Source organism: Hyperoodon ampullatus, assembly GCF_949752795.1.
Source record: "Hyperoodon ampullatus genome assembly, chromosome: 10".
Lineage (NCBI taxonomy): Eukaryota > Metazoa > Chordata > Mammalia > Artiodactyla > Ziphiidae > Hyperoodon > Hyperoodon ampullatus.
The window spans coordinates 67631237-67775415 of record NC_136923.1 but is presented as its reverse complement, the minus strand read 5'-3'; the positions used below and the strand labels follow the sequence as shown (position 1 = coordinate 67775415).

Below are 144179 nucleotides of genomic sequence, written 5' to 3'. Positions count from 1 at the left end.
TGACATTTTTGCTAGTCCACAGCACGATTTTAAAAAAAGAGGAATGTGTATTCATTGGTGGTAAGTCAAGGACTGTCCTTTCTTGGGAGTAACTGCTTTTGTTTTTTGTTTTAAATTTATTTATTTATTTATTTTTGGCTGTGTGGGGTCGGGGGCTTCTCTAGTTGCGTTGAGTGGGGGCTACTCTTTGTTGTGGTGTGCGGGCTTCTCATTGCGGTGGCTTCTTATTGCTTCTTATTGCGGAGCACGGGCTCTAGGCATGCAGGCTTCAGTAGTTGTGGCTCGTGGGCTCTAGAGCGCAGGCTCAGTAGTCGTGGTCCACGGGTTTAGTTGCTCTGCGGCATATGGGATCTTCCCGGCCCAGGGCTCGAACCCGTGTCCCCTGCAATGGCAGGCGGATTCTTAACCACTGCACCACCAGGGAAGCTCCCAGGAGTATCTGCTTTTGATTCAGATGATGTCTGTTTTCTTTTGAGGAGAATTAAAATGTACTTGCTTTTGTGAAATGATGGTGACAACAGATGATAGTGAGTGTTCTTAGGGAGCATAAATGAAGGCTGCAGCTCTGTGTGAGAACTTGGATTTTGTTTTTCTTGTTTCTTCTGTCATATTCAAAAATTTGGAATATTGGCTCGAGAGAAGTCAGATTCCATATACACACAGCCAACCCCAAGTTTCTTACCCGCCCTCACCAAGGCAAAAGGACACAGGCTGCCCTAGTACACACCTCTCTGCCGTCTGCACCAGCTTTTCTACCTTTAAGGCTGATGTTCCCATCATGTTAGGTGCAGTTTATTTACTGAGTGAGAGTGTGGGCTCAACCCAGGCTGCCAGGGTTCAAAAACAGCTCAGCTACTAACCTAGCTTTGTAATCCTTTTGTGCCTCATTTTCCCCACCTGTAAAATGGGAATAATAATACCTACTCTTGGGTGTGAGAGGATTAAGTACTTGGAACAGTGCCCAGCACACAGAGCTCACCAAACGTGACAATAATAATTACTATTATAAGCAGGTTTCACCTGGACAAAAATGTTGGGCATGGCAAGGCAGTGAGCACACAGATGGTGGGCCTCTGTGAGGCCTGAAAGGCACATTATTCAGCCCCTTCCATTCACCCTCTACCCCTCCCACTCTGGTCGTCTTCAAGCTCATCAATCTCAACTCCTGTAACCCATTTACTTGCCTTGAACAACTATGGAGCCCTCTTTGAACCCCCCTCCCCCACCAAATTCCTAAACCAGGAGCACTACAGGAATCCAGCCCGTTCCCCTGAGCTACTGTTCCTAAAAACCATCCTCCCACCTGTAAAACCCTCAGACTACCTGCTTATTCTATCAGGACTCTGGTAATGGGTGTTTCAGCCTAGTTAATTAGAGGAGCCTAACATGCTATTGGGGACCTACTGTGCAAGTAGGCCGTTAAGGAGGGGGACCCCGGAGGGGCCCGGCGCTTGCATGCACAGGAGAAGCTAAGGGGAAATTAGCCTACTCTCTAATGAAAAGCCCGTTGGAGTCCGACGAGCTTGGGTTTGGGCAAGTTCCATGATCTGAGTCTCAGTTTCCTCCTCCGGAAAACCTGCCTACTACACGGAAGTGCGCTGTCAGAACTGAATGAGAGAATGTACGTTGTGACTCTCGGTGAACAGCGGAAGCGCAGCACGTGCGAGCTGCCCCAGCAGAAAGCCAGAAAGCCGAGAGATGAAAGTCTGGGGGACAGCCCGTGCCCTGACAGGGATCCCACGCCCTCCGGGACCGTGCCCTCTCCAACTCGTGCTTACCCCGGCCCAGGACCAGACTGGGGGGCCTCTCGGTAGCTCGTGACTCCGGCGAAGAAGTGGGGACTGGAAGAAACGCGGCAAACCAGGGGAGCGGAGGGGGCGGCGCCCTCACAGAAGGATTTCCGAGTGTGGGGCGGAGGCCGCGCCTTTCCCCGCCCCGAGCCTCCCCCCATCTTGCCCTCCCTCCCCGGACTACTCCCCCCCCCCCCCCCCCCCGGCGCATCCGGCGGCGGGCACAGGATGTTCTTTCGCTCCGGTCCCCCCCGCCCCCGCTCTCACTTTCCCTTCGCTCCCATCCCCCACGCCCGCCGCACCCAGCGCAGGCACCTTGTTTAACTCCTTCTCTCCCGCGCTCCGCGGGGCTCGGCGCGCCCTGGGGTCCCACCCTTCCCGCCCACCCTCAGGACACGGAGCACGCCCGAGGGCTGCCCGGGAAGGAGCGGGCCTAGGCTGAGCGCTGGGCCTCGGTTCTCCGGATCCACTGGCCTGTCGGGGGTGAAGGGGTGAAGAGTGATCCCAGGAACTGAAGCCGGCGTTCTCCGGACCCCGCCAGCTCACCGGTACCGGCTGGGCTGGGGATGGGGTGCCCGCAATCCGGCGAGTCCCGCGCCCGAGGGGGGGACCAGGTGGGCAGGGTTAGCTCCAGGTCCGGGGTGGATCAGCAGGGTCGAGGACCCCAACCTCGTCCTTTCCCCGGATTGGGATAAGAAGGGGCCCGGGTCTCCGCGAGAGGATGGCGAGAGGTCACGCCCCTCACAAATACGTCACTGTTTCCAAGGCAACCAGGGGCGGGAACGCGGGCTGGAGAAGGCTAGACCTTAGCGAAAGGAAGCTGCTAGAGACTTTGTGACAGGGGTGCGGGTTGGGAGGCGGCGTTGGCGGCCTTGTCAGTCTTTGCTTCTTCACTCGATGATGCTCCAAGAAACTAAGGGCAGGACAGGTTCCGTTCACTCGTTCATTCGACAGACGTTCATTGAGCTTAAACTATGTTTGGCGCCATGCTTAGGCACTGGGTTCTGGCGGTGCTGGATCCGAACCCTGCACTCACCGGTTATTGTGAGTTAGTGTAGGGTGGCCATGCATTCCGGGTTACGTCCGTGGAACTGGTGTAAGTGTTAATTGTGTCCTTTTACTCGCTTAGAAATGTCTTAGTGGTGGGGGCGGTAGTTAAGGAACCCTGTACCCCAATTCAAGGAAGGCTCCCACGGCGCAGGTAAGGAAGACAAGCTATTGTCTGCTCACTTTGCAACGGGCACTTTGTAGTCTCTGTAATCTTTGCCTCTCATTCCGCAAGGTAAGTATCTCTAGCACCTTTTACAGATGGAGAAACTGGCTCCGAAAAGTTGAGACTTGCCCAAGGCCAAACAGCTAAGTGTTGGAACCAGGATCCTAGACCCAAGTCTATGTGGCTTCCAAAATCCAAGTGCCCTATCTTATTCTTCCTTCGCAAAACAGATGATATTAAGTAAGTAAATAAATAACACTGTCCCTGCCATGAAGGAGCTTATCATCTTTGGGGTTGAAAATACTACAGGACATAATGAAGCAATAAAATATAGGAAGGAATGAAGGCAGCTAATGAGGCTCAGAGGGAAGTTGATGACAACACGATCCAAGTGGGGTGGAGATTATCAGAGACTTTGAGCTGGGTTATGAGGTGTGATGGGGCCAGGATCACTGGGCGTGTGTGTGTGTGTGTGTGTGTGAGATGTGGTGCCAAAAAAGAACAACCTAAGGGCATCAGGGTAGCGACCCAGAGCTAGGCAGGCTGGAATCTCCAGTGACAAGATCCCTCTGTAAACCCCAAAGCCACTGGTTGCACCCACTCTTCTCTGCCCTCCACCCTCCTGGGTGGTGTTCTGTTTCTTGCTGGTTCCCAGCAGGCAGCCACCCTCATTCCACTTGACACTAAAGGTCTTTGCAGTTAGTATTTGGCACAAACCCCGATGTTAATTTGGACGTCAGCTTCTCTCTTCCCCACCCCTCTCTGAAGATTATGGGAAATTTAAAAACCAGGGCTGGGACTTCCCTGGCGGTCCAGTGGTTAAGACTCAGTGCTTCCACTGCAGGGGGCATGAGTTCAATCCTGATCCCGGTTGGGGGCGGGGGGGACTAAGATCCCGCATGCTGCGCGGTGTGGCCAAAAACAAAAACTGGGGCTGTTCAAAACAAAAGGGCCTGCGTGAGCATCAGGAAGCCAATAGGCTTCATGAGAATGGGGACACCAAGCCAGGAAAGAGAACTGGGTGGAGAGCAAGGAGCACAACCAAATGGATTGGACACTTGAGGAACATTGGCTCCCCTCCTGCTATGCATCAGGCCCTGTGCCGGACTCTGGGGTCTGGGTACACCATGAATGAGTGTGGGCCCCTTCATATGGAACACACAGGTTAGCAGCTGGTGTACCCAGTGTGCTTGGTTGAGGAGTCTGAAGTTGATAACACACACAATAAACAGTGTTTGAGAAAGATAATTCCAGCAGGGTGTGTAGGAGGAAGGAAAAACCTGGGTCAGAAAGGACAGTGTGGCAGTGGCTGTGGGAATTTGGGCCAAAGGTGGAATCTACGGGGTTCGAAAGGAAGGGTAAGTGAAGAAAGTAACAAATAATACATGTTGTAATAAAAGCAAGAAAGGGAAGAATTTGGTAATAGATCAGATATAGGATGGTGAAGGAGGGAAAATAGTTAGGAATTAATCCTCCTTCATGGTGAGTTTGGGGGGTGGGAGGGTCACCGTGGGAAAGGGGGTGGAGCTGGTGTGAGGGACCTGAGGGTGAGATCAGTCACTCCTAGGCCATGTGAGGGCAGGTGTCCTGTAGATGACTGGACTTGGAGATAGGGAAGAGCTGAAGGGTAGTGGCCGCCTTGTAAAAGAGTGTCCCCGTCACTATGGGTATGCAAACAGCTTCAGAACACTGGCCTGGGATGTTGTGGACAGATTTCATACATCAGGTAGAAGGTTGGAGTAAACAACAGTGAAAGTGCCTCCTGCCTGAGGGATTTGGTGAGCGTTGGCTGGGTGAGCACATGTGTGGGAAGTATGCCTGTATGTGTGGGAAGATGGTTGGCAACCGTCTCCTCAATTTTGGCTAAAGAAGGTGCCAGTGATGCCTGGGAAGCGGGGGCTGAGGCCCAGGTGAGGCAATTTAGCAGCCTGGGATCCCTCCCCCAGTTCCACCTTGGAAGGCCGTGGAGCCCAGGACTGTGCTGCCTGCCAGGCCTTTCCTGGAACTTGGCAGAGGAGGGAGCCCCTCCCTGCCTGCCCTGGCACACTCCAGGCACACAGTGTCCCCAGGGGCACCTTGCAGACACCCCAGGAGACTGGGGCATGGGACAGGTCCCCACCCTCGCAGGAAGAGTCCTGCTCTGGGCTGACATCTGAGCTCCCCGCCCTGGGGCTGTCATCCTCACAATGGCCCCACCAGACGGCAGGAGACAGCAGGCGCAGAGGAGGAAGGAGAAGCTTTGTGGCTGGGTGGCAGGCTTCGTGGGTCTTTGTTGTGGCTTTGGGTGGGAGGGTGGGTAAGGCAGAAAAGCAGGGTCTCAGGCTTCAAAGCACCTCCCCACCTGCTTCTCCTTCCCTCTGAGGAAATCTTCAGGGGCCTAGCGGTTTTGAGGGGAGGGGACAGGAAGAGACTCTGAACTCTGGGTCAACTGAGCACGGAGATGGGGAAGATCTTCTTGCCCTATAATCCCATTTCTCCCAGCATCCTCTTCCTCTGCTCCCCACCACCCTAGACCAAATTTCTACCTCCATCTGCAACTAAGGGTTACATCCCCCATGCCAAGACCTAGAGAAGCCTCCCAGAGTGGTGGGGGAATGCGACAACGCGTACCCAGCAGCTGTCTGGTGGGCCACACCTGCCGGGTGGGGTGAGGAGAGTGCCCCTCCCAAGTGGGCAGAGCCTGCTCTGCTCGGGCTGGGGGCCGCGAAACGCTTTAATGGAGGGGTGAGAAGGCAGAGGGATGCGCAAACCAGCCACGTGGAGGTCCCGAGCGACAGGCAGGGCGGGAGCCGGGAAGCGGGCGGTGCGCTCGCCCCTCCCGCTCGAGGGAGCCTCTGAGAGTCGGGTCGTCGCTGACCGCAGGCTGCAAGAGCGGTTGATCTGGTGAGCGAGCACACCCACTTACCCAGCTGCTGAGTCAGGCTGTTCTCGCTCCCCGCTCTCTCGCCCGCCCGCTCGGGACATTGTGTTCCAGCCCCGGCGCGCTGGCACCGGGCCCAGGCGCTCACACCAGCCTCCTCGCCCTGTTTGTGCTCGCGGCTTGCGCTCGGCGCGCAGCTTCCCCGCCGCCGCCGCAGCCCTGCGACCGCGCGCTGGGGCCGGGCCAGGCGCGGGCACCCGGGACGGCCGGGGGCTGGTGCGCAACCCCTGGGACGCGCGGCTCTGACCGGTCACCGGCCTTGGCGCAACCAGACCACTCCATCCCCCACCTGAGCCCCGACTTGGATCCCCAGGCGTGTGGGGGGCCCGGGGCAGCACAATCGGGAAGGGGTGGGGGCAGGTGTTGGTTGGTAGCTCCATGCAAGAGAAGGAGCCGCCTAGACTGCCGCCCCAGCCCCACCAGCGCTCAGTCCAGGAGTCTGGAAGAGGATAGCAGGGAGTGCGTCAGCCCCAGACTTGGGAGACCTGGGATGCGGTCACGTGACAACGGAAGCCCGCTAGAGGGGGCCAATTCAAGCCATCTCCCCGAGGAGCCACCCTGTTCCTCCGACCCCTTCCCTGATTGATCCTTTCTTCACACAAGCCTGGAGACTCCAGGGATTCCCAGGGGCTGGCAAACGAAGCCCAGCTCTTTTGGATAGCTTGGGAACCCCCTGGCAGGATGCCAGGGGTAGGAAGAGCCTGGACACTAGCGAGTGGGAGGGGGCGGCAGGGTGGAGGAAGACGACCCCAAACCTGAGCCTGACCCCTCCCTTTGTCCAGCCCAAACCCGGATTTATTCAGGGCCACGTCTTCTTACCCATCCTTCTGCAGAAAGACGTCCCTGAGCGCTGGTCCTGAAGGTTCCACCATCTCTGAACCAAGGAGGGGACAAAGGACTTACATACTGAGCCCCTACCATAGGGAAGGCTCTGTTAGGTCCTGCTAAGGATGTCATTAAGAAGTTTATGACAGTTCCTAAACAGTTCGTAAAGTCGTTTCTTCTCCCTCCTTCCAAACTCCACAGTTTCCTGTGCCACTTCCCATGCCAGGAGGGCCCGTCCTCCATGTCTACCCATCTCTCAAGCTCCAGCTCATAAAGCCTGCTTGGAACAGCGCCAGCCAAATCTGATTCCTCTCTCCTCTGAAAGCCCAGCACACTCAGTCTGTACCTTTCTCAGGACACAGCATGTGGCCTGTCTCATATTCTAGTGATCTGTTTACTAATCCTGTTCTTTTAACCAGATTAGAAAGTCCTTGAGGTAGAAACAAAGTCTGCTTCTTTGAGGCCTCCCCCCATGGCTTGAGCTCATCCCCCACAGGCCAAGCTTGGCACTGGAGTTGATGTTCAATAAATGCTGGGTGTATTGAAATGATTTCCTGCCCTTGGGCAGTTTGCAGACCAGTTGAAGAGACAAACACATGGCATGTGAGGTTAAATAATAACCCAAGCCAGCAGGTGGTGAGTACCAAATGTGTTAAGAGCTATAGAGACTCAGTAGGAAGGAGATGGTGATATGGGAGAAAGATCCCAGGAGGTTCTAGGCCTTGAGCTCTGTGTGTGGAGGAGGAGAGAAAAGGCGTGGAGGTGACTCAGTCTGGTTGACATCACCACAAACCAGCCTCCATGTCAGGCGCTTCACGTACATTATCTCTAATATTTAAGGGAGGGGGGTAGGTTTGGGAAGAGTGGAGGGGACAGTACCCAAGTCATATCTGCCCAGAGCCAATCAGAGTGTAGAGGCAGCCTTGGATCTGGCTGCACCCCACCCTCACTCCCCGGGCACTGCCTGTTCCCTGGCCCGCCACTCCTACATACTACACCCAAGAGAGCTGCCCAGCACTGCCCAGCTCTGGATGCACTCTGGTCCCACCCTGGTGAACAACTGGCTGTGTGACCTTGGGCAAGGCACTTCCTTCCCTACACCTCCCTGTCATCTGTACCTCCGTTGCAGCACTTACAGGCTGTGATTCTGTGAGTCAGTGTCCAAGTGATGCTTGCCACCTTCCCTGATGTGACCTGGGCTGCTGTGCCTCTCCCCTCCCCCTGACACCTCCCCTCCCCCCCTCCCCGCCCCCTTGCTCCCTCCCTGTCTGGAGCTGCTGAGAGGAACACTGGGTACAGAGTGTGAGCAGGGATAGTAGGTTTCCTGTGGTTGCAAAAGGAACATCGGGACTTTCCCTGCTGTGGGAGAAGTGGGGGAGGAGGAGGCAGGGCCAACCTCGAAGGAACCTCTGCTCTCTTCCCTCCCCTCAGTGCTCCCAGCTCTGAAAAAGGCTGGTACAGTTTGTTACGCTGGGGCCGGAATGTACCGTGTGTTTCATATGGCCTCTGTCCAGTCCTACACTGGCTGCTTTATATTTATACTTCCTTCTTCAGCCGTGGCATCCTGCTGCCTGTCACCCCTGCTCTCATCTGCCTACCTCCCACCTGGGCTCCCGCACCCACCATGGCTCAGACCTTGGGATCTAAACTCTTCTGGGAGGTGAGGGTGGGGTGCAGAGTGAGCCCTGGAGGAGAGAAGTTGGACTCGGGAAGGTTGAAGCCTCCAGTCCCCTTCTCTCTCTCCCGTCAGCCAGCCCGAAACAGCCTCCAAGGCCATGGACACTCCAAGTTGGGTCTGAAGGTTCTCTAGGCCTCTGAGGCTCCTTGCCACCCTGTTTTCCCGAGCACTTCAGCAGTTATGCCTGAGCCCAGCTAGAGAAGTGAGCTGGAGGCTCTTTTGAAGTTGCCCCCCACACCCACCCCAAAAGCTCGGCAGACCTGTTAATCCTTGATCCTCCCCCATTGGTCACAGAGAACACGGGGGAGGTGGGAGGTGGGGGAGGGGTAGCCTACCACCCCCCCACCCCAGGAGTCACACGTTCCTAACGGAAGCTGCAAGATGGAATTTGACACTTGGTGACATAATGATTTTTGAGTGGTGACCACTTTAATCTCCTCAAAGTGGCTTTGATATCCAGAGATCGATACGTTTGTGATCTGGCTTTCCTCCCCCAGGAGCACGTGATATTATTATTCACAATAATAGCTCATATCAATTGCCTCCTAGGGACCAAGCGTTGGGCTCAGGGCTTGATATACACAAGCTCATTTACTCTTCACAGTGACTCTAGGAGGTGGATGCTACTGTGAGCCCCCTTTGACAGTGAAGGTAACTGAGGCTCAGAGAAGTGACAGAGCTGGGATTCACATTTAGGTCTGTCTGACAGCAAAGCCAGCACTTCAGAGTGTCCTGCTAGATGGCTTAGATCATGTACCTAAATCACAAACCTTCCATTTCTCAAGCCTCAGAGTCTTATTCCCTCCTCTCTTCAAATGATTCCAGGAACTCTGTCTCCTTAGAGCCCATGCATGCCTTGAGGTATAATATGACAGCCAGAAAACCACTTTCAGCCCATTTGACAGGCTGAAATGCAGAGGCCCCAGAGGACACTCAGTGAGGGAGGTGGGTGGTCAAGCCTGCTGTCTGTGTGTGGCCTCAGTCATCTCTCAGCCGACGGGCATGCCTGCTGCCACTCATCCCCTCACCTAGGAGTAAACTTTGCCTCACTGTACTGCTCCAGCACTGGGAACTAAAAACCAGGGGCTGAACCTGGGTTCCACGTCTCTAAACTCAGGACTGTCTGTGGCACCCAGTGACACGGTGGCATGGCCTCTCTTAGGACCCATTCACAGCAGGGTTTTGGCAGAAATCACCACTATTATGTCAATCCCTGGCCATATCAGGGCGTATACATTTCACTTATATGTCCTAACTCAGTACAATCTTAATGTTCCTCTAAAGTAAGGAGAATAGTACCCATTTTCTTCATGGGCAAACTGAGGCAAGAGAAGCTAAGTTGCTCACCCAAGGGCAAGAAACTAAATTTGTGACTGTGATATCTGGGGTGCTTTGTTTCATAACATAGGGCCTCTCCTGAGCTAAGAGAGGAAGAGTTTCCCAAGATGTCCCCAAACATGGTGACATGTGACCTTTCATCCAGCCCTATCACTCTAGGAAGGGACCACAGCACCACACTGCCCATGCCACCCTTATCTACTCCCAGGGCTGAAGCAAGGGCACCAGACATCCTGTAGTTAGTTGGCCTGGCCAAGTCTCTGGCTTCCTTTCCTTTGTGGCTCTCATGGGCACATTTTGTCCCCTCTGAGCCCAGTTCTTTCTTCCTCTTTTAACCTTCCTTCTCTCTTTTTCTCTCCTTGCTCACTGAGAGCCCTGTTTATACGCCTCCATCCATCTGTGTTTGCTTTTCACCTTTGCTTTTTGTATGTCCCTTCTCCTGGGAAGTTTCCTAAGGTCCCCTCTGCCTTCTGCCCTCTGACACCATCTTGTTTGCAAGGAAGCATCTTCCACTCCTACCCCCACCCCCACTCCTTACCTCACCTCCAACTTTAGAAGGCGGGTCAGATTGCTCTGGTTCATGCGTTCAGTGTGCTCTTCATTAGTGCCTACTGTGTGCCTCAGGAACTGTGTTAATGCCTGGGGAATCCAAAGTCCAAAAGCTGTGCTGGAGCATCTATTAAGTACCTACTGTGTGCACCAGGCATTGTGCTTCAACTTGGGGACACAAAAGCTAGTCATTGTCCTCAAGAGGTCTCTGGGCTGGGAATTCCCTGGTGGTCCAGTGCTTAGGACTCCAGGCTTACACTGCCGAGGGCCTGGGTTCGACCCCCGGTCGGGGAACTAACATCCCACAAGCCACGCAGCGTGGCCAAAACATTTTTAAAAAAAATTTTTTTAATTAAAGAAAAAAGAGAGACCTCCCGGCTACTTGGGAAGACTCACAAAAACAGATCACTATAATGCCCTGGGAAGTCAGGGACTTGGTGTGGCCAGAGGGCTCCGGGAGGGCTCCTCTGAGGAGGCCAGTCTTCAAGTCTGAGAGGAGCTAGCCAAGCAGAGCAAGGGTGCAGGGCGTGCCAGGTAAAAGGAACAGTGTGTATAAAGGCACACAGGCATGAAGCAGCCCTGGGTTCTCTGGCGGGCCCTTTGAGTTGTTTGGTCTGGCCTGGACCTGGAGTGCAGGTTGGGGAACCTGGGCAGATGTGGCCAGAGGCAGGCAGCCCCAGATGGTACAGAACCTCCTGTTCCAGCAAAAGAGTTGACCTTTGTCCTGGAGCAGCCGGAAACCCAAGCAGCCTTATGGCTCCCTACAGCCTAGGAGCCCCAGGGCTGGGCCTGGGCCAGGACTGAAACACTCTCTTGAGTCCCCATTAACCCACATTTACTGTCCTTTGGCTCAGCAACGCCTGAGGGAGAGTCAGACACTTCAATGTAATGCTGTTTCTAAAGCATAATCACTCATTTATTCATAAATGTTTAGCAAGCTCTGATGTTTGCCAGGTGCTGCTCTGAGCACTGGGAATGGGTCATTGAACCCTATGGAGGTCCCAGCTCTCAAGAAATTTTACCTCCTTGGCAGTTGGGGAGGGAGGATAGGCCATAAACAAACAAACAAAACAAAATAAATAAATAAATCAAAAAGATAATTTCAGATCGTAGTAAGTGCGAAGGAAAATAAAACACAGTGATGCAATCGCAAGTAATGGGGTGGGCTGCTCTAAGGACAGTTATGTATGAGCTGAGACCTAGATGACAAGAACAAACCAGTACGTGAACATCTGGGGACTTAGGGTTCTAGGCTAAGGAAAAATCACATGCAAAGGCCCTGAGGCAGGATGGAGCTTGGTGTTTTTCCGGTTTAAAAAAAAATGTTGGGTTCAAATTCATTACTCCCCAGCGATTCTACGTAAGGATTATTGTATCCCTTTTGTAGAGATGGAAACTGAGGCTCAGAATGGTTAAGTTCCTTGGCCAATATCCTAACTGGTAGTACAAATTTTGGCCTAAATCCACTGCTCTTTTTTCTACCAGAGTATCATGTACAGCAACCAGTGTCCTAAATTATTTAGGAAGGTCCAGTGTCCAAAATTCTGTCTCACTGTTCGCTGGAGATTCATCCTGGAGGTTCTCTGTGTCCCAAATCATGACTTCACGCCCTGTCTCTGTCATATTCTACCAGCGGCAGCCTAGGATGAGTATTTCATTACCCTAAGCCTCAGTTTCATCATCTGTAAATAGGGAGAGTAAGAATTCCAATGTCATAGGTTTGCAGAGAGGATTAAATGAGGTAATCCATGTAAGGTCATTACAGTGCCTGGAAGGTGGCACACATTCAACCCATGGTAGTTCTTAAAACTGGGGTCCACTGCAGAACGGTCCTGCCACCACGTGACGCCTCTGATGCATGAGCCGGGCAGGGGAGCCGTGGGAGGAGAGAGCAGGAGCGGGCGGCCAGGAGGGCCTCTTCCCTTTACTCAGCCACTCCTCAGCTCCTCGCGCTGGGATCCCACACTGACACATCTTGTACTTCCCGTTTCCAGGGAAATTCCTCGCGCTGGACCGCACCCGCCCTTGAGGACCTCCCGATCTCTTTGGGCAGAGCGGAAGCCAGGCAGAGCTGGGAATGTGAAATGACAATCCTCAGCCCTGTGTGTGCCACGAGCCCCCGGGGGCAGGCGGCCACGCTGCAGGAGGGCAGGGGCGGCAGAGGGAGCCTGGCGTGGGCTGCTGGGACAGAGTCCTTCTCAGAGGAGGTGGGGACCCCGTGGAGTACGTGACTCCTGCCCCTCCAGCCTGCACGCTCCAGTTAGCAGGACAGAGACCCCTCCCCACCCATCCCCAACGTTCCCGGGCTTTCTGCTCTGCTGGGAAGCCCTGTCATCCCTCCCCCCGACCAACACTCCTCCCAGGCACCCCTGAGAGGACCAGCTGCAGCTGAGGGTGGGGGTGGGGAGAGTGCTGCCAGGGCTCTCAGATCCCTAGCCTCTCTCCCACCCCTCCCTCGCCCCCAACTGCTGAGCTGCTTCGAGGTTTAAAGCAAAACACGATTCCGTCCTTCCTGCTGCTCGGTGGCAGCAGTGCTGCTTAAGGTTATTTTTAGCAGGGATGCAGGGAAGGCACATTTCTCCTGGACTTTCGCTGGGGACACCCCTCACCCCCCAGCCAAGACTCGGCCGGGGGAGTCTGGTACGGAAACCCCCGTCTCAGAAAGGGGAAACGCGTGTGTTTTCTGTTCCTTCAACTCACCAGAACAGGAGTTGCAGTCAAGCCTGGGATTACACTGATGGGAAATGTGAGGTTCCAAAGCCAGTGTGCTGCCCTCGTCCCTGGTCTCCGAGTCCTTGTAAATCTGGGGAGCAGGCCTGTGATGCACAGTGTGGGGGTGTTGGGGTCCAAGGGGAGCCAGCACTGTGGACCGCATGGGGGCACCAGGTTGTCTGGGTGGTGTTTATGCAGGTACTTGCTTTATAATTCATTAAACTGATCACGTCTGTTCTATGTAATTCTCTGTATGTGTGTCTTTCATGCTAGCAGTACTTTATTGAGGTATACTCTACATACAGTAAAATGCATAAATCTTAACGGCACAGCTCAATGAATTTTGACAAATATGTATACACACGTAACTATCACCTAGATAGAAACTTGGAACATTTTCAGCACGCCTAAGTTCCCTCGTGCCCCCTCCCAGTCAGTCCCCACCCCAGAGGTAACCAAGATCTGATTTCTCTCACCATAGATTAGTTTCCTCTGTGTGTGTGTTACAAGGTTAAAAGAAATACAGTTGCTATCATGAAGAATGAAATAGGCAATAAAAAATTTAACGTGAGAAGGGGGCCTCAAAAAAGGAGGGTAATTGGAGTTTGAAAAAGCTAAGGAATCATTGCAATGGGAAACTGGAAGGTTCCAGAGCCAACCCCTCAGGACTGGGACAGGACACTTGGGATACTTCTCTGAGCGGAGTGGCAGTGAGTGAGGAGAGGCCTGCCAGGGCTTCTCCTGGGTCCAGCTGCCTCCATGTTCTGCTAGAGATCTAGGCCCTTCCTCCAGCCCCCTCACCAAAGCAGTTTTCAGCAAGGCCAAGGCTGCCAGAAAGGGCGCTCTCAAGGGCATCTGCCCAGAGACAGGGAGAAGTCAGGGCCTCTGTGCAGTTAGGTTATTCATCTTTCCTGCCTTCCCTTTCAAGGTCTTTATGATTCTGGGCCTCCTTCACCCTATGTCCCACCTCGGGGTGGGGGGTGGGGGGCGAGAGGCTGAGGCTCTCAAAGGAGGGTGGTAGAGGAAGAGTCAAGGAGCTCATCATTCCTTCTTTCCCTCATTTAAAAACAATTAAGGGACTTCCCTGGTGGTCCAGTGGTTAAGACTCTGTGCTGCCATTGCAGGGGGCATGGGTTCTATGCCTGGTCGGGGAACCAAGGTCCCATGTGGCATGGCCAAAAGATTTTTAAAACATATGTTCTAATAAATAAAAATAAAAACACTTACTTGAGCACCTACATTGTGCTGTAGCTTCTGCTCGTGCTGGGGATAGGACGACTAAGAGAAATTTTAGCTCCCTAGGGAGTCAAAGGTAGCATTCCCAGGTGAGGCAAGGCCTTATACTCCCTTCATAATGGAGATGAGGTGCTCACAGAGGTAAAGTGACTTGGTCAGTATCACACAGCTGGCTGCTGGCAGAGAGAGGCCGAAAACGGGGACCTTGACGCAGCCTGCCTAGCTGGGGATAAGAGAGCAAAGGAGGCAAAACCAAACAGTCTGACACCCCAGCAGCAGAAAGAGCACCTACCTGGAGGGCAGGAGCCATCGCTTTTGCTGCTAGGTCTCAGAAAAACATCCTCTCTCTGGGCCTCAGTTTTCTCCCAGGTTTTCTCCCATGTACGTGAAGGAGGCCGCCTCCAGAGGAGCTTTAAATTTCCCTTCGCTCTAACTCTTTCAAGCTTACTGGGCATTTTCCTGCCTCAGGGCCTTTGCTCAGGTTTTTCTCTTACTGAAAGCCCCCTTTCCCTCCCATTTCCTTCCTCTGACAGCCTCCCAATCATCTGCTATCTAATTCTAGTGCTACCCCACGAGGCCCCCACAGTCTGGGGGATCTGTTGAGGGGTGTCCCCTACGTCTCCACCACCAGAACCGACAGAGCCTCCCTCACTTTGTACCCCTCCCATCCCGGGGCAGGTCCTCCCATGGGAAAGGTATTTGTTTTGTCAGCCACACTGGAGGAGTTGAAATGAATTTTTGCTCCCATCCCACACTTCTGTGTGCCCCTTTCAACTTGCAGAGAATGAGCTCATCCTTCCTTAGGGCCTGCAAGAGATTGCGCCTTTCTGCTGGGCAGGCCAGCTGAAACTGGGGCATCTAACTGGGGCTGTTTCGGCGAAGGTGGCTGCCCTGGGAGGTGAGCCCTGGAAGGGTAGAAGGACAGGCAGAGTCTCAGGCAGAAGGATGGCTGCCCCGCCTCACCTGTCCCTCCTTATTCACAAACACCTGGGCAGAAATCTTCCCTTACAACAAACATACGGCTCCTACTCCCATAAACACACCCACGCCTAACTACCTGCCCACAAACAGACTAGCAACTTTGTAAACAAATACCCCACTGCTCCCCCCACCCCTCCCCCAGACAGGCATTACACACACATACGCAATCCTCGCACATATACACACGGGCACACACAGACACACACATGGGCAACATACACACGGACACAAGTGCATATGCATGGGTGCCTCATGGGCAACAGTCATGCCCACGTGCACCTTGGGGGCACAAACTCTCACGCGCATGCACACGTGGGCACACAGGCATACATGTTTGCACACAAGGGTACACATATACACACACTCTCCTCTCCACCCTCAGCTCTCAGATGAGGGGACCCAGCTCATACTTGGAATGAGGAGAGTGCTCCATGGTTGGGGTCTGGCTGTCTCTGGATTTGTATCATACTAGAGTCTTTTGTCTTCATTTTCCTTACTGATGGCCCTATGGGAAGCAGGGAAAGCCCCAAGAGCTGTGGGCTCACTCCAGGGCCTCACCTTGCGTGGGGGACCAGGGCAGGGGTCGGGGGAGGATTCTGTCACTCCTGGGAGCAATGTCTCCAAGGAGCCATCATTGTCGTTTTTTGAGGCTGATCTCTTTGCCTTCACTGTCACTCTCTTCACTCCATTCCATCCATTCACTGGCCTCAGGTCCTTGTTCTCTTCCTGTGGGGGGGTGAGGGGAAGGCTTTGAAGAGGGTCCAGTCCCAAGGTTGATGTGGCAGCTCTGGGGCTGACAGCAGTGTCCCAGGCAGGCTGCCCCATCAAGTGGAAGGGGGGCTTCTCTTGGACTCCTCCAGGGCAGCACAGCAGTAATCCAGAGAATGGGAGGTGGAATGGTTGTGTTTGTAACATCGTTACCCAATCTAGAGGGTTGGGTAGGGAGCAAGCTTGGATTCCATTAAACCCAATTTAGCTGCAGTCACCGAGCACACAGTTTGTGCCTGGCGAGGTGTTGGGGTGGGTGGGGAGGATGGGAGGTGGATACAGAAATGAGTAAGACACAGTAACTGTCTTCTTAGAGAGAGAGAGAGAGAGAGTGTGTGTGTGTGTGTGTATGTGTGTTGGGTGGGGTCCCAGGAAACACCACACAGGCAGAACAACCCCTGGGAGGGGAACTTAAATACAATGTGCTCCACCCCGAAGCCATCACCTCTGCCCACCCCTCCCCAGAGCATCACAAACACACCATCTGCCTGATCCTCCTGCTATATTTCCTATTTTGATTTACTAAGGCCACATGGTGGCCCAGGGCAACACCTGGGGGCTGCTCCAGATCTTCCCTCTCTTACCGTACCCAACCTGCCCCCCATCCTGTGGGTTTTCTTGTCCCATCTCTTCCATCCACTCTCTCCTTTCAGGGCTCACTGCCCAGGCATCTCTCATCACCTCCCTCCTGGACTTCTAATGGGTGGGGGGAGTCCCACCTCCAGGCTTATACCATCCTCCACACTGTTGTCAGAACCATCTATCTCAAACACACAGCTGCTCTGTCACTTAGAGCCCTCCACTGGCTCCCTCTTACCATTAGAATAAAGTCCTAAGTGCCTGACATGGCACAGCCATCCATCTGTATACAGCTTGCAGCACCCCTACACCTCTCAGCCTGCCCCTAATTCCCAGTTTCCCCAACTGGCTTTGCTGGTGGACACTTCTGAGCCTTCATATGTGCTGTTCCTGTTGCCTGGAATGCCCATCCCTCCTTGACCTAGCAAGGACCTCCTCATCTTTCCAGACTGAGGGGGTCCTTCTTGGTCTCTATTTAAACCAATTTTATAAGAGTGCTGACAAAAGTGACTTAAAAGCCATATACCAGGCACTCTTATTTTTTTTTAATTAATTAATTTATTTTTGGCTGTGTTGGGTCTTCGTTGCTGTGCGCAGGCTTTGTCTAGTTGCGGCAAGCAGGGACTACTCTTCATTGAGGTGCGCGGGTTTCTCATTGCGGTGGCTTCTCTCGTTGCGGAGCACAGGCTCTAGGCACGTGGGCTTCAGTAGTCGAGGTTGCTCCGAGGCATGTGGGATCTTCCCGGACCAGGGCTCGAACCCGTGTTCCCTGCATTGGCAGGCAGATTCTTAACCACTGCACCACCAGGGAAGTCCCTACCAGGCACTCTTCTGACTCGTCACTTACTTTATATGTATTTATATATATATATATATTAGCTCATTTAATCCTCATAACAACCTTGATAGGTGCTACCATTATCATCTCCATTTTATAGATGGGAAATTGATACACAGAGAACGTAAATGACTTATTTACCTAAGGTGATATGCCTAATACGTGGTGGAGTGGGATTTACACACAGCCAGTTAGCTAGAGTCTATGTAGTTAATCCCTGCACTATACTGCCTCACTCACTACTGTGTTTGCTAATTTATATAGCTTTTGAGCAATCAGAGTCAGTTAATGTCTGATGAATAAATGAATGAGTGACTCATTAAAATTGAATGGAATGAAGAAGTAAGGCCCCTCCTCATTTATAAGATTCTGCCATGCTAAAGCTATTTTATTTTTATGCACATAGAGAATTTTAAAGAAAAGGGATTTTGAGAGTAAAATCCCATACATCATTTTTTCACCTTCTTGCTTTTTATATAAAATTTACATGGATCTCCAAGCCTAAGTTTGTTTCAAGTTGATGAAGAGAACTGTCCTCAGGACCCTCTAATGACCTGATTACCATGGCCTGCTGCCCCCAGGGAGACAGACCCACTGAGAAGTGACCCAATGCAAAGTGAATTGTGACTGATGCTGAAAGAGCATCCCATCTCATCGCACAGGCCTGGGACACAGTCATCCCAACCACAGATGTCAGTGAGGGCTTTCTAGAAGAGGTGAGATTTGGGCTGAGTCATGAAGGAGTTTGATAATTGGAGAGAAGGGAGAAGGGCAGGGAAGTCCAGAGAATGTTTGGACTCTAGATTGGTGGTAGGAAGAGTAGGGCAGGAAGACAGGAGAGGGAGACAGGATGTGATGGAAGGTGAGACCAGGCAGGTAACAGCTCATGGTGGAGTGGCAGGTTTGAATTCACTTCCACCCTGGGTGTCTGTACAGTTTTGAACAGGTGGCTGATTTTAAATTTTTCTGCGGGAATTCCCGGGTGGTCCAGTGGTTAGTACTCGGTGCTTTCACTGCCAGGTCCCAGGTTCAATCCCTGGTCAGGGAACTAAGATGCCACAAGGCATGTTGCAAGGCGTGTCACACAGCTAAAAAAATTTTTTTTTGTTTTTTAATTAAATATTCTGCTATCCTATGTGCAAATTGAGCATTTAAGCCTAGGGAAAAGCTCAGATGAGCATCCCCAGGGCAGGGGAGTTTGCAGATTCTCCAATCTAACATACTTGGTTCACCACCCAACCAACCAACAGCTTCAGTCCCCCTACACTCAACTTCTGAAAGGTGGTGTAGCTTAGAGGGTAAGCCATGACTCTGCCACTTGCTAGCTTGGAGGGTCATTCAACTCCTCTGTGCTACAGTTTCCTTAGGTTGTTGTTGAAGATTAAATTAGTTAAAGCACTTCAATCATCTAGATCATTGGAAGCATCCAGCTTCTAACAAGTGTCCAGTAGACACTAGCTAATATGGTCACTGTAGCCAGAGGTCTTCGTAATGATGCAAAATCTCATTGGGTTATCCCTCTTCTAGGCCACAGGATTGGGCCTTTGCTGCCACCTCTTTCCAGTCCCAGGGTTCTCCCCACAGGTATGGTTCCTGTTGACCTCCTCACCCACCAAATGCCCCGAGTCAGTTCCCCCCTCTTTTTGCCCCTGCCCACTTATGCCTACTGTGCTGATACACTGGCTTCTTGGGATGAGATTAATTTTGCTTTGTGCCCATAGAGCCTGGACGGGAGAGCAAAGCTGGGAAGAAACCTGAGTAAATACTTTCTGGGAGTGCACAGGGCACGTGGCCAATTTCAGTTCGAGAGTCAGCCAGGTTCCAGACACCAGAGCTAAGTCCCCAGAGAGTAGCCACTGGTGCCTCAGTGTCTCCCGGGGTGGGGGTGGTGGGTTTTGGCTGCCTCACAGCCCTGCAGGGAGCCAGGCTTGGGAAATACCTGTTGGTCCTTTGCACAGCAGGGTAAGAGCAGCATCCAGCTATGCGATGACAGCCCAGAGATTCTGAGAACCTGGCTGGGATGGGCTATAAATCTGGTTCCTCACAGCGTCGGGGCAGGTGGCAAGGGGATGAGCTTACAAAACAGAGCCTGGACACTTTCCCGGGGCCAGGTCAGTGGGATGCTCCTGAGCAAACCCTGAGGGCCTTGATGATTCTCTTTGAACTATCAAGTTCACCTTCCCGCCATCCTGCCCTTCTTACCCACTTCTGGGGCTTTCTCCTAACACCCTCCATCCTGCAAAAGCTTTCTCTTAAATCCCCTAAGTCAGAGTTTCTCTCTATTGCTGTTCTTTTTTTTTGTTTTTTGTTTTTTTAGCAGTTTGATAATGATGTGCCTTGGTGAGATTTCCCTTGTGTTTATCCTGCTTGGGGTTCATTCATCAACTCTGGAACAATTTCAACCAATACTTATTCTAAATGGTTTCAGTATTCCTTCTATCCCAACAACTGTGTCTCAAAGATGGTCTGCAGGGGATCACCTGGGAGTGTGTTAACCACGCCCCACCCAAATAAGAATCTCCTGGGAGCCTGGGAGTCTGTGTTTTGAACAAGTTCCTGGCTGAGTCTTGGGTCTACTGAAGGGAGACCACTTCAAAGAGACGGTGAGTGCTCCAGCTTCAGGGCCTGGGTGTCACTCCTCTCTGTGTCCCCAGTCCCTGCAGGGCCTGATTGTTGAATGGAACACTCAACTGCAAGGGTTTCTCTTCGTTCACTGAGTCAGCAAGATTGGTGGCACCTGCCTTCCCAGGTTACTGAAGCCCAAAGCTAAAAGGATGACCACTGGACTCATGAATTTCAGGTACCAGTCAGCAGAGGAAAGAGACTCTTTGGGGGCTTTAAGGGGCTCCCCCAAATCCACCAAGGAGGCCTCCAGGGAAAGCACTCCTGCTGACTTAACCACGCGGGACCTCTGTTCCCTGTAAAATGCAGGTAAACATTTCTGTGTGGAGGGCTGGGTAAGGGAGTCAGCCTCAAAAGTTAGAAATTCTGGATGACAGGTTTAATTCACTTTGGGGTTAGGAGTAGAGAGAGAAAAACAAGTGAGCAGGTTAGAAATGATTATTTGCAAGCTATTTCCTAGAAAATATACAGAGAAGCAGACAGATAATGTACCAGACTAGTAAACAAGCACACACATTGTGTGTGTTTTCCATCAACTTTACTGAGGAATAATTTATATAACAATACAACACACCCATTTAAGTGTACAGTTTGATGAGTTTTGACAGATGTGTTTGCCTGTGTAACCTCTATCATAACCTAGGTCATTTCCTTCACTCTAAAAGTTTCCTTGTTCCTCTTTGCAATCAGTCTCCACCTGGCCTGAGCAGCCCCTAATCTGCTTTCTGTTACTTTGCATTAGATTGGTATTTCCTAGAATTTCAAATACATGGAATCACACTCTTTTGCATCTGGCTTCTTTTGCTCAACATAATGATTTTGAGATTTGTCCCTGCTTTTGCATGTATCAGCAGTTTTTTCCCTTTGATTGCTGTATTGTATTCCATCACAGGGCTGTACCACTATTTGTTATCCCTTCTCCTGTGGATGGAGATTATCATTGGTCGTAGTTGGAGGCTAGTATGAAAAAGTTGCTATGAACACTCTTGTACAACTCTTTCTGTGAACACACGTTTTTCTTTCTCCTGGGAGCAGAACTGCTGAGTTATATGGCAAGTGTATGTTTAACTTCAAAAGAAGCTGCCAAACAGTATTCCAAAGTGGCTGTATGTTCCCACCAGGAAAGGATGAGATTTCCAGTTGTTCCACAGCCTTGCCAGCTCTTGGTATTGTTGGTCTTTTTTATTTTAGCAGTACTGGTTAGTTGTGCAGTGGTCTCTCACTGAAGCACACATATGCCCACCTCTCCAAATCTTCTGGGACCAGTGCCCCTGCCCCACACTTCTCCTTAGCCACTCTGACCACCTCTCTGTTTCTCCCATGTACTGAGCTTCTTTCCTGGAATTCTCATCCTCTCAAAATTTCCATAACTGGTTCCTTCTCATGATTTAGTTCTCAGAACAAGTGTCACCTCCTCAGAGGCCTTTCCTCACCTCCCTCTCTGTTGGTGTCCTCAACACTTTTGATCATATTACTCTGTTTTCTTTGTAGCAGTGAGTCCTATCTGAAAGAATCTTATATGTTTGTCTACCTGTTGACTGTCTGCCCCATAAGAACGTTAACTCCAGGACCAACGGCATTTTGTCTGTTTTGTTTACCTAGAATCTGATAGATAGTAGGTGTTCAATATATATTGTTGAATGGATTTGCAGTCCAAAGTGGATGTTCCATATATTGGTCTTTGAGGTCCTGGGAACTAAAGGGTATACATATCAACAACAACAATATTTAGGGACTTCTCTGGCAGTCCAGTGGTTAGGACTCAGCGCTTCCACAGCAGGGAGCTCTGGTTCCATCCCTGGTTGGGGAACTAAGATCCCACATGCTGGGTGGCGTGGCCAAAACAAAACAAAACACAAAGGAAAAATATTTAAAGCATAAATTATTTTTATTGCCTGGAGCAATTTGATTTTGCACGTAAATATGCTTAGAAACCTAAAAACAGAGGAAAATAGAAAGAGGAGGAAAATCAACCATAGTTCCACCAAATTACTGTGGTTTTAAAATGTAAATCATTTAAAATTTTTAACTAGGTTTAACATTTTGATTTTTTTTGTGTGTGTGTGGTACGCGAGCCTCTCACTGCTGTGGCCTCTCCCGTAGCGGAGCACAGGTTCCGGATGCACAGGCTCAGCGGCCATGGCTCACGGGCCCGGCCGCTCCACAGCATGTGGGATTTTCCCAGACCGGGGCACGAACCCATGTCCCCTGCATCGGCAGGCGGACTCTCAACCACTGCGACACCAGGGAAGCCCAAAATTTTGATTTTTTAAAGTTAATATTAACTTAATTAAATAATATTTCAACATGGAAAAAAATTCAAACAGTATATCCTTCTGGAAAAAGCTATTCATATACAAACATAGCTATATCTATCTGAATTTTTTCCAAAAATAGTACCATACTGTATACATTGCTTTGCACCTTACATTTTTTGTTTAACAATTTACCTTAGAAATCATTCCACATCAATATGTGTATTGGTTAAGATTACGTTCAGCTGCAAATGATGGAAAATTCAAAATATCAGTGCCTTGCAAAATTAGACATTGATTTCTCTCTCATTAATGAAATCCAGGGGTAAGTAGCCAGGCAATACTAGGACTACACAATTATCAGGGACCCAGATTCCTTCTGTCTTTTGCTATGCCATACTCAACATGGGGCTTCTACCTCATTGTCCAATATGGCTGAGCTCCAGCCATTACATCTGCATCTAGCCAGTAAAAAGAGGGAAAAAAAAGAGAGGGACATCCTTCCTCCCATTAAGGACACTTCCTATGACATTTTTGCTCAGCTCCCACTAGTCAGAACACAGGGATACACCTAGCTGCAAAGGAGGCTGGGAAATATATTCTTTGTTCGAGGTAGCCATGTACCCAGTTCAAAAAGCAGAGGAGAGGGCTTCCCTGGTGGCGCAGTGGTTGAGAGTCCGCCTGCTGATGCAGGGGACACAGATTCGTGCCCCGGTCCAGGAAGATCCCACATGTCGTGGAGCGGCTAGGCCTGTGAGCCATGGCAGCTGAACCTGCGCGTCCAGAGCCTGTGCTCTGCTACGGGAGAGGCCACAACAGTGAGAGGCCCGCGTACCGCAAAAAAAAAAAAAAAAAAAAAAAAAAAGAAGAGGAGAATGGATACTGGGGGATGACTAACAATCTCTGCTACAGTATACATAGATTTACCTCATTTTAAAAAATGGAATTTTTTTTTTTTTTTTTTTTTTTTTTGCCGTACGCGGGCCTCTCACTGCTGTGGCCTCTTCCATTGCGGAGCACAGGCTCCGGAAGCGCAGGCTGAGCGGCCATGGCTCACGGGCCCAGCCGCTCCGCGGCATGCGGGATCCTCCCGGACCGGGGCACGAGCCCGTGTCCCCTGCATCGGCAGGCGGACTCTCAACCACTGCGCCACCAGGGAAGCCCTGGAATTTTTTTAATAGCCACCTGTCCAGTGGAAAGCAGGGGCCACTCACCAAACCTCCTGTCCTGCATTTCCAAATTGAAGTCTCCCTTAGGTGTGTGATTGGTAGCGCTATGATCTAGCTGCAAGGGAGGCTGGGAATTTGAGTTCTGACTTTCAGGTTGAGAGGCAAAATTCATGATAGGAGGATTTCCCCAAATGTAGAAATGCCATTTAGAATTTGGATCATTCCTCTCATCAAAGACAACTATATACATTAGACAAATATTTTCAAATCTTAAAAGCATCAAAAATCTAACAAGGTAGTGAGGAATTACTGGACCAAGATACATGAAATGATAAGAATCCAGAGGGATTAGAGTTGCCAGATAAAATATAGGACTCCCAGTTAAATTTGAATTTCAGATAAACAGCAAAATATTTTTTTAGCTTAAGTACGCCCATGCAATATTTGGGACATAGTGATACTGAAAAATAATTTGTTGTTTATTTGAAATTCAAATTTAACTTGATGTCCCCGTATTTTTTTTGTTAAATCTGGCAACCCTAACGGAGAAGTGAGTCCAGCATTTGGGGCTGCTTTTACCCAAGGGCATTTGCCAATCTGAGTCATCAGAGAGGCTGAGCTGTGCTTTTGGAAGCTTCTTGGGACTAAAGGCACAAAATTGGAGTTCAGAGCCTACCAAGGTGGTAAACTCTGATAAACTATCCCTGTGGTAGGCTATTACTTTGATGACCCCCAGTGAACCGTGACTATTGGTCTTCATGCTCTGTGTATTCTCCTGACTCTGGGTTGGCCCTGTGATCTGCTTTACCCAATAGAATGTGGTGCAAGTGATGTTGTGCTGAGCCTGGTTCAAGCCTCAAGAGGGAAGCTTCCATATTTTGGCTTTGGGAAGCCAGCTGCCACGTAAGAACTCCTACTATCCTAAGAACTGGGACCTAACCAAGGAATTGGTGACACGTGCCCAACTAGATTTCAGAATTGCCATGGACCTGTGGCTGCCATGTGCCTGCCATTTCCTCCTTTCTGAATAGGAATATTTATTGGGATTTTCCTTCCTCTGCCTCACCATTACCTGTGGGGAGCAGATAACTTGTGTCTCTAATTCAAAAATCATCAGATTCAGAGAAGAATCCCTTGAGAAACCTCATTCACACGTGGGCCTGATTTAGATGATGAAATTATGGACTTCAAGCTCAATCTTGGTAATGGGGTGAGATCTGGGGGTCTTAAGAGGTGGTGAGTGTATTTTGCATGTGGGAGGAGGTATATCATTAGGGGACAGAGGGCAGATTGTAATAGATTGTTACTTCAGTGGGCCCCAGTGAACCATGCACTGTGGTATTCACATCATTATTAGTTCCCTCCCCTTGAATCTGGACTGGCCCATGACCTGCTTTAAGCGACAGAACATGGTGGAAATGATGCTGTCAGTTCCAGGCCTAAACCTTAAGAAGGCTTGGCAGCTTCCACATTTGCCCTTTGGAGGAAGCCAGCCGCCATGTTTGGAAATCCAGTTTTGCAGCTCAGTGGTTTTAATGCATTCACAGAAATGTGCAACCTTCACCACAGTCAACTTTAGAACATTTTCATCACCTCAAAAAGAAACCCTGTACCCTTTACCTATTATCTTCCTATCTTTCCTTCCCCTACACTCCCAGTTCTAAGCAATCTCTAACCTACTTCCTGTCTTCTGTCTTCCCTTTTCTGGACATTTCAAATGAATGGAATCATATAATATGCAGTCTTTTGTGACTGGCTTCTTTTACTTAGCATAATGTTTTCAAGGTTCATCCACATTGTAGCATCTATCAGTACTTCATTCTTTTTTATGGCCAAATAATGTTCCATTGTATGGATATACCACATTTTGTTTATCTATTCATCAGCTGATAGACATTTGGGTTGTTTTCACCTTTTGGCTATTATGAATTTATGCTGATATATACATTTGTGTACAAGTATCTGTTTGAGTCTTTGTTTTCGATTCTTTTGGGTATATACTTAGGAGTGGAATTGCTGGGTCATATGGTAATTCTTTGTTTAACATTTTAGGAAGTGCCAAACTATTTTACATTCCCACCAGCAATGCCCAGGGGTTTCAATTTCTCCACATACTTACCAACACTAGTACCCTTGTGGAAAATCAGTTGACCACAGATGTATGGGTTTACTTCTGGACTCTCAATTCTATTTAATTGATCTAGTATATTTCATTGTCAAGGATATGTCTACCCCGTTCTAATACCAGGTGTTGATTACTGTTGTTTTGTAGTAAATTTTGAAATCAGGAAATGTAAATCTTCCTACATTGTTATTCTTTTTAAATATTGTTTTGGCTATTCTGAGTCCCTTGCAATTCCATATGAATTTTAGAATCAGCTTGCCAATTTCTATAAAGAAGTCAACTGGGACTCTGATGGGATTGCACTGAATTTGTAGATCAATATGGGGAGTATTGCCATCATAACAACGTCAAGACTTTTGATGCATAGGATGTTTTTCCAGTTAGTTAAGTCCTTAACTTCTTACAACAATGTTTTATAGTTTTCAGAGTATAAGTTTGGCACCTCTTTTGTTAAATTTGTTCCTAAGTATTTTATTCTTTTTGATGCTATTATAAATGGGATTTTTTTCCTTAATTTTATTTTTGGATTGTTCATTGAAAGTGTATAGAAATACAATTGCTATTTATTATTGATCTTGTATCCTGCAACCATGCTGAATTAATTTATTAGTTCTAACAGGTTTTTGGTGGATTCCTTAGGATATTCTATACACAAGATCATGTCATCTGTGAATAGAGATAGTTTTACCTTTTCCTATCCAATCTGGATGCCTTTGTGTGTGTATGGATGTGTCTTTTATTGAAGTATCGTTGATTTACTGTATTATATTAGTTTTAGACATGCAACATAGTGATTCAATATTGTTATAGATTTTACTCCACTTGAAATTATTGCAAAATAATAGCTATGTTTCCCTGTTCTGTACAATATATCCTTGTTACTTATCTTTTTTTTTTTGGCCACACTGTACGGCATGCAGGATCTTAGTTCCCCAACCAGGGAATGGAACCCATGTCCCCTGCAGTGGAAGCACAGAGTCTTGACCACTGGACCACCAAGGAAGCCCTTATCTATTTTATATGTAGTGGTTTGCATCTTAATCCCATACCCCTGTCTTGCCCCTCTCCCCTTCCCTCTCCTCTAGGGTAACCACTAGTTTGTTCTCTATATCTGCAAGTCTGTTTCTGTTTTGTTATATACATTTGCTTGTTTTATTTTTTAGACTCCACATATAAATGATAACTTAGAGTATTTGTCTTTCTCCAACTGACTTATTTCACTAAGCATGGTCCTCTCTCGGTCCATCCACATTTGTTACAAATGGCAGAATTTCATTCTTTTTTTATGGCTGAGTAATATCCCATTGTGTATATCTATCTATCTATCTACCAACCACATTTTCTTTTTCCATTCATCTGTTGATGGACACAGGTTGCTTCCATATGTTGGCTCTTGTAAACAATGCTGCTATGATCATTGGGTGCATGTACCTTTTTGAATTAGTGTTTTCATTTTCTTCAGACGTATACCCAGGAGTGGAACTGCTGGATCATACGGTAGTTCTAGTTTTAGTTTTTTGAGGAACCTCCATACTGTTTCCATAGTAGCTCCACCATGGACGCCTTTTAATTTCTATTTCTTAACTAATTGCCCTGGCTAGGACCTCCAGTATAATATTAAATAGAGGTGGCAAGAGGGGACATCCTTGTCTTGTTCCTTGTTTTGTTTTCTGGGAAAAGTATCTAGTTTCTCACCGTTAGGCACGATATTAGTTGTGGTTTTTTGTAGATGTCCTTTATCAGGTTGAGGGTAGCTTCCTGTCTTTACAAATAAAATCTTATTGTTAAATAGCCAGGCCATTCATTGATGTGTTGTCTATGTCTGTTTTGTACTATAATGACAGAGTTGAGTAGTTATGATAGAGACCATATGGCCTGCAAGCCTAAAATATTTACCATCTGGCCCTTTAAGAAAAAATCTACTGACATCTGTTTTAAACTGCTAAATTTGGGGACAGTTTGCTATGAAACAGTATATAACTGGAAAAAAAAACCTCCCCATCTTCAACTGGGACCTCAAAGAACTGTAGCACTGAGTAAGGGGAAATCATAAATGAACAAACCCTCCCACAGACTCTAGTCTAGCTTCAAGTTATCAGAGAGGCTCAGAAAATCAGAAGCCCCTGAAATTGGGTTAAGGTGATCTTAGCTTGCTGGTGTCCCAGGATGCCTGCAGAAACAAATGGAAATCCTTTCTGGAGGAAGATATTATCATCAATGTCTCAAATGATTTCTCAAATACAATGTCCAAAACATAACCAGGTACATGAGGAGATAAAACAACATGAGGAAGAACCAGTAGGAAAAACTGACAATGGAAGTGGACCCCCAGGGACTCCAGATTGTGCTCCTCCCCCCGCCCAGGGACACAGACTCTAAAACAACTATACTTACTATGTTTAAGGAGAGAAAAGCCGAGCTTGAAAATTAAGTAGGGCACTAAGGGATATAAGAAGTGACATAGCAGATCTGAAAAAGAACCAGATAGAAATTCTAGAACTAAAAAAAATAGAATAACCAAATTTAAGAGCTCAGTGGATGGGTTTAAGAGGAGAATTTTTTTAAAAAAGCTGAAGAGAGAATTAGTGAACTGAAAGAGTCAGAAGAAATTTTTAGAACAAAGCATGGAAGGACAAAAGATAGAAAATACAGAAGAAAGGGATGTAGTGAGAAGGTCTAATATATATTTCAACTGGGGGCCCAGAAGGAAAGAGGAAAATGTACAGAAAGAGTATTTGAACATACAATGGCTGAGAGTTTTTCAAAACTGAGGAAAAACTATTTAAAAGGTGATAGCCATGAAATGACAGATATCCATTCCATCAGGTGTTCTGACTCTTAAAACCCTTCATGTACAAATCTACGTTTGGAAGGATTCTGAAACTGACATGGAGGTAGCTCTGAAGTGGATGGAATAGTGCTTGGGTGGGTTGAGTTCAAATACAAACTCTGCCACCTCCTAGCTGTGCCACCTGGAGAAGGTTGCCAAACTTCAGTTTTCTCAACTGATAGATGGGACTGGTAATATAGGCCCACTCCACATTGTCACTGTGAGAATCAGGTGATACAATGCATGTGAACAAACCAAGTTATTTTATTTTTTATTTTTTTGGTTGTGCCGCGCAGCTTCTGGGATCTTAGTTCCCTGACCAGGGATTGAGCCCGTGCCCTGGGCAGTGAAAGTGCGGAGTCCTAACCACTGGACCACCAGGGAATTCCCCATGCTAAGTATTTTAAATGAGATATGGTTTGAGCAGTATCACAAGCATTCCTAGGGGCATCAACAGTGACAGGTAGGATGGGCAAATAATTTGCTGGTCCCATCACAAAATAAAGATCTGGGCCCCTTGTTAAAAAATTATTAAGAATTTCAGGACAGTAACAGCAGAGCATTAATCCGAGCACAGGTTACACTCCCATGAAGCCAGCTGTGGTGACAGGCCTTGCAGAGGACTCCTGTGCGCACGAGGAAAGGGTTGCTCATCTCACACCCAGGTGTCTGCAGCCATAGCCCACGTTATCTGTGCGTTCTGAAGGGCAGCAATGCTTAGGGAAATTGCAAGCATGCGTGTTTCCAAATGCTGAGGCAGGCAAGTGCAGTGACCGGAGTGGTTTTCTGAGAGAGTGGGTGTGGCCAGCCAGGCTGCCATCGGAACTGTGGAACTGACTGTTCCCCACAGACTCTGGCCTAGAAAAAAAAAAAAAAAGTCTGCAGCTGTATCTACAGGGCCTGTTGTTGTTTGCTGCGGTGTGTTACAACACAGCCTGGCAGCCTCCCGGTCTTTCTGTCTTCCTCCTGGAAGAGCCTGGTCCCAGACCATGTGACATGGCCACACAGCCCTGCAGATTTGCCCACACTGTTCCTTGCTATTCCCTCAGTTACTAGGCTTTTCCAGGTCTGCATTCTTTTTGCTCCTGCTATTCCCTCCCCCTCCCCACCCCTCCCCAGGGGAGTTCCTTTCCTTCCTCTTCCACATCTGTCAGTCTGGCAAAAACACCATCTTTTAATACTTATCTTTTAAGACTCAGCTCTAGAGTCACCTCTTCCAGGCCTTTCCTGACTCTCCCAGGAAGAGCGAATTCCTCTCTCCTTGGAGTCCTCCACTGGCCTATGTATGGCCACTCCCTATGCAGACATCTGTCACAGTCTCGGAAACATAAGGAGCACTGACATGCAGTGTGGATGTCGCTGTCTTTTAGGCTGAAGCCCTTAAGGGCTGGGACAGTGTCCTCTCACCTCTGTATACCCTGCACACAGCACAGTGCTTAATACTTGCTGTTAAAAAGCATAGTAGGGCTTCCCTGGTGGCGCAGTGGTTGGGAGTCCGCCTGCCGATGCAGGGGACACGGGTTCGTGCCCCGGTCCGGGAGGATCCCACGTGCCGCGGAGCGGCTGGGCCCGTGAGCCATGGCCACTGAGCCTGCGTGTCCGGAGCCTGTGCTCCGCAATGGGAGAGGCCACAACAGTGAGAGGCCCGTGTACCGCAAAAAAAAAAAAAAAAAAAAAAGCATAGTAGATGCTTAATCAACTGGTGTTAGTATGCAGAGTAGTTTTAATCACCATTGTCTTACTGAATTAATGCACAAATAAATTGTTGCAGTGACTCTCCCTGGCATCTGGTAAAAAGGGAAGCTTCTAGGCACCTAGACAGGGCCTTTGCCCTTGACGAGGTTTCAGTGTCAGCTCTAGTGGTTATTTCTGCAGGCAGCACCTCTTGAAGGCAGGGATGGTGATTTGTAGAAGCTTGTCATCAATACCTAAATGACCCAGGTGATATAGCTTAGACAGCAGTTGTGGAGCTAGGAGATGTTAGGTTTCCATAGGTAATTAATAAGCTCCATAGCTATGGGACTTCAGGATTCTGTTTCCTCAAAAATGAGATTGAGCTAGCTACTCCCTAAGGCCCAGGTGGCTAGCTCAGTCCCCTCATCTGAATCTCTGGGTGGCCATTTCATTGGAGGGGCCTGAGCACCTCCTGAAGCCGAGTTGCTCAGCAGGCCTACCCTTCCGCAGGTGGCAGAGAACACGGACATCTTTTAAGGCCCTTTGCTCTCTCAGTCACCTGGGATCTCATGTTTGAAAGGTAGAAAGCCACAGGAAAGCGTAGTCTTCACAGTCCCTGAGTGTCCAGAGGGAAGTGCTATGTGCTATGTGCTATGGTTCTCCAGGTGGGATTTTCCCCAGTTCCAAATGGACAACTCTGAGTTCCTGGTATTGTTTCCTGGGGTTAACCTCACACAAACAAGCCTGGTCTGTCACTCTCCATCCTCAGGGCAGGCCTAGTGGGCAGACAGGAGGGCAGAGCTTTCAGAGAGAGAGATCCATATGTTTAGTCAACTAGCTTCTTTAGGCATTAGTTTTCCCGGAGATAAGGGATGGTGTGAGGGGGTGTCGGTCAGTTTCCTCCATCCCTTCCCTCCAGCTCCCACAAAGGGCAAGGGCCAGACACGTGGGCTGGCGTGGAGAGGCGGAGGTTACACCAAGGCGGAGGTGCAAATGGTCGGGGGCGGGGCCTTATTTGCATGGACGGCACGCGGCCGCCAATCCGGACAGGCGGAGCGACAGCCCGCGCGCCTTTTGGGGGCGGACTGACAGCCCCGGGGCCCTATGGGAGGCGGGTCCTGCGGCCGGCGGGGGTGGGACGGCGCCGGGCGCTGCCCGGGGGATTCGGGCCGGTTCACGGGCGCTGCCAGTCTCGGGCGGCGGCGTCCGGCGCGCGGGCGGCCTGCTGGGCGGGCTGAGGGGCCAGCGGCTCGCGGGCTAGGCGGAGAGAGACAGAGCAGACGAACAACCGCGGCGACAGGTACTGGCTCCATGGCCGCAGGGATGGGGAGGGTGGTCGCTAAGCCCAGGGAGCCGAATTCCCTGCTTCGCGGTCCGGCCGCCGCTGCGCCGCCTCCCCGCCCCCTCACGCGGCTCCCCAGCCCGGGAGCGGCGCGTCGGGGCCAGGGGGGCCTGGGGAGCCCCCAGGCGGGCGCGCCGGAGGCCCCTAGCTCCACTGCGGGGCTCCTCTACGTCCCGCCGGGCCGCGGGGCAGGGGCTCCCTCCCGGAGGCGCGGAGCCGGCGGCTGCTGGAGCGGCTCCCCGCCCCCCGCCGCGCTCTCTCTCTCGGAGACGAGGCCGGTCGCGCCCGCTGGTCCTCACCCGGCTTTTGTTTCCCTCCCGGGGTGACAGGTCCCGGCTCCCGTCCGCGGCCCCCGACTCGCCCGAGGCCCGGCGCCCGTGACCGCGGCAGCCCGGAGCAGACGGCGGGACCGGCGGAGAGCCGGGCGGCGCGTGAACAGCAGCTGCCGCGGGCGGGAGAGAAACTTCGCTTTCCGGGGCCCGGGCAGCGGGAGAAGTGGAGCCGGGGTGAGCCGTGCACCGGGACGCCGCGGGCGCGATGGAGCCGCGCTCACCTGGCGGGCCAGCCGAGAGTGAGGATAACGGAGCGTCCCGCCGCCGCCGTCCTGGCTTTCGGTTTGCGCTCCCCGGGCGGCGGGTGTGGATGCGCGTTCACCGCCTTCACCTGCCGCCCAGGGACCAGTGACTGGGAACAGCATCCCCGCTCTCGGCCGCTCGTAGAGGGTGCGGGTGCGGCGCCGTTCTAACAGGTGATAATCCTAGTGCCAGGTGAAAGCCAGTGAAAAGTTGTTTCAGAGCTCAGTATTCAGTTCACTCCGGGACGTTATAACGCCTTCTCCCTTAATGATTTCTAAAAAGGTGTGCTGGCCGCAGTATAGGAGTCAAAACTAGTATTGATTGGGGGGGGGGAAAAAAAGGTGGGGGGCGGGTGTTGTCAGCGTGTAGACTGCCTTCTTTCCAATGACTTGCCGGGAGGAACATCTTTGTAAAAATCGGTTTCTGCAGTGGTGGCGAAAGCATCATAGTAAGGTACAGGTTGTAAATGGAGAATGCAGAACTCTAGATATCCTTCAGTGTGGTTCAGGGTAGCGTGTACAACGTTTGGCCGCCATTCAGTAAATTCTTCATGAAGCTGTTTGAGCTCGTGGTTTTGGATTTACTTTACAGGAGTGGAATAAGGCTTACTTTACAGGAGTGGAATAAGGCTTAGCGTTGAATGGGAGCTTTCTTTGCCTCTCTGAGGGCTCACAGGAGTGTTTATTTTCATTGTCTTCCCGTTTTGTTAGATTGTAGGCAAGGGAAAATTAAGGCATATTTTGGTTCAGTATTTTGAGTAGTCTGTGGGAATTCTCCCGCACCCCACCCCCGCATAAGAGTTTTGTTTTTTTCTTCCAAGGATAGAGTTGAAAAACTTCTTATTCTTGTGGGAAATTTTTATTTGTTATACTTTTCACTTATTTTCTGTTTCTCTCTCTCCCATCTGACCTCACTTAACAATCTACAGTTATGGCCCTGACCAATTTAGGGCATCTATAGAAAAAAAAGTTTTAAAATAATGTATAATTACTTTAAAATATATTATGAAGGTTATTAATAGCATTCATTTGTGAGGAACAGTTGATTTAGATTACTCAGTTATTTTCTTCTAATGTGTCTTTTTTTATATCTATGCTGGGTAGGATTTGTACTTAAGAGATGTAAGTTTAACTTCTTAAGGACAGTTATTTTAATTATGGTACTTTATTAGTGTTTCATTGAATGGTAGTTTTAGTTACTTACATAGCTAATTAGTAACACCTTTTAAAGGTGAACTCTTTAACCAATAGTCTAGTTGTGACTGGGATTTTAAAAAAAATCAAAGATGGACTTCATAAAATGTTTTATTTCTCTAAAACAACAGGCTTATATGCTGTGAGGTCTTTGTCTTTCCAATATTTAACAAAACAAGTGTGTTTCTGAATCTTCAATTTTTTTAGTGATGGAATTTTGGGTAAATTTCTTTTTTAAAGCATGATTTTAACCAGTTCAACATGAACATTTTAAAATATTGGATTAGGCACTAGTGAAATCTTCAATTTTCTGTTTATCCTTGGATTGGAAAAGGATACATATTTTAGGTTGTTTTGTTTCCTAAAGCCTTCTTACCTTAGAACCAGTCTAGAGAAGGAGGAGCATCCTCTTTTCTCTAGCTGTAGAAGAAGTTATTACTGTTGAATGCTGAGTTGGCTTTTTGATGTTTAGTGAGGGTAGATTGTTTGAACAGTGACTCGTGCAGAGTGGGTTTTATTATGTATAAGTAGTTTTAAGGAATCTTATGAGACTGGGGTTACGGGTGATGTATATAATTGTCCTTTAAAGTGTATAGGAATATATTAGTTTACTATGTGTAATTAGAAGTTTTATAGTCATTGTCCTATAATGATGCTTAAATACACCACATGTCATAAATTAAAGCTATATTTCTTAGTTTTATTTATGTAGAGCATATTTGGGGAACTTTAACTATAGAAGTGCCCTTTAATTAAAAGACCATTTTCAAATTCAATTTTTACATATTTTAATTACTGATTGTTGTCCACTTTAACTTGCGGTAGACCATATCATAAAATTATCAACCACATTACAGTTTCAAAATTAAGCATAAGTTGAATTCTTGCATTTACACAATAAATGTTGGGAGTGTTTAAGTCACTGACCCTCAGGTGTGGCTCCTTTTTAGTTTGGGGGTGGGCAAATATTTTTGAATGAATAAAGCTACAAAAGAACAGGGACACATATTAAACCAGCTAAATTTGAGGGTAGATCACATGATACTGTTAGACATTAATACCACTTTATTTAACAGTAGTATGCATGCTGTATCTGTCATTAAGAATATTTTCTGTAGGCCTTTAATATAATTTTCCACAATTCCTAACAAAGAATCTATATCGTATATATTTTGGCACACTAAGTTCTGTAATTATTTTATGCTGAACAGTTAAATATTTTATACATTTTATAATTCTGAGACTGTGTGAACTTTCTAACCTAGCTGATTAGTAATTAGATTTTGTTTTTTCATTGTTTCACATTCTGAATTTTTTTACAGTGCATTTTTAACTTCTGACATTATGTCCCCAAAAGTATAAGGAAAATTAAGTCTACACTCACCAGAGATTAGGTGGACGTTGGTAGGTAAATCATGTAACTATTGATTTAAAAACAGTAGCCACGGGACTTAACCTTGGTGGTGCAGTGGTTAAGAATCTGCCTGCCAGTGCAGGGCACACGGGTTTGAGCCCTGGTCCGGGAATATCCCACATGCTGGGAGCAACTAAGCCTGTGCGCCACGACTGCTGAGCTGCACTCTAGAGCCTGCAGGCCACAACTACTGAAGCCCGCATGCCTAGAGCCCGTGCTTCGCAACAAGAGAAGCCACCGCAGTGAGAAGCCTGCACACCACAGCTAGAGAGAGCCCACGTCCAGCAATGAAGACCCAACGCAGCCAAAAATAAATAAATAAATTTATTTTTTAAAATATATATATATAGTACATTTGAATTGTATGGTCTTGAAATTGTTCATTGTTTGGAAGGAAGAATAAAAGATGGAGAAAGATCAAAGGCTAGAAGAGGTTTTTTTTTCCCTTTTGTAGTTGCAAACCCTTCCTAAAGCAGATGATGGTAAATTTCTGGAACCGTTTGTAGTGTTCAGCCTCAGTCGTGGCAATTTATGTATGATGTTAAATAAGGAGCCATTCCTAGTCCCCTGAAAATGATCATCTGATTATTAAAAACAGGGTTGGGAATTTCAAATTGATCTCATCAAGAATCAAATTTGTGTGTATGTTTTTCAGTGTTCTATCTCTGGAAATTAAAGATCCTCCTCTACTGTCTGCCGAAAATTACACACAGAATTTGAAGGTTAGAATGTCTCTATCACAGACTTAATGCTGTAGTAAGTTACTTTTTGGAACGGAGAAAACATCCTAGCCTTTTTCAGAATATACAGTATTCTCAATGAGGATGAAATGGTCTTTACCCATGTTAAATGTTAGCCAATGGAATTATTTCCATGTTTTTAACTTTTTAAAAAAGCAAGACAGTAAAATAAAATATTGACAGATTTTGGATTTGGCCCCTAGCATAAAAAATTATTACATGGTGTATGGTAATATTTAATGTTTTGAAACTCTAGTTTGAGAAGGGGATTTGTTATGAGAAGAAGGGTATTTCATTGAAGCAAAACAGGGTAACTTACATGGAAAGAAATTTGTTTCTCTTTTGAATTAGTCTTAGGTTAAAACATACTTATTAAGAAAAATTGAAATGTCATCTTTCCTATCTTAAATTTACCTGCACTATGAACTTTATAAGGTCTTTTTTTTAATGAATTTATTTATTTGTTTGTTTGTTTATTTATTTATTTTTGTCTGAGCTGGGTCTTTGTTGCTGTGCACGGGCTTTCTTTAGTTGCGGTGAGCCGGGGCTACTCTTCGTTGCGGTACGCCAAGGGCTTCTCATTGCTGTGGCTTTTCTTGTTGCAGAGCATAGGCTCTAGGCACCGCGGGCTTCAGTAGTTGTGGCTTGCAGGCTCTAAAGCGCAGGCTCAGTAGTTGTGGTGCACGGGCTTAGTTGCTCCACGGCATGTGGGATTTTCCCAGACCAGGGCTCGAACCCGTGTCCCTGGCATTGGCAGGCGGATTCTTAACCACTGTGCCACAAGGGAAGCCCTATAAGGTCTTTTAAAATATCTTTGTTGGTCCTAGGTGGACCTCTCAGATTCCATTTGTAGAGACACACACACATATATATACACACAGGTAGATAAAGTATCTATGCTATATATATTTGCATTATATATGTAACTGTATGTTTGCTATATGTATATATATAAATCAATCCATCTGTCTATACTATGTGACTTCACAGGCTTATTTATATGTGAAACCTTTTTTTTTAAAATGAAATCTTGCTACACCAAGAGGAATAAAGTGCATGTACACAGAAAGACTGATGAAAATGTTCACAGCAGCTTTTTCACAATAGTAATGAACTAATGATTCATACAGTGACATAAGTGAATCTCAGAAATATTATTCAGAGCAAGAGAAGCCAAGCACAAGTATGTACTATAAGATGCCGTTTATAAAAAATACAGGAACAGGCCAAACTTAGGTATGGTGATAGAAATCAGGACAGTGGTTTCTGGGTAAGGGCTGTGGATGACTGGAAAGGGGCAAAAAGGAACTTTTTAGGGTAATGGAAATATTCTGTAACTTGATTTGGGAATCAAGCTATGGAATTCAAGTGTAGACTTTTGGGGTAAGTTTTAATTTTCATGTAACTTTTAACTTACAGAACAGTTGCAAGACCAGTACGAGGGACTTCCAGATTCACCAACTGTTGGTGTATACATTTGTTCACATTTACCCAGCTGAATACTTAAGATCCGTGCATTTTATGGTATGTAACTTTTATTTTCATAAGGGAAAACTATAAAAATTTGTTGAAGATGAGGAGAATGACCCTGTTTCTGAAAAAAGTGAAATACCTCAATTTGAAATTAAGCAGTGCTTTAATAATGATGTAGGAGAAGAGAATTACTGACAGTCTTTTGTCTCTACATATATGTATCTATGCTGCTTCTCTTTGAAGTTTCACGGCAGCATATTTCTTTTTTTTTTTTTTTTTTTTTTTTGCGGTACGCGGGCCTCTCACTGTTGTGGCCTCTCCCGCTGCGGGGCACAGGCTCCAGACGCGCAGGCTCAGCAGCCATGGCTCACGGACTCAGCCGCTCCGCGGCATGTGGGATCCTCCCGGACCGGGGCACGAACCCGTGTCCCCTGCATCGGCAGGCGGACTCTCAACCACTGCGCCACCAGGGAAGCCCGGCAGCATATTTCTGTTAGAAGAAACAAGATCCTGAAAGTAATTAAAGGCAAACTGCCAGCCAGGAAACTGTGCTTTATTTTGTTATCCTGTGTAAGTCACCTAGGGAATGAGACTGATACCTAGCGATAGCTTCCTGGGAATTGAAGGTAGTGATAATTCCTTTTAAGAGAGTTGCATACCTTCAGTGTGCTAGGTTTTGCACAAACGTGCAATCTTTACTGTCCTAGAACTCACCAGACAAAGAAGAGGCAAACAAAGCTGGTTGTCATTTTTGGGTGGTATTTATAGGAGGGGGAAGGATTGGTGCTCGTAAACCATATAAACTAATCTTGATCGTAGGTAAGTGGTAAACCTAAGGTGGTGAATTCGATGCTCACTCTTAGTGTAAACTGTGATTTAAATAGGTTTAATTTAAAGCAAATCACTCTACAGCAGCCCTAAAACCATGTCAGTTGTTTAAAACGTTCAGCTTTTTTTCTTGACTTACTATTTTATATAATCTTAAATATGTGTTCTTCACAATTTAGGATTGGGCATTATTTATGGATATTCATTTTTTAATCAGTTTTTTTGCATCCACATAAGAAATTTGTTTATTTGGTTATCTACTAGAGTGGAATATGATTTGAAGTAACAGAATGACTAGCCAGCAGTTTCAACAAATTAATCATTGATAACTGGGGATGAACATTTATATTGCCTTTACTAACAAAAACCGTACATTTATATGGTCTATATATTTTTCTTTAACAAATATAAGTTCTTTGAAGAGAAAAATGACAAATGTCCAACTCAACCAACATGGATAAAAGGAGGACTTTCTCCATTTAATGAACATATTCATGTTCCTCTGAAATGACAGGGCCTTATCTCCCTTTCATATACACTAAATTTCATTGGTCTATTGAGCATGAGTAAAACATTATTTGAAAAGTTTTTAGAATTTTGTTTTGAGTTGTCAAATCCTAACTGCAGATAGAACTTTAAAACTATCTGTAGGTAGCCTTTTTTTTTTTAGACTTTTTTATTATGAAAGTTTCAAACATACACAGAACTGGAAAGAATAATAATGAACCTCCATATACCCATTCTTCAGATTTATTAATTATCAACATTTTGGATAGTGTACTTTTAAAAACTGATACATTCTCACAAATATTGTAAAATAGTAGTGGTATTAGTGTACCAGATTTTTCTCTCAATTTTTTCAAAAGTTTCGTTGTAAATAGAGAAACCTGAAAAGCAGTGTGTTTTAACTTAGAGACTTAACTTTGGACAATCAGTAATTATGAAACTATTTTTATTCTAAGTTCCTTTCTGTCAATTCATAGCCTGGAAAAGAAAGATTAATTTTTTAGCTTTTTATTTATAATAAATTAGTCCAAATATTCTAATCTATAGAATAAGGTAGTACTGTTCATCTGGTAAGTTAGATTATCTTCAAGGTGTAGTGTCTGAGGAATGCTCTTGTCTAAATGTTTTGCTGTTACTTTCTCTTTCTCTAAAAACTCAGTCATTGCTGTGCTTTTTTAGGCTCCAAATCTATATCTTATGTCTAAACTCCAGGCCTTGCAAAACTGAGGCCCAAATTTTCACTTATGTCTTGAAACTAAATATGTTTAAATACCATCTCTGTAGCAACTGCACACCAACACCCCCTCTCTCCACCCCCAGTCAAAACGCTTCTCTTCCTGACTTTCCTCTTTAGCTGTTTGTGACACCATTATTCTTACTGGTCATTTTTTACTTTTCCTTTGCTTCTTAAGCTCAGTGAGTCACTAAATCACTTTGTTTTTAAATGTCTTTTTATCTTTTCGTCCTTTTTCATTTCCACTCCAGTTGTCCTAATTTGGGTAACATGTTAGCAGGAAGTTATCCCTAATCTATAATGAACTTCATACATATCAAAATTAAGATATGTTCCTAAAGTAAAATAGGGCATTTCTTCCCTTTCAGAGAAGGCTTCAGTGAGTCTTATAAGCAAACACATAATTTTTAAGGGCTAGGAAATCATTATATTTAAACCAAGGTGATAGAGACGATTTCCAAATCACTCAGCTCAAATAACCTCGTGAACAGTGGCCAGCAGGGCCCACAGTTTATCAAGGGATATAGGCAGCAGACTTTCTTGGACCACAGAAATAGCCCAGAATGAGTTCCTTCCAGCCCAGAATATCTGCAGGTGCTTTGCAGTGGGGGAAATACTGAGTGTATATAACACATTTTCAGGACTTCTTGTGTTTTTATGGTAAAAATAAAGATCTGTGGGTTTACCCAAAAACCCTTCTATTCCTTGTGGCATATTTCCTGACGAAGATAGTTCTTATCAAAAAGCCATTGTGCCGAAAGTGACATGATACTCTTACCTCATTACTTTCCCTTCTTTTTACAGGCTCCTAGAATTGACGTTTGTCAGAAAGATAGGAACCTGAGGTTAGTTGGGAAAATATAAAATAGAAATGGGAAAATAAGTGATATCCATTCTACTTCCCACTAGCAGTCGTCCACCCTCCAGTGGTCTTGGGCCTGAGTCCTTTACAGATGGATTGTAGCTTATCAACTTGGCTGCTTTTGGTCAGCTTATGGAGCTCTTTCTTCTTTCCGCTCTTTTGGGAAATGTTTGAATTTCTTCCTGGTAGAAATCAAGACCCAATTTAAGATTACTGACTTTGGGGATAAGAGAATAAAATTTGATATTGTTTTAGATAATCCAGAATATCTGATTATTTTCTTCTATGGGAAGTAGGAATAATATGGGGATTCTGAGATGCTTATGCAGAAATTAATTTAATAGTTATTAAGAGTGGAAAATGGAAGAGAAAATTACATCATTTCTAGGAAGCCTAGTGTAGTAGGCATAGACAGGGATGAGGTTCAGGAGTGTTGCTACATGATCTTGGGCAAGTTAGTTACTTAACCTTACTGAGCCTTATATTAATTGTAAAATGAATGGGTTGGATTAGATAGTGTTCTAAGGTCTTTTTGCAGCTCTGAATTTCTAAAATGAGTGGTTTTTCAGGGGAAAAACTCCTGATTTATATACTGTTCCTGGTTAATGATTTTTTCAGTGATTGTTTCACCTACGTATTTTTCTGTTTCCATTAGAAGTTAGGAAAGAAATAAAGGAGTCAGCATTCGCAAAATGAATTAGATTTTAGTGTTTTCATTTATCTACATCTCTCTACTGGATTTATTCTGGACTCACTTTCACCTTCTATTTGTGTCCACTCTCCTGCTTTTCTTGCTTTTTCTTAACTTTGCTATACAGTGTGACTTTCATCTCCCTCTTTTTGCTGCTTCTCCTTGCTACTGTTTTTTTCTAGCTGTCCATTGCCCATATTTCATTATGGACATGGAATTTGCCAAATAGACCCTTGAGTCTGAGCTACTGATAAATTAAATTTAGACATTCTAATAGTTGTCAGGATTAGTGGGATCCTTCTACTCGATAATACAGAAAGTAGAGAGATGAGTCCTAGGCTGGAGGGAGTGGGGGAAGCCTGAAGAGAGAAGGAATGGGATGGAAGAGTTTCCAAGGACTATTTAGATATTTTGATTTAAAATATAAGTTAAAATCTTCCTTAAGTTTTGATGATGGTGGCTCTGCCTGTGATATCAAAGTTTGGTCCTGAAGTCTTAGTGCACTGTGAGTTTCATGAGGGCAGCAGCGGTGCCTCTAATTCTGAATCCTTGGTGTTCAGCATAGTGCTGCAGAGTAAGTGAGAGTTGAACTGAGTTGTTGTTAGGACTGATTCTTTCTTCAGGGTGTTTTGTGGTTGGCTGGAGATTAAGATTCTGGTTAGACCCTTAAGTAAGACTGTCACCACCACTTTGTGATATGGGACAAGATATGTAGCTTCTCTCTAAGCCTCAGTTTCTTCATCTATAATAATGGGAGGTGCAGGCAGTATTAATACCTACCTAAGGGTTGTGAGGAATAAATGAGACAATACATATAAAGTATTTAGCCCAGAACCTGGCATATGTCTTCAATAAATATTAAATGCTATTATAGTTTCATTAATAAGCACTTTTGTGTTCCAGATAATAAGTTCTGTTAGGTTCTAAGTAGTGTTGTTACAGAATAAGTAAGACAAGATCCTGTCCTTAGAAAAGATAGAACATGTGCACAAAAGATAAATAACAACCTAGGTCTTGTGGTAAGTGACAAAAGAGTGGTTTACTTAAGGTCTCAAGAGGCAAGAATAATTGCTAAGCAGGTGAGAACTTCAGGAGGGTGACAGAACTCCATCTAAGCCTTGTAGGACTAGTTAGCAAGTTAGGAGGACAGACTCCTTGGAGCCAGTTTGCCTGTGTTGGAATCCTGACTCTGTTACTGTGTAATCTTTAGCAAGTTACTTGACCTCCTTCCTAGGATGTTGAGAGAATTAAATGAGTTTATACATGTCAAGTGCTTAGAATGGTGCCTCAAACATGGTTAGAGCATGATAAATTGTTATTATAAATTGAAAGAAGGGAGAAAGCATTTGACAGAACACTGAGTGACAGTGAAGGGGAGATTTCATAGGTTTGTCTGAAATGATGAAGCCAAATGGACTAGAGGGAATAACCTGTTGGAAAATAGTGAGTGATTATGTTAGGGCAGAATTATGAATGATTAAGCCAGGGAGTATGGCATCTTTTCCATATGTACTGGGGGAACTTGGGAAGATTTCTTGGGTTATTTGTAAAGCATTCTTGAGTGTTACAAATAACATTTCTAAGTCTGTATCTCTAGCATTTCTCACTATCTCTCCTGATGTCATATAACTGAAACTACTATCATATTAATTTTGACAATGAAGCTCATGATCCTCTATTCTGAACCATTATGCCTCTTTAATTTGTCCGTTTGTTTTTGTAAACATGTATTTTGGGCTTTCTCTTTTTCTGTCCATATTCTAGTTGTTTACATAATTCTTATTCCTTTCCTCCGGAGTTTAGTGGGTTTCTGCTGTTTTCCTCTCTGTCCTCAAAAATCCCAGTCTAGATCCTAAATCAATGAAGTCATAAAGTAGAAAGGGCCAGGGAGAGGGAAAAAGGGGGAGGAAGTTAGGGAAGTATGCTCTAGTCCAGCAGTCTTATTGTACAGATGAGACGTTGAGGTCCAGAGGAAGTAAAGTCAGGATCCACAGCTAATTAATTAGTGGCCTGTACCTTTCAGAGCTAAATCAGGACTGCTTTTTTACTGTCGTCCTAGTATGATTCTTAACCATCTGGGTGGGAATTACAGTAGTATTACCAATAATCTTTCTACTAACAGCTATCAAACACCAAGGTAAGAAATAATTTTACTGCCAGGAATAATGTGGTAATAATTCACTCTATTCTCAATGAGAAGCCCATGATCACACTTCTTGGACAGGCATTACTATTCTTAAAGTGATATTTAAAACCAAGGCTCCAGGGCTTCCCTGGTGGCGCAGTAGTTAAGAATCTGCCTGCCAATGCGGGGGACACGGGTTCGATCCCTGGTCTGGGAAGATCCCACATGCCACGGAGCAGCTAAGCCTGTGTGCCACAACTACTGAGCCTGCACTCTAGAGCCTGTGAGCCACAATTACTGAAGCCTGTGCACCTACAGCCCGTGTTCTGCAACAAGAGAAGCCACCGCAATGAGAAGCCTGCACACTGCAAGGAAGAGTAGCCCCTGCTCACCGCAACTAAAGGAAACCTGCGCGCAGCAACGAAGACCCAAGACAGCCAAAAATAAATAAAATAAATGTATTAAAAAATAAAATTAAAAAATAAAACCAAGGCTCCAAAATCTTCTTTAGGAACAAAAGGCTTTCTTTCTTTTATTTTTAGAGTTGTAAATTATAAATATAATAGTGTTGTAAACATAAATATCATTCTCAAAAAAAGTGGACTTCTGTTTCTGTCATGGTGGAACACAGGTTCTTTTACAGAGTGATTGATAGTCCAGTAAGATTAGCATGAAAAGTTAGGAACTATTGTACTTTCACCTCACAGCCCCCAGCTGTGTACTTCTACTAGTACAGTAGTCTCTAACTTTACATCTTCTTTCGTCTCTTACATTTTACCGTATGCCACACATAATGGTGAGAAACTTATTTAAGCATTGTTTTCTTCTATATTGTTTTCCTACCTAGATGCAATGTGATGGAATGTCTTTTATAAAGCCCTAAGCTTAGTGTCTGGATACTCTAGTTGCTCAATAAATACTCCCTTCCCTTTTTACAGAGCATGTAATTTTTTCTCATTAATGTCATTTCTTCATCTCCAAGTCACTGTCACACTACTTTTCTTCCCTTGAAATGTCTTGTTTTAACTTTGACAAGATGCTCTCCCTGCATTTTGAAAATTTGTGTGACATACAAATACTTTTTAGTCACTTTAAGCATAATTTTGTCATAAAATTATTTCACAGCTGGCAATCTTTTCAGGTTCTATATTCTTTCCCATGATTAAAGAAAGAAAAAGTGTCTTGGGTTACATAAAAATACCCTCGACCTCTCTGCTCATCCTGCCATATTCCTTAAAAAAAAAAAAAAGAAAGAAAAGACTTCTAACTGGATTCATTTTTACTGAAATACTAATTTTTCTTTATCATTTTCAAACACTGTGAAGTTGAATTGTATAATACACAAATATCTATACAAAAGAATTTTTTCCATGTCCTCAGTGCTTTGTATCAGATCACTTAGTTATATTTCCCATGGTTTGGTTTCTTTTTCCTGTCTTCATTTTTCTGAAGGGAGAAGGGATTTTTTTCTCTCTTATGGTCTGTGACTTGTTTTGTATTTAGATGATTACTCTTTATAACAAATTTTAACTTCTATTTATGCTATTAGGGGGGAAGAGAAATGCTTCAAAATTAAATTTTAGATTTCTTTTTTGAGGGCTGTGTGTGTGTGTGTGTGTGTGTGTGTGTGTTTCTCTCAGCCCCTTTCTTCAGATAATATATAGGAGTTTGTTTTTAAATTTTTTTTATGTTGAACTGTTTTATTGTTGTTTGAAAGAAGTCTGTTAAGCTATATTTTATGAGTGGTTACTAGCCTTTCCTTGTAAATTTATAGAGTAATAGTACTATAAATTCTACTCTATATAACTATATGTTATATATACTATATATAATACTGTATGATATATGTTATATATACAACATAAATATAGTATATATTAATACTATATACTATGCTGTATAGTATATAATAATACTATATAAATTATATAGTAATTTATATAGTAACACATTTTGCTGTTAACTTCATCCTAGAATATTAAGTTTTTTGTAATTTAACTTCTTTGGGTATGTCTTGCAATTCTCATATGTTGAGAGAGAAAGGAACAGTTGGTTTTTGTAACTTTTATATAAATTATTTGGCTGTCTTCTTCCATTTATTATCATTTTCTATTTTTTTATTTATGGCTTCTAAAAGTGAAGAGCTTTAATATTATGCATTCTTGTAGACTGTAGTCTTCGTTACAAAATGTGTTCATTTCTCTTTTCCATGTTTAATATGACTATGCTTAGGTTTTTTGTTTAATTCATGGTATATTTTTGTTTAGTTTTCAGCTGGATTTGTCAGTTTGGGTTGTAGTTTCTTTTCCTCTTCGTGTTGTTTTTGTTCATTTTCTTAATATCTCATTTTATCTCCACTTAACAAACTTTTTGGTATTACCATATACTGAATATTTTCATATGTGTGCGTGTCTATAGTTTCTAAACAAGTGTGACCGAGTTTCCCTCTTTTCTTAAGATTCCTAGGCTATTTAAATATTTTTATACCTGTTGTCATTTTGCATCTAAAATGCTGATAACAATAAATAAGATTTTAGTACACTTTATGTGAGTTAATTTTTTATGACAATCTTAACTTTGCCAGACCAATTTTGTTAGTGAATTAAAAACATTTAAAAATTACTAATCCTCCTAATCTGGTGTCCCTAATTTAGTAATTCGTTTTGATCCTTGTGTCGTTTTACCAGTCTTTTATTTTGAAGACTTGCCAATGACTTTTCTAAAAGTGAATCATGAATTATGTGAAACAATTAACTTTGAAAGGGGAAAATAAATATACATTTTAGGACCTACATTTTATATAAATTGGATTAACAGATTATTCAGTGATGTAAAGATATAATCTTTTAAATTAAGTTTCTTTATACTCTATATTCTATTCATTGAGAAGATTTGATAGCTTGTAATTAAAACTAAAAAGGCAAGAAACATTAAAAACAAAGTCAGAAATTAAGCATAAATCACTTGAGAAATAAGGAGCAGGATGAGGGAGTGGAAAGAAATCTTTACAGCAATAATCTGAGGCAAAATATTTTCTGTATTTGAACATTAAATTTAGCTCTGAGCTTCCTGGCAAGCAGGAGAAAAAAGGAAACAGGATGGGTTTCATAGTTATTGTCTGATAAAGAAAGCTTATCAGTTTTTCATGGGAGAGAAACTTTTTCTGAGTTCTAAGTTATAAAAGGAGGTTATGTGAATTCTTAATAAGGAATATAATTTATATTTCTATTTTATAGCTTAATTCCTGCTATTGCTGTGTTAGCTGTGATATACCATTTATATGCACTGTAGTTATATTTGGTCATATTAAGTTCACATCCACTGTTGTCAGGAGTGGAAATACCATGGCTAGGGTGTGTTTATGTATTGCCTCTAGAATTGTAGCCATTGACGAACAGGAAACTGAAAGCTAAAAGTTCAGGAAATGTATTGTATTTAGACTGTGGAAAAAATATATATGATACTTAACTACTGAAATCCATGGCTGTTTGAAGACTGAAAAATTTATGTGTGCATTTAGTTAGAGAATAATATTATGGATTCTTATAACAATGCTGTCAGATGCTTAAATATGATAATAAATACAGTATGCACATTGTGTGCCAGGAAAATTGTGCAATGCTAGAAAAAATGCAATGGATTATAATATGTGTTCAGCTATACTCTCAAGAAATAAAACAGCTGGCACAGCAGTTGAATTCTTCAAGGATATCTTATTTTCAGAGAATTACAGAGTTTTGGTTTTAGTTTTAGTTCCAGGGAAGGAGAGGTCCCTGTTTTACAAGACAGTCCATTTCACTCTTAGGAAATTCTAATGGTTAAGTTTTATTTTCTCATATTGCATTGAAATTTGTTCCCCTGTAATTTATTAATATACTCTATAGTTTTCTTAGTGTTGAAAGGAAAATGGTTAACTGATAAAGATTATTATTTTTTTTAATAAAGATGATTTTAAAAAAAATTTTACTTATTTATTTATTTTGGCTGCTCCGGGTCTTAGTTGTGGTATGCGGGATCTAGTTCCCCGACCAGGGACCGAACCTGGGCCCCCCTGCATTGGGAGCGCGGAGTCCTACCCACTGGACCACCAGGGAAGTCCCGATAAAAATTATTTTAAAAGTTAAATATATTTCAAATGCTTGGGTTTGGGATTTTTTTGGTTTGTTTTAGGATTGTGGCATTTTAGGTGCCTCATGAAATACTACCTGTAGGAGCTTTATTTTTGAAGTTGTTTAAAAGATTTCTGTCAGAGGATAAGTGATTAACATATATGCTGCATAACCTGTATTTTCTTACTGTTTCTATACTTAGCTATTTTAACAGGATGTGATTTATATGGTTTCAACATTCTTTGAGACAGCATCAAGTTTTAATAGCTTTTTAGAAATGGGAATTTTCTAATATTGTATTTTTGTTGCTGTTCTGTTTCAACAAAAGCGATCAGTTATGACTGTTTTCACTGCCAGTTTTGTGATTTGAAGTTATAGTCACACAAAATATTCAGGGACCACATTAAATGAGAATTCTATTTATTACAAAGTTCTTTTAGGAAATTTAGCTGTATTATATGTTAGCACTTATAATCATTTTAATAGCCTCATTAAAATTAGCCTCTTTTCAGGATTGATTTGGATTTGGATCTGTTAGGGTCATGTGTTCACCTCTGAACTGTTGGGGTGGCCAAGGGGATAAAAAGCTCTGACTGGCAAAGACTGGGGATTGGGCCCACCCCAGGAGGTGAGGAGCAGTGATTCCCCAGTGGAAAGTCCCAGAATGCTGTTGGCAGCAGAGGTTGGAATGGGCTCTGGGCTGACAAAACATGGAGTCTCGACAAGGCCATACCATAAAGGGCCTTGTATAATGGGTTAGGGGGTTGGACTTTAGGCAGTAGCTGATCTGTTGTTGCAACAGAGGGTTTTCAAGAACAACTTTTACTTCCTTCTTATTGTATAGTAGTACATGGTTATTGTAGAAGAATTTAGTAAGAAAATACAAATGAAGAAAATAAAAATTTCCTATAATGTTTTTTTCTTTTGAATTTTCTTAGCTAATTTCCCTTAAATTTCATTTAACATCTAAATTACTTTTTAAATTTTGTTCATTTGAAGTGGTGCTTGTTCAGTTGTTCTTTCACAAATTGTGTTTCTGTTAACTTTTTAAATTAATTATGAAGGAAATAGGAGTTAATAACATTTAAAGCCTTTGTTTTTGTTTGATGTAATTATTCTATTAATTTGTGTCTATTTTATGGGAAACAGTAGGTATAATAGGCATAATGAGAACACAGACCTGGAAGTCAGAGTGGTTCTTACAGGAGAAACAGGAAAAATGGAGCAGGGACTAGGTCTGTCTTGTTCACAGTTATGGCAGTATCATCAGGCACAATGCCTGACATATAGTAAGTGTTCCATAAATAGTTGCAGAATGAATGGATGAGTTTCTCATTAAGCACTTTGAGTAGCTCATATTTCCTGCAATGTGGATAATCAAGATCAATTATATTCATCCAAAGTTAAGAGTCTTTGCTGTGCTCTGCCCTTTTTTAAAAATGAATAAATTGATTATTTATTTTAAAGATACATATGTGTGTATGTACATGCACACACACACAGTACAAAAAGTAAAAATCCCTTGTTTCTTCCCCTGAATCCCATTCTCCAGAATTTGCTATTATTAATGGTTGGTATATTTTTTCTAGATATTTTCTTGCATTTACAAATGTATATGCATTTTTTCATACAAATAGAATAGTAATTTACACTGTTGTATAACTTGCTTTTTCCCCCTTCATGCCATTCTTAAACATCTTTCCCTATCAATTCATATATAACTGCTTCTTTATTTTTTTATTTTTAAAATTTTTATTTATTTATTTTTGGCTGCGTTGGGTCTTTGTTGCTGCGTGCGGGCTTTCTCTAGTTGCGGTGAGTGGGGGTTACTCTTTGTTGCGGTGCGTGGGCTTCTCATTGCAGTGGCTTCTCTTGTTACGGAGCATGAGCTCTAGGTGCGCAGGCTTCAGTAGTTGTGGCTCGCAGGCTCTGGAGCGCAGGCTCAGTAGTTGTGGCACATGGGCTTAGTTGCTCCGTGGCATGTGGGATCTTCCCGGACCAGGGCTGAAACCCATGTCCCCTGCATTGGCAGGTGTATTCTTAACCACTGTGCCACCAGGGAAGTCCTGCTTCTTTATTTTTAATTGCTGCATAATATTCCATTGTGGAGATGTATAATAATAGTCAATTAAGGAAATTTCAATTGTTCCCCCCTCCCTTTTTTTTAACCATTACAACAGTGTTTAATATTCCTTCCACATATAATTGTGTTTTCTTCTGTGAGAATATCTATAGGTAATTTCCCGGAAGTGCTATTGCTGGGCTAAAGGATATTTGCACTTACACTTTTTATAGATGTTGGAAAATTCACCCTTAAAGATAGTATACTACTTTGCACTCTCACTTAAGGATATGAGGTGTTATTTTTTGATAACTACATGCTTTCATTTTGTGGATTAGAAGGGTTCAGCTTTTGAAGATGAATCCTTAGGGTAATTTGAGTTGTCAGAAGATGATGGATTAAGTCATATATTCCCACTGCCTGACATAAGTAGTTGAAGTCAAGTGAAAGATGGTGGACTGTACTCTCTACAGACCTATAGTGTGCATTGCACTGATCCAGATGTGGAAGATCAAGTTGCTGGTTTTCTAGGGTTTTGTCTCCTTAATATGTTTAAGCTAAACGTTCATGAGTGACAGTCTGAAGGGGTGGAAGGCCCTGAGTGCTGATTTGAGAAGTTTAGTTTTATTATGCTGGGGAACTCTTCTAAGTCCTTGAACTGGGGTGTGTACCATGTGAGAGAGGTTTACTGGCAGTATGTACAGAATGGATGGAAGGGAGTAGGCTGGAGGTAGGCAGGTCAGCTGGAGGGCTGTGGTGACTCAGGAAGGAAAGGAAGAAAACCCAGAATGTGGTGATAGCTATGGAATTGGAAAGTAAGATAGTAGGAAACACAATGAACAGTTGGCAGGTCCTGTTGATTAAATAGAGAAAAATTAAAGTTGTAGGAAAATAACCAGACAATAAAGATGATAAAGTAAATGGAGAAGGAGCCAATTTTGAAAAAGTGAATTTTCTTTAAAAAATAGGGATAAAAAAGGGTCCTGAAGTACTGAGTATCTATAGCCAGGCAATTTGGGAGAGATTAAAAACAGGAGAAGGGAAGAGGGAGAAATTATAACTAGATCTGGAAGTTATCTTAATAGAGGCCATATTTGAAATTAAGAGTGGATGAGTTCTGGTATGAAGTGGTTGACGGGAAAAGCTGTTGATTGAAAACTGCTTTTTGAAAAGAGATACTTGCAATAATAGGAGATGGGATGAAAGAATAATCAAGGAAAGAAGTAGGTAATCTGAGGAGTAGGAAAAGAATCAGGAGCAATGTTACTGGGATCTCACTTTCATTCTTTTTCTCTACATATGATACTGTATTTACTGGATGTTTTCCAGGTAGCCACCATGTTCTTTCTTTGGTGTAATACCTCAGAAAATTTTGGTGTGAATATTTTAAAGATGGAGTTAGTTTTATTCCTGAAGTTGACTATTATACTTGAAAAAAGCTTTTGGAAAAGTAGTTTTGGTGTCATGTGCTATGTTCCTTCTGGTTTCATAAAATCTTCTCATCTTGTTTTAATATCTGTGGGTCTAAAACAAGAAAAAGTACAGCTTATAGTTGAATAGATAAAAGTCCAGATACCTTGTGCATTTTAACTGATCATTTTAAAAATGTTTCCTGGCGATTGAAACTTGGCTAATAACAAATGATAAGATGCATGTCTTTTTAGAAGAACATAGCATGAATTTAGAGTACACTATCTTGGTGCTTGTCTGGATGGAGCCTATTCACTGGAAGTAATCTAGAATCAAAGCCAGGAACCTGCAACTTCACTTGACTCAGTGTGTGAGATGGTTCGAGTGCAGGCTCAGAAGTCATTCTGCCTTGTTCCACTGTGCACTAGCAATATTATGCACCTGAATTTCGCCATCTGGAAACGCTAATAACGGTTCCTGTTATCAGGGTAATTGAGAGGATCCATCCTGGAACTTATATTCTAGTAAAGAGAGACGGGAAACTTACAGATAAATACATGTGCCCGGTGGTAAGTGGAGGGAAAAAAATGGTAGGATTGATTGCCATTGTTTCTTGCTCTTTTATATTGGGTAATAGGGAGGGCCTTTCTGATAAGAAAGTGTTTGAACAGAGACCTGACGGAAGTGAGGGAGCAAACTGTGCAGCTGTTTGGGGCAAGAGTTCCAGGCAGAGGGGGCAGCAAGTGCAGAAGCCCTGAGTAGGGGTGTATTGAAGGGTACAGCAAGAAAGCCAGTGTCACAAAAGCAGAGTGAGCGAGAGGAGGAGCAATAGGAAATAATTTCAGAGATAGCCACTGACCGGCGTGTGGGGTTTTAAGCATAAGAACGACTGGATTTTATTCTGTGTGAGATGGGAAGCTCTTGGAGGATTGCCAGAGAAAAAAATTTTTGAAGTCAGTCTGATTGTCACTTCTTTTCTTTAAAATGCTTCAGTTCTCTATTTCCTTTGGAATAAAGTTCAAATGCCTTATTCTGGCACACAGGGTCCTTCACAGTCAGGCCTCTGCCTATTTATTTAGCATCATCGGCCTCCTTCCCACATGTACACTTCACTTTAGCTAAATTGGATTACATGCAGTTCCCTGCATGGGTCACGATGATTTGTGTCTTTGTGTTTTTCTGCATGCTGTTTGCCCTGGGAGAAACTCTCCTCCTCAGCTCCCATGGTCATTGGCTCTGTTTTAGAGGGTCCTCTTTGTGTTCCCAGAGCACCCTGTACCTTGTTCTGTCACCATTCCCTCCCCTAGCCACTTTGTACTCAAGCCGCATAGTCTTGGAATGTGCTGTGTTCTTTTACCAGCCTTGATTTTACTCTTGCCACACCCTTGCCGGTTGAAATTATGCCCACCCTTCGAGAACCAGCTCAAACACTGCTGTCTTTTCTCTACTTTATAAACCTTTATAAACTCTGCTGTCTTTTCCCTACCCTCATAAATACTTCATAGCTCGGTTATAATCAATCATAGTTACCTTACCATTAAAATGTTTCTTTGCCTTACCTCACACAAAATCCTTGGCCTTACTCATTTTCAGTTTCTATTGTAGCCCCCAGTATAGGGTCTTGTACAGATTTCACGTTCAGTAGATGCTCCAGATATGCAGGATTCATATGATAATTAGAAAACTATTAGGTTTCAAGCTGCTAAGGACCAAAAGCAGCAAAAATGAACAGTTAAAGTGAGACGCCTGTTAAATTAACAGAACAAATTTATTATAACATAATGTTGATGATGGCATGATTACTCTGGTTCTCTCATATATTTACTACTAGTGCCAAAAACTAGTGCACCCCTTTTGAAATGTAGTTTGGCACAATGTATTCAGGCATATAAATGTCCATGTTTTTTGAGGTGGTGATACCACTTCTGGAAGTCATCTTCAGAAAATAGCACAAACTAGAATAACAATTATAATAGCTACCTCTACCACTAATGTTGATAGTTTACTGTGTGACAGGCACCATGCAGAGCCCTTTACATGCGTTACTTAATTTAATTCTCAGAATTCCAAGAGGTGTGAATACTGTTAACCTCATGTCATATATGGGGAAATTGAGGCACAAAGAAGTTAACTGACTTTCCCGAGATCATACAGCTGCTATGTTGTCAAGCCAAGATTCCTACTAACAGAATTCATACCCTTAATTATATGATATGGTAAAAGCCTAGGCACAAAACTGTTCATAGCAGTGTTACATAGAATAGATAAGTTGGAAGCGATGTATATCATTAATTATGGTCCATCCATTCAATAGAATAATAGAAAGCTGGATAATAGAATAGATTTATTGAAATAAAATTCACATAGCATAATATTCACCCCTTTTATTTATTTATTTTTATTTATTTATTTTTTTTGTGGTACGCGGGCCTCTCACTGTTGTGGCCTCTCCCGTTGCGGAGCACAGGCTCCGGATGCGCAGGCTCAGCGGCCATGGCTCACGGGTCCAGCCGCTCCGTGGCATGTGGGATCTTCCTGGACCGGGGCACGAACCCGTGTCCCCTGCATCGGCAGGCGGACTCTCAACCACTGCGCCACCAGGGAAGCCCTATTCACCCCTTTTAAAGTGTACAAGTCATTGGTTTCCAGTATATTCACAGAGTTATACAACTATCACCATTATCCCACTTCAGAACACTATCACCCCCAAAGGAATCTCATACCCGTTAGCAGTCACTCCCTATTTCCCTGTTACTCTAGAAGATCACCAGTCTATTTTCTGTCACTATAGATTTGCCTATTCTGGACATTTCATATAAATGGAATTGTACAGAATATGGCATTTTGTGTCTGGCTTTCATTTAGCATAATATTTCATGGTTCACCCATGTTGTAGCATGTTATCAGTACTTCATTGCTTTTCATTGCTGAATAATATTCCACTGTATGGATATACCACATTTTGTTTATCCATCATTAACTAATGAACATTTGGGTTGTTTCTACTCTTTAGCTATTATGAATAATGCTGTTATGAACATTCATGTACAAGTTTTTGTGTGGACATGTTTTCATTTTTCTTGGAATTGTTGATCAAATGATAACTTTAACTTTTAGAGGAACTGCCAGACTGTTTTCCAAAGCAGCTGCATCATTTTACCTTTCCACTAGCAATGCATGAGGGTTTCACCTTCTCCACATCTTTGTCAATACTTGTTATTATCTGTGTCTTTGCCAATAGCCATCCTAGTGTGTATGGAGTAGTATTGCATTGTGGTTTTGATTTATATTTCCCTGATGACTAATGATGTTGAACATCTTTTCATGTGCTTATTGGCCATTTGTAAATCTTATCTGGAGAAATGTCTGTTTGAATCCTTTGCCCCTTTTTTAACTGAGTTATTTTCTGTTACTGAGTTAAAGGAGTTCTTAGTATATTCTAGATACAGTCTCATTATCAGGTACATGATTTGCAAAATTTTTCTCCCATCCTATTGTGTTGTGTTTTCACTTTCTTTATGGTGTCCTTTGTAGCACAAGTTTTTAATTTTCATGAAGTCTGATTTATCAAAAAAATTTTTTTATTGCTTTCAGTTTCACATAAGAAGACATTGCCTAATCCAAGGTCAGTGAATATTTACCCCTGTGTTTTCTTCTAAGAGTTTGATAGTTTTCGCTCTTACACTGAGGTCTTTGGTCCATTTTGAGTTCCTTTTTGTATATTGTGTGAGGTAGGGTGTCCAACTTTGTAATCTTTTGCATATGGAGATCCAGCACCATTTGTTGAAAAGGCTGTTCTTTCTCCCATTGAATTGTCTTGGCACCTTTTTCAAATATCAGTTGTCCATAAGTGTAAGAGTTTATCAGCTCTCAATTCTATTCCATTGACCTATGTGTCTGTCCTCATCCTAGTACCACACTGTCTTGATTACTGTCACTTTGTAGTAAGTTTTAGAACCATGACGTGAGTCCTCCCAACTTTGTTCTTTTCAAGGTTGTTTTGGCTGTTTTATTCTGTTTGCTGTGAACCTGTAACTGCTCTTAAAAATAAAGTCTGTTTTTAAAAAAGGCTTCCTGAATTGTAATGTTGGGATTATGGTGAATTCTTTTCTCCTTTCTTTATTTCTCAAACTTTCTGTAATATATAACTATATTTTATTTATAATTTTAAAATTTTAAGTTTAAGTTTTGGCTAATAGAATACTTTTTTTTTTTTTTTTTTTTTAACTCAAGAGGCAGCTCTTAGCTCTGTAGCTAAAAACCAGAGTTACCTAACTTTCCAGGAAGAATGTATGAAAGTGAAGAGCTGGGACATAACGTTATGGTTAGAATGAGCCAGTCTCAGATTTAACCCTCAGCTCCATGAATGCTCCTTTCTGTTGCCAGTTTCCTTCAGTTTCTTTTTCGCCTTCTCACTCTCCATTAAAAGTCCTCCCTCACACGCTAAGACTTTCCTCAGAACATTTAGGTGAAATTTTTGGAATCTGGCTAGTCTGTATAATTGCCATTGAGAAATGGAAAGAATTGTGATTGAGTAGCATGAGGGCAAGGAGCCAGATAATGCAGTCCGAGCCACAGAAGCCACTTTGATGGAAGGTGATGTTGGGTGAGGGGGGGAGTCACCCAAGCAGAGCTCTTTATGGCCTTCTCTGCTCTTGTTGTGTTCTTTCAATTTTTTTGCACCTGTATATGTTGTTTTCTTATGAAATCATATGCTGAGGGCAGAGCTCTGCAGATGGTGCTAGGGCTAGTTAAAAGTTTAAATAGACACACAGAGAAACAAGCCACGTGACTTGGTGACAGCCTGCTCTTCCTATGTTGTTTGTAAGTACCACTACAGAGTGTGCATGTGCTAAAGTTTGGGGACTTTCTTTCCAGTTGAAGCAATGTTAAAATCTCAGTTTAGGGGCTTCCCTGGTGGCGCAGTGGTTGAGAGTCCGCCTGCCGATGCAGGGGACACGGGTTCGTGCCCCGGTCCGGGAAGATCCCACATGCCGCGGAGCGGCTGGACCCGTGAGCCATGGCCACTGAGCCTGCGCGTCGGAGCCTGTGCTCTGCAACGGGAGAGGCCACAACAGTGAGAGGCCCGCGTACCGTAAAAAAAAAAAAAAAAAAAAAAAAAAAATCTCAGTTTATTATTTTGTTTGCATATAATAGGTGTCCATTTGAGGTTTGTTCCAAAACAAAAGCAAGTTTTATAGACCTGCTAAAGACTGTTAATACCAGTGACAACCACAAGCCAACTTTTTTGTAGCATTGTGACTTTGAAGTATTAAGATGATTAACAATGTATTTTTTTAGTTGAATTAATCAAAGGAAGGGGAAAACAGTTTTTAACTCAGATTTTTAAAAATTGTGGTATATTTATTAATGGCATTTAGAAATGTAAAATCATAATGTTTTTATTCTTATAAGGCTTAAACTTATCATTTTCTTACATAGATTAAAGAAAAAAATGAGATACCACAATTATCCAAATTTCCAGAAATATGCACAAAACCATAGTTTTGACTGCTGTCTTAAGATCAAGTACCTGCCATTTTAGGAGAGAGATGTTTACTGTCAGTTACAGGCTTTGACTTTTGTATTGTCGTGGAAAAACTATATCCTTCAAATTTCAGACTGTCAAAATTAGTTCTAAATAATGTTTATTTTATAAGATATTTTCTTGCCACTTGAAATTCCATTCATAGTACTTGTGTCTTTTTACTGTGTCTCCCTTTTTCTGGCTTAAAAAATATACTTGTGGGCTTGTGCTTCTGGCCAAGGTGGAATAACAGAGATTGGATTTACTCTCTTGACTGTAATCACATAACTAACAAACAAACAAACAAAAACCCCAGAAATACTATATGAAGTTTCAAACACTGACCAACTGGCAGCACAGGACAATGATTCCCAAGAAAGCAGAAACAAACAGATGAACCCTACAATTATCCTAGCTTACTGCCTGGAGAGAGTTTCTAGGCTGCAGCATAAGGAGGGGAATCCTAGGCGGAGCCCATCAGTCTCCCTAGTTGAGGAGACAGAGCTGGAGGCCAAGGAGGCTGTAGTTTGGAGAAGAGAGAGCTGCACAAGGAGGAAACTCCAAAGGTCTGCAGAGAGTCTCCCTTAAGTCTTCATATGAGTAATGATTAGTTCTTATGTTGTATGGAAGCTACCCGAAGCCAGGAACCACCCAAAAGGAGTAGAGGGTATCGATAATCCCTGATTCTTTTTCAGGGTTAAAAATAGTTTGTGTTCCCACCAGCCATAGGAAGAAACCTCATAAGTCGCAGAACATTGGGTAGAGTACTCAGAGGGTATTGCCCCAGCACTGGTGCAAATGTAGACCTAAACTATAGACTGCTGTGATCCCTTCTAACAAAGCTTAACAGTAGGCCTCAAAAGGATCAAACTGTTTCCAAGTAATTTAACTGCATCCCAGAACAAAGCTCAATATGTATAGTTATACAAAAATATCTAGCACTGTATTACCAAATAACAAGTGTTGGTGTGGATGTGGAGAAAAGGGAACCCTTGTGCACTCTTGGTGGGAATATAGATTGGTACAGCCACTATGGAAAACAGTATGGAGATTCTTCAGAAAACTAAAAATAAAACTAGTATATGATCCAGCAATTCCACTCCTGTGTATTTTTCCAAAGAAAACAAAATACTAATTAGAAAAGATACATGTACCCATATGTTCATTGCAGCATTATTTACAATAGCCAAGATATGGAAGCAACCTAGTTACCCATCAGTAGATGAAAGGTTAAAGAAGATGTGATCTTTATACCATTTGTGACAACATGGATGTAGAGGGTATTACGCTATGGGAAATAAATCAGAGAGAGATAGATACTATATGATTTCACTTACATGTGGAATCTGAAAACAAAACAAATGAACAAACATAACAAAACAGAGACAGTGTTACAGATACAGAGAACAAATGGGGAGTTGCCAGAGAGGAGGGGAATAGGGGGAAGAAAGAAATAGGTGAGAGAAATTAAGAGGTATAAACTTCTGGTTGCAGAAAAAAAAAATGAGTCAAGGGTATGAAATGTACAGTGTGGGGAATATAGTCAATAACTAATATCTTTGTATGGTGACCTATTGTAACTAGACTTATTGTGGTGATCATTAGACTTATTGTGATGATCATTTTGAAACATAGAAATACCGAATCACTGTGTTGTGTAACAGGAACTAACATAGTGTTTTAGGTCAATTGTACTTCAAAAACAAACTCATAGAAAAAGAGACCAGCTTTGTGGTTACCAGAGGCAGGGGCAGGAGGAGGGGAATTGGATGCAGACAGTCAAAAGGTATAAACTCCCAGTTATAGGATAAATGAGTACTAGGGATGTAATGTACAACATGACGAATGTAATTAACACTACTGTATGTTATATAGGAAACTTGTTAAGAGAGTAAATCCTGAGAGTTCTCATCACAAGGAATTTTCTGTTTCTTTAATTTTGTATCTATATGAGATGATGAGTGTTCACTAAACTTATTGTGATAATTATTTCATGATATATGTAAGTCAAACCATTATGCTGTACACCTTCAACTTATACAGTGCTATATGTCAATTATATCAATAAAACTGGAGGAAAAAAATACCTAGCTCTCACCAAGGTAAAATTTACATTTGGCCTCCAGTCAAAAGTATGAGACTTGTAATGAAGCAATCCATGAGGAGGAAAATTTAAAAATAGAAACCGACCCAGAAATGACACAAGTGCTAGAATTAGTGGACAAAAACATTAAAACAGTTTTGACTATATGCCATATATTCAAGAAAGCAGAGGAAAGATTGAGAATGTTAAATTCAGATATAAAATATATTTAAGAGACATAAATTGAACATCTAGAGATGGAAACTACAATGTGCAAGATGAAAAATAAACTACATGGGATTTACAACAAATTAGACAGTGCAAGAGAAAAGATTAGTAAAGCCATAGCAATACAAACTATCCAAAATAAAACTCAGAAAGGAAACAAAGACTAGGAAAAAAGGAATAGAGCATCAGTGAGCTGTGAGACAACTTCAGGTGGCCTAATGTACACATAATTGTAGTCTCAAGGAGAGAAGGGGGTGCAGAAAATTTTTTTGAAGAAATAATGGTCAAAAATTTCCAAATTTGAGGGCTTCCCTGGTGGCGCAGTGGTTAAGAATCCGTCTGCCAATGCAGAGGACACGGGTTCGAGCCCTGGCCCAGGAAGATCCCACATGCCGCGGAGCAACTAAGCCCGTGTGCCACAACTACTGAGCCTGCGCTCTAGAGCCTGCGCACCTAGAGCCTGTGCTCTGCAATGAGAGAGGCCACCGCAGTGAGAAGCCCGTGCACTGCAACAAAGAGTAGCCCCTGCTCGCTGCAACTAGAGAAAGCTCATGTGTACAACGAAGACCCAACATAGCCAAAAATAATAAATAAATAAAATAAATAAATTTATAAAAAAAATTTCCAAATTTGATAAAAACTATAAATCTTGAGATCTTAAAAAGAGGAAAAATGGAACAAAGAACAGATGACAAATAGAAAACAAATAGCAAAATGTTAGGTTTTCACCAAACTATATCAATACTTACATTAGCTATAAACCATCTAAACAATCCAGTTAAACGGCAGAGCTTAATAGATTTGGTAAAAAAGCAAGACTCAACTGCATGTTGCCTACAAGAAACCTCTGATACATAGTGAGATACAAATAGATTAAAAATAAAAGGTTGGAAAAGGATATTCCATGCTAATACTAATCAGGAAAGTTGGAACAACTATATTAATTTCAGAGAAATTAGATTTTAGAACAAAGACTATTACCAGGGATAAAGAGGGTCATAAGATAAAGTGGTCAGTTCATCAAGTTGAATTAATAGTACTAAATATGTATTGTACCTAATAACAGAGTTTAGAAATACATGAACCAGAAATTAATAGAACTGAAAGGAGAAATAGATCCACAGTTATAGCTGGAGATTTCAATACCTTACTTCTCAATAACTGATTGAACAAGTAGACAAAAAATTAGTAATGATTTAGAAGAGTTAAAGATTATCAACCAGTTGATCTAATTGACATTTATATGACATTCTACCCAATACAGCAGAATACACATTTTGTTCAATTGCACAAAGAACATTTACTAATATAGGTTACATTTTGGTCCATAAAATAGTCTCAATAAATTTAAAATTACTTAAATCATAAAAAGTATGTCATCTGACTGAAAGGGAATTTAATTTAAAATCAGTAACAGAAAGATACCTGGAAAACCCCTAAATATTTAGAATCATACTTTTAAGAAACTCATGGGTCAAAGGAAAAAAAAATCAAAGATGAATTTAGAAAGTATTTTGTACTGATTGAAAACGCAACACATCAAAATTTGTGAGGTAGCTAATGTAATGTTCAGGGGAAAATTCACTAAATGCCTATATTAGAGAAAATGTAAGGTTGCATATCATTCTCCCCAGCTTCTACCTTAAGAAACTAGAAAAAAGGAGAAAATTAAACCCATAGTAAGCAGAAGAAATGAGTTAAAGATAAAAGCCGAAACTATGAAGTAGAAAAACAGTAGAGAAAGCTAATGAAATCAAAAGCTGGTTCTTTGAGAAGACCAATAAAACTGTTAAACCTTTATCCTGTTGGATCAGGAAAAAGAGAAGACAAGTTATCAATATCAGGAATGAAAGAGTCAACAATGCTGCAGATACTATAGTTTTAAAAATGATACATAAAAGAATGATATGGATTACTTTACATCAATACATTAGACTCTTAGATGAAGTGGGCAGATTTTTTGAAAGATGCAAGATACCATTGCCCACTCAAGAAGATATTAATAGCCTGAGTAGTCATATCTATTAAAGAATTGAATTTCCCCAAAGAAAACTCTGGGCCCAGATGACTTCCCTGAGGAATTCTAGCAGATATTTAGGGAAGTCATAATACCAAGTTTATGCAAATTCTTCCATAAAATTCATGGAGGGAATACTTACTTCTTAACTCATTCCATGACAGTGGTATTGTCTTGATACTAAAACCAAATACATTGCAAGAAAAGAAAGTTACAGACCAATATCCCTCATGAACATAGTTGCAAAATTCTTTACAAAATTTTGGCAAATTGACTGCAACAACATATAAAAAGATAAAATACAATGACCAAATGGGATTTGTCCTAGGAATGCAAGGTTGGTTTAACATTTGAAAATCAATATCATGTACCGTGTCAATAAAGTAAAAACAGAAAACCATATGATCAACTCAGTAAATGCAGGAAAAGCATTTAACAAAATCCAACATTAAAAACTCTCAAAAAACGAGGAATAGAAGGTAACTTCCTTAATCTGATAAAGAACATCCATGAAAAACCAATAGCTGAAATCATACTTAATACTGAAAGACTAAATCTTTCCCTTCTTTATTTATTTTTTTTTTTTTTTGCGGTACGCGGGCTTCTCACTGCTGTGGCCTCTCCCATTGCGGAGCACAGCCTCCGGACGCGCAGGCTCAGCGGCCATGGCGCACGGACCCAGCCGCTCCGCGGCATGTGGGATCTTCCCAGACCGGGGCACGAACCCGTGTCCCCTGCATCGGCAGGCGGACTCTCAACCACTGCGCCACCAGGGAAGCCCTAAATCTTTCCCTTCTGAGATCAGGAACAAGGCAAGATGTCCATTGTGAGTCACCACTTCTATTCAACATTGTATTTGAGGTTCTAGCCAGTACAATCAGACAGGAAAAAGAATTAAAAGGTATCCAGATTGGAAGAGAAGTAAAACTCTTTATTCACAGATGACATGATTGCCTATGATTTCTAAAAAAAAAAGAAAGAAAAAGCTACTAGAACAATTAAGTGCACTTAGCAAAGTTGTAGGATACAAGATCAATACAGAAAAGTCAATTATATTTCTATATACTAGGAAATGAACAGTCAGAAGTTGAAATTTTAAAAGAATACTATTTATAGTAAAATTAAAAATATTCAGTACCTAGGATAAGTTTCCTAAAAGATATATAAGGCTTCTACACTGGAAGCTATAAAATATTACTGAGAGAAATTAAGGAAAACCTAAATAAATGAAGATATGTTGTGTTCAAGGATTGGAAGATTCAATATTGTTGTCAGTTTTCTCTAAAGGTATAGATTCAGTGCAATCTCAATCAGAATCCCAGCTGGCAATTTGTAGAGAGTGACAAGCTGGTTTTAAAATTTATATGGAAATGCAAAGGTCCTAGAACAGAGAGGACTTAACACCATCTGATTTCTAAAACTTATTATAGCTACAATAATCAAGACAATGATGTTGGTGTAAAGATAAGCAAATAGACCCATAGAATAGAAAATATGATCAATTAATTTTTGAGTTATGGTGCCAAGTCAGTTAAATGGAAAAAAGTTTAGTCTTTTCAACGAATGGTGAGGAACAATTTGAGATTCATATACAAAAAACTAAATCCATACCGTATATCATATATAAAAGTTAATTCAAAATTGATCATAGACCTAAATGTAAAGCCCAAATCAGTAAAATTTTTAGAAGAAAATATGTTTGACTTTGGGTTTGGTAAAGATTTTTAAGGTACAACACCAAAAGCATGATTTATAAAAGAAAAAAGATAAATTGGACTGTATCAATTAAGAACATCTCTTTGAAAGCCACCTTTAAGAGAATAAAAGGACAAGTCACAGACTGGGAGAAAATATTCGCAAATCACAGTATCTGATTAAAGGCTTGTATTCACATTATATAAGGAGCTCTCAAAACTTAATAATAAGAAAACTCAAGTCAAAAATAGGCAAAAGATTTGAACAGTTCACCAAAGATACATGGATGGCAAATCAGCCCATGAAAAGATGATGAACACCACTAGTCATTAGGAAAATGCAGATTAAAATCACAGTTAGATACCACTACATACATGTTAGAATGTCTTCAGTTAAAAAGGCTTATAGTACCAAGTGTTAGGATGTGGAGCAACTGAAACTCTTACACACTTCTGGTGGGAACACAAAATGGTACATCCACTTTGGAAAACAGTTTGCCACTTTCTTAAAGACCTAAAATGTACACCTACTCTGTGATTTAGCCATTCCACTCCCAGGCATTTATCTAAGAGAAATGAATGCATATGACTACATGAAGATTTGTACCCAAATATCCATAGCAGCTTTATCTGTAATAGACAAAAATTGAAAACAATCCAAATGTGCATTAACAGGCAAATCACCCAAATGTGCATCAACAGGCAAACATTTAGCACTGTCTCTGTACAATGGAATACTACTCAGCAATAAAAAGGAATGAACTATTGATAAATGCAACAATGTATTTTATTCTCTATTACAGTAGGAGAAAGTAGGGGAAAAAGACATGATTCAATTTATACGAAATTCTATAAAATACAAACTCTTCAGAAAGCAAATCAGAGATTGCTCTGACGTGAGCCAGAGAGGAATGAATTTTAAAGAGACACAAGGAAACTTTTGTGGGTGACAGATATATTCATTATCTTGATTGTAGTGATGGCTTTATGGATATATATACATATGTCAAAACATACAAACTTGGGCTTCCCTGGTGGTGCAGTGGTTGAGAGTACGCCTGCCGACGCAGGGGACATGGGTTCGTGCCCCGATCCGGGAAGATCCCATATGCTGCGGAGCGGCTGGGCCCGTGAGCCATGGCCGCTGAGCCTGCGCGTCCGGAGCCTGTGCTCCGCAACAGGAGAGGCCACAACAGTGAGAGGCCCGCGTACTGCAAAAAAAAAAAAAAAAAAAACATACAAACTTACAACTTGTATACTTTAAATATATGAAGTTTATTGTATTGTCACCAAATCTGTTTAAAAAATGTACTTGTGTGTTCTTCAACATTTATAGCAAGCTGTTTAAATTTCAGAAGCACATAAGGGACTCAGAATAATTTTAAAAATAATTTGTCAGTGATTAAGTTTGATGAGGTGGGAAAACCTGCATTGTATATATCAAGTTTACTTATAATTTTAACTTATTACAAAATTGAGAAACTGAATAAATGTTTCAATTTGGGCTTTCTGAAATTCTGAAGAATTTTTTAGAATAATAATGATCAAATGTTAGATTTAATTGTATTGTCATATTAGAACACTGTAATCCAACTGGATGGTAAATAAAGGGAGAGAGGGGAAAGAATGTTGAAAGAGCCCTAAGTATAAAATGGAGGAAGTCAACAGAATTCTAGGCTTGGGAGAAATTCTTATGATATTGTTTGGATGACTAGGTATCTGTGGTAGATAGTATTGAATAATGGCCCCCTCAAAGACGCCCTCATCCTAATCCCTGAAATTTGTTAATATGTTACCTTACAGAGTAGAAGGGACTTTGCAGATATGATCAAGGTTAAAGACTTTGAGGTGGGGAAGTTATCCTGGATTATCCAGATGAGCCCAACATAACCACATGGATTCTTAAGAAATTTAAGAAAGCAGGGAAACTTTCCCAGCTGCGGCCAGAGGGAGATGTGACTATAGAAGAATGATCAGAGAGATACAATATTGCTGGCTTTGAAAATGGAGGAAGGGGGGCCATGAGCCTAGGAACATGGACAGCCTCTAGAGTCTGGAAAAAAGGAGGTTCTCTCCTAGAGCCTCCAGAAGGAATGCAGCCCTGCTAACACCTTGATTTTAGCCCAGCGAGACCCATTTCTGACTTCTGCCCTCCAGAACTGTAACATAATAAGTGCGTATTGTTTAAGCCATTACGTTGGTGACAATTGTGGCAGCTGTAGAAAATATCTAAGGGGATAAACCTCAGAATAATGTTTTGCCAGAGGGTTGCAGTAGAAAGTGAACTCTGTGATACCAGAATAACTTTTTCCATTCCTTGGGAATTGTTTTCCCTTCCACATATCAAACTTCATTGTCCTATAAGGTAAAATATGTACTTATTCATTAAAAAGTAATTCTAAACATTAAATATTAGAGTTGGAATAAACCTTACCCCCTGAAATTTACAGATGGAGAAACTGAGTGAGGGCCAAAGATTCCAGAGCTACTTACCAATGGATTTGAGTTTAAATTTAGGCATGGTTCAATCCTCTATCATATATGCCCTTTAATTAGAAATTTGTTCTGGAAATATGGAATATATGAGTCATTCCAAAAAGGGTGTTTACTTAGGGAGGTAGACAAATCTTTATCTAGTTGACAGGATTAATTTATGAGATTAACTTGTCACTTTGGAAGGTCCTAACCCTAACCCTGACCCTGAGGAGAAGGAATAAGTCATATTAACAAATTTCACTGTTCAATAACTAGATCTGCATGCAGAGGAGGTACCAACTCAGAATGGAGGGGTTTGGGAGATGGCAGGGTCACACCAAAAATAAATTTTCCTTATTTCTTCCTGCCTAGGATGTGTTACGCCTTATAGATTCTGTTTCCCCCCAGACTTCTCCCCAAACAGGAGTCTCTCCTGTTACGGAACATCCCCTTGTTCTCAAAACCCAGTGCCCAGGCAGAGGCTCTGGTCGTCAAACTTGAGAGCAGCTCTCTTTCCCTTCTCTGTCCTCAGTCCCTGTCCTCCTTCCATACTTTTGTGGAGGGATTTAAGGTGACCAAGGGTTTTTTCCTTCTGTATTTAAGGATTTGATCACAGACACAAAATGCAGTTTATTCTTGTGCATTTTTACTCTTGGACATATAATGGACCTTGGGAAACAGAGTGAAGCCATGTTTTAAACCTGCTTAATTTATGTTATAGTGCTTTAATGAAACTATAAGAGGAATGCAGTACTATACAAAAATGTTATCCTAGGTTTTTTCCTTCTGCAGTCCAGCTCTCTGAGCCATCTCTTCCTCCAGTTGCTATTTAGTGTATACTCAGAGATTGACAGCTAGGTGTGGTCCTCTGTTTTTGACTGCCCGTGTTTTAGTCAAACTGATATAATTAATAAGATAAACCTGTTATGTGTATGTATGCATAGACATATACTTACAGATGTATTAATTATGCTGGGGTTTTCTTGATTACCACTCCTGATTAGAGCAGAATATTATTTTTACTTTCATAGTTGAACACTTAGGTACGGTGTAATTCTCCAGATTAGATTTTTCAGAGTAGATTTAGAGAAGGAATACAGTCAACTGGTAATGATATTTCAGTGCTGATTCCTTGTAGTGTCTGCTATTTTACCATCTTTGTATCAGTTGCTTTTGAAAATCACAATTCATTTGCGTTTATCGACTGCCTCTTATATGCCACCCATTTACACTAGGTGTTGGGGGTTCAAGAATGAATAGGACACATTCTCTGCCTATATACCATGTTTACAGACCTTTGCCATATGTTACCTTGCTGGCCTGTTCTTAGAAATCACCAGCAGACTTGGAATCAAACTGTTTGACCCTAATGAATCAGCTCAAGTTAATAATCTACCACTGTGGCACAGGTAGAAATTTAATTTTTCTATTAAAACATGAATGGAGACTCACTCCTACTGTGTTTACCCTTCCCAGAATGTAAGTTCCAGGGAGATGGAAATTATTTCATCTGTTCTGCCACAAGACCTAGTAATCAGAAGTAGGGCTGGGACGTTAAAAGTTTGAGAACCACTGTTGTACTTTCTTAGCAGTAACTGCAAGTGTACTTTTATCTTAATTCCATGTAGAATCTGATCACGCCCCAACGTGTACTGTCCCCCAGAGTTCTCTCCTGAGCACAGGCCTTGTCTCTGACTGCCTTCTGGATGTCTCACGAGCATGAACTCTGCTCAACCAGATTTTGCTTCCTCTGCATAGGAGGCACTCCAAAATGTTTGAGTTAAGTTGAACAGAAAGAATAAGTCCTGATGAGTGCAGCCGTGAAGTGTTTTCGTCTCTTTGTCCTAAGTTTTTTTAAAAAATCATGGAAGTAATATATACTTAGTGTTAAACTATTTAAATGATAAAAAATTTTATAAGTGAAAATCCCTTCTTAAACTCCTAAATCTCATTCTCCAGAGGTAACATTGTTTTAATGGTGGTTAAATATATTTTTCTTGTATATATAAGTAAATATACACCATTTTCTTCCTAAAAATAGGATTATACTACAAATTGTTCTGCAGCTTGCCATTCGCTTAACAGTCCATGTTGGATGTTGTTCCAACTTTCATGTCATTATTAGAAGCTTGCTTATCTGGAATAGCTAAGATCTCGCCTGTTCCATATTAATATTTCCAAAGTTTAGTTGTCTTAACTCTAAGGAAGAACAATGATGAAAAAGACATTTTGGCATGTAATATGTAATATTTGCATAATTGTAAGCCAGTGCTCTAAAATGATTCTACACACCAAAATCTATAAATAACTGGGAAACATGGTTGGTTCCTGCAAGCAATTATGATATACCACATTGTCTGTACCACATGTATTATCCCTTTGTAACATCCTCAAGTGATGTTGGTTTTGTTTACAGCCGGGAGAACCAAATCATCACTGGGCACTATGCATTGTAACAATACGTTTCATTTATTACAATGGTATTCTTTTTTAGTGGATGGGCATCTACAAAATCCTTTCTCAGTTCAGTTGTTTTGATGTTTTCGGTGTTTAGACTCTTAGCTCAGTGATTCTCTTTAGATTTATCTCATCCTTTTCAAAGACAGCATAATATTTTTATAGTATGAATTTGCTAATTTTTATTTAAACATTCCTCTTGAGGAAAAGCTTTAGAATACTTTTATTTAGCCATATTAATGTAGCTGTAACTTAAGTGGCTGGGGGGCGGTGGTGGTGGGATGAATTGGGAGATTGGGATTGACATGTATACACTAGTATGTATAAAACGGATAACTAATAAGAACCTGCTGTATAAAAAAGTAAAATAAAATTCGAAAAAATAAGCAATCTATAAATGTTTAATTGATGAACAAATCTATGCCTTTGTTCTTCCTACTCTTGAATCATTACATTTTTGTTTCCCTGTGACTCTTTCCCTGTGTATTTAAGCTTGTCAAGTTCTTTCTTGTTCTTAAGCCTTTGCTCTCCACTCCCCTTTCCACCAAAGCATTTTACTGTTTCCCTTTGTAAGCCTAGTAAAAGTCTCAAAATTCTCACATTTTGCATCTTATACATTCCCCTTATTCTTAACTTTACACTCAGAGTATGCTACCTTTCTCTCCTTTCCATTTCTTAACTTCTCAACCTTTACCACTGCCCAGTGCCTTTGGGAGATGCTAGGGGATACATAAAATCAGCATTTTTTTTTTCCTTAAAAACTTTTTAGCCAAATACTTATTCATAGGAGATGTCCCATTTTATTGTAAGTAGAATCTTCAGAAATATTTGAAAGATAATTGCATCCATAAAGTAAAGACATGCTAAGAAAAAATGAGCAATCAGATAATAAGAGTATATAGAAATAAATATTTTTTAAAATCCTTTGAACAAATTAAATGACACAGTGGGCATAGCTGACAACCAAATGGTGATCTAGAAATTCCATCAAAGGAGATCTCTTAGAATATAGAGCAAAAAGGCAAAGATGGAATTGAGGTGGTTTCTGGACTCTGTGTGCATATTAGAATCATCTGAGATGCTTTTTAAAAACACTGATGTCCTGGCCACAGACCAGTTAAATCCAGACTCTCTGGGAGTGGGTCCAGGCATCAGTGGCTTTTTAAAGCTTCTCAGGTAATTCTTCTTTTTTTTTTCCCTTGGTTCTTTGCTGTACTTTATTGTTTTGTTTTTTTAACATCTTTATTAGAGTATAATTGCTTTACAATGTTGTGTTAGTTTCTACTGTATAACAAAGTGAATCAGCTATATGCATACGTATATCCCCATATCCCCTCTCTCTTGTGTCTCCCTCAGGTAATTCTAATATTTATCCCAGAAACATGTTTAGGAGACCTGGAGGATAGAACCAAGATGCCCAAAGTCTGTCTAATAAGACTTCTAGAAGCAGAGGACAGACAGTGAAGGAAAAGAAATATTAGTAGGAACTTTCCTGAGATCCTCAAAGACTTGTCTTCAGCATTTAAGGACCAGGATGTTAAGGCCCCTGCAGGAATGAAGGAAAGAAGATTAATAACACGTATATTCTGGTGATACATCCGAACCCCAGGAGTAAAGAAGATTCTTACATGTTCATAGAAAAAAATGGGAGCCACCTTGTGCATTCGGGAGGGAGGGAAACCTACCTGGCCTAACTGATCTGAACACAGCGTCTGCTCTGTCCCCCAGGTGGGGCTCTACTTAATTTCTCTGCTCTTTGTGATGCTGACCAGGCTCCCTTTGGAAGAGCTGTTCTTACAGTCGGTGTTAAGAAGGCAGTTTGCTCTTCTTTGTTCTCTCCTTCTGGCTGATCTCATCTGTGTTCTAGTTCAGTGATACACCTTTTCTTGTTTTCAAGCTCAGAGCTTTGCAGATTTTTCTGTCGCTCCATTGCCATCGTGGGGGAAGTTGATCCCTTAGTCTTTCAGCCCTTGGCATTTGGATGGTCTAATATTTTCTAGACCTTTTTTTGTTTTGTTTTAATGCTAATATAACTCTTTGCCTCCTACTTATTTAAGAACAGTAGTAATTCATCCAAGTAAACAGGGTTAGTGATGGTAATGGTAAATTTGGTGTATTAACTTTGCTTTTCTTCACTAATTACTGAGAAGGAAAGTGAGTTTACCAAAGCATTGTATGTATCTGAGAGAGACAATAAAGGAGGAAATAATTTGCAGCAACCAAGGGGTAGCTCCATTTAGGATTCTCTTTCCTCTCCAGTCTTCATGATTGGACTTCCCAGAGTCTTTGGTCCCCGAAGAACTGATACAATAATCACTTCTGGAGGCTTGACTCAGAACTTTGGGATTGCACTGGAAATACAGAAGGTATCCTCAATTAAGGGGAAGGTAGGAGAGCTAAAGAGAGAACCATGGTTAAATATACAGTGCAGTGGCATTAAGTACATTCACATTGTTGTGCAGTTATCACCACTCTTCTCCAGAACTTTTTCATCTTCCCAAAAAGACACTCTATATCCATTAAACAACTACTCTATTCTCTGCTACCCTCAGCCCCTGGTAATCTCTGTTCTACTTTCTGTGTCTATAAATTTTTAAAAAATATTTATTTATTTATTTGGTTGGTTGGTTGGTTGACTGGTTGTGCAGGGTGTTAGTTGCGGCAGGCGGGCTCCTTAGTTGTGGCATGCAAACTCTTAGTGGCGGCATGCATGTGAGATCTAGTTCCCTGACCAGGGATCGAACCTGGGCCCCCTGCATTGGGAGTGTGGAGTCTTATCCACTGTACCACCAGGGAAGTCCCTGTCTCTATAAATTTGCCTATTCTAAGTACCTCATATAAGTAGAATCATACAATATTTGTCCTTTTGTGTCTTGCTTATTTCACTTAACATAATGTTTTCAAGTTCATCCATGTTTAGCATGTATCAGAATTTCATTCCTTTTTATGGAATAATATTCATTTTAATAATAACATATAATACATATTGCGCACACACCATATTTTATTTATGGACACTTGGATTTTTTCCACCTTTTGGCTTTTGTGAATACTACTACTGTATCTGTTTGAGTCTCTGGTTTTGCTTCTTTGGGGTACATACCTAGGAGTGGAATAGCCGGATCATATGGTGATTCTGTGTTTAATATTTTGAGGAACCACCAAACCTTTTCACAGAGGCTGCACCATTTTACATTACTACCAGCAGTGCATGAGGGTTCTGATTTCTCTACATCTTCACCAACACTTGTCATTTTTCCTTTTTTGATAACAACCATCCTCGTGAGTGTGAAGTGGTATCTCATTGTGATTTTGACTTGCATTTCCCTTATGAATAAGGATGTTGAACATCTTTTCACGTGCTTACTGGCTCTTTGTATATCTTCTTGCAGGTTTCTTTTTTAAAGGAGAAAAAGTAAATGTATGAGCATATATAAGAGCGTTGTTCATCATCTCCCCATTCCACACCCCAGTGTGGAGGAAGCAAATTAACTGGGGGAAAGTAGGTGAATAAATACAGTGTGCAGTTTCATATAGACATATAGTCTGTCTTTATATTTGATCTCGTTTCCTCTGCATGCATGTATATCTCTCTTTTGTGTGTGTCTTGCCTACAAATAGATAACTACTCCTGACACTCCTGTGTTACTGGACTTGAATGTTTGATAGAGGCCTGGGGTTGAAAGTAAATGAGAGCTTTCCAGTTCGTCCTTACATGAATATTTTCAAAATTAGGATGCACTTATACTGCATTCAGTTACAGTCCTTTCCTTGTGTTTTCTCTCTTTCTTTTGTGTTTTAATTTTAGGAGACTGAAAGCCTTTATGGCCCAGACATCTATGGTACTTAGAAAGAGTGCTGCTGTAATTTTGTAATTTTCTGTGTTTCTAACAAATTAGCCAGTTCCTATATTCTTTTTTGTCTTCTTTCTGAGAACTCTTCTGTTAGACAGTAGGATAATCTGTGATACAAGATATCTATATTTTAACAAAGAGAACAACTACAACAGTAGGTAATATACATGGTTAATTAGTGGATAAACCTTTAAAATGATTTCTCATTTGGGGGAATATGACAATTTAGTTATGTTAACTGAAGTTTTCAGTACACTGTTGATGAAATTTTAAGCTTAGTCTCATTTTTCTGTGATGTCTCAGGTGTTTGCTGACCAGCACTTTGGAGAGTGCATGCTTATCTGGCATGTCCGTAACAGAACGAACTGTGTGTTCCCTCTCTGAGGCTCTGGGCAGCAATTTCCCCCTTTGGACAGTTCAGGACAGTGAGCTTTATCATAGATTAATATCCATAGCTACAGAGTGCTTTTAAATCCAGAATAAACCTAGGGTAGGGGAACGAAGAAAAGACTCTCTTATGAAAAAAGTGAAATTTTCTTAGTGTGTCTTACAGGTTTTTAGGAATTATCTGTTCTTACGGCCTTTTTTTCATGTAACATTAGATCAAGGAAGAAGTTTTTCTTTATTTGTTTTGTTTGCTTACAAAAATCTATACCCCAAATGGTATAACTGGAATTAAGGGGAAGTACTTGGAATGTTCAGTTTATTTCTTTATTCTTCCAGATTTATCTGCCTTTGAAAGTTCAACAGAGTTTTAGTGTTGTTTTTATCTTTGTGTTTTAATTAATTTAATTCGTGCTACCTCTTTTCACATGGACCCCATACTAGTCAGATTCATTCTGAGATTACAAAGATTATTTGTATCTGTTCAAGTGTTAGAACCAAAAATAAAGAGCAAATTCCTTTATCAAATGAGATTTATAAAGTTTGCAAATCAACTTATACAAGTTCCCTATTTATTTAAATTTTAGCAAGCCATTGTTTCCAAAGGGGAGGTTTAGAACAAAAGAAAATGTTTTTTGATTGACAGTATTTTCATTTAAAAGTTTAGCTGATCTACAAATGACAAACATTCAAAAGAAAGGCATTGCCTTTGGATGTGTTGTAGTCATGCTTTCTGAATGCTCTGTTTTTAGCTTTTGGTGATATTTGTGCTCACACATGCTCTCTCTCAAATGATTTGAAAGTAAGTGGCAGACATCATGGCACCTCACCCCTAAATACTTCAGCATGTGTCTCCTAAGAATGAGGATATTATTCTGTATAAAACCACAATGCTATATCACACTCCAGAAGGCTAACATTATACAGTAATAATAAGGTAATGTATGGTCTGTTTTTCCAAATTTTCCTAATTCTCACAAAAATGTGCTTTTATAAATTTTTATTCCCCCTAATCCAGGATCCAGCCAAGGATCACACACTGCATTTGGTGGCTGTGTCTCTTTAGACTTTTTTAAACCAGAACAGGCCCATTTTCTTTTTTTTTTAACTTTTTTTTTGTCTTTCATAACATTAACATTTTGAGGAGTCTAGGCCAGTTGTAGAATGTTCCACAACCTAATTTTGTCTTTTCTTCTTGATTAGTTTCAGGTTAAATGTTTTTGGTAGGAATACCACATGTATACTTCCCATTACATCACATCAGGAGGCATACTGATATTGGTTTGTGTTAATATAGAAGATGCAGAGTTTGGTCATGATGCAGATCACTTGTGTGAAGGGGGAGGTTTGTCAGGTCACTCCACTGGAAAGCCCTTTTTCCTTTTTTAATAATAAGTAATCTGTAGGTTCCTGTTTTGAGACCGTGTAGCTGTCCTGTTCCCTAATAACCTTTCATTTGGTGGTTTTAATTTGTTTATTGATTTACTCCAGGGTTTCCCCAGGGGGTTACTGATGGATGTCTATGTACCTGTAAAGCACCAGGAAATTTTTTTGTGTGTATGTATTTTTCCAGGGATATGGTCCAACACCTCCAGAGTGTTTAAAAGATCTTTTCCCTCTGTTTTTGAGGTGGCTCCTGCAAATTTCTATGCATCAGAGAGTGTTTTATAAGTGGTAGGTTACTAGAATTTGGGAACAAACCCTGTTCATCTAATTTCCCTAATTATCTTGCCCAGCATCACACAACAAGTAGGTACTTAATTTTTGTTGTTGTTTGTTTGAGAACGCTTTGTTCTGGTCTTTCCCTTATCCTGAGCCAAGCATTTGGATCTTCTGTGTTTGGCATAAAGTGTACTAGAAAATAAAGCAAAGGGCTAAGCCCCTGGTTTTTGGTGTTCTCTTTGAAGATTTGGGGGCACAGCAAAATTTGATTTGTGTCTTTGTTGACACTGAAGTAAATTTAGGTCAATTGGAAATGATTTAAAACACTATATCAACTATATTTAGTTGTCTAATTATCAGTTGTATCAGTAAGACATTTTTCACGAGTGTACAATAGCACTTTTTAACTGTGTAGGCAAGAGGGTCCCACAGGTGACTTAGGGAGCCTTATGTCCATTACTAGCCTAATACTGAATAGCTGTAGAAGTGATTAATTCTTGTCTTCCCCTGCTCAACCAGGAGAGCAGTATGGAATTCATCATGGCAGCAGCCAGCAAGGTGTGTTTTGTTTTGTCTTGTTGATTAGCCTGTTGGTATTTGCCTTGCATGAAAAGTGTCTGTCATTTAGGTGACTGATGATAATAATAAGAGTTAACATTGGAATAGTATACTTTTAACATACACATTATACCATTTAATCCAGAAGATCACTCTGTGAAAGTAGATATTATTTTTATTCTAATTACACAGGTAGGGAAAAAGCTTAAAGAAGTTAGAGTAAGCACATTAAACAGCTTGTAAGGAGCTCCAGGTTCCTTGACCTTTCTGTCATTCCAGTCTAAAAGGTAGAGGCAGTCTAAGGAATCTAAATATGGACAAAGCATGGCCCTGCTCTCAAGGATCTTTTAAATACAACAAGTGTGTTGTCTTACGAATGTATTATAGACAACAAATCAAGGGGAGAGCTAAGGAAGTACAGAAAGGGCAGACAACTGCAAAATAGAAGGTCAAGTTTGGTAAGATGGAGGTAGCATTTGAGTGGGAAAAATGGGGATTTTATTTTTCTTTAATTTTTTTAATTTTTATTTATTTTTGGCTGTGTTGGGTCTTTGTTGCTGCATGCAGGCTTTCTCTAGTTGCAGCGAGCGGGGCTACTCTTCGTTGTGGTGCGCGGGCTTCTCATTGCAGTGGCTTCTCTTGTTGCAGAGCACCAGCTCTAGGTGCGCGGGCTTCAGTAGTTGTGGCACACAGGCCCTAGAGCACAGGCTCAGTAGTTGTGGCGCACGGGCTTAGTTGCTCTGCGGCACGTGGGATCTTCCCGGACCAGGGCTTGAACCCATGTCCCCTGCATTGGCAGGCGGATTCTTATCCACTGTGCCACCAGGGAAGCCCAAGAGTGGGGATTTTAAAAAAGAGTGACCAAGAGCATGGAGATGGGAAAGCACGGGACTTGTTATGGGAGAAGAATTGGTCTGGTTTGGCTAGAGCATGAGCTGCATGAAAGAAAGTAGTGGGAGCTAGACCTGAAAGATAGGTAAAGATCATGTTGTGGAGGGCCTGGAATGCCATGATAGGGAAGAACCTCATTCCAAAGGAACTTTTGAGCAGGAAATGAAAAATGTGGCTCTAAAAAAGACCCAGTAATAATCATGATAAATGTTTACATTTTTAAGTTATGACTTTGTGCTAATCTCTTAACATTTGTTATCTCATTAATGCCTCACAGTAACTCTATGAACAAAAACTCCATCCATTTTACAGATGTGAAACTGAGGCTCAGTGACTAAGTTTGCAAATGTCAAACAGATATTGCTGGAGCTAGGACTCACACTGGGGTCTGTCATTTTGAAAGCCTGTCCTGTTTTCCACTGTGATGTATTGTCATTTCTTTATCAGATCACCTGATAAGTTCTTAATTCTCTGTCAAGAATATGGCTGTAGGAAGAGGATGTTTTCAAAGTTCTGAAAGGACTACTTCTCAATGTGTAATCATGCTAAGGAATGTAATCACTATCAAACCTGACTTGTTCTGCTCTCTAATTTGGGATCAGAGCTGGATGGGAAATTGAAGAGTTGGATGATGTTTCATTTACATGCCTCATGACATCAGTACATGCTCATAGCAAATGTTTTTATTTTCCTTTTCAGTGTTTAACCTTATTGGCCCTTAGTAAATCTTGGGTCAGGTAAAGCTCAGTTCCTAGGGGCATTTAAGATGCATAAAGAAGTGATACTTTTCTTAGCTAAAATATGTTTCTTCTCAGCAGGTTGTCTACTTATAAAAGACAATGACTACTGATGAAGCTGCCAAGAACAATGGAGAAAGCCCCGCAGCAGCTGTTGCTGAACAGGGAGAGGATATTACCTCCAAAAAAGATAGAGGAGTATTAAAGGTGAGGCCACAAGGATGAATGACATTTAGGGAAATTTGCTATCTGGAAAGATTGTTAATAAAAGTCTTTTTTTGTTTTTTTGGTTGGAGGTGGAGATGGATAATGTTTATAGAGGCTTACTAAGTACCAAACACTGCAGTTAAATTCTCATTTTGTCTTCATAACTGGAGGTTTATTTATTTATTTATTTATTTTATTTTATTTTATTAGTTTCTGCTTTATAACAAAGTGAATCAGTCATACATATACATCTGTTTCTATATCCCTTCCCTCTTGCATCTCCCTCCCTCCCACCCTCCCTATTCCCCCCCTCCAGGTGGTCACAGAGCACCGAGCTGATCTGATCTCCCTGTGCTGTGCGGCTGCTTCCCACTATCTATCTACCTTACGTTTGGTAGTGTATATATGTCTTTGCCTCTCTCTCGCTTTGTCACAGCTTACCCTTCCCCCTCCCCATATCCTCAAGTCCATTCTCAAGTAGGTCTGTGTCTTTATTCCTGTTTTATGGAGGTTTATTTTTAATCCCAGATTATAGATGGTAAAACTGAGGGCCAGCTAGGTAAATTAACTTGCCTCAAATCATATATCTTAGTAAATGCAGATCTGGGGTTTAGGTCCAAGTTACGTCTGACTCCAAAAGGCTGTGTCTCTCTATTCTCAGAGTGTATAAATGGGTTATTATTTTAATATAATATTTAAGTATATTAAAGCTAGCTAATGACAATTCAAAAGACTTTTTTAAAAGAAAAAGAAAAGCTAACTTGCAGAGTTCAAAAGGATTGGTTTTTTACATACAAATAGAATTCCTGTGTGCAGTGAAGGTATTTTTTTGAGGTTTCATCAGAGAATATATCTCACTTTTGAATTAGCTTTCCTCCTTAAAAACACTTTTTTCATTCTGTAATTAATCATTTTTACATTTTTTTTATCTCACAGTGGTTTTGTGAGACAGTTCTTTTTGATTCTTCCATTTATGTATGGAAGATATGTATGTGTTATTATTCTGTATAATAAAGAGAGGTTAAATGGTTTTAGTCATACTGAGTTCTTTTTTCTCTACACTGTTGTTATGCGTTCAAGTTTTGTATAATTAATTTTTTTTTGCTGAAAAGATTATCTTAAACATTCTAAATATTATCACTAAGCTGAGTTTTAATATCTCCTTGTGTTATCAGTAGCAAATGAGAATTCTTTTAGTTTGTTTTGGCTAATGTTGCTTATGTGAAAGCTTTTTTCTGCACCTGAATTTCTTCCGAATATACATGTTTTACTATTAGCTTGCTATATGCCAAGCCAAAGTTTGAAGACTTCAACCTGTAGAATAAGGGCTTTATGCTATCTATAGCATAAGATGTATATTATGATATATTCATTCAGAGGGCTTTTCAACCTTGTAGCTCTGTGAATTACTCATCCCATACTCCAGAATGCCTCTCAAGACATGAAATGTCTAGAAATGCAGATTCCCTCCACGGGAGGCTCAGGCTTCTAAATACTGCATGCAGTTCATGAACACGAGCACTTCTAGAATTTCTTTTAGATTAACTTTTTTGAAACGTTTTTTACCCTTGAGTACTAGAAGGGCAGTAATGATTCTACTTTTTTTTTTTTTTTTTTACTAGCACTTAATATAATTTTTTAAACTGTAATTATTTTTTCCCAGCTGTATTGAGATATATTTGAAATATAACACTATGTAAGTTTAAGGTATACAATGTGATGATATGATACACGTGATATGTGTATCATGATATGATTCCCTCCCTCCCCTGGAGGGAATCTGCATTTCTAGGACTATAATCAAGTAACTGGGCATATGGGATGAATGGCTACCATGGAGTCAGAGCTGTTCACATCAGCAAGTGATACTGTGGTATCACTTCCGGTTTCCCCAACAAGACAAGTTTAGTGCCTAAATCTGGAGCTGTCTTGAGGATATAATCTAGTCTCAATTCATTTTAAAATTGTAAGCGCCAAAAAGAAATTTTATATATGATATGATACACTTAAATGTTTTGAAATGATTACTGCAGTAGGGTTAGTTAACCCCTTCATCACCTCAGATAATTATTTCTTTTTTGTGGTAACATTTAAGATCTATTCTCTTAGCAGCTCTCAAGTATATAATACAGTGTTGTTAATTATAGTCACCATGCTGTACATTAGATCCCAAGAATTTATTCATCTTATAACTTGGAAGTATGTACTCTTTGACCAACATCTCCCCATTTTCCCCTAGCCCCTGGCAACCATCATTCGACTCTCTGTTACACTGTGAGTTCAGCTTTTTTAGATTCCACATATAAGTGATATCACACAGTATTTATCTGTCTTTATTTATCTGAATAATATTCTATTATATATATATATATATAATATTATATAATATATATATACCACATCTTTATCCATTATTTCTTTGAGATAGTGATTTCATTTCCTTTGGATTTATACCCAGAAGTGGAATTGCTGAATCATATGGTAGTTCTAGTTTTAATTTTTTGAGGAAACTTCATACTCTTTTCCATAGTGGCTGTCCCAATTTATATCCCTACCAACAGTGTACAGGGTTTACTTTTCTCCACATCCTCATCAACACTTGTTATTTCTTGATTTTTTGATTATAGCCATGAGTTCCTTGTATATTTTCAGTATCAAATATATGGTTTGCAGATATTTTCTCCCATTCCATAGATTGCCTTTTCATTTTGGTGATTGTTTCTTTTGCTGCGCAGAAGCTTTTTTTTAAATATATATATAAATTTATTTTATTTAATTTATTTTTTATTTATTTTTTTTTTTTGCGGTATGCGGGCCTCTCCCTGTTGTGGCCTCTCCCGTTGCGGAGCACAGGCTCCGGACGCGCAGGCTCAGCGGCCATGGCTCACGGGCCCAGCCGCTCCACGGCATGTGGGATCTTCCTGGACTGGGGCACGAACCCGTGTCCCCTGCATTGGCAGGCGGACTCTCAACCACTGTGCCACCAGGGAAGCCCAATTTATTTTATTTTTATTTATTTTTGGCTGCGTTGGGTCTTTGTTGCTGCATGCAGGCTTTCTCTAGTTGCAGCGAGCAGGGGCTACTCTTCGTTGCAGTGCGCAGGCTTCTCATTGCAGTGGCCTCTCTTGTTGCGGAGCGTGGGCCCTAGAGCATTTGGGCTTCAGTAGTTGTGGCTCATGGGCTCTAGAGCACAGGCTCAGTAGTTGTGGCGCACGGGCTTAGTTGCTCCGCAGCATGTGGGATCTTCCCGGACCAGGGCTCGAACCTGTGTCCCCTGTGTTGGCAGGCAGATTCTTATCCACTGTGCCACCAGAGAAGCCCACAGAATATTTTTAGTTTGATGTTCCACTTATTTATTTTTGTTGCTTGTACTTTTTGTGTCATATCCAAAAAATTATTGCCAAGATTAATGTCAAGGAGATTTTTCCCTTGTTTTCCTTAGATGTTTTATAGTTTCATATCTTATATTTAAGTCTTTCATTGATTTTGAGTTAATTTTTGTGAGTGGTGTAAGATAGGGGTCCAATTTTATTCTTCATAGGGTTATCCACTTTTCCCTACATCTTTTACTGAAGAGATTATCTGTTCCTCATTGAGCATTCTTGGCTCCCTTGTCAAATATTAGTTGACTGTATATGCTACAGTTTATTTCTGGGTTCTCGATTCTGTTCCATTGGTCTGTGTGCCTCTTTTTATGACAGTACCATTCTGTTTTTATCACTATAGTTTTTAATATAGTTTGAAATCAGGAAATGTTATGCCTCCAGCTTTGTTCTTTCTCAGAATTGCTTTGACTATTTGGGATCTTTTATGGGTCTGTACGAATTTTAGCTTTTTTTTTTTTCTATTTCTGTGAAAAATGCAGAAATTTTGATATGTCTTGATATGTCTTGGATTGAATCTATAGATGTTTTTCAGTAGTATGGACATTTTAACATTTTTAATTCTTCTGATCCATGATCATAGGATACCTTTCCATTTATATGTGTCTTCTTCAGTTTCTTTCATCAGAATCTTATAGTTTTCAGTGTATAGATCTTCCACCTCCTTGGTTAAATTTATTTCTAACTATTTTATAGTTTTTGATGATATTGTGAATGGGATTTTTTATTGAGGTATAATTGACATATAACGTTTTATTAGTTTCGGGTGTACAGCATAATGATTTGACATTTGTATTGTGAAATGATCACCACAATAAGTCTATTTAACGTCTGTCACCATACATAGTTTAAAAAATTTTTTTTGTGTTGAGAACTTTTTAGATCTATTCTCTTAGCAGCTTCCAAATATGCAATATGTTATTAACTATTGCATCATGCTGTACATTACATCCATGACTTATTCTGTAACTGAAGGTTTGTACCTTTTGACTCCCTTTACCCATTTCTCCCACCCTCCCCGCAAACTCTGACCTCTGGCAACCACCAATCTGTTTCTGTTCTTTGTATCTATAAATTTAGTTGTTTTTTTCTTTACTTTTCTTTCTTTTCTTTTCTTTTTTTTTGTGGTACACGGGCCTCTCACTGTTGTGGCCTCTCCCGTTGCGGAGCACAGGCTCCGGACGCGCAGGCTCAGCGGCCATGGCTCACGGGCCCAGCCGCTCCACGGCATGTGGAATCTTCCTGGACCAGGGCACGAACCCGTGTCCCCTGCATCGGCAGGCGGACTCTCAACCACTGCGCCACTAGGGAAGCCCTTTTTTTTTTTTTTAAGATTCCATATATAAGTGAGATCATACGGTATTTGTCTTTCTCTGTCTGATCTATTTTCACTTAGCATAATTCCCTCAAGGTCCATCCATGTTGTTACAAATGGCAAGATTTCATTCCTTTTTAAAAAAATAAGTTTATTTATTTACTTATTTGGCTGCACTGAGTCTTTGCTGCTGCTTTCTCTGGGGCTCTTATTGTGGTGCACGGGCTTCTCATTGTTGTGGCTTCTTTTGTTGCAGAGCATGGGCTCTAGGTGCACGGGCTCAGTAGTTGTGGCTCTCGGCCTCTAGAGCGCAGGCTCAGTAGTTGTGGTGCATGGGCTTTGTTGCTCCGCGGCATTTGGGATCTTCCTGGACCAGGGCTCGAACTCGTGTACCCTGCATTGGCAGGCAGATTCTTAACCACTGTGCCACCAGGGAAGTCCCAATTTCATTCTTTTTTATGGCTAAATAATCATCCTGTGTGTGTGTGTGTGTGTGTGTGTGTGTGTGTACATATATATATATATAAAACATACAAATATATATTTTTTCTTTATCCATTCATTTATTGATGAACACAGGTTGTTTCCATATCTTTGCTAATGTAAGTAATGCTGCAGTGAACATGGCGAGGGTGCATGTATCTTTTTCAGTTAGTGTTTTCATTTCTTTTGTATAAATACCCACAAGTGGAATTGTTGGATCATATGGTAGTTCTACTTTTAATCTTTTGAGGAACCTCCATACTGTCCTCCGTAGTGGCTGCACCAATTTACATTCCCACCAACAGTGCAAGAGAGTTCCCTTTTCTCCACATCCTCACCAACACTTTTTATTTCTTGTCTTTTTGATGACAGCCATTCTGACAGGTGTGAGGTGATATCTCATTGTGGTTTTGGTTTACATTTCTGGGATTGTTTTCTCTATATCTTTTTCAGATATTTTGTTAGTGTGTAGAAACACAACTGATTTCTGTATATTGATTTTGTAATTCTGCAACTTTACTGAATTCATTGATTAGTTCAAACACTTTTTTTTGATGAAGTTGCAGTAATCATTTTTTTTCCTTTAGAATTTCTAGGCTTTTGAGCTAAGAAGGTTGTAGAATCTAAGTTCACAGTGTTTATGTGGTGATATGAGGGTGGGGCAAGGAGGACACGTCTCAAAAAAGAATTTAGGAGCAAATAATTGAATTCTTCAGGGGCTTCCCTGGTGGCGCAGTGGTTGAGAGTCCGCCTGCCGATGCAAGGGACACGGGTTCGTGCCCCGGTCTGGGAGGATCCCACATGCTGCGGAGCGGTTGGGCCCGTGAGCCATGGCCACTGGGCCTGCACGTCCGGAGCCTGTGCTCCGCAACGGGAGAGGCCACAGCAGTGAGAGGCCGGCGTACCGCAAAAAAAAAAAAAAAAAAAAAATTCTTCAGATAAAAATTCAGACCCTTCCCCCCAAAAAATGTTTATTGGACATTAGCTACCATCCTCTGTTATCTAATAAAAATGATTAATTTGGCATAAGTGATTGACAGAATAAATTATACACCACATGCCTGGATTTGATTTTCTTTTCCCAGAACTGACCAACTACATTAGTGGCTTGCTCTGCCAAGAACAAAATAAATATACTGGATTTTATGATAGTTAAATGTTTTTCAACTTGGAGTTTTTTGGCATTTCCTTTACTAGAACACAAGTTATTCAGTATCATATCAAACTGTGCAGTGGTACTGTTTTTTTTACACTTTGAATATTCTTCAAATAGTAGGACGTATAACTTTATATCAGGAAATTGGGCTTTTTGAAATTAAACCAAACTAGTGGAATCTAGTCAAAAGATAATGTTTTTAGCAAAGGAGAGAAATAAAAATCTCACCTTTGAAACTTTGCTTCAGACTTCTTCTTGAATGTTTTTGAAAGTCCACTAATCTTTTTGGTCTAATTCAGTTTGTACATGGACTAACTGTGTTTTGAAAGATTTCAGTGTCAAAAGATGAGGCATTAAACCAATGAAACAAGATCCATTGATTAATTATTTTGAGAGAATAGTGTGATTAACAATACAATTAAGTATAGCATTAAAGATTTAGAGTAGTACAGGATAATTTTGTAACAGTGAGGATCATTGAGAGAACTGGGAGGGAAGCCTTTAGAAAGGACAGACAGTTGTTTGCAAATGTGCCTGAGTGATGTGGAAGGGACTGTGTGACCTCTTTATTCTCTGATGAGAAATAAAATGTTTAACCTCATTTTTCTTGACATTTGTCTTTTCTAGATTGTCAAAAGAGTAGGGAATAGTGAGGAAACCCCGATGATTGGAGACAAAGTTTATGTCCATTACAAAGGAAAATTGTCAAATGGAAAGAAGTTTGATTCCAGTCATGATCGAAACGAACCATTTGTCTTTAGTCTTGGCAAAGGTAAGAGGGTTTTTTTTTTTTTTTGAGTTGTGTTTTGCTTAGATTTATTGCTATTTATATTATACGGGAGCTAGTGGATCCTGTCCTTGCCAAAAGTGAAGATGTTTTGGAGCAGTAGTTCTCATGGATCCTATCCTTGCCAAAAATAAAGATATTTTGGAGCAGTAGTTCTCAAAGTATGGTCCATGGATCCCTGTGGGGTCCCGGAGATACTTTTAGGGGGTCCATAGTGTCAAAATTATTTTCATAATAATACTAAGATTTTATTTATTTATTTATTTATTTATTCATTCATTCATTCATTCATTTATTTTACTGTGTTGACATTTGCACCGATGGTACCAAGCTGCAGTGGTGAATATTTGCTGGAGCCTTAGCACAAATCTAGGCAATGGCACCAAACTATACCATTAGTATGCCCTCACTCACTGTTTAAATAAGAAAAAAAAAGAAGGCCAGTTTCACTTAAGAATGTCCTTGATAAGGTGTAAAACATATTAATTTTATTAAATCCTAATGAGTTTCACATTGTTTTGATATTTTGTGACAGATGGGAAAGCACACATAAAGCACTTCTGCATCCCCAACTACAGTAGCTATCTCAAGGGAAAGCACTTGTGTACTTGCTTTAGTCAAGAGCTGAACTAGCTGCATTTTTTCCATGAAGCACCATTTTTTTTTTTTTTTTTTTTTTTTGCGGTACACGGGCCTCTCACTGTTGTGGCCTCTCCCGTTGCGGAGCACAGGCTCTAGACGCGCAGGCTCAGCGGCCATGGCTCATGGGCCTAGCCGCTCCACGGCATGTGGGATCTTCCCGGACCGGGGCATGAACCTGTGTCCCCTGCATTGGCAGGCAGACCCTCAACCACTGCGCCACCAGGGAAGCCCGAAGCACCATTTTTATTTGAAAGAGCAAGCTATGATTATTCAGAGTTGATTTTTCCGTATTTGGCAGATATTTTCTCGCAAATGAATGAAGTGAGCCTGTCACTTCAAGGACAACAACTGACAGTATTTGTTGCCATTGAGTTTTCAAGTGAAAATTACAGTTTTGGAAAATTTGTATCTGCTACTCAGAGCTTGACAGCTTCCCAAAACTTAAAAGACTTCTGTTGAGATCAATGAGTATTAATGAATGTGATTTTTAAAATATCATGAAATGAAATGTGTTAACATTTGGAAGATTGTGTGACTCAGTGAACAATATTTTCCCAATGACCAATGCAAGACGTTATAAAATTACGCATGAGTAAAAGGTCCATTTGATGTGTAAGCTAGACCAATGGATTTTAACGTAACATAATATGAAAAGTTCATTGATAACGGTTTCAGATTCCACATTGCAACTAACCTTTATGAAACTACCACTTGTCCAGTTTTGATGTAGTGTCAGATTATAGTCATAATTATCTGAAAAGGCTATTAAAAAACTCCTATCTTTTCTGATTATCTATATGTGCGGGTTTGGATTTTTTCCATATACTTCAGCCAAAAATTGCAACAGATGAATCCAAAAGTAGGTATGAGAATCTGGTTGTCTTTTATTAAGTCAGACACATTTTACATTTGTAAAGTGATAAAACAATGTCACTCTTCTCACTAATTTTTTTCTTTTGGGAAATATAGTTATTTTCCATAAAAATAATTTATGTTAACATATGAGGTTATTGTTATTTTAAATGAACTGGTAAATAACTATTAAAAAATTTTTTTAATATGATAAATATCAATAGATACAGCATACAAACAAAAGGACCTTAGGGTCTTCAATTTTTAAGATGTAAAGGGGTCCTGAGGATAAAAAGTTGAGAACCACTGTTTTAAAATCTTAAATGTGATTTTTTACTAATTTCTTTACAAATGCTTTTAAATGTCTTCAGTTAATTTAGTATTCTTATTTTTTTTAATCTTGGAAGAAGAGTAATACCCCATAGATCAAATTGAACTTTGTGGACCATGTGGCTTGTTGGAAGTTAGTGGCTGAATTACAAAGTCTTTTTACTCTTATCTGCCACAGATATAGCAGACTTCTAGTTTGTTCCCAGATCAAGTGTAGGAGCAAAGGGGCGATCCCCCCCATTCACCACCATGGCTCAATGTTGAAAAATTCCTTTCTTTTTCTGACTCTACACCTTAGTTGAGTTGCTAGCTAAGCAAGGATGCGGGAAAGGAAACAGCAAGTAGCTAAGGAGTTAAACTCTTTCTGCCTCTCTGCCTTCCCTGGTACCCACAGGCATTTCTATGTCCTGGTGACTTCTGCTTCCTGTACAGCTGTACTCTCTCCAAGTTCTAGTGCTCGCTATGCCACTGCTCCCTTCTCCTTTGGATCCTCAGTGAGTTAATGGCTCATGTGAGATTAATCTTGTGTTCAATAAGATAGCAATCAAAATCAAATACAGATTTTTTTTTCTTAACATAGCAGATAAGGATGACGGTTAACTTAAACTTTTTTTCATTTTTGTTGATGTAAGGATGTGAATTTCCAGGGCCACCAGCATGGCTGTGGCATCATTATTTAATTTAGATGACCTCAGAGTAAATGGCCTCATCAGACCTTTTTGTTCCCACTGCCCTCCGCCTTTGAATTTCTGTCTTGAAGAAGTTGGTAGGTTTAAGATAATAGGTCTCCTCTCAGCAGTTATCTTTGCAAGTAGACTTAAGAATTGCTTCTCTATCCAGATTTTCTCAACAAAACATGCAATGGTGAATGAGTCTTTCATCTCTCCTAGAATTTTGAGCAGAGAGAAAAGTGGCAACTTCCAGTTGACTTGGTACCTATGGCACACCTATCTAGAGATAGTGTTGTCTCATGGGGAGAGCATCCAGCTGGGTGTTGGGAAGCCGGGGTTCCTGTCTTTGCTCTTTCCTGTGGTATGTTAACATGAGTAAGCCACCTAACCTTCCCTGCTCTTACAAAAAGGAAGCGTCTGTAGAAGAGCTTTGAGATTAATCCTGAGTCTAAGATTCCATTCTTGTATATTCTGCAAAGAGTACAGGAACAAAAACTGTAAAGGACTAAATCCAACACAATTACAGAACCTTTAGAGGCCCCCTTAAGATGATAATTAGAAATATGAGACTAGAGCAGTATCCCTCTGGTAAAACTTCTATAACTTAATGTGTTCAGTTGCCTATAAAACAAACATTGGTTAGGCAGTTCATAGTTTTATACCTATATGTTACGGCAGTAGCTACTTCATAACATAATGAAGAAAAATAATATAAATAACTGTAGCACAAATATTGTACATTGAACTCTCTTGATCCCTTATATTTTACCTCTCCCAAGGGAATAAATAGAAATATTTCAGTGGAAAGTCACACTGATTTTGGGGTTCTTTTGTGACTTCAGTATTTAAAATAGAATCATAAGAACTTATCTATAAAAAGTGCATTAAAAATACACATACCATATGTATAAATTTGAGGTATACCTACACATTGTTTGTATGTGTGTCTGTTGTTCTTTTTGTACCATCTTTGAAACTCTGTGCTTCACTTCCCTCATATATAAAGTGATGATAATAATAGTATATACAATTATATGTTGAGGATTAAATAAGATATTACACACTGTTGCTTAGCACTCAGCCTAATACATAGTAAGCACTCAAATCTTTTGTTACTGTTGTTGTTACAGTACTGGGATTATTGGCTGGCTTTACAATGGAGTGGCAAGAGCTGTGTTACAGCAGTTTGGGTCCTCACTCCTATTTACTATGCCTGCATACAGACCTTTTGAATGCTTAACCATCTTTTTTAGCCCCAGGAAGTCTGGAAAAACAACAACTGGATCAATCTAAGACAGTTGGTTATCACCACTACAGAATATGTTACAGAAATTAGAATGATGATGGTTTCCCTCACTGGATTTTCTTAACTAAATCTTTGTTACATGTTCTGAATTCCTAGAACTGTGTCCATAACCCATCTTAAAAGAAGTTGAAATAAGAATGACTCAGGATTTTCAAGTATACTTCCACAACAGGGGTTCTGTTCTTTCCCCTTCCCTGCCTGCAGCAAATATGTTATCACTAAAATTGGGAAGGGATGGGTTTGGGGGCTGAAAGAATTGTATCTACCTCTGTTCTTATAAGTAAATCCAAGGACACTAAAGCTTCACGCCTTCCCCATCTACCCCTATAAAGGTCTGGTGATTTCTGATAAAAGGCTACTTCAGTGAAGTGGTTTTTTGTGTTCTTCGTATATGACTAACATGGTTGGGAATTATGAAGATAAAAATTCTCTCTCATATTCTTCCCCCAGATTTGAGAAGAGAAACAAACCAGTCATTTTGGATTTTTCACATACCTATACTTCTCTCTTACTATTGAGATTAAACCATAATGAAGTAAATATCAGTGATCTGCTTTTAATGTTAATCTAACCTTATTAGATGCATGATGACCCATGTTTATTGGTAAAAACATCTTTTAATTTAGCAGTCATTAGCATATTGGAGTAAAAGGGAGAAAGTATATGTTGAAAGACTAATGGCTAATACTTTTTAACTACTTACAGTGCCAGGCAAAGGGCTTAATGCGTTATCTCATTTAATCCTCACACCAATCCTATTATTACTTTCTAGATTTTTTTGTACAATTTATTTAGTATAGTTTAGGTGACAATTAGTCATTAACATCTGTGTATAAGACTGAGTTTTTTATTGAGATACTATTTACATATAATAAAACTTAACCCTTTTAAAGGGTATATAGCTTGATGAATTTGGGTAATAGTTGTGTAACCACCACCACAGTCAAAATATAGAACAGTTTCCTCACCCTAAAAAGTTTTCTTATGGACCCAGGGCCATGGAATCACTAACCTGGCTTCTGTTACTATAGTTTTGCCTTTTCCAAAAATTCATATAAATGGAATCATATGTCATCTTTGGCATTTGACTTCTTTCACTTAGCATAACGATTTTGAGATTCATGCATGTTGAATTGCCAAGTAGCATTTTACAAGTATGGAAACACCACAATTTGTTCATCCATTCAAAAAATCGGACATTGGGGTTTCCAATTTGGGGCTATTATGAATAATGTAATGAACATTCATATACCTGTCTTTGTGTGGTTATGTTGGGTAAATTTATTTTGGGGTAAAAACCTGGGAGTGGACTTGTTGATCATATGGTAAAACATACGTTTAACTTTATAAGTTACTACCATACTGTTTTTTCAAAGTGGCTGTACCATTTTGCATTCTCACCAGCAGTGTTTGAGAGTTTGTTTTTCACATGCTTGTCAACCATTAGTACTATCAGTCTTTTTAACTTTGGCCATTTTAATGGGTGTGAAATGGTATCTCATTTTGGTTTTCAGTTGCATTTCCCTGGTAACTGGTCACATTGAGGGTATCTTTTCTTGTGCTTAGTGGACATTTGTATATTTTCTTTTGTGAAGTATCTGTTCAAATCTTTTGCCCATTAAAAAAAAAAAATCCTAAAAAAAAAAAAAAAAAAATCCTTTTGAGCTGTACTCAACAAGACAAGCACTTAATCAGATGTGTATTTTGCAAGTGTGTTCTCCCAGTCTGTAGCTTGCCTTTTCATTTTCTTAATTGATATTTCAAAGAACAAAAGTTTTTAATTTTGATGAAGTCCACTTTACCAGTTTTTAAAAAATGTTTTAGGTACCTACTATAACCATTTTAGTTTTGGTTTGCTTTGGTTTTTTTGTTTACATATGAGGAAACTAAGGTACAGAGAGAGATTAAGTAATTAGCCCAAAGTTAATATGGTAAAGTGGCAGAGCCAGGATTCAAAGCCAGGCAGTGTCTTTCAAGTTATGTTAGATCTTAAGGTTTAAAACTAGCCTAAACACTAGGTATAGAAACAAAGTAGGTCCTGGTCCAGCAGAATTTACTTAGTGCCTGCTGTACACCAGACATTTTTCTTATAGGAATGATGTAGTTAATGAGGTTTATCAAAAGCAAAATTATTGCTATTACATGCTTGGTATTGTGGGCCTAATTCCTATTTTTAAAGTTTTATTTTTATTTGAAGTGTATTTTCTTTTCACATATTTTAGGCCTTGACAACGTTTTACAAGTAGTAAAATACACTTACCAGTAATGGGTAACCATGCAGCCAGCTTCTTGTGGGTTGTGGTTTAACCATGTGTTCCCTTTAATTTCTGTTGATACTCTTGCTCCCCCATAAATATATTCTTAACATCTGTTAACTTTTTTTTTTTTAACCTGCAGTTTAGGAGCACTCAGGATTTGGAAAGAAGGCTTTTAGGCCAAAATATTTAATTTTCCTAACCCTCCCCAAAAATGTGAGCCAGAAAGACAGCAAACTTTCAGAAAGTACTTTCTTTGGCTTTACCTGGTACTTTCTAATAGAGTAAGAATGCTTCCAGTTTCATCGCTGAGTGGATATTAAGGAGAAGCTAATTTAGGTAGGGGTGAGAGCAGACTGGGGGAAGCTAACACATTTCTAACTCCATTTAAATTAGATACTGCAGCATGGACCGTGTTCCTTTATTGAGTATAATATTGTGGCTTTAAGTTCTTTGGGAAATAAAAAATAAACAAGACATGACTCCTGCCTTCAGGTATCTAGCAGTTTAGCCTGGCAGAGTTGATCATTAAGGTTGTCCCAGCACAGATTATTTTCTCCCCCTGTTTTTGAAATGATAAGCCATGAGGGTGGGGAGAGATCATCTGGTGATCAGTTTCTTAGTAATTAAATAGAGAAATGGCAAAAAATAGAATGTAACATAAGACATATAAACACTTTAAAAGAATCTTAACATATAAACGAGTTTGTTGAATTCATAATCAGATACTTTTGGTAGGGAATAGGGATGATTATCAGAGCCCTTTTATAAGACATTTAAAAATAAGACTAAATAAAATTTATAAGAGGAAAAAAATACACAGGAAAAACTTTGCTTTATCTAACATAAAAAGAAAGACAATGTCAATATTATCAATGGTTTCAAATGCAAACATGCATTTAAAGGTTAGATAGTCAATAATTTTATCAAGGATGTCAAGACTGTTTATTGAGGAAAGGACAGTCTTTTCAACAAACGATGCTGGGAAAACTAGATATTCACATGCAAAAGAATGAAGTTAGACCCTTACTTTACATCACATACAAAAATTAACTCGAAATAGATCAAAGATATATAAGACTTAAAACTGTATTAGAAGAAAACTTGGAGGCAAAGCTTCCTGACATTAGATTTGGCAATGATTTCTCGGATATGACACCAACAGCAAGGCAGCAAAAGTAAAAACTACATAAATTGGACTACATCAAAATAAAAACTGTGCATCAAAGGATACAATAATGGAGTGAAAAGGCAGCCTAAAGAATGGGAGGAAATATTTGCAAATCATGTATGTGACAAGGGGTTAATATCCAGAATATATAAAGAACTCCGATAATCCAACAACCAAAAAACCTCAAATAACCTGATTATAAAATGGACAATGGACTTAAATAGACATTTCCCTAAAGAAAATATACAAAAGGACTACAAGCATATGAAACGATGCTCTACATCACTAAATCATTAGGGAAATACAAATCAAAACCACAATGAGAGGGACTTCCCTGGTGGTCCAGTAGTTAAGACTCTGCACTCCCAATGCAGGGGCCATGGGTTTGATCCCTGGTCAGGGAACTAAGATCCTGCATGCCATGTGGCACAGCCAAAAAAAAAAAAAAAATTTAACAATATCATCTCACACCATCAGGTACTATTAAAAAAAAAAAAGAAAAAGAAATTTGCAAGTGTTAGCGAGTTGTGGAGAAATTGAAACCCCCGTGCACTGTTGGTGGGAATGTAAAATAGTGTAGCCACTATGGAAAACAGTATGGTAGTTCCTCAAACAATTAAAAATAGAGTTAACCTATGATCCAGCAATTCCACTTCTCCGTATATACCAGGGTCCTAATGAGATATGTGTACACCCATATTTGTAGCATTATTCATTATAGCTGAAAGGTGGAAGCCACCCAAATGTTTGTCTATAGACAAATGGATAAACAAAATGTCTTATGTACATACAATGGTATATTTCTATAAAGGAGTATTATTCACATGGGACAAAACTGATGAACCTCGAGGACATTACACTAAGTGAAATAAACCAGTCACAAATAGACAAATAATACATGATTCTACTTACATCTAAAGAAATCTAAAGTAATCAAATTCATAAAAACAAAGTAGAATAAAATTCTTGCCGGGGCCTGGGACAGGAGGAAAAGAGGAGTAGTTTAATGAGTAGACTTTTAGTGTTGCAAGATGAAAAGTTCTGGACATTGGTTGCACAACAGTGTGAATATACTTAACTGTGCACTTAACAGTTGAAATGGTCATTTTTATGTATTTTACCACAATTTTAAAAATTTTTAATCAATAAAAAAGAATGTTCTAAAATGGTCACTATAGTCTATTATAAGTGAAAGTATTCAGTGATTAAATTAAAATGTTATATTTTAAAACGTGTTGTATGATTTTTTAATAGACTTTATTTTTTTAGAGCAGTTTTAGGTTCACAGCAAAATTGAGCGGAAGGTACAGAGATTTCCCGTGTACCCCCTGCCCCGCCATGTGCATAACCTCCCCCTCTTATCAGCACCCCCTCCAGGATGGTGCACTTGTTACTTACAATTGATGAACCTACAGTGAGCCTATAAAATTTGATTTTCTTAATCAGAAAAAATTATATAATATTCTTCAGAGAGAAGAAAAAAGTACAGTGCATTGCTTTTATACTGGGCTTTGTACACTTTTAACGTTTCAATTCCCTATAGTTAGGTATATATAAAAAGCATTTACACTTATAGATAGATACATTATATATTTGTGTAAATATATACTCTTATTTCAGATTTTGTTGCTAATGGAATAGGACTACTGAAATTGATAAATTGTGTTTGAGCTGGTAAAATTGAAGTCCAGAACAAGCGGAAGAATAAATTGCGTTTATATATTCTTGGTGTATTATACCTACAGTTAAGACCCTGAAGATCAAAAGATCCCAAAGATCAAGAATCTTAAAAATGTTTATGCTTTGACCCAGTAATTCTACTTCTAGTAATTGAATCTAAGGAAATATAGTAGAAGCTTGCTTAACCAACTCCAGACTAACTGCTGCTCTCCATTCTACTTGTAGATACACTGAGTGATACTGCTAGTTTCCTATTCTTCACTGTGGCCCTGCACTCTGCTTCAGCCAGTTGAGTGAGCCTTGTCAATGCCCTCCACCCACAGACCACAAGGAACAACTATAGTGAACAAGTTGGGTTTATTACTCGTAGGGAGGTAGACTGCACACCGTGGGAAACTGGAGGTGCCTCAGAGTGTTCAAAAGGTCTTTTACAGGATTTGGACTTGTATTAGGTGATTTGGGGAAGAGTTTAAGGAAGAAGGGATTTGCTCTGGATTGGATATTGTTGGGATGCAGGTGATTCTTTGGGTATCTTAGTAAATCTTACCTAGGAGGAGGGCTGACTGGAGTGAGACTAAAGCTGCACCTGTAGAGAAGCAGAAGTCACTCATGTCACCAGGAGAGGGGGATGTTTGGTATTTTGTAGGTGGCACAGGGACCTTGTTTTTTGTCCATGCTCAGACAAAATTTTGAAGTGTTCTTGTTTTGTCTCACTTTTTCATGGTCTCAGAGTGACCTTGTCTGATGTTGATGTTTTGTGAGATTGTTATGTCCAACGGGAGAATAACATGGCCTAGCTGTGTGCCCCAGTCCCGCTTCAGAATCACCAAGGCCTAGCTGTAAGTGTCAGGCAGTTTCCAGACATTAGGGTGTGCTTTTTTCTTCCTCAGACTCTTATTAAGAATCAGTCTAAACTTGTTTATATCCATTGTCCTTTTTGTAATTATATAAATTTATTAGATAGTATATAAAACTCTGAAATTAGTGTAATAAGAAATGGGACTTATTTCTGTGAAAACTAAGTTAACATCTTTGGAAAGACTTATTAAAGTGAATTGCTGGGCTTCCCTGGTGGCGCAGTGGTTGAGAGTCCGCCTGCCGAGGCAGGGGACATGGGTTCGTGCCCCGGTCCGGGAAGATCCCACATGCCGCAGAGCGGCTGGGCCCATGAGCCATGGCCGCTGAGCCTGCACGTCCGGAGCCTGTGCTGCGCAACGGGAGAGGCCACAACAGTGAGAGGCCCGCGTACCGCAAAAAAAAAAAAAAAAAAAAGTGAATTGCTAAAAGCCTTTTTTAAATGGCTATTGAGGGACTTCCCTGGTGGTCCAGTGGCTAAGACTCCAAGCTCCCGATGCAGGTGGCCCGGGTTTGATCCCTGGTCAGGGAACTAGATCTCACATGCCACAACTAAGAGTTCGCATGCTGCAACTAAAAGATCCTGCGTGCCACAACTAAGACCCAGGGCAGTCAAATAAATAAATAAATATCTTTTAAAAAATGGCAGTTGAATTAGGGGTGGGTAAACTCTAGGTGAAATAAGTAGGCCATTCAGAACACATTTTTACCAGAAGGATTCCACATACTGATTGCTTTTTACAAGTGTCTTCTACTTCTTACTTCACTTTAGAGAAATCCATGTTGTAAGTTGCAAATGATTATGCCATAAGTGTGATTTATATAGTAAAGATGATATAGAACTCCTATCACTTGTCACATGCAGACAAGGCCTTGGACTTCTATCACAGGATTAGTGAATTAATATACTTTGATAGGTTTTAAGTTTAAAAAAAGTTTTAGGTTGTATATGTTCATTTTTATGATTCCTCACTTAAAGCAACATTTTAAATTAACCTACAACCATAGTCCTAATGTGTGAGGTAAGAGACTTTCATTATGCAAAAAAAAAAAATCATGTGAAGATTTAGGTGCAGAGTTGATCATTGCAACTTAATAAGAGTAAAAAATTTTTTAAAAGCAATTTAAATATTTATTAGTGGGAGTAATGAAATTATGGCATATTTAAAAGATGAAATAGTAAATAGCATATAGTTATTAAAAGTCATGTTTTCAGATATTATCTTTAACAAGAAAAATGCTCATATAATGTGAAATGCAGAGTAGGCTACAAAACCAAATAAACTATGATCAGAATTTTAAGAATGTATATATAAAAATTTAATATGTAAACAAAGTATACATACACAATTGGAAGAAAATGAGCCAAGAAATTGACAGTTTACTCCAGATGCTGAAATTTCAGAGGTTTTTTATTCTCTGTGCTTTTATATACTTTGCAAGTGTTCTATAATGAGTATGTATTATTATTTTTTAAATCAGGGGGAAGTGCTTTTTAAGAAAAGAGACCCAAGATTGGCAGTTTTAGAAATATACCTGTGTTCATATCAGTCTGGCTCTTTGCTCAGCGTGTTTCCTTCAGTGTCTAAAGCGCAGTGTTTAAAAGAAGCTTTAACGTTCCTGAATGAGAAGAAGAGCCAAAGGCATAGGCATGATTTATTCAGCTTGAGACTCCTGTGGATTTAATAGCCAGGCTGATGTTTCCAACTTCTAAGGCCTAGCATAGGCATCATCTGTGACGTAAGCTTTTGCTGACTGTTCCAACCCCACCCCAAGGCAAAAGCCCCTGTTTGTACTCTTATGTTAGTGTTCACCATGCTAAAAAAATCACGGCAGGTATCTTTCTGCTCCACTAGCCATACTACATTGCATGTTTCTTGGAAGGAAGAAGGGAACAGCCACCTTTGTATTTTTAGTCCTAGACAGGCCTTTGCTCCTCAGTAATTGGCTGAATGCCTTGAGCAAATGTACAGTAGTAACCCCATAATACAAAGATTTCCTGAAAGAGGGTGTAAGGTATTTGTCTTAAAATATCAGAGTTGAGAGTAAAAAAAAAAGTTGTTCTAAATGGCCCACACTAAAACCATTGCAGTCTTTGAAGAGCATCAGTGACAGTAGAGCAGCCTGTCAACAGCAGACTTTACATTTCATCTGATGATTCTAGACTGTTTTCACATTGGAACCGTGTGTGGGCATATAAATTGATGTAGTCCTTTTGGAAGGGCAGTTGGGCACTATCAAATGGAAAGTGCACATCACCTTTGTACTTCTAGGAATCTACCTTCCAAATATACTTGCACAAAATAGGCAAACATAAGGGACAAAAATTCTTATTAGAGTACTGTTGACAATGTATCTCAATAGTAGAGTGACTGGAATATTATGCAGCCACTGAGAATGAAGTAGATCAGTATGTATTTACGAAGATGATAACTATCCTTTGTTAAATACATATTATATGCCAGGCACTTGACATATTTTATCTAATAATTCTTGGAACAACTGTATGGCAGGTACTATTATTATCTACATTTTGAAGATGAGGAAACTTGCACAAGGTCACACAACTAATATGGGGCTGACCTGGTATTCTAATTTAGTCAGTCTGAAGTTAAAGCAGACTGCACGTCTAACCCCTAAAACGCATATCCTATCTGCTGATGGATAAAGATATCTATATACACATAAATGAATAAATTTTAAACATATATTTATTTATAACATTTCTATATAATTAAAATATGTATCTGTGTAATGAGAAAACAGTTCAGAACTGAATGTATAGTATGCTGTCATTTGTGTTTTAAATTTTTTTAAAAGCGACAGCACACAGTGGATGGATACAAAAAAAACATAACAGTGGCTTCTTTTAAGGAGGGAATGGATGACCTTTTACCTTTCACTTATATCTTTCTCTCATGTGTGTTTTAATAATTGGCGTGTATACCTTATATACACTTTTTTTTTTTTTCTTGCGGTACGCGGGCCTCTCACTGTTGTGGCCTCTCCCGTTGGCGGAGCACAGGCTCCAGACGCGTAGGCTCAGCGGCCATGGCTCACGGGCCCAGCTGCTCCGCGGCATGTGGGATCTTCCCGGACCAGGGCACGAACCCGTGTCCCCTGCCTCGGCAGGTGGACTCTCGACCACTGCGCCACCAGGGAAGCCCCCTTATATACGCTTTTAACTAAAATAAGTGTATCTGATATTTTGAAAAGTTGTAATGCCTAAGACTAAGCTGAAGTCATGAGTCACAAATGCTTTGTCCATATCTACTTACATACCTTAGTATAGGGTTCCCCTTATTCTAATCATCCTTACTCTAATCCTAACATCAGTTCTCAGTTCAAGATAATAGCTCTCTTCAAAATTCACCTTCTCTGGAGTTCATTGCTTATTACCTGATCTCACTTTGAATACTTAAGTCTTTGACATAGCACCTCAAATGTGTATATTATCCCTTGAAATTTTGTACATTTTCTATTGTTTCCCAAGGATTTGGGACTGCTTATTGTAAGATACAATTACAATTATATAGGTTAATATAGTTCTACAGCTGAGCAGTAAGCTTTGTTTCCTGGAAGTAGGCAAAAAAAAAAAAATTCTGAGTTCTGCACTGCTTGTGATTTGGCAAAAAAGGACACACATCATTCTGGTTTTTTTAGAAAAGCAAAACCCACTTTTTTTCTTACTCTAAATTTTGAGAAGAAATCTGTTTCATGGGCCTTTTTATATAATTTATACTTTTCCGGTTTCTTGTTTGTTGTTTTTGTCTGCCCAACTAAATTATAAGCTTTCTTAGGACAAATTCCATTTTCTATACTATTTTTGTTCCATTTCTGCCTAGAAAACACGCACTTATTCTTATGGTTGAAATTATAAATTAAGCAACAACTGCAGCCCAGCCACATTTCAAAGATGATGTTACTGCCACTTTTCAAAGACTTAGTCTTTGAGCAGTTCAGAAACTGATACTACTTTCATCCTTCTCAGCAGAGAATCTTCTCTGATAGCCCTCAAAAAAAAAAAAATCACAATTTATTTCTTAGTGTATAGGTCTTACTGAGGTTTTTTTTTAGCCCCTACTTCCTAGCTGAATAGTATATAAGGAATTGGAAATTTGTTTGAACTTTTGTTTCGTGACAGTTAAGTCTTTTAAAATATGGCCTATAGCTTTCAACCACTTTTTCCTTTCTCCTAGGCCAAGTTATCAAGGCATGGGACATTGGGGTGGCTACCATGAAGAAAGGAGAGATCTGTCATTTACTGTGCAAACCAGAATATGCATATGGCTCGGCTGGCAGTCTCCCCAAAATTCCCTCGAATGCAACTCTCTTTTTTGAGGCAAGTATGTGTGTGATGTTGCCTTGTTAGCATCTGCTCTACTATAGTGCTGGCTCCAAAGCAACAGGCAGTGGAACAAGGAGCTGAGCTTGCTATTGAGAATCAGATCCAACTTATTTATTTTGGAGCTTGGCTTCTTGAATTGTTTCCCACAAACCCAAGGGATGTGTGCCAGTGCTTTCTTAGAAACGTGTCTCTGGCAGAAAACGGTCATATCCAAATAAACAGAAGACAACAGGCTTAGAAATAAAGGTTCTGGTCAGTGGTATGAGTTATGACATACTCAAACCTGATCAGAAGACAGGATGGAAATGTGGGAGATACATGTTGAAATATACCTAAAGCTATAAAGCAAGTTGTAAAGCTATTTTCATATTGCAGAGGTTTATAAGTGTCACAGATCTCACTTCCTCATTAGAAGCAGTAGATGGTGATAAAATGGTATTCATCTTGTGTTGAATTATACATATTTGGCCATACTTAATTAAAAAATTAAAGAGGGGAAATGCCTAAAACATTGTAGCTAGGTAAAATACACCTTTAGTTGGTTGTAGGCCTGATTCATAAGATTTAGTCTTAATTTGAAGAAGGGGATTCCATGAATCTGGGGTGAAAAAGTGGTGGCCTCTAGAGTCAGACAAAATAGTCTGGGCCAGCCCTGTGTCACTCTGGCTTTTTGCCCACAAGGCAGTTTTCCTAGTATTTCCTGTCTGTCTTTGCTCTGCAGCCCCACAGGATGTAGTCCTAGACATTATCATTACATGAAGTTTCTTTCCAGGTATTGAAAAGTGCAGTGTTCTTTTTCCCCTACTTTTCCAATAACCAAGAAGCATAGATAAATATAAAACAGAGTTTTATTTTGTAAAATGAAAGGAGAGTGGTTGCCCTTGCCTTTAAGTATGTTAAATTGGCTTTTTTGGTCCGTTCTCAGTCAGATCCCTTTTTCCTTTTTCCTTTCTAGATTGAGCTTCTTGATTTCAAAGGAGAGGATTTATTTGAAGATGGAGGTATTATCCGAAGAATCAAACGGAAAGGAGAAGGGTATTCAAACCCAAACGAAGGAGCGACAGTAGAAAGTAAGTACTGCTGCGAGAGGGAACTGGTCCTTAAAAGTTGGGTTCCAATTATGTGGATGAAATGGAGATTTCGTTTTAAAAAATCTGTTTATGAAAATAAATATATTGAATATATATCTCTTAATAGTTTTAAATTCAACATTTTTAAAAAAGTGACTTCATTTAGTAAATATTCATTCAACCTGTGTGTGCCAAGAAATGTACCAGCCTCTTCAAACTCAAAACAATGAGTAAAAGGTAAGCCCATCCATCAAGGAATTCTTAGTCTGTGGACTCCTTGGTGTGCCAACAGCTATATTAGTTGCCTTATATATTATTTATTTATTACTCACAATAACCTTTTGAGCTATGATTAATTATCCCTAGGTGAGAAAAGTGAGTTCAGAGAAGTTATGTAAATTACCCAAGGTTACAGAGTTACTAAATAGAGTAGTAGATTGTAATGCCCGTCAGGGCTATCAAACCCATTTCACTGGCTGTCATCAAGATAAAAAACAGTTCATCATTTTAGTTAGATCAAAACAGGAGAATAGTTTATTCTGTTCTGTGTCAGGAGACCTGGGTTCAAGCTCTGCTTTTGTCATTTATTAAGTGACCTGCAGCTATTCCATTTTCTTCATTTGCTAATAAGTTGGATATAAGGACAGGATTGAGGACTGGGTCAACTGAGCACCCGTCCACCCTCCCAGAGGGAGGTGTACACTACTTGTTACTTTATATTCTAATCAGCATCTGCCCATTTCCCTAGTATACAGTGAGTGCTGGAGGACCAGAATCTTTCTTCGTATTTTTGTTTCCAGCATCACCTACAGAGCCTTACACACATTTGTTGTTCAGTAAATGCTTTCTGCATGGATAAATGTTTGCAAGATGGCATTTACTGAGTTGAAGTACTTCAAAAAAGACAGTAGTGAGAAAACATAAAGAAATACTTCCATTTAAAAAAATCAAGGGAGGGCTTCCCTGGTGGCGCAGAGGTTGGGGTCTGCCTGCGAATGCAGGGGACGCGGGTTCAATCCCTGGTCTGGGAGAGCAACTGGGCCCGTGTGCCACGGTGAGGAGTGGCCCCCGCTTGCCACAGCTGGAGGGGACCCGTGTGCAGCAGCGGGGATCTGATGCAGCCAAAGATGAATAAATAGAACAAATAAATTAAAAAAAATTTTTTATAAGTTATAAAAAAAAAAAAAATCAAGGGAATTCCCTGGTGGTCCAACGGTTAGGACTCAGCACTTTTACTGCTATGGCCCAGTTTCAAGTCCCTGGTTGGGGAATTAAGATTTTGTAAGCTGCGTGGCGCAGCCAAAAAAACTTTTAAAATTTTACAAAGAAAGAAATACTTCCCTTAAAAAATCAAATCACTGGGCTTCCCTGGTGGCGCAGTGGTTAAGACTCTGCCTGCCAATGCAGGGGACACGGGTTCCAACCCTGGTTCAGGAAGTTCCCACATGCTGCAGAGCAACTAAGCCAGTGTGCCACAACTACTGAGCCTGCGCTCTAGAACCCGTGAGCCACAACTACTGAAGCCCGCGCACCTAGAGCTGGTGCTCCGCAACAAGAGAAGCCAGTGCAATGAGAAGCCTGCGTACAGTAGCCCCCACTCACCACAACTAGAGAAAGCCTGCGTGCAGCAACAAAGACCCAACACAGCCAAAAATAAAAATAAATAAAATAAAAAGAATTAAAAAAAAATCAAATTACTAAATAAGGATGGCAGCGTGAACTATTGATACCAATATAAAAGGCCTAAAGAGTTCATTTTTAAAGTGTAAACTAGAATAGTTGATTTTCTTATCTTTAATGTTGCGTATTGAACCACAACATTATTTTACATTCTACTTTGAACGCATGTTTCATTTCCACGAGTCTGGCAAATTAGTTCAAATTTAGTGTTTTTTTTTTTAATTGGAAACAGTTATAAATAGTATTACTGTTCTATTGTAGTTAAAGTGTTTAGATAGTTATCACTCTTGATAAGTTTTAGAATAAATGAAGAAGAGCTCAGGTGTATAGTGTTGGAGAAATACCTGGACCAGGAGCTGGAAGATAGGGTTCAGGCTTTGGCCCACTCTAACTAGACATTGCCTCTCTGGCATCAGCTTCTTTCCTGTCCAGTGACGCAGGGGTAGACGCCTTAATTTCTAAGGTCCTACTAGCCCGAAAAATTCCTGATAGAATTCTAAATGTTTATGAAAGTTATAGGAATGATAGAAAATTCTCCTCAATATATTAACAAGCACTTAAAAATCTTGTCTATAACGTATTTTAAATTTTTATTATGAAAAATTTCAAACATATACAGAAGTAGAGGGTTTTTCCCCCTGTGATACAGTGAGTCCCCAGATTTAACAATTTATATATTGTAAAATTGGAGGTTTTTATCAACTAAATTAAAAGGAAAAACTTCCCAGCTATAGGCAATACCACAAAACTACCACTGTAGAGTTAACTTTGGAGCAGGCTAAATTAAATCAAATCTTGCTTTTGGTAATATTTTCAACTGGAGTCATTTTTTTAACTTTTCATTTTGAAATAATTTTTGACTTATGGAAAAGTTGCAGAACTAGTACAGAGAATTTCCTTATATTCTTCACCCAGCTTCCCCTAATGTTGACATCTTCCTTAACCACAGTACTTTTATCAAAATCAGGAAATTAACATTGATTCAGTGCTATTAACTATTCTACAAATCTTATTTGAATTTCACCTGTTGCCACGCTGATGTCCTTTTTCAAGTCCACCATCAAATTCAGGATCCAACATTGTAATTTAGTTGTCATGTCTCCTTGTCTCCTCCAATCTGTGACAGTTGATCAGTCTTTGTGTTTTTCATGACTTTAACACTTTTGAAGTTAAAGTTAAATAATTGAAGGCCAATTATTGTAGAATATCCCTCAATTTGGGTTGGTTTGATGTTTTCCCCTGATTAGATTGAGGCTATGCATATTTGGAAAAATACGTAAGTGATGTGCCCGTCTCAGTTTATCATTATCAGGAAGTACATGACATTGATGTCTCATTACTGTTGATGTTAACTTGGGCCACTTGGTTAAGGTGGGATCTGCCATGTTTCTCCACTGTGAAGTTACTATTTTTCTCTGTCTAATTACTAAGTATCTCATTGGGAAAGAAATACTTGGAAACTATGCAGATAACCTCTTTTACATCACACCTTCACACACTAATTTTAGCATCCATGAATGATTTTTGTATGCAACAGTTATTACTATGGTATTTGCCTAATGGTGATTTTTCTATGTCCACTGTTTCTTCTACATTTAATTAGAATCCTGCTGTAAGGAAGAGCTGCCTCTTCTCCCCTGTTTATTCAGTTGTTTATTTGTATCAGTATTGACCCATGGATGTCATTTTATTCTGTAGGTTATTATTCATTACTATTCTTATTTATTTTGTTGCTCAGATTGTCCCAGATTTGGCCATTGGAAACTCCTTAAACTTGGCTCTTTGGTCCTTTCAACATTGTTTCTTGAGCACTTTCTTACTTATGACACCACTAGATGCTTAGGGCTTATTTGGTAATTTTCCTGCCCCCAGTCTGGAATCAGCCATTCCTCCAAGGAGCTGATTCCTTTTACTGGAGAATGGTATTTAGAAATGAAGACCTGGGTGCTAGGTATACTCATGCTATGGAATGTTATTGCTTCTAGAACCTCTTAACAGAGCTAAAAAATACATATATCTCGACATGCATATATACACATTCTGTGTGTACTTCTGTATTAGTCTGTATATATATATATATTAAAAACTATGAGTACATACTGACACTTTAAGTTTCAGCCCACCACAGATTTGTTTTAGCTACCTCTCTTTGCTTCTTTCAAATTGCTTTCTCCAACAGTGAGAAACCTGGCTCTCATTATCCACAGTATATTTATTTATTTGCTCAATTATGGTATATACAGAAAGTAGTTTCAGAATTGCTAACCCATACCCCTGTGAAAAACAAATTTCCTGGGACTTCCCTCGTGGTCCAGTGGGTAAGACTCCATGCTCCCAGTTCAGGGGGCCCGGGTTCAACCCCTGGTCGGGGAACTAGATCCTGCACGCATGCTGCAACTAAGAGTCTGCATGCTGCAACAAAGATCCTGCATGCCGCAACTAAGACCCAGCGCAGCCTAAATAAATAAATTAAAAAAAAATTTTTTTTTTCCTAAGTAGGAAATATCTGAGTGTACTTCCTTTTGTCATTAGCCTATAGCATACATTGAAAACACTGTTTTCCAACTTAGGTTAGTTCTTTCATCCTCATTCCCTTCAGTATGGTTATGTTATTCATTTGTAATACGGTTAAGTTCATTTGTTATGTTTACCTTCCATTGGGGTTCCCCCCACACTCTGGTAGGTTTTAATTATTTATTTGTTTTTTTGGTGTATGAAACATTACCATGATTCTAGACGATACAAAAAGATATACTCAGAAGTGTTACTCCCCCCCTCATCCCTACTAGCCTGTTCCCAGTTTCTCATTATTTCCACTCTGTTCCTTCCTACCTCCTATAGGTAACCAATCTCATTAGTTCCTGGTTTATTATTGTATTTTTTTGCAGAAATGAGCAGATACATGTATTTTTATGTCCCCTTTTTGCGTGAAGGATAATATACTATGAGTAGAATTTTTAATGTATGTGAATAATCCTTTATATAATTTTATTTTTTCTGTTTCTAAATGTATTAAGAAAGGGCAATGACTAATTTTTTTGTCTCTCATCTTGTTAGATTGTACTTTCCTGGGAAATTTTAGAGTAAATGGTTTATTCTTACTTTTTCTCCCGAAAGCCCTTTTTGGTTTTCCAGAACAAATCAATTTGATAAAAATTTATTGTATTGTCACTTATCAAGGTTAAGGTGTCCTGCTTTCCCTCTTTGAGACAAGTTAGCTCTGTGTGGGAGGAGGACAGAAGGTTGACTCAAAAGTGGTCTCTGTCAGAAGCCAAGATCACCTTGTTCCTTTTGAAGTCTACTCAGTCTTTACTACTGGTTTGCCTTTTTTTTGTACGAGCACCCATATACTATTAGATTCAAAACCAAGTAGAAATCCTAGAACTAAAGCCAGTTCCACAGTGAAAGAAAAACTATAGACAGTGATCATCCATTATGATATGTCATTATAGATACACAAGAGTGACCAAGTTTCTGTCATTTCTGTGTAAAGGTACAGTGAATAGCTGGGGGAGGGGGCACACAGGCTTTGGAAGTGATAGATGTGAATTTTGAATCTTCGAATCACTACTTGATATTTTTATGACTTTAGACAAGTTACTTAATCACCTTGAGCATACAGCTTTCTCATCTGTAAAATGGGAATAATAATCTTTTACCCCCAGTGACAGTTAAGGGAAGAAAGGTGCCTAATACATGGTAGACACTTAGTTTCTTTTTTCTGTAAATAAATACATTTATTTCTCTAAATAAATGTATTTCTCTAAATAAATGTTTATATCATTTATTTTGTGTCCTTTAAATAGATTTAAGGAAAGAAACTCTCTCTTATACTCTACAGCCAGTCCATCAGCAAATTATTTTGTCTCTACCAGGGTTGACCTACAACCCATGATCAGTTTGTCTTCAGTAACAGTCTTAAAAATAATTATATATCTTCTTAGTAATGTTACCTAAATCATATTTCTCCAGGATTTTTGCTGGTTTGTTTTCTGAAGAACAAAGTTATGGACTGACTCAAAAGGCTTTTATTGAATTGTGATCTTTTGCTTCCTTTTAATAATTTCTTTGGGGAAGAGAGAAGTTAAATTAGTTTGACAGAATTTATTCTTTCTCAAAGAAATCATGATTTTTACTCCATCAGGATCCTAATGCTTGCAAATCAATTTTTAGATTCTGTTCCAGTGTGCTTTATGTCAATTAAGATGACCATCTTGTAATTTTTATTCAGTGTTGTCCTTTTTCCATTAAAAAAAGTCACTGTGTTCTAAGGTACTCTAATTGACATTATCATGATGACTGATACTTTAGTCATCATACTTTAGCTTCATTGCCTGTAGTGGCTACGTTGTTACTTTTGAGCTTTGCTTTCTTAGAAAAGCCAATCTGACATAAGGCTCTGAATAGCTACCAGCTCCTCTTCCCCTAGCTCCCATCTCTCACATCTTCTGAGTTAACTTCCGTGCTTGGAGTAGGCACATCAAAACACTAGCTGTGTGTGACTCTCTTGCCTCACAGTGCTTTCAGCCACATCTGAATGCAAAGAATGCAGACAATCGGGAGTATTCTCAAGTGTGAAAATTTCAACAGAGTGATCTGCAGGGATTCAAGTTGTTGGAGTACCCTTCCCTCTCGCCTCCTTTCCCTCTGCAAATCCCACTGAAATGAGAGATGGGGAGGGGAGGGGTGGAGAATGATTTCAAAAAAAGAGGAAGAAATCCGTGTTAGTGGTGGAAAATAGGAAGACTACAAGAAGTGGATCAGAAATTATGGAGAATTTCTGGAATAAGTAAAGTAGATAAAATTGGGCTGATGGAAACTAGACTCAGGAAACCCAACCCACAACAGGTGTAGAGAAGACCTCTGCAGAGGTACATACTGTTCTTCTCTACAAGCTTGGGCAGAACTCCAAGCTTAGTCAGCTGGTGCAAGGGAGCCAAGGCAGGCTATGGGGTAATCATCAGGGTTGTTATAAAACAATATGGAACAGCTGGGCTAGTAAGCCTGTAGTGTAGTGGTTCTCAACTTTGGCTGAATTTAGAATTACATGGGGAGCTTTTAAAATTCTGATGCCCAGGTCTCAGCCCAGACCAGTTAAATAAGAATAGCAAATCTCAAAAGGATGGAACTCCAGGCACAAGTATTTAAAAAACAACAAACTCCCTGGGTGATTCTAGTTTGCAGCCAAGGATTGAGAATTACTACTCGAGAGTTACTACTCTAGGGCCTGGCTGTGACTTTTGCTCCCAAGCTAAAGCCAGTAAGGCCCAATTTCTAAAGTAAAGTAGGGATCTGCCTCAGAAGGCTCCATGTGTTAGGACTTGGACTACAGAATGAGAACATAAGTATCTTTGAGCTTTTAAAACAGATTTGAAGCGGAAAAAAGTGAAAGCAGCTCTGCACAACAGTAAATAAGCTGAAGTGTTTTGTTCCTGAAGTAAAACTTTTTCCTACATCACCAGTGGAAAAAGGTGTCCCCAGCCTTCCTGTGCACATGATGCTCAGCATGTAGTAAATGCTCAATAAATATCTTTGGGATCTTCACCCAGAGATCTGCATGATCAGCCCACTCCTCTTGCGAAAAGGCCTACCATGGAAGTATATCCAATGGCTTAGAAAAACTGTGTCAGGTAACTAAAATCACTTGATCTTTCTGAATCCTTCCTTTATAAAGCATGGCCAAACAATACAGAATCATCAGCAAATACCATGAAACGGAAGCACTGAGGTGGACTAAGAAGAAATAGAAAAGAACTTTCAAAATACTAATTAGTATCTTCAGAGATATTTAACAGGATATTAAATTCATGAGTCAGAAGAATCAGCTTCTCTGAAAAAGGAAAAGATAAGAAAGTATCTGGGGGGCTTCCCTGGTGGCGCAGTGGTTGAGAGTCCGCCTGCCGATGCAGGGGACACGGGTTCAGGCCCCGGTCCGGGAAGATCCCACGTGCTGTGCAGCAGCTAGGCCCGTGAGCCATGGCCGCTGAGCCTGCGCATTTGGAGCCTGTGCTCCGCAACGGGAGAGGCCACAACAGTGAGAGGCCCGCATACCGCAAAAAAAAAAGTGGAAATTAAGAATATGATTATCAAAATTGGAACTCTGAGGAAGGGTTGAAAAGCAAAATGGACAGTCCCAGAATCTTGAATTAGTGATACAAAAGATAGTGAAGAATATCTCAGAACAGAGGGGGAAAAAAAAACCACCAAAGAGATGAAAAGTGAAAGAAAAATTAGAAGACTGGGATAATAAATCAATGATAGACGATATGTATCTAACTAAACGTGTAATGGAAGAAGGTTTCCTAGAGAAAGAAGAATCTTTTTTTTCTTAAGAATTTACCTCGCACACAGTGTTTTCTGTTTTCATTTTTTTTTGGCTGCGTTGGGTCTTCGTTGCTGTGGCTGGGCTTTCTTTAGTTGCGGCAAGCAGGGGCTACTCTTCGTTGTGGTTCGTGTGCTTCTCGTTGGGGTGGCTTCTCTTGTTGCGGAGCACGGCTGTAGGTACATGGGCTTCAGTAGTTGTGGCATGCAGGCTCAGTAGTTGTGGCTGGCGGGCTGTAGAGCACAGGTTCAGTAGCTGTGGTGCACGGGCTTAGTTGCTCCGTGGCACATGGGATCTTCCCAGACCAGTGTCCTGCACGTTGGCAGGCAGATTCCTAACCACTGCACCACCAGGGAAGCCCCAAGATAGAAGAATCTTAAGACTGAAAGGGCCAGTTGATGGTGGCACACAGGAGTAAGGAGTGCTTTTTCACCTAGATACATCCTGGTGAAATTTCCCTTTCTTTCCTCCCTCCCTTCCTATTGAAGTATAATAGACTTAAAATATCATTAGTTTCAGGTATACAACATAATGATTCAGTATTTTTATACATTAACAAAATGATCACCATGATAAGTCTAGTTACCATCTGTCACCTTACAAAGTTATTACAGTATTACTGACTATATTCCCTATGCTGTACATTACATCCCCTGACATTTATTTTCTAACAAAATTTGTACCTCTTTATCTCCCTCACCTATTTCACTCATCCCCCTACCCCTCTCTCATCCCCCTGTTTGTTTCTGTATCTGTAACTCTGTTTCTGTTTTATTTGTTCATTTGTTTTTTTAGATTTTACATGTAAGTGAAATCATAGGGTATTTGTCTTTGTCTGACTTATTTCACTTAGCATAAATACCCTCTAGGTCCATCTGTGTTTTTGCAAGTGGCAAGAGTTCATTCTTTTTTTATGGCTGAGTAATATTCCACTGTATGTATATCTTAATTCCATAACTTAAAAGAAAATTTTGAACTCTTCCGGGGAGAAATAAGCTATATGCAAAGGAATGAGAATCAGAATGACATCAGACTTATTTGTGACACTAAATACTAAAAGATAGTGCTTTGAGCATTGTCTGTAACTGAATATTTTAAACCTAAATTTCTATCCTCAGCCAAATTATCACTTAAGTATGAGAACAAAATTAACTTTGGAGTATGCAGACTTGTGCCCTTTTTGAAAAAAATACTATAGGATATTCTAAAACATCACAAAAAATAAAGCCAAGAAGTGAAGATCCAAGGCATAAGAAACATTAGTGAGCATAAAAGTAATTTCCATAACATGACAGCTGAATTTGGATCTCTGAAATGGTAGAACTATAATGTTAAAAATAATAATTGTTTAACAGTATGGAGCTACAGTAATTGACAAAATGAGGTGCAAATGGGAAATGAAGAGGGGAAGCAAATGGTCTAAGAAGGTTTTCTTATTCAAGGAGAGATTATGCTGATTAGTCCACATTGATAAATATGTATATGTGTGTATGTATGTCTATATATATACACACATACACACATACTGTTGAATGATTTGTTTAAAATTTAACGTTAGGTACTAGTAAGAATAGCATGTAGAACTTCCAAGCGACCCTGCATGGAGTGGGGAAGTAAAGGAACGAGGAAAGTTTGATCAATTTAGTAAAAGTAATAAAGGAAGAATAACAAGAAAACATGATGTAGGAAATCAAAAATAAGATTGTAGGAATAAAATCAGTCATGTCAGTGATTACAAAAAATGTGAATGAGATAAAGTCACCTATTAAAGGCAGAAATTCTCATAAGGTTGACACAGTGATGACAAAATCTAGCTAGGTATTCTTTATAAATAAAACACCAAAAACCAAAATGGTCCAAAAATTGAAAATAGAGGAAAGATTTCATGTATGACCATGTTGAAATCTGATAGAGCTATGAGGGTTTTTGGGGTTTTGTTTTTCACATGCTTTTGAAGTATTTATGAATGTCTTGGCAAATTTTGTCCAGTAAGAGAGAACAGGTTCTTGAAACCATTTTATTATATATTTTTACAAAATAATGTAGTATGGTACTTGGGTCTAAAATGGATAGTGTTTATTCTTTCATATATTTTGGATTTATATAGCTCCTTCTAAAAAGGTATCTTCAAGTCTTCAGGTAGAGTAAAATCTTAGTAGAAAATAATCTTTTTGTTATTAAGAAATTAAGCCAGTGGACCTTTATTTTGGAATAGTATTAAAAAACAAAACTCCATATCAGTAAAGAATTTAAATAGCTCTTGGCATTTATTAAAAATAGGAGTACTAACATATTCAAAAGGGAAAATTCCTATAAATGAGTGAAAATTACTACCATTTTCCTTAATGCCCTGTTTTCAGATTAATCATTAAATAAATATTTACTTTCTGGCCCTGAACTGTGTGTTGTACACACAGTTGTACACACTGTGAGGTACAAAATAAGATATTGCCTTTGCCTACTTTGAATTTTATTCATACTGTGACAGCTCTCTCTGTGGAGCGATTAAGTGGTTTCTTATACCAAGTTCTAAAACATGTTTAATCTGGTATAATTTACCACTAATTGCAGGAAAATAATCATAGCTAACATTCACTGAGTTCATCTCTGTCTATCCACACATAACACAGTATTTTCACATAGTAGCCACCCTGACATTAAATGAATGCATGCCAGGTATTGGGCTAAAAGCTTTAATTCAATACCTAATTTAATACTCTCAACAATTAGGAGTTAGCTGACATTATTTCCCCTGTTCTATAGATGAAGAAACTGAGCTTCAGATAATTGAAATGACCTTGCCCAAAGCCACAGTTGTTAAGTGACAGAATGGGACTGGAATCCAGTCTGGTGTAAAGAGGAGAGTGGTGAGGATTTGTATTGGTATAGAATTTATTGCTGTGTGTATGCTTCCTGTTTAGACTAAGGCATATAACCATTTGCATAAATGTTATTCTGTTCAAGTAGCCAGGTTCCACACCTGCTCTCAGCATCTGTCCCCTCAGTGCCATGAGCAATCTTCCAGTGGTATTTGTTCATCATAGTACAAAATGGTACAGAGGGGGACAGGAGGCAGTTTGGGGGAAATTTGACCACCGTGCCTGAGGGGAAGAGTTTGTCTTCTAATCAGTGATTAATATGCCTCTCCTGATTTTAGAAATCCATCTCTGGATTTGCCTTTTCAGGGGGTCATTAAGATCCCACTGTCTCTTGGATGCTTTGCTCTGTTAGGCAGGAGATGCAGGCATAGAGAAACTCCCTTGGCATGAATTAGGCAGCAGAGAAAACCCTTGCCGAGTGGGAGTAACCTGTCACAACCTGGTTTTCTCTGGCTAAATGACCAGTCTTGTCTAGTTGTAATGCCATTACAACATTCCCATTCAGATCCCCATGACCCAGTAATTGTTTTGGGAATGAGTGCAAAGCTATCAGACACCAACTACTATAATTAGAAAAGGGAAAAACAGACACTTACCAGAGCTAACGTCTTTAGGCTGGAGCGTTTACAGCACTTTTTGGGGGGGTTATGGAGCCTCTTTCTCAGTTTTGCTTCCTAAAATACAAACTATACAGTTTTCGGGTTCTTGCATTCCAGTTTTTTTCCTTACTGCAGTGCACTCTTTCCTTTCCCCCCCTATTTTAATCGGAGTACAAATTGCTGTCAGCACATCGAGTTCATGTGCCAGCCACATTCAGAACAGGGTGTTCTGTGCTCTTCAAAACAAAATTGCTCTAGGGCAGTAAGAGAACAATAAGTCAGAGCTCCAGTTTAAGTGATGTTTTGCAGCAGACTGGGCTCACTTGATGTGGTTACACTCGGATTGCGCAGCAAGGCTCGGGTAATTTGGTTCGGTTTGACTTCGTGGGGTTTGGAGGACCTCCCCCCTTTAAGTTACGTAGACTTTAAGTCAAGAGAAAATGTCCCTTTTTAACTTGTGTATTTCTTTCTCTTCCCAAAAAAACCCTAAGTAGAAGCATCCTGTATGTACTTTTATTCTCTTTGGGCACGTCATAGATCATTTACTTCCCGTAAATCACGCTGGTTGGAATTAGCAACAGACCTCCTGAGCCCTAGAGGCCAAGCTCCCAGTGAGTCATGATGGTTATTATTAAATATTTATTAAATGAGTTTTTGCACTAAGCGATACAAGGTTAAAAGCAACCACAGGTCTTCCACAGCCAGAGCTGCCATGGTTTTCTTTGGTAGCAATTATCAAGACAATTAAAAAAAATTGGATCTATGGGAGCCAGGCATGTGTGCATCTGTCACCATGATGGAGGTCCCTGCTGCAGCAGTCATCTCCAAGGTGGGGAGGAGTTCTTGTCAGCTGTCTTATAGAACTTGTCACACCAGTGTTCCAATTTTAGAAACCAGTTAATCTAGCGAGAGTGTTTGCTACTTGTAGATGTAAAGAATCAATGGACTATACTCCCTGAGGCTGTGATACCTCTTCTTGCTCTGACATTCCAGATAATGTCAGTATTAAAAGGTTTTATATATACACGTAAAGACTGCTGCGTGTGTGCACGCACGCATGCATATCAGTTTATCAATTTAAGACTCTGGTACTGTAGGTAGTGCTTATTCAGGTTCAACTTAAAAGAGATTTAATAGAATAAAAAGATTGGTCCCTATATAAGGTAGTAAGTATTTATAAGAGTTACTGCAAATGTTTCCCTATTAGGTGGCCAAAAACATTGGTTCCACCATATATTGTTTCTCTTAGAGAGACCGGCTGCGGTGAACATTTTTTTTTGCTTTCTTAATTATGCCTTCATTATACTTTGACTTGAATTTTTTTTTTTGCTTGCTTGCTTGCTTGCTTGACTTATCTTTCCCAACATGTTTATTAGTAGCCAATATTTTCTTTCCCTAATATGAAGGGTTATCACATGTAAAGAGAACTTCTGAAATTATTTATATAATTTTAATATCAAGTATATGCATCAAGCTGAAAAACCAGCCTAGGAAACTGACACACAGGCAGGAATCCTTCACAGAGTCTCTGGATTTCCTGTTTTGAAAACACATTCAAACTTGATCAACCAAAAACCACAACGAATGTACTGATAGTTTCCTCCCCCACTAAATGTACTCTCCATCAGGGAGGAAAACACTTCTAACAATAAACCTCACTCAGAAAGATCTGTCAACTAAGTTGTGAGTTACTAGGATAATAAATCTCAATGCTTGAGATATTCTATAATACGTGGACCGAAACTCACTTTGCTCAGCAAATCTTTTTTCATGAAAAGTGTCATCACATTAGTCTAAATTAAATTTCTTGGGCAGATTTTAAAATATTTAAAAACACAAGTTTTCAAACTCTCAAATTCTTTAGAAACACCAGCCTTTACTCCAGTAAAAAATATATTAAGCCTAGGATTCCTTGCAGAACCTCTCTAGTGTGTATGTATTTGAAAATAATAAAGTTGAATTTATTTTGAAACTATTTCCAATTCAAAAGAACTTTCACTCTGCTGCAAGCTAAGCTGTATTTTATCTAGAACATTCCAAAAGTGAGTTAATAGAGAGTCATGTGCATTTGTGAGTATGGGACATAGAACAAAATTTCTGTATGCCACCTCCACCCTGAGAGCCAGTCTAGCTCTTGCCCCTGTTTAGAAGGTCTGACTCGAGAGTCAGGCCTTCTCTAGTTTGGCCCGAGCGTCTTCGACTCCACCCTATGTCTGCAATGGGAACAAATCGGGATGGTATTAATCCTAGTGACATAGAAAACGGTAGAGAACTTCAAAGCATAAATATCCATGTGACATTTCGGCCCCTAGTGTCTATGCCACTGCTGTTTACTCTTCAGGGTTTCTCTCATTTCCTAGGCCTGGGCTAAAGGTAACCTGATCAAATGATTAACTACAGGAATTAGCTTTGAAGCTGGTTTCTGGTCTACATTGAGAGTTATATTACTGGGCCATAGAATCGTAGAATTTTAGAGCTTCAAAGGACCTTTGAGATCAAGTAGTTCAAAAGTAGAGTAAGTTGGAATTGAATTTGTATTTGGAAAATAATTGTCTCCTGGAACGAATGTAACAGAACAAGTGATTTTTAGTCTCTAAAGCAAGTTATTGATCTAAAGTAGATCAACCAGTCTCAGAAAAGAAGCATTTTAGGAATTCCTTACATTTGAATCAAGGCCATTATATTACAGAAGTAGGAATAAAAAATTTTCTTATGAAAGACAAATTATTACATTGCTTGTCGAATGTTGTGCTGTCATACAAGCCATCCATTTTTCTTATTGAGTGAAAGACCTAAATGGAAAGGAATGAATATCTGTAATATTAAACGTAGTTGGAAAGTTTCAAAGAATTGTTTATCCCAGAAGAAAAAGTCTAACCAAGAGAAAAATATATATCTGTATGTGTTTTCCTATTTTATATTAACATAAAAGCCCCTTATGTAAAATTACCCTGGGAATGAGCTGAGTTTGAGTGCAGTGAGGAAGTAGGCCCTGAGAAATTGACCTCTTCACTTAACATTTCAGAGGAGGGGGTTGAGTAATTTGATTTGTCAAGTTATAGGAGACTATTGATTCCTTCACATTTTACATTTATTACTGCACTAAGGGATTACAGATATGTTGATGATGTTGCTTTTGGCCTTTTCATTTTTATTCAAACATATTTGTGAATGAGATTAAAACTCTCAAAGAAAAGAAAAAGAGCTTCTATATTCAGTTAACCCTTTAATATCACTGGGGAAATAGCCATTCGGTTGTTTTTCAGCCCAAGCATCCGAAACCAAGATGCAGTTATAAATGTTTAAGCCTTTGTATACTTGATATTAAGTTTGTGGCATTTTGATAATTACCTATTAAATAATCTAGTATTTCTTGTTTTGTGTTATAGGTGAGGAAACCACTCTTATATAGTAGGTTTAAGTTAAACCTGTGTTTCCACTTTATTATCCTCTAAGCTATCTTACTGATGTAGTTATCAGTAATTATAAGTTTAAACTTAAAACAGAAAGAAATATGATTGTTCTTAAATTTCCAGACTGGGTAGACTAAGCTTCAACAAGACATAGCACGTATGTCTCTAGATGAAATGAGGAAGGAGAACTACTCATTTATCACGTCCCTGAATTAGCCAGTCACAAAGAGCAGCTCTGTTGACTGTCCTTCTCCTCTCCCTCAGTCCACCTGGAAGGCCGCTGTGGTGGAAGGATGTTTGATTGCAGAGATGTGGGGTTCATAGTTGGCGAAGGAGAAGACCACGACATTCCAATCGGAATTGACAAAGCCCTGGAGAAAATGCAGCGTGAGGAACAATGTATTTTGTATCTTGGACCACGGTAAGCAGCATACCAGTTCAGTACACAGTGAAGTTATCTAAAGAACAGGGATACACTTGCTTTTTCAATCAACCTTTTGCTATTTTCAGTGAAGTTAAGGCCAACAGTGGAAACAATTAATTAAATCAGGCTACAGTTAGTCACAGAGTGAGTTAATGGGCCTTATAATATTACAGACATTTGTAAGCCTATTCACTTGATTGATGTGTGTTCAGGGTAGGACTGACAGCAAGTTTTGCTTTTCTGTTTGTTTTGCCTGCCATATTGCCAAGAGAGGAAGCTGTTGGCCCTTCTCACATGATTCTCTTGCCCCTTCTCTCCTTTTCTCTAAATTAGGCAGGAGGCAGTAAAACGTGGGGGTTAGAAGTTGAAGAAGCACTTGGATGATTTATTACCACTTGAATTTGTGCCACCTGTTCTTATACAGACTCCCTGAAAAAAAAGTGTTCTTCCTGGATCTAAAGGCAGCAGAGATGACTCATTTTTGCCTAAATTTTTCCCATCATAAGGATATCCATTAGCACTACCAAGCTTAGAACTATCAGACACTAACAGTCTCTCTTGTGAAAACATGTTTGGTATTATTTTTAGATCTAAAATTATACCATGAATCCAACCCTTCTATCTTGAGAAGTGGACCCTTGAGAGAAACCAGGGTGTTTTGATTCTGTTTGTGTGAAAGTGCATCTGCTTATCTCATGTTTCCTCCCTCTCTGGATCCTTGGATTTCAGTCAGTAGGATTTTGAGTTATTGAGAATCTTGATGACCTGCACTTACCAATAGGTAATATTGTGCCTTTTGTACAGTTGCTTGCCTTTGTGTAGCCTCGGTCGTAATCCAGTGGCATATTTACCTTTGCCCTAACACTTGAGCCATTAATCGTATTTCTTAAGTGATGTTTTAGTCATGCCACTACCCACTTGAAAATCCTTGCAAAATGCTCTACACCTCGAGCCCTTTAGAGCTTTCACTGAGGCACCTTTTATTTAATACCTTCTTTTTCTCTTATTCCTTTTTCAACTAGTATATTCCCACCTTAGTGTGTTTTATTTACATTTACTATGTATTTGTAGTTCACTTAGGTGAATCTGTTTCTATAAGGAACTTTTTAATTCAGGTGGTGCTATCTCTTCCATATCCAAGTAATATCTAACTATTTTTAATCCAGCATTCCAAAGTTACAGTAGTTCTAAACTCATATAAACAGAGTGGTATTTATGTCCATGTGTTTTCAGATCTAAGTTCCTTGAGGATGAGTTCTCTATACATTGTGAGCATATAATATGAATTGGTTCATTAACATTTTAACCTAGCTGACAAGCCAGTTGTGGGAACAGATGTCTCAAGTTTAATGGCAAAGGGAAACAGGAATTATCCTTATATTTACTAATGCAAATAGTTCCTTGCAAGTTTAAATTGTTGTATGATTAGTGATTTAAAAAAAAAAAACATGCAACTTACCAGCTGTGTACTCGACTCTCCTAAGCCTTAGTTTCCCTTTATGTAAAATGGGGATAATGGTATCTCCCATACAAAGTTGTGGAGGACTGAATGAGATAATGCATGTAAAGAGTGTAGCAAAGTGCCTGACACAGCCAAACCCTTAGTATGTTAGCTATTTTTGCTGTTGTGATGATTCTCTCTCTCTTCCATTTTACTCTCAGACCATAAGGAAAGGGAAACCCCATTTTAACATATGGTAGATTTTTCAGGCATAAAAGTTGTCGACAAGTTTTCATAAATTACTAGATATAAAAGTTTTTTCATATGTTTTATGGAAAGAATTTAGCATAGTTAGAAAGGAACATGTTCTTTTCTCTTCAAGATGTTGCTTAGTATGTTGAGGAGTCATTAAAAGTGCAGAGTCTACACCAGGAGACTGTCCACACGGGTGCTGCGTAAGATTATCTGTGTATATAGAGAATCCCTGCCCACCGGGCATGCGGTGAGCATGTGCGGTGAATTTGCTTGTCTTACCAGAGTCCCAGTTATAGATACATTGCATTTGAGTGTGGCTATAAATATGGCTGTTGCAAATATGTGTTCTGTTTTACTCTTAGTGTCATCTGTATTTCATGCTCCAAAAACCCCAGGGCATATACCTTCTCTTTCATTCTGATAGACTCCTTGGCAGGATGTTTTCATAGTAAGGAATTCCTAAAACACTTCCAGAGAAGCCATTTTCTCTCTTCTCATCAGGACAATGTCTTTAATATTGTTTTAAATACGGTGACTGATTAAGCTCTTTTGTTTCAGGTAAAATATGGCTAGTTTTAGCTATTTTCTTTTTTCTTCCTTATCTTCTGTCCTGCACCAACCCCAAACAAAAACATAGGCTGCCAAGAGCCAGAGTATCTCAATTATGCGGCAGTGTGGGTCAAAAACTAAACAACTTTCTGGGACACACAGAGTCTGAATTTAAATCCTGGCTCTACCACTGCCTCTTTGTGTGATTCTCAGGAAGCACTTCTCTCTGAGCCTCAGTTTCTTCATCTGTAAAAAGGAAGCAGTTGGTAAGAGCAGTTGCATACAAGGTGCAAGTGCTTCTTGTATGCACATAAAGGCTTAATGGTCATTAGCAGTCATTATTTGTATCTCTGCTCTCTGCAGGCACCTGTCAGTTTAAGAACATTGATACTGGATTCCTTCTGTTACTGTAATCCAGCTTGTCTTTTGGTTAAGCCTAGAATTCCTCTTGTGGCGTTCTGTCTTTCAGTCAGATGAATTTGTGTGCCCTGGGTCCCTCCTCGCCCAGCCTAATCCAGCATAAATGAGATAACTTTCTGTAAAATAGGAAGTCAGGTTAAATGCTCACAAAACAGTTCGGTATGAGCTTACGCCTCCCCAGGATTATGTGTTCCACATGTGTCTTCACAGAGTTTCTTCATTTGAACCCAGGAAAGACTGTAGAAATCATACCCTTCCTTAGTATTCTTTAATCCCGTTGATGATAACCAGAACAATTTGGTGCCTGCCCTTGACCCAAACCCTCACCCTCCTCGCCCCCAGCCACGGAACTCCTATTTTTAAGCGTTGTAAGGCAGCTCTTCTCATCCTCGGCACTATTGACATTTGGGGCTGGATATTTCTTGGCTCAGGGAGCTGTCCTGTGCACTGTTAAGATGTTTGGTAGTGTCCCTGACCTCTACCCACCAGAAGTCAGAAGCATCCTAGTTGTGACAAACCCCAAATCTCTAGACATTGCTAGATGTCCCTGATAGGGATAGGGGCTTAACCCCTTTTGAGAGCCACTGGTCTAAGGCAAGTGCCAGAGCATCTGTTGGGTTTGTACCTGTTTAGCACAGGGCTCCAAATAGAACATGCTGTCAGTAAACACATGCTCAGTGAGGACTCACCTGCCTACCTGATTCCCATCAGTTAAGGAATGTTCTTTTATTTACCAGATGGCAGAGACAAAATAGCAGATATATCGGTCTAAGAGCTCAAAGTAGAAAACTAGTCACCACTTCCTACAGTTGGCCACTGGTAATTATGTCCTCTTTTATTTCTTTGCTGAAGATACCCTTTGCCCTGCTATTAAAACTACCACACCCCATTCCTACCAGCTCTCACTCCATCTCTGTGCCTCTCTCTGGCTCCAGCTTCCATTTTCTTGTGTAACAGGGGAGGTAAATGAGTAAGCATTTTCTTCCTGAAAAATTCAGGCAGGGAGTAAAGAAGTGGTACAAATAGCAAGAGATGAGTGTTCCCACTCTAGTCCTTTTGCCCCAGAGAAAACTGAAGGTATTAATACATCAACTTGGCTTTGGCCTGGTTTCAAACCATAGCCTGAGAGTTTGAGTTTACTAAGATTTTTGCAGTGCCATTCCATATATTAAAGAGTAGTTTGCTTGAAACAGATGGAGCAGAGTATATTCCGGTGAACGTTTTCCTAATATGCTGGGCATTGTTCTGCATGCTGGGAAACCACTGAGCCAGACAGACAAAGCTCCATCAGAATTTCCATTCTAGTAGATGTGTGCTCCTTAGAATGCCTTGGATGTGTTAAAATTTTAAATGATCCCCAAAAACAAATTTATATATCCCCGTAATTTTATTCAGTAAGTTTTGGCTAAAAAGTGTAGTGTTTTACAGTGTTATAGCCAGAGAGCTATGAGAATACAGTACAGAGTATTTCTCTTGATGAGGTATTAGAGTTTGCTGGGACTGTTCTTTTTGAGTATACATTTGTTTTCTGGTATGGTTTCTGAAAGTCTTGAAGAAACACTATGAGGACGTATATCCTTCCTGATGTGTGCACCTTTCCCCCATTTATCTGACTGGAAGTGGTACTTTTGGAAGGGGACAGCACTTTAAAGTTAAAAGCTTCTTAAAACATACCTCTCCCAAACAGCACTATAATGATTATAGTGCCTGTCTTCTCTGGGTCCTGATAAAGCTTCAGGGAAAGCCCTTATAGTCAAATAATGGCTGTTTTACAGAAAGAACTGGATATAAAATCAAGCAGAAAAAGAGACAGTGACATTTAAAATCACATTAAGCAAGCTGTCCCAAGGAGTGCAGGTGTTGCATTACATATGAATATGAAGAAGAAAACTAACTGTAGCCTGGTTTCTTAAAAAAACCACAGCAGTGATACTTGGCACTATATCTTCTGATCAACATCTGGTTTGTCTTCAGGGCCTTTGATGTGTGTAGTTTGCAAATGATAGCTCTATGCTGATGTGACGACTCAAAATACTGAAGGGGGTGCCTGGAAATACACCAATTCTTTAAAGTTTTATTTTTTTACTCTCCATTTCAGATATGGTTTTGGAGAGGCAGGGAAGCCTAAATTTGGCATTGAACCTAATGCTGAGCTTATATATGAAGTTACACTTAAGAGCTTCGAAAAGGTGAGAAAATACCAACTTCTCTGAAATCATGACAGATTTCTTCTCCATCCACTTCTTGTAAATTAGTATCTTATATTACCAGGTGGTATAGATAGATGGTATTTGTTTGTATATTGTGCTTTTCATGACCAAGTTTGTCTCCTGTCTCTGACGCTGCTACTAGAGCACAGGACAACTGATACAGCACAGCTGATACACAACCAAGGAGCTCAGTGTTCTTATTTTGTTCCTATGTGTCAGCCTTTTTTTTTTAATTAACTTTTTTTGGTAGAAGCCAAGACTTGTTCCCTTACTTGTTCCTAGACTTGTTCTTTTTGTACTTTTTTTCCTGGGTTGAAGACAAAAAGGTTCATGTTCTTGCCAAGCAGCTCCTTGGGGGAGTGGGGTGCAGTTTTCCAGGGCTGGACGGATCATACCCTTCACAGGAGTCGTGAAGAGGCCTTCACTGTGGCTCCAAGTTATCATCCAAAATGCAAGGGCTTCATGGGCCACCAAGCTCTGTGGCAAGGAACACAAGGAACAAACCTGCTAACCCTAGACTTTTTCTTTTTGTACCTGTCCAAGTAGAAAAAAAGAGAGCGTTTGCCTCAGGTTCCAGAAATGGCACGCCTCCTTGAGTGTATTTCCATCTCAAACCCGCCTCTGGAGGCTCCCAGCAGCAGCTTCCCTGGACAAACGCAGAGCATATGCCTGAGCTAGGTACGCTGTCCCATCCAGCTACATCCTCTGCGCCACCAGAGCCCAGCCGTTCCCCGAGAACCTCAGGAACTGCATCTTGTAGACCTTTTTCATCCCCACAGTGCTACCTCCATGTTCCATACTTCAAGCTTTGGACTGGAAACGTGACTGTTGTTATGTTATTAGACTCAGAAAGGAAATCATTGTCCTGTAGGCCTCTAACTTTGGGATCCTCCCCGAACAGTGATGTTCCTAATCATAACACCTTCCCCAAAACAAACATATGCTCTTGTCACAACCATTGCTTGTTGTCAGGTAACGTCTTCTGAAGTCCTGCTAGCTCAGTACTGATCCTCCAAAGCTGTCTTCACAGCACAAAGTGGTTTTTATCTTTAAAGAGGGAGAAAATAATTTTTAGCAATAAAGTAACCCCCACCCCTTCCCATCACAGCCCAGTGGACCTTGTACACTCAGGAGCCTCCTCACGGTAGTACGCCACAGCGAGCCTGTGCTCAGTCACGGCTGCAAGGGCGTAGGCCAGGCTGCACTGCTAGGTGTATTTGAAACCACGTGATCAATCCAAGAAGAAGATACAAGAATTGCAAATATATATGCATCCAGCATAGGAGCACCTCAATATATAAGGCAGATGTTAACAGACATAAAAGGAGAAATTGACAGTAACACAATAATAGTGGGGGATTTTAACACCCCACTTAGATCAATGGACTGATCATCCAGACAGAAAATCAGTAAGGCAACACATGCCTTAAATGACACTGTAGACCAGATGGACTTAATTGATACTTATAGAGCAATCCATCCAAAAGCAGCAGAATACACATTCTTTTCAAAAGTGCACATGGAACATTCTCCAGGATAGATCACATGCTGGGTCACAAAGCAAGCCTCAGTAAATTTAAGAAAATTGAAATCATATCAAGCATCTTTTCTGACCACGGTGCTATGAGATTATATTTGAAACCATGTGACAGTGTGTGGCAGTGATGGAGGCAACATGAATTCATTTTCTGTTTTGTAATACTAAGAATAGATTTATAATCAATAAAGACTGAACCCAATATAAAAATGCAGAACGCTTGTTATTAGATTTTTAAATAATAAAGTTAAATTGTTAAGAATCAACATAGGGTTGCCAGGAAGACTAGTAACTCTCATTATTCACTTTAAAAAGGAGGGGATATATATACCACTGTCTTTTGAATAGAGAATTTCATATTTACCCACTTAAGCTTCATAATTCTTATGCAGTAAATAGCACTGACACAGCCATTGTCATCTTCCCTAAAGGACTCCAGATTGTTCTGTTGACTCTTTATGATCCAGCTGTTCATAATGAAAGTGCAGTTGTCCCTGGATTCGTATCTATAATGGGGGAGGAGTAATGATACACACAGTATAAGTTAGCAGGTGATCATGAAAGCATTTGTTTACATCTTGGCATCACCTCTATCCTCCCAATTATGTTTTCCTTGAAATTCCCCAAGTACGCATGTGCAAGTTGCTACAGTTTGGAGGCTTTATTATGTCTGGTTGTTTCAGAGTGGAGAGACAACTACATGACCTGGAATTTTTAAAGTGTGTATGAATATACAACTGTGACTTGACTACAGTAGTGTTACCATTTTAGAGTTGAAAAACTGAGGCTTGAGAGAAACTTGCCTAAATTATAATAGTAGTTTAGCGGCAGAGTTTGCAGGAGGGAGATAAGGGGCCCCAGCTTCCATTGTGTGGCCTCACCTCATAATTCTAAAGGTGCATTCTTTAACGATGCTCAACAGTTCATCTTCCTTACGGTATTACTGCCTGCACCTCCCTCTTGAGCAGCATGGATCAAGCTACAGCTTTGTCCTCATGGAAAGTGAGTTCTAGCCTAGCAGTGCATTGGCAAGGGCACACAGTTTTAAAAGCCAGTGTGTTTTGGGGGTGTGGGTATCCTCTAGGAGTAGCTATTGTTTCTTCTTATGGACATCAGCTGATGCTTTTTCCTTCTCTGTTCATCTAACCATTGTCACACATTTATACAACAGGCCAAAGAATCCTGGGAGATGGATACCAAAGAAAAATTGGAGCAGGCTGCCATTGTCAAAGAGAAGGGAACTGTGTACTTCAAGGTATGTGAGTCTTTGTACAATCCTTTCTATCTCAAAGAATTTATTCAAGTATCAGTTAATTGTGCTGATATTCCCTATTCTGAATTCTATACCCTTCTGGATAAGAATAAGCCTGAATTTTTACAAGTCTGTCATTTTCAGTATAAGAAATGGTGAGACAGAATGAATTATGTGACAAAAAGAATACAAAAGCCTCTTGTACACATTCTACTCTAGATTGTAAGCCTCTGCAAAGTCAGACCAGGTCCGGCTTGCCCACCCACCATGTATCACTCAAGACCTAAAGCATCTTGATTGGTACATAGTGGTCACTCAACAAGTGTTTGTGGGACGAAACAAAGAATGAATGGAATAATTGTTAGTAGAATTCAAAGGGCTAAGTTTCATATCATTTTCCTTTCCACTGTCTTGGAGAAGTCACTTAGGTACATGATAAAAGGAAAGATCATGCACAGATTTCAAAAGGAACTGGCAGGAGGAGAGTATAAATTTCTTCTAATGTCCAAGATGATCCTGGACATTAGATCTTGCTTTTGTGAGAAAAAAGCAGAAATTCCTGAACGATATTTGTCATTTATTGATTCTTGAAAACACTTTCTTGTAATCTAGGAATGTGTTGTTTCCTCACTTAGATTTTAGACCCCCAGATACAATAAAAAAAGAAACAGGGGCTTCCTTGGTGGCACAGTGGTTAAGAGTCTGCCTGCCAATGCAGGGGACACGGGTTCGTGCCGCAGTCTGGGAAGATCCCACATGCCGCGGAGCGGCTGGGCCCGTGATCCATGGCTGCTGAGCCTGCACGTCCGGAGCCTGCGCTCCGCAACGGGAGAAGCTACAACAGTGAGAGGCCCGCGTACCGCAAAAAAAAAAAAAAAAAAAGAAACAGCGCTTTGTTCAGTTCTAATCAGAACGTACTATCCATTGCTTCCCCATTGCCGAATATTATACCTTCTCCACATCAAGCAGAAAGGGCTTAGCGCAGAAGAGAATGAGAGAAAGAATGGGAGTTTTGTCAAGGTTTCTTTTTTTTCCTTGCTGCTGTGATCCAGGAGGAAAAAAAAAACAATTAGATGATGTTTTCAGCAGTCTATAAAGCAGTGATACATCAGTGTACTTCAACAAGTCTTCATGGAGAACCTGCTGTAAGACATGTCCTTGAGTTGACAGCCTTGTCTGGAGGGAGGGGAGGCAATATTAACCCACATGAAACAACTAGAGAATTATGTAAGACTGTATAACCAACATAGAATTACACAGCCAGAGGGCAACAGGTATGATTATTATTTTCTAAACTTTGAGAGGAGCCCCATTATTGAGTCATAAAATCAGTTTAGTGGAAGTGTATTGCCTTATGTAGTAAGGATACACTTCGTTTCACAAAACTTTGTTCAGTTGTGTGTGAGTGCGTACTAGGTCATAATTTAAAACATTTCTTACTGTGGGTGTAGCTAATATATAATTATTTATATTTATTTATAACTATTACATATATTAAAATAATGTATGGATCACCAGAAAGCATTAGGATATGGCAGAATGACCTCTGAATTGGGGAAACTGGGCTTTATGGCTCCAAATGATTTAAAGTCATTTATGGTCCAAAGAGATTATTTTTTCATGTGAAAAGTGAGGGAGTTAAATTAGAAGATTCCCAGGTTTCCTTCCAGCCCTAAAATTCGGTGCATTTCTGAAGTCTCAAGAACAATTTTGATTTTTTAAAATTCTAATTGAGGTATTGGATACCTCTGTAACTATTCAGGTAGATTCCAGATGAGTTATTTGTAGACCCAAATACCTAATACACTAGAACAAAAAGAAAATTTTCTGTAAAATTACTTAAGACCATAGGTCCTGAACTATGTTTTCCTATCTACTTGGAGTCCATAAAAGTCTTTAAGGGTATTTTTTATATTTCCCAAAACCTCTGAAAAGAATATTAACATTTGGTAGGGGGGTTGCGACTTTTGGCATTTGACTAGAATTAACTCGGTGTAATAAAACAGCTTGGCTATTCAGAAGCTCTAATTGGTTGCTGATGACTCAAATAATGTTGCGAAGCCACGTGTCATATAGCTGTGTCCTGAATATATACAGAGAGATGGCCAGAATTTACAACTAGCAACAGAAAGCAGTGCTAAATTGTCTGTACAGTTACTAAACTTTGTTGCTTCTTAGCATCATAACTGCAACAGTGATTTGTGTATTTCATAATATTATGAACCCTCTTAAAATTACAGATCTTTGGATAAAATCTGGATCAGCAGTCACACATATGGAACATATTATTTTTAACATGCAATTTGATAGACAAAATCTTTCAAAACATTAGTTTATTGGGGGAAAATTAATGAAAGGTTCAAAACCACTGACCTAAGACCTTTCCCCCAGAATGTCTCTGAACATTTTGTACTACTCAGAACTTCCCTGGAGGCACCTTCAATAATTTTAGGTAAAAGATCCCAGCAGTGATCCTAGTTTTAGCTGTAAGACTTCAGAAATGGTTGGTAGGTGGGTTCCTATACACATTCCCTTTTCAAATGTCAGGGCAGGTTTCAATCTGCCGTGCTGCCTTCCTGGCCCTCGAGTTTCCAGGGTGTTTGACTTGGCGCCCTGTGCGCAGCGCAGAGCCCGGGTGTGCGGGCCAGAGCAGAGATGGGGTACATTGCATGCCACCCGCACGTTGGAGCTCCATTTTCATTGACCTGTCGGTTTGGTTTACACGTAAGTGGGTAAGTCTCTCCCCGTAGTAGGGTAGAATTGTAATAAGCCTTTAAATGGGAGTGATTTTGGCGTTTAGAGTGTAAACTCCTATCAACCTCTGAACGCAAAAGAGAAGAAAGGTAGGAGAGGACTCTCTTCATTTGGCTCTGAAAATAATTATTAAGCACGTTTAACAACGTGACGTTATGCCAGGCATTGTGCAAGTCAGTTAAACAGACATGATTTTTGCCCTCATAGCTGACAGCATTCTGCGGGACAAGAGCATTAAGTATCACACGTGTTTCTCTTTTCTGACTTGGAGGCAGAGTGGTAAGGCTGAGGACACTTTCTAACCAAGAGGTTCTTGCGCCCCCTTGTGCTCCTTGGGGAAAAAAGCATTTCTAAAGCAAGCTAGTTAAGGATCGTCCTTCAACCATGGAACCCTTTGCAGACAAACCAGGCTTTGCTATGTTTTGACCACCATTACTGAACCAGGAAACCAGTGCTATGATTTAGAAACAAGTCGTCTGTGACTCTAGGATTTTAGGTTAAAAAAACTAAAAACCTTCCCCTCTTTCTTGTTCCTTCACTCTTTTAGAGCAGGATTTCTCAACCTCAGCACAATCGACATTTGGGGCTGTATAAGTTCTGTTTGGCAGGAGGCTGTTCTGTGCATTTAGCAGCATCCCTGGCCCCTACCCACTAGATGCCAGTAGTACACACATATTCTCCAGTTGTGACAACAAAAAACATCTCTAAACATTGCCAGATGTAGTTGAGAACTCCTGTTTTAGTACATCAGCAGCAGAAATAACACAGAGGTCTTTGTTCATTAGAAGTTGAGATATAAGTAAAATTATATATACTATATAAGAAAAGGCTATCAAAAAATTAAAATGCTCTGTAAAGGTAAGGAACATTTAGGTATTACGAAGTCTAATACTTTGGGTTTTTTTTTTTTTTTTTTTAGAAACCATAGCCTTTACCATCCTGATAGTCAGAACCTACTGAAGTGATAGGATCTGGATCTTTGTCCTCCCTGACTCTTCTTTTCTTTCTCTATGACAATATATTAAATAGTCAGAAAGGTAATTGGAGCACTAAAGATGGAGGAGGAGAGAGAGGAAGAAGAAACTTGGCGTAACAGGGAAGATGCCTGTCCTCACCTAATCTAAATGAAGTGGCACCTCTTATTTTCACCTACGCCTCCATTTTGCTCCCAATGGTTGAAAAACTTTTGATTCCATAGTTATATTCCTTTGACCTTAATGTTTACTTAGCACACCTTCATTAAGGGCCTCCTTATGTTAAACCCTGGATATTCCAAAAGGGATAGGACATGCTTCCTGTCCCAAAGAGCTCACAATCCAGTAAGAGAAAAGACAATGACAGAAAATGCCCAACCCTGAAACTGGTGAGGACTTTAATCTTGAGTAGTGGGCCTAAGGCTAAGACAAACTATAAGTACAGACAACGCCTGACTTACAGTGGTGCGAAAGCTATACACATTCAGTAGAAACCACACTTTGAATTTGGGGTTTGACTTTTCCTGGGCTGGTGATGTAATCAGCGGCAGTGAGCACAGCTCCCGGCCCTGCAATCACGGAGGCAAATAACCGATACAGCCATTCTGGACCCACACAACCATTCTGTTTTTCACTTTCAGGACAGTATTCAGTAAATTACATGAGATAGTCAACACTTTATTATAAAACAGGCTTTTTTTTTTTTTTTTTTTTTTTTGCGGTACGCGGGCCTCTCACTGCCGTGGTCTCTCCCGTTGCGGAGCACAGGCTCCGGATGCGCAGGCTCAGCGGCCATGGCTCACGGGCCCAGCCGCTCCGCGGCATATGGGATCCTCCCAGACCGGGGCACGAACCCGTATCCCCTGCATCGGCAGGCGGACTCTCAACCACTGCGCCACCAGGGAGGCCCTAAAACAGGCTTTTTGTTAGATGATTTTGCCCAACTGTAGGCTAACGCCAGTGTTCTGATCACACTTAAGGTAGGCCAGGCTAAGTTACACTGTTTAGTAGGTGAGGGCTAGTAAATGCATTTCAGCTCGCCCGGGGTGTGTTGGGAGGCGACCCCACTGTAAGCTGAGGAAGATCTGTACCTTCAGACCCAGGCCCTCTCCTTGGAACTGGTCTACCCCATCCTTATCACCAAAAATCGACATTGGGGCTTCCTTTCTACAGATGGAGCTCATTTTTATGCCAACCACCTGAATTCCTTTATAACGGGAACATTCTCGTAGACTTGCTCTGTGATTTTTCTCTTCTTAGTCATTGGGTGACGTTTGGAGTGCATGGGGAGACATAACTCTACACGGATGTGTATGTCCTGCTTTGACTATGGTAAATCCTAGTGACATGATCTTAACACTGTTCATTGGTCAGACATTGAATTTAATGTCCTAAGGGGTCTGGCTGCAATCCTTCCATCTGGTGGGATGTGTCATGTTTTCGAGCTTATGGTCACCTCCTGCAGAGGAGACCCCTCACCTGTACCCCCATCTTATTTGTGTACTTACCAGCTATCACTCCTCTCATTCATCCTAAAATGGCAGCAAACACATTGTTTCAGCCCATTATTTCTTGTATAGACCAGATATAATTCATGTGAGTTAATTACACAATTTTTATTCACGATTTTTAGAATTCTAATCGGGTAAGAGAGCAAAAATATGGTTAAGAGAAAGAGCTTTCTCATGTAGTTAGGTGACTAACACCTGTGTGATTTATGTTTTATAGTTATTTATGTTGGATGGCTGCTCTTCAACTATGTATATTCCCATTATCTATAGATCAGAGGTTAGCAGACCACAGCCTGTTTTTGTAGGTAAGGGTCTACTGAGATGCAGCCATGCCCCTTTATTTATATATTGTCTGTAGCTGCTTTTGTACTACCAAGGACAGAGTTGCAACAGAGACTGTTTTGTCTGCAAAGCCTAAAATATTATCTGCCCCTTTACAGGAAACGTTTGCCAACCCCTGGTTTAAATAAGATTTGCTGGGTTTGGGACTAGCACTTGCCAAAATATAGTGTGTGCTGTGCAGTGCTGATCGTCAGGAGGAGAAAAGGGAAAAGTAACTTCCCTTCAAGTAAACTAGTGACATAGTCTACAGCTACTCACCAGCCCTTTGAAAGTTTGGTAAATTTTAGCACCAAAGAATGTAACCCAAAAGCCTTGATGCCCACCTGCTGAAAGAACTGCCCCCTCTGAAAAGGGTGAGATGGTAAATGCTGGACAAGAGCATTACGGTGCCCGGCCCTGCACCAGCTCAGAGGTCACTGGAACTTGAGAAGGAAGGGGGAAAGCTGCCTGGAGAGCCACCTCCTGAGAACAGAAGGAAATGATCAGATACCTTGGTTGGTACGAGGTGGTTGTCTCCTTTTGCAGATTTGCTTTTCTCAGGGAGGGCTGAGCTTACACTTCCTTTGTATCTGCTCCAGAGCCTGTACAGCAAGTAATTACTGGCTTTTCTCTGTTAGGGAGGCAAGTACATGCAGGCGGTGATTCAGTATGGGAAGATAGTGTCCTGGTTAGAGATGGAATATGGCTTATCAGAAAAGGAATCGAAAGCTTCTGAATCATTTCTACTCGCTGCCTTCCTGAACCTGGCCATGTGCTACCTGAAGCTTAGAGAATACACCAAAGCCGTGGAATGCTGTGACAAGGTAAAATGTCTTCGTGTGGAATGAATGTTAGATAGTCCGGATCTTTTTTCTCCATCCTCGTACTCAGTCGTCTTCTGCTTCCTCTCAGCGAAGCTTTGGATTTTTCATTTTGCTTTGTTTTGTTTGGGATTATTTGTTTCTCAGTAAGAATTGGGAAATTCAGAAAGGTTTTTTTTTTTTTTACTACAGTCATACTTTCCTAATGCCTAGACTATTTATAATAATACATTATGAGTAAAGGTTTTGATAAAATTAAGCAATTTTTATCCATGACCTTAAGTCGATGGTATTTGGTACCAGATTACACAATTTAATAAGAACATTTAACTGAAGCCTTTTAGGATTTTAAGAACAGACTGTGGCTGCTCATGCAGGGATATATACAAGTCACTTTTTATTATAATCATATTTATTCACTGACTAGGAATATACATAAATAATTTGCAAGACCCACAAAGCATCAGCATCCCTTATTACATCTCTATTGTTAACATGTTAAGCAGCACCTAAGTACTAAAAGACCAGTAACAGTATCATGTGTACGATTCTGTTCTTTTCTACACTAGCTGATGCTATTGTGTTAGGTATTTGGTCTCAGAGTGAACAGTGTATATTATACTGTGGGTAAAAGCTAGTAACTGGATATATCTTAAAGACAGACAAAGGAAAGAGGAATAACACGCAACTATTTCATACCTTCTTTGTAAGATTATTTTTGAGATTTAAGATTTTGAGTTTTGTGGATGTGTTCCCTATCATGTTATACTAAATTTTTGCCTGAAAAAATAATATTATTAATTACATTTTTAAACTTTGTGCTTCTTTACTATAGTAGTATAAAGTCATTCAAAATTCAGACATTACAGAAACATACAAGAAACTGAGTCCATTCATAAAATTTCCATTGACCCTCTCCCAAGACCACAATCATTCATTTCCCACACATCTTCCTTTTGTTTTTCCATACATAGTAACATGTATATTTTTTAATGAGAATGTATAGATGTATAAAACAAGGACATCTTTCTGCATCTTATCAGTTCATCATATAACTCTTCTTCATTCTTTTTAAAGTCTATATAGTATCAATTGTATGCATCTATCATAATTTATTTAACCAAACCGTTTTGGTAGATTTCCAGGTTTTTGATATTATAAATTATGTAGTGTTTCTCTGCATATGTGTGGAATTATTTCTCTAGGATAAAATTCCTAGGAGTGGAAATACTGGTTCAAAAGATGTTATTTTAATATATTTAAATTTTAATACTTCATATATTATTGAATATTATCAGCGGTTTCTTTTCTCAGTAGTATTGGCAACAAAAAATTCTTTTCATTTTTATTTCTTGGTTACCAATGAAGTTGCACATCTTTTCATGACTTGTTAGCCATTTGTGTTTCTTCTTTGAATTGCTTGTTCACATCTTTCCACCAGATTATTTGTTTTCTATTGATTGAGGTAGCCTCACATTATCACTGTTAACCCTTTGTCTGACAGTAGGTACCTTGTTCTCACTTATTTGTCTTTGATGATGGTATCTTTTTCTGAAAAGAAAGTTTTAATATTTCATAGTAAAATCTGTCTTTTTAGAAAAGTCTTCCCCATCCTACAATAATTTAAAAAACCCTGTTCAGTACTTAAAACACCTACTCCAACTAGGTTTACTTTAAAAAAAAAATAACCCTATTATATTTTATGGGGGGGGTTTTGCATCTAGTTGGTCTAGAATTTATTTGTGTGCTTATGATACGAGGTAAGAATCTAACTTATTTTCTACATGGATAGTCACTGTCTTGGCCCCATTTATTGCAAAGTTAATCCTTTCCCTACATGATTTACATTACCATCTTTGTGATTATTAAATCTTTTTGTATACATACACATGAATCTGTTTCTGAATGCCTTGTTCTCTTCCACTGACCTGTTTGTCCGTGGAGTACTTAACACTGTTTTAATAGTTTCAATAGTTTAATAGTATATATTTTTCTCTGGTGGGTCAAGTCCCCTCATTATTTTTGTTTTTCCAAAATTTTCTCTGCCATTCTTAGTCATTTACTTCTTCCACTGGACTTTATATGAACTTTTCAAAAGTCCTCCTCCCAAGTCCCCTTGGAACCTTTATAGAAATTGCATTAAATATAGAAATTAATTTGGATATTTTGATCAGTAGTATATAATTACCTTGAGCCTGATCTTTTCAATATGCCTTTTCCAGTTCCCTTGGCCAGAGACCTTTCTCTCCAAATTCCCACAAGGTATATGCATCCTTTCTAAAACATAGACCATCTGTCCCTAGGCCCTTGGACTGGACAGTGCCAATGAGAAGGGCTTGTACAGGAGGGGTGAAGCCCAGCTGCTCATGAATGAGTTTGAGTCAGCCAAGGGCGACTTTGAGAAAGTGCTGGAAGTAAACCCCCAGAATAAGGCCGCGAGACTGCAGATCTCCATGTGCCAAAAAAAGGCTAAGGAGCACAATGAGCGGGACCGCAGGATATATGCCAACATGTTCAAGAAGTTTGCAGAGCAGGATGCAAAGGTATGTGCAGAACCCACTTGCCTTCAGGTAGATCATGAACTGACTGACCTTGCTCCCTTGACTTTTGTTCTAAGAAGGTTCAGCATAGGACACAAGCACAGGAAGACAACCTAAGAGGCACAAGAATAGGGAAAATGATTTCAGGTCTGATTGAGGCTGGTTTGGATCCAGAAATAGAGTAGAGCTGTTCCACTATTCTGTTCCCCAAAGGCATGTAGTTGTGAGGCCCTGGCATGTCCATGCAAGAGAAGAGGGAAATTAATTCCCTAGAAATGTACTAAGGCTTTAATTATTTTTTTTTAAAAAAACAAACAACACCTGCTTGTTGAGACTTCAATTTTCCTGGGAAATGGGCTCTGATGGGGAAGCCCCGCCGTCATGCCCTTTACTTTGAGGCTTGGGAGCCAACCTAGCGAATGGGATAGGAGCAGTCAGCCTCCCCTGCAGCAAAGTTGTATTCTGGTCCTGCGCTGACCGTCCGCTCAAACCCCCTTGTCATGTGGACTTGACTGTTAAACAGCTGTCCCTGTGGCAAGCCAGTCACTTTAACGAAAGAAAAGTGAAAGCCCTCACTCTAACTATGGCAGCAGAGCCGTGACTTACACACCTGCACGATCTAAATAAAGTCACGGTAATGCCCTCTTGTGTTTGACCTGACAGTCTGGAGGAGCCAGGAAGTAATTGGACATTTCATTTCTTTTTTCCTCTAATCCTCTTGATTTACTTCTTCCTCAGGAAGAGGCCAGTAAAGCAATGGGCAAGAAGACTTTAGAAGGGGTCACCAATGAAAAAGAAACAGCAAGTCAGTCGATGGAAGAGGAGAAAGCCGAAGGCCATGTATGACACCACGCCAAGGAGGGAAGAGTCCTAAGGAACTCGGCCCCTCCTCCACGGGCTTTCACCCAACTCAGGACTAAACAGTGTTTAATGTAAAGTTTGTTATAGTCTATGTGATTCTGGAAGCAAATGGCAAAACCAGTAGCTTCCCAAAAAAAACCACCACCCTGCTGCTGCCCAGAGCTCTCATCGAGGGGGTGGCAATGGGACCACTCCAGGTGGAACAAAGCAGCGACTGTTGGTGTGGAGAGATTGAGCCAACAGCTTAAGTCCAGCTCATTTCAGTTTATGTCAACTTGCAATATCCAGTTCAGGGTCTCTTGAGATCATCCTAACAATTGGGGGCTGGCTGTTGTTAGGTTTTCCATTTGACTGAACTTTAATAGCACTGCAGAAACCTAGAAATAAATGCTTAAAGAGTTTCTTCTTTCCTACAGTTGGGCAGGGGAGAGTTGGGGGAGGTTTTGTTTTTCAAATGACTGAAGTGCTGTGAATGCATGCTGTTGCATTTTTAACCAACAGACCCCAAAGGAGAGGAGCCGGGTTCCCCCTCAGATCCCCAGCAGCATCACCGACCTGGAAGCCAGAATCTCAGAGGCCTCTCGCTTGCTGACTTGGCTGCCTCCCAGACCCCCTCCTTAGTAAAGCAGCCTCCTTGTGAGAGCAGGCTCCTGCCCCGCCAGCCTGTCCCCCCAGAGGAGGAACCCTGTCATTCCTGAAATACTCTTCAACGCTAATGAGCAGAGGGAGTTTCTGGATTACCTTTCCCTGTTTTGGATGAAGTTCTGAGATGCTGAAATGTGAATAGAACTATCAGAATTGTGCTTTTTCTTCCCTCCTCTATCCTTTTAGGAAAGAATGTTGAATCCAGTACTGCCTGCTCGCATTGCTACCATTCAGTTTCTTATTTCCATTCTAACCCTTGCTATCAAGAATTTCAGGCTTGTTCTTAACAATATCTAGAGTGAGTGAGTTTATTTACATATCTGTCTAGGATCCATGCAGCCTTTTTGTTGTCTTTTTTAAATTGCTGTCTCATAAACACATGTATACTGATTTATGGAAGTTTATTTACTCTCCTCTATCATGTTAAAAAATTTTTTTTGACTTTTTACTACTAAGTAGCTTAATTTTTTAAAAAATCTATGGGGTTGAAAAAATAAGTCATCGCTTTTCTACGTTAAGCATTTTCCTTTCAGGTTTGACATACAGTAGCTTTCTTTTCCTGCGCTGATAGCTGCTTTGTTCTGGTGTGAGTTGTGAAAAAGAGTTGAAAACAGCTTCCCATGCAGGTACATCTAGCCTAAAATCTCCAGTACTTGGGCATTGAATTAGGGCAAGTCTTAACTATGTACATGTAGTTGAATTTTAGTCCTTACGGGTAAGCGAGATTAAGCATGGCTTTCTGGTCCCACAGCCTAAGAAATAAGAAACACTCATGGGAATGCATTTGGCAACCCAAGAAAACATTTGCTTCAACCTGGAACATCTCACTTTTTTAAATCCTAAAGAACACTGGCAATTGTATTTTAGATTAATTTTTATTTTTATAGTGGTTTTAACAAAACACTTTTATTGTTAGGTTAGGTCCCATGTTAAAACCTAAAAATAAAGTCATTTCCTTTTATATCAGTTTTTGTCTCCATGGAACAAATAGAATTGTTTCTCCTTTAATGATAACTAAAATCCTTTTCTCATTTACACATTAGTCTTTTTATGAGTTATTTCTTCTTTTAAAGAAATCTCACCTAGGGAATATAAAAGCAAAAGTTGATTTTGCTTATCCGCTTAACTGTTTAGTATTTGTAGCTCTGTTGACTAGAGCACAACTCCAGTGAGGCTAAGGTTAAAATCAGATCCTAAAAAGTCCAGTTAGATTTTTGCAGGTAACAAGCAAAAAACTGTTTCAAAAATTAGATTATCTATCTATCTTAGCCCACTGTCTCGTCTGTTATGGGTCATGTGAACAGGCGAGGAGAGAGGGGAAGGCTGGGCAGGTGGTTCGGAGCAAATGATTATGAGGCGCCCATCACCACTCAAGAGAAAGAAACTTCACATATTCTTGTATCAAATTCAATAATTTTAAACAATTTGTCTAGAAGTCAGCAGATGTCTTTGAACCATCTCTTAGACTGCATTTGGAGTGGTGAGGCAGCCTACGGTGAATTAAAAACAAATTGGTTTTTTAAATAAAGTATTCAGATGCACTTTTTTGGTGTTCCTTAAATAAATTAAGAAAAACAAATGTGATTTCCCATTATTCTTGGTTTTGCTCAAATAGTCTTCAAGAAAGGTGGTTTTGGTTGAAAAACTGTGGTGGGGGACAAGTTGTAGAAATGAGACCTCAGAAACTTGGCAAGAGACAATATTCTCCTGCCCCCTGCTCTAATGCACAACTTGAGATCAACATTGGGCTAAAGGCATCGGAATTATGCATCTTTGTAAAAACAAGAAGATTTTGTTTTTTCATTAACCAGTGGATATTCTGCCATTTTAACTGAGTGTAAGGTAGGTTCAGTTGGGGAAATGAAAAGTTTAATTGTGCCCTTTACTAAATATGTAAAATATAAGTAAGCATACGTCAGGCAATGTTCTGCGTTAAGCATGTATTTCCTCTTAGGTAGCTTGGTAATTCTGATTCACAGTGCAAAAGACAGGGGCTGCGGGGCTGGGGGCACTATGACCCCAATAGCACCACCAAGGCCTACAGACAGGTTAACACAGGCTCCAGCCACCTTTTATTCCCTTGGAATTCCTTGCTTCATCTTTGGATTTGAATTATACTCTTCCCCCTTTGCTGCTAAATTATGTGGTAATAGAATGATTCCCTTTATTTGCACGTTTTTTCTAAACAAATAATGATTAGCTAGGGATCTTGAAGACAAGCAGAGAGTTTCCTAACTATAAATTTGTGATTCGGGTAATTCGAGGCAGCCTGCACCTGCTCCAAAGCATGAGGACTATCAGTGAAGAGTTTTCTCCATAGTTATTTGGCCTTTAAGGCATCACTTCGACTCCTCTTTTAGCATGGTGCATCAGAATGTATTCCAAGGGACTGTCACCAACATTAGTGACAAAGAGCATTAATTTGAGCTGATTCATCAAAATCTAAAAACAATTCCCCAAACTAGCTGTATATTTCCATCAACTGGCTACTTAAATGTTTGAATAGCAATGACTGACAAAAGTGTACATAAAAGGAACTCTCAGTGCTTCCTTTCAGATTTTTCTCTCCTACTTGTCTGACATTTCTTTGGGAGATAGGGAATTATACAGACAAGGCACAATAATTTTGACCCTGCTATTTATATAATTCATCTCAACATACATAATAATCTACATGTGCGACCTTAATGATACATTGCAAGAAGGGACATCACTGAATGTAGCTCCCAAGAAGACCTCTGACAGCACCTGTTGGAGCTAACTTCTACCTACAGATGGGATGACTGGAGCATAGTCCATATAGCAGGGATTCCCTGAGGACCCTGGAGAATCAAGGATATGAGGAGGACCCAGAAGGGTGAAGTGGCCAGCCCACGGTCATCCAGGTCACCTGATGCCCTTCTATAATTTCAAAATAGGTCTTTTTCTAGTCTAAAGCATGATTCTTTTGGCATATGGCATAAGATGTTGATAGCTCCTTAAAATCCCCAAGCATTTGGTGGAACTGAAATGGCAACAGAGCCATAGGCCTCAGTCTACTTTGGAGTAAATGCAGGGAATTTACCAGTATGTAAAGGGTAGGGATGTTTTGCTTTTTTTTTTTTTTTTTTTTTTGCGGTACGTGGGCCTCTCACTGTCACGGCCTCTCCTGTTGCGAAGCACAGGCTCCGGACGCGCAGGCTCGGCGGCCATAGCTCACGGGCCCAGCCACTCCGCGGCACGTGGGATCCTCCCGGACCGGGGCACGAACCCGTGTCCCCTGCATCGGCAGGCGGACTCTCAACCACTGCGCCACCAGGGAAGCCCGGGATGTTTTGCTTTTTAAAGCATGCTCTGGGTTGAGTTAAGGAATTTCAGTGTTTAGAGGAAAGAAAAACCAGATATTAGATCCTCACCACCCACCACCTTGGAATCTGGTTGGAGCAAGAAAAGGCAAAATGTTTTCCTCTGCAGCCTGCTCATTTTCAGCAAACACTTCAGTACCCATGTTTGGAGGGACCAGACCTTTTTAACATAATCAAGGGCAAGTAGTGAAATCTTCAGTAATCTGCCGGGCATTGACAAGGGTAGGGTAGGTACCAGTTGCTAAGAACAGTGCATAGAAAAAGCTGTCCTGCAGCCACAGGCTTAAACTGGTCATTACTATTTGAATTCTATGTGCCAGACACTTAAACCCTCTTTACACTGAATTTCCAGATATAAGAAGAATGTGGCTGCTACACTGTTTCTACCTTTGGAATCTCACAAAAGATCATGTGGTCCTTACCAACCTAAAACTATGCAAGGAAGGAATTCTGGGAGATGTATTTCAAACCTGGCTTAGTTGACACATTATAAATACCCCCAAGTGTCTAAGCCTCTCTTGAGATATTAAATATATTCCTGGCCTGGGTCTACTTTGGATAATATGCTTTCATAAAATAACTTTAAAGCCAAATCATAATGCCTACAGCAAGAAATTATTTCCTTAAAAGCTTCTGACTGAGGAGATAAGGTGGGCAGAACAAGTAGCTAATGACTAGTACTGGGGGAGGCAATGGCTAATTCTAGTTACTCTAACTGATTTCATGTCTGCTTACAACCACATTTCCACACTGAGAACTTCTGATCTTTTCAGTTTAAAAACGTGAGCCCACATACATACCCTTGCCTTTTACAGATACCAAAGTCTTCCTAAAGGTGACACCAGCCGAAACATAATAAACTCATATGACCCCCTACTGAGGGATCAAGGAACTCATGCATTCCTTTACTCATCACCATCTCAGCATTTAGTACACTGTGCCCAAACTAGTACCTAGTAGATGCTCAATAAATTGGCTTCCTCCCTTTCTCATAAGGCAGCCTCACATCTCTATTTCAGTGGCCCTTCATTCCTGTTACTTGTCTTGAGATGTGGAGGCCAGAACCACATGGTTTTTCTAGCAATGCCAGCAACCTAATTTTGGTCCTTGATGTATTGGGAACCAGCAACAGCTTGACTTGGGGCAGGGGACGTAACTGCAAAATGGATCTGTAGTCTTCAGGCCACACTGATCTTAAATCTATTTCCACTATTAACTCAGAGTTCATCAGCCCAACAGATCATATGTGAAGTGGAGCAGGATTCTGGGGAGATGGAAGAATAGGAAGCACCAGGAATCTCTCTCCCACTTAGACAACAATTACACTGGCAGAATCTGTCTGATGTAACTATTTTGGAATTCTGGAGTCTGTTGAAACCTTGCAACTTCCAGGCATGGATGGTATATTGTAGACAATTTTAGTCAATTTCAGCTAGTACGATAGCAGCTACCCATCCACCACCAGCAGCCACATGGCAGGCAGCTCTGCAAGTTTTCTGGCACAGCTTGTGGGAGCTAGGGTGGGCAAAAAGGACTCTGTCCCCTGAATATTAAGCATCTGTCCTCTGAGTAGGATTGCTGCTTGATTACTGAAGTGCAAAGAGGCAGGAAGCCACTGTCTTATCTCCCCCGCTCCCCCATCATTTTAAGCCCCTCCATCTCTGGCTCAAGTGACTTCCAGGGGAATTTAAAGGACCAGTGGCCTTTTGCCCTCCCCCCGCCTTCACTTTTTGCATTTTCCTCTTTCAGGAGCCAGACATTAAAGACTAGGACATTCAAAAACAACTGCCTATATGGGGAAAATTAGAAAGTGACAATATATGTCCAGGGAAAGGCTCAGAAAAGACCTGAGAAGATGTTAACTTTACACCTCAGACCAATATTCAGCACAGAGACAGCCTACAACAATCAAAAAACAAAAATAACAAATTTTAAAAACCCAGAAAACACTGGGGATGAGGGAGAATCTGATTTCCAGAGTTAATACCACATTATTAGATTCACATGGCCAGTGTTCAACAAAAATATCACAAGACATACAAAGAAACAGGAAACTATGGCCCACTCAAAGGAAAAAATAATTCAACAGAATCTTTCCCTGAAAAAGACTCATGACAGATATACTACCAAAATTTTTAGACTGTCTTAAAGATACTCAAAGAACTAAAGGTAGATATGAAGAAAGTCAAGTAAACAATGTGTAAACAAAATGGAACTATCAGTAGAGATTTAAAAAACTTAGAGAAACCAAAAAAATTCTGGAGCTGAAAAGCACAATAACTGTAATGAAAAATTCACTAGGCATATTCAAAGGCAGATATGAGCAGGCAAAAGAAAAAACTAATGAACGTTAGGATATGACAGTGAAATTACTGAGACTGAAGGACAAAAAGAAAAAAGATTGAAAAAAGTGAACAGAGCCTAACAGACATGTGGGACACCATCAAGTGGACATCATGAGACTCCAGAACAAGAGAGAGAAAGGGGCAGAGAAAATATTAGAAGACATAATGGCTGAAAATTTCCTAAGTTTACTGAAACACACAAATGTAAACATCCAAAAAGCTCAACAAATTCCAAGTAAGATTAATTCAAAGAGACCCAAATCAAGACACATTATAATCATACTTTCAAAAATACAAAGATGCGGTTTCCCTGGTGGTTCAGTGGTTAAGAATCCGCCTGCCAATGCAGGGGACATGAGCTCAAGCCCTGGTCCAGGAAGATCCCACATGCCATGGAGCAACTAAGCCTGTGTGCCACAACTACTGAGCCTGCGCTCTAGAGTCCACATGCCACAGCTACTGATCCCGTGTGCCACAACTACTGAAGCCCACGCACCTAGAGCTGTGCTCTGCAACAAGAGAAGCCACCACAATAAGAAGCCTGTGCATGGCAACAAAGAGTAGCCCCTGCTCGCCGCAACTAGAGAAAGCCTGCGCACAGCAACGAAGACCCAACGCAGCCAAAAAAAAAAAAAAAAAAAAAAAGACAAAGATTGGATCTTGAAAGCAGCAAGAGAGAAGCAAGTCATCACATACAAGGGAGTGTCAACAAGATCATCATCAGATAATTTGGAGGCCCACCAGTGCACAGGCTCCAGCCCTGGGTCCCACAGCCAGCCAGGCCAGGACCTGGCCCCACCCACCAGCAGCCTTTGCACAAGGCAGGGCCTGGCAGCCAACCGGGCCAGGGACCAGCCTCACCTACCAGCCCACTCACAGCAGTCAGCTCCACCACAACAGAAGGGCCAATGGAGCACATATAAAGGACACCCCTAGATCATACAGGTTTGCATCCAGAGGGTAGTGTACTACCAGACCCCTGTAAGGACATCTCCTACAAATGGCCACTTCTCCAAGATTGGGAACTGTAACCAACCTACCTAGTACGTACAAATGACCACAGAGAATTAGGCAAAATGAGACAACAAAGGAATATATTTCAAATGAAGAAACAAGACAAAACCCCAGAAGTACAGCTAAGTAAAGTGGAGATAAGCAATCTACCCAATAAAGAGTTCAAAGTAATGATCATAAAGATGCTCAGTGAACCTAGGAGAAGAAAGGATGAACAGAGTGAGAAGTTCAACAAAGAGTTAGAAAATATAAAGAAGAACCAAAGAGTTGAAGAATACAATAACAAACAAAAAATACACTAGAAGGAATCAAGAGTAGATTGCATGATACAGAGGAATGGATCAGTGAACAGGAAAACAGTAGTGGAAATCTAAGCTGAAAAGAAAAAAGTTTTAAAACATGAGTACAGTTTAGGGACTTCCCTGGTGGTCCTCCTTACAATGCAGGCGATGCAGGTTTGATCCCTGGTCGGGGAACTAAGATCCCACATGCTGCAGGGCAACTAAGCCCACATGCCACAACTATTGAGCTTGCATGCCTCAATGAAAGAGCCTGCGTGCCACAACTACAGAGCCCATGTGCCCTGGAGCCCACGCACCACAACTAGAGAGAGAAAACGCACACACCACAACTAGAGAGAAGCCCACGAGCTGCAACTAGAGAGAAGCCCGAGCACCACAACGAAGAGACCACACGCCTTAACGAAAGACTCCACATGCCTCAACAAAGATCCTGTGTGCTGCAACTAAGACCTGATGCAGCCAAAAAATAAGGAAAATAAATAAATAAAATAAATATTTTAAAAATTAGTACAGTTTAAGAGACCTCTGGGACAATATCAAGCATACTAACATTTGCATTACAAGGGTCCCAGAAGGAGAAAAGAGAAAGGGGCAGAAAATTTATTTGAGGCAATAATAGCTGAAAAAAATTCCCTAACTTGGAGATGGAAACAGACATTCAGATTCAGGAAGCAGAGAGAGTCCCAAATGAGATCAACCCAAGAAGTTCATACCAAGATATATTGTAATTAAAATGGCAAAAATTAAAGATAAAGAGAGAATGTTAAAAGAAGCAAGGGAAAAGCAAATAGTTACATACAATGGAACTCCCATAAAACTGTCAGCTGACTTTTCAGCAGAAACTTTGCAGGCCAGAAGGAGTGGCATAATACATTCAAAGTGATGAGAGGAAAAAAAACCTACAACAAAGAATACTCTACCCAGCAAGGCTATCATTCAGATTTGAAGGAGAGATAAAGAGTTTTACAGACAAATGAAAGCTAAAAGAGTTCAGCACCACAAATCTGGCTTTACAAGAAATGTTAAAGGGACTTCTCTAAACAGAAAAGAAAAGACCACAACTAGAAAAATGAAAATTATAAGAGGAAAATAAATCTCATTGGTAAAATCAAATGTATAGTAAAGGTAGTAGATCAAACACTTACAAAACTAGTAGGAAACTTAAAAGACAAAAGTAGTAAAATCATTTATACCCACAATAAGTAGTTAAGGGATACACAAAATTAAAAGATGTAAAATATGATGTCAAAAACATTAAGGTGGGGGGGAACAGTAAAAATGCAGGGTTGTTAGAATGTGTTTGACCTATAATAGATATACAAACCCCCCAAAAAAGAGGAGTCTAAGCAGAACACTAAAGACAGTCATCAAATCACAAGGGAAGAGAGCAAAAGAAGAAGAAAGGAACAAAAAGGAACTACAAAAACAACCCAAATACAATTAATAAAATGGAAATAAGTACATGCCTATCAATAATTACTTTATGTAAATGGACTAAATGCTCCATCAAAAGATATAGAATGGGTGAATAGATTTAAAAAAAAAAAAAAGAACCAGGGCTTCCCTGGTGGCACAGTGGTTGAGAGTCCGCCTGCCAATTCAGGGGATGCGGGTTAGTGCCCTGGTCCGGGAGGATCCCACATGCCACGGAGCGGCTGGGCCCGTGAGCCATGGCCACTGAGCCTGCGCATCCGGAGCCTGTGCTCCGCAACGGGAGAGGCCACAACAGTGAATGGCCCATGTACCAAAAACAAACAAACAAACAAAAAAAACAAGACCCCTATATATGATGCCTACAAGAGACTTACTTCAGGTCTAAAGACACACACAGACAGAAAGTGAGAGGATGGAAAAAGCTATTCCATGCAAATGGAAATGAAAAGAGAGCTGGAGTAACAATACTTATAACAGATAAGATAGACTTTAAAACAAAGACTATAACAGGAGACAGAGAAGGACATTACATAACGATAAAAAGATCAATCCAACAAGAAGATATAACAATTGTAAATATATATACACCCAGCATAGGAGCACCTACATACATAAATATCAACAAGTGTACAGAAAGAAATTGACAGTAACACAAAAATAGTAGAGGACTCTAACACTCCACTTACATTAAAGGACAGATCATCCAGACAGAAAATCAATAGAAAACACTGGCCTTCATATATACAATGGAATATTACTCAGCCATAAAAAGAAATGAAATTGAGTTATTTGCAGTGAGGTGGATGGACCTAGAGTCTGTCATAGAGTGAAGTAAGTCAGAAAGAGAAAAAGAAATACCGTATGCTAACACATATATGTGGAATCTAAGAAAAAAAATGGTCATGAAGAACCTAGGGGCAAGATGGGAATAAAGACACAAACCTACTAGAGAATGGACTTGAGGACACGGGGAGGGGGAAGGGTAAGCTGGGACAAAGTGAGAGAGTGGCATGGACATATATACACTACCAAATGTAAAATAGATAGCTAGTGGGAAGCAGCCACATAGCACAGGGAGATCAGCTCAGTGCTTTGTGTCCATCTAGAGGGGTGGGACAGGGAGGGTGGGAGGGAGATGCAAGAGGGAGGAGATATGGTGATGTATGTATATGTATAGCTGATTCACTTTGTTATAAAGCAGAAACTAACACATTGTAAAGCAATTATACTCCAATAAAGATGTTAAAAAAAAACACTGGCCTTAACACATTAGATCAGATGAAATTTACACATATATGTAAAGTATATATATGTGTGTGTGTGTGTGTGTGTGTGTGTGTGTGTGTGTGTGTATATATATATATATATATATAAAACATTCCATCCAAAAGCAGCAGAATACACATTCTTTTCAAGTGCACATGGAATACTGTCTAGGATAGATCACATGCTAGGCCAATAAAACAAGTCTCAATACATTTACAAAGACTAGAATCATATCAAGCATCTTCTCTGACCACAATGCTGAGACTAGAAGTCAACTACAAGAAAAAACTGCCAAAAAAACACAAACATGTGGAGGCTAAACAATATGCCACTAAACAACCAATTGGTCATTGGAATAATCAGAGAGAAAATCAAAATATATCTGAAGACAAACATAAGATGGAAACACAATGATCCAACATCTATGGAAGGGCTTCCCTGGTGGCGCAGTGGTTGGGGGTCCGCCTGCCGATGCAGGGGACGCGGGTTCGTGCCCTGGTCCGGGAGGATCCCACGTGCCGCGGAGCGGCTGGGCCCGTGAGCCGTGGCCGCTGGGCCTGCGCGTCCGGAGCCTGTGCTCCGCAATGGGAGAGACCACAGCAGTGAGAGGCCTGCGTACCACAGAAAAACAAAAAACAAAAACAAAATCTATGGAATACAGCAAAAGCAGTGCTAAGAGGGAAGTTTATAACAATACAAGCCCAGCTCAGGAAACAAGAAAAATCTTAAATAAACAACCTAACTTTTTTACACCTAAAGGAACTAGAAAAAGAAAAACAAAAAAATCCCAATGTTAGTAGAAGGAAAGTAACCATAAAGATCAGAGCAGAAATGAATGAAATAGAAACAAAAAGAAAGAAAGAAAGGGAAAGAAAGAGAGAAAGAAAGAAAAAAATCAATGAAACTTAGAGCTTGTTGTTTGAAAAGATAAACTAAATTGATAAGCTTTTAGCCAGACTCATGAAGAAAAAAAGAAAGAAGGCCCAAAGAAATAAAATCAGCAATGAAAAAGAAGTTAAAACTGACACCACAGAAATACAAAGGATCATAAGCAATTACTACTAACAATATACACCAGTTAAGATGGACAACGTAGAAGAAGTGGATAAATTCCTAGAAATGTACAATCTCCCAAGACTGAATGACAAAGAAATACAAAGTATGAACAGATCAATTACCAGTAAAAAACTGCATCAGTAATAAAAAGTTCCCAACGAACAAAAGTCCAGGACCAGACAACTTCAGAGGTCAAGTCTAGCAAACATCTGAAGAAGAATTAATACCTATCTTTCTTTCTTTTATCTATCTATTTGTTTTATTTATATATATATATTTTTTAACAACTTTATTGGAGTATAATTGCTTTACAATGTTGTGTTAGTTTCTGCTTTATAACAAAATGAATCAGCTATACATATACATACATCACCATATCTCCTCCCTCTTGCATCTCCCTCCCACCCTCCCTATCCTACCCTTCTAGATGGACAAAAAGAACCGAGCTGATCTCCCTGCGCTATGTGGCTGCTTCCCACTAGCTATCTATTTTACATTTGGTAGTGTATATATGTCCATTCCACTCTCTCACTTCATTCCAGCTTACCCTTCCCCCTCCCCGTGTCCTCAAGTCCATTCTCTATGCCTGCACCTTTATTCTTGTCCTGCCCTAAGTTCTGAAGAACTATTTTTTTTTTAGATTCCATATATATGTGTTAGTATACAAATACCTATCTTTCTTAAGCTATTCCACAAGTGGCAGAGAAAGGAATGCTTCTGAACTCATTCTATGAGGCCAACATTTCCCTGATGCCAAAACCATATAAAACACCAAAAGGAAAGAAAATTACAGGCCAATATCCCTGATGAACATAGATGCAATAATCCTCAATAAAATATTAGCAAACCAGGGCTTCCCTGGTGGCACAGTGGTTAAGAATCCGCCTGCCAATGCAGGGAACATGGGTTTGAGCCCTGGTCCAGGAAGATCCCACATGCCGCGGAGCAACTAAGCCCATGTGCCACAACTACTAAGCCTGTGCTCTAGGGCCCGCGTGCCACAACTACTGAGCCCACATGACACAGCTACTGAAGCCCGTGTGCCTAGAGCCCATGCTCCACAACAAGGGAAGCCACTGCAACGAGAAGACCGCACACTGCAACGAACAGTAGCTCCCCCTCACCACAACTAGAGAAAGCCCACGTGCAGCAATGAAGACCCAATGCAGCCAAAATAAATAAATAAATAAATAAATAAATAAAATTTATAAAAATACATATATATTAGCAAACCAAATTCAACAATTCATTTAAAGTATCATACACCATGATCAAGTGGGATTTATCCCAGGGATGCAAGGATTTTCCAATATCTGCAAATCAATCAGTGTGGTACACCACATCAACAAATTGAAGAATAAAAACCATACGATTGGGCTTCCCTGGTGGCGCAGTGGTTGAGAGTCCGCCTGCCGATGCAGGGGACACGGGTTCGTGTCCCGGTTCGGGAAGATCCCACATGCCGCGGAGCAGCTGGGCCCATGGGCCATGGCTGCTGAGCCTGCACGTCCGGAGCCTGTGCTCCGCAACGGGAGAGGCCACAACAGTGAGAGGCCCACATACCGCAAAAAAAACAAAAAACAAAAACAAAAACATATGATCGTCTCAATAGATGCAGAAAAAGCTTTTGACAAAATTCAACACTCATTTATGATAAAAACTCTCCAGACCCAGTTACAGGCTGTTGCGTGGGGCAGGTCTCAGTGCCAGAGACCCAAAATATCTGTCTCTGCCTCCAGCCAGAATTGATGCAGGTCCCTGCTTCTGCCACCAGCTTTTATGACCCCAGAGAGAGCCACAGTCGCCCCCACCCCCTCACCTCTCCAGGAGACCCTCCAAGACCAGCAGGGTCCCTCTCATAAAAAGAAAACAAAGGACAGAAAGCATTGCTGAGGGCTTAAGGTATGGCTGAAATGACACAGTTAAGCTGAAGAATCCCCATGTTGACAGCATTCAATCCAAGGCCATGTGATAAAACTAAAAGAAGTTCAACAACTTGGGGTAAACAAGATTTGGTATCTGGATCCCAACTCAGAGGCAGGCCTGCCCAGCTTGCAGCTTTGCTCTTGAGCCGTGTGGATGAAAGACTCTTGGTGCTGCAGCCAGGAGTCAGTGCTGTGCCTCTGAGGTGGGAGAGCCAACTTCAGGACACTGGTCCACAAGAGAACACCAAGCTCCACATAATATCAAATGGGGAAAATCTCCCAGAGATCTCCATCTCAACACCAGCACCCAGCTTCACTCAACGACCAGCAAGCTACAGTGCTGGACACCCTATGCCAAACAACTAGCAAGACAGGAACACAAACCAACCCATTAGCAGAGAGGCTGCCTAAAATCATAATAAGTGCACAGACACCCCAAAACACACCACCAGACATGGACCTGACCACCAGAAAGACAAAATCCAGCCTCATCCACCAGAACACAGGCACTAGTCCCCTCCACCAGGAAGCCTACACAACCCACTGAACCAACCTTAAACACTAGGGACAGACACCAAAAACAACGGGAACTACAAACCTGCAGCCTGCAAAAAGGAGACCCCAAACACAGTAAGATAAGCAAAATGAGAAGACAGAAAAACACACAGCAGGTGAAGCAGCAAGATAAAAACCCACCAGACCTAACAAATACAGAGGAAATAGGCAGCCTACCTGAAAAAGAATTCAGAATAATGATAGTAAAGATGATCCAAAATCTTGGAAATAGAATAGACAAAATGCAAGAAACATTTAACAAGGACCTAGAAGAACTAAAGATGAA

General features: G+C 40.7%; 1 protein-coding gene and 1 long non-coding RNA gene across 2 annotated transcripts; both read left to right on the top strand.

Moving 5' to 3' along the window:
- Positions 1-31280: 31280 nt before the first annotated feature.
- On the top strand, positions 31281-43090 carry LOC307059154. Its single transcript, XR_013811111.1, has 3 exons — positions 31281-31402; positions 36786-36890; positions 42904-43090. It is a non-coding gene; the product is annotated as an uncharacterized lncRNA (long non-coding RNA).
- Positions 43091-74835: 31745 nt separating this feature from the next.
- On the top strand, positions 74836-130057 carry FKBP5 (FKBP prolyl isomerase 5; the record flags this gene model as incomplete). Its single annotated transcript, XM_079713293.1, has 10 exons — positions 74836-74940; positions 81905-82049; positions 96026-96168; positions 97130-97244; positions 112402-112558; positions 117325-117415; positions 120145-120228; positions 126424-126609; positions 128910-129149; positions 129885-130057. 10 exons carry the CDS (start codon positions 74836-74838, stop codon positions 129990-129992), a joined length of 1374 nt encoding a protein of 457 aa, XP_079569419.1. The 3' UTR covers positions 129993-130057.
- Positions 130058-144179: the final 14122 nt, after the last annotated feature.